The sequence below is a fragment of the Hyperoodon ampullatus genome, assembly GCF_949752795.1.
Source record: "Hyperoodon ampullatus genome assembly, chromosome: 5".
Lineage (NCBI taxonomy): Eukaryota > Metazoa > Chordata > Mammalia > Artiodactyla > Ziphiidae > Hyperoodon > Hyperoodon ampullatus.
The window spans coordinates 87,421,376-87,565,554 of NC_136918.1; positions in this window are offsets into that span (position 1 = coordinate 87,421,376).

The following is a 144,179-nucleotide window of genomic DNA, read 5'->3' on the forward strand; positions in this document are numbered from 1 at the left end:
CATCAACTATACTTCAATTAAAAAAAAGACACAGACTGAAAATTAGGGGGTGGAAAGGCTTTTTCATGCACTGGAAATGACTAGAAAGCAAGGGTAGCAACACTCATCTCAGACAAAGTAGACTTTAAAACAAAGTCTGTAACAAAAGACAAAAAAAGGCATTATATAATAAAGGGTTCAATAAAAGAATAGGATATAACATTTGTTAACATACATGCACCTAATATACGAATACCTGAAAAAGTAAAGCAAATATTAACAGACATAAAGGGAGAAACTGACAATAATACAGTAATATTAGGGATGTTAATACCACAATTACATCAATGGACAGGTCTTCTAGACAGAAAATCAATAAGGAAACAATGGTCTTTAATGACACATTAGACCAGTTGGACTTAATAGATATCTATAGGACATTTCATCCAAACCAGCAAAATACACATTCTTTTCACATGCACATGGAACGTTCTCCAGGACAGATCATATACTAGGCCACAAAACAAGTCTCAATAACTTTAAGAGGATAGAAGTTATATCAAGTATTTTTTTTCCCAACCACAACAGTATGAAAGTAGAAATCAATTACAGGAAGAAAATGGGGGAAAAACCCCACAAACATGTGGAGGCTAAACAACATGCTACTAAAAAACCAATGGGTCAATAAAGAAATCAAAGAAGAAATCAGAAAATACCTCAAGACAAATGAAAATAAAAGCACAATATTCCAAAATCTATGGGACGCAGCAAAAGCATTTCTAAGAGGGATGTTTATAGTGACACAGATCTACCTCAAGAAACAGAAAAATCTCAAATGAACAACTTAACCTACCTAATTTCTTTAAAGGAATTAGAATGAGAAGAGCAAGCAAAGCCTAAAGTCAGCAGAAGGAAGGAATAATAATAAAGATCAGAGAGGAAATAAACAAAATAGAGACAAGAAAGAAAGAAAGAAAGAAAAAAAACAAAAGAAATGATCAATGAAACCAAAGCTGTTTTTTGAAAAAGATAAACAAAATTGATAAAACTTTAACCAGGCTCATTAAGAAAAAAAGGAGGATGCAAATAAACAAAATAAGAAATAAAAGAGGACAATTTACAACTGATATCACAGAGAAATACAAAAAAATCATGAGAATACTCTAAATATTTATATGCTAGCAAACTGGACAAACTAGAAGAAATGACTAAATTCCTAGAAACAGACAGTCTTCCAAGACTGAATCAGGCAGAAATAGATAATCTGAACAGACAGATCACTAGTAGTGAAATTGAATCAGTAATCAAAAAACTCCCAGCAAACAAAAGTTCATAACTGGTTGGTTTCACAAGGAAATTTACCAAACATATAAATAAGAGTTAATACCTATCCTTCTCAAACTATGAAGAGGAGGGAACACTACCAAATTCATTCTAAGAGGTCACCATTACCTTGATACCAAAACCAGACAAAGACACTACAAAAAAATGAAAATTACAGGTCAATATCTCTAATGAATATAGATGCAAAAATCTTCAACAAAATATTAACAAACTGAATTCAACAATATATAAATAGAGGGCTTCCCTGGTGGTGCAGTGGTTAAGAATCCGCCTGCCAAGGCAGAGGATACAGGTTCGATCCTTGGTCTGGGAAGATCCCACATGCCGAAGAGCAACTAAGCCCGTGTGCCACAACTACTGAGCCTGTGCTCTAGAGCTCGTGGGCCACGACTATTGAGCCCATGTGTTAAGACTGAAGCATTTCCCCTACATTTCTGCAGTGCCCTCTGAGGTGACCCTGGTTCAAACTGAGAATGGAACTGCAGTGTGCAAGGCAGTTGTAGGGAAGCCAGCTGCACAGATCTCCTGGACCCCAGAGGGAGATTGTGTCACTGAGCAAAAATGTCATTGGGGCAATGGCACAGTGACTGTCCAGAGTACATGCCACTGGGAGGGCCGCCGTGTACCTAATGTGTCCTGCTCTGTCTCCCACTTGACTGGGAACAAGAGTTTGTCCATAGAGCTGGATCAAGGTAAGCACCTGTTTCTTTAGAGTAGCGAAGTTGATGCTCAGCCTTTTCCTCCACAGAAGACTGAACAACCAAGCAGAAGATAAGAAAGCTTATGCTCCTAATTTGAAGATATTCTCTAAAATTTAACTGGGTAATGCATTAGTATGCTAGAGAAATTGTTTGTATTCCTTTATCAAAGAGAAGGAATTAACTCAATAACTCCTTACTAATATATTCTCTAAATACCTTTTATTCTGGCAGCCATAAAATATTATTTGCTAATTTAGTGATCCAGGCTTTTACTTTGAGATTAATTACTGGTATAAAATATCAATACTTTTATATAATTTAACAATACTTATTCAGTAGATAGCCAAGAACAATAATTATTTCCTTCCTGATGTTTTTGCTTCTTATAGTAGTCACCACTTTATTTGCTACTCTGAGTAAAAGTCAAGTTTTCCTTCTCTTTCTCCCTTGTCATCTGAAACCAATTCATTGGCCAGACATTTATTGAATGTTATTATGTGTTTAAGGCTGGTGATACAAAGATGAAAAGACAAAGTCCATGCCTTCATATTGTTCCAGGGAATATTATCTGTTGATTAGGAGCAATGCCTTTGGTAATAATGGCAATGCCTTTGGTGATACATGGCTTCTCATTTACCAACTGTGTGACTTTGAACAGTATTTAATTTCTCTGTCTCATGATTTTGTTTTTTTAATTGATATATAACATTATATTCGTTTCAGGTGCCCAACATAATATTTGATGCTTGTATATATTGTGAAATGATCACCAAAATAGATCTAGTTAATGTCTCGTGGTTTATCTGTTAAATAGGATGAAAGTACCCACCTCACAGAGTTACTGTGTTAATTAAATAAAATAATATACTTACTTAACATGGTGCCTAGCACAAAGTCAGTACTCAATAAATATTAGCTATTGTATGTATTATATTAAGAAATATTAACTATTATTATATTAATTATATTAGTACACATTAGCTATTATACTCATTATTATAACTATTAAAATAATCATACCTATTAATTATTCATCATAACACCTGTCATATTTATTTGTGTTTTTGCAACAGTTTTATCGAGATCTTATTTATATACCATACAATTTGCCCATTTAAAGTGCATTATTCAGTGGTCTTTGAACATAGTTGTACAACTATCACCACAATCAGTTTTAGAACGTATTCATCACTCCAAAACAAAACCCTCTACCCTTTAGTTATCACTCCCTAACTCCAACATTCCTCTAGTTTTAGGCAATCACTAATCTACTTTCTTTCACAATAGATTTTCCTATTTTGGACATTTCATATAAATGGAACCATATAATATGTGGCCTTTGTGACTAGCTTCTTTTATTTAGCATATTTTTAAGAACCACCCATGTTGTAGCATGTATCAGTATATTCACTTCTAATATTTATTTTCCTGTATCCATCTCCCACCAACTCCAGGCTCTTATTTTATACTTCCTGTCTCTAGACCCATGCATTTATCTCCAGTCCCACCTGACCTTCTCTTCTGTAGACCAAACATTCAACTTATACTCTATTTTCCTCTTTCATGTCCTCAGAAGCTGTGCTCCATTAATTATCCTTGCTCTGTTTTGTTCAGTTTTTTCTCTTTCACAAACCTTTTCCCTAAGACTGATTATATAAACATGGCTGTTTTCCTCCCATATTTAAAACTAGATGCTATGACTTCCTCAAGCTCTTAGCTCTAATAATTAGCATCTCAAATTGAAATGAAAATCAAAACTACAATGAGGTATTACCTCACACCAGTCAGAATGGCCATTATCAAAAAATCTGCAAATAATAAATGTTGGAGAGTGTGTGAAGAAAAGGGAACCCTCCTACACCGTTGGTGGGAATGTAAACTGGTGCAGCCACTATGGAGAACATTATGGAGGTTCCTTAAAAAAAACACAATCCCACTCCTGGACATATATCTGGAAAAGATGAAAACTCTATCTTTGAAAAGTTACATGCATCCCAATGTTCATAGCAGCACTATTTACAATAGCCAAGACATGGAAGCAACCTAAATACATATATACAATGGAATATCATTCAGCCACAAAAAAAGAATGAAATAATGCTATTTGTAGCAACATGGATGGACTTAGAGATTGTCTTACTAAGTGAAGTCAGACAGAGAGAGACAAATATATGATATCACGTATATGTAGAATCTTAAAAAATGATACAGATGAACTTATTTATGAAACAGGAATAGACTCACAGACACAGAAAACAAATCTATGGTTACCAAAGGGGAAAGCAAGGAGGAGGGATAAATTAGGAGTTTAGGATTAACAGATACAGACTAGTATATATAAAATAGATAAACAAGAAGGACCTACTATATATAACAGGGAACTATATTCAATATCTTGTAATAACCTATAATGGAAAAGAATCTCAAAAAGTATATATTTAAAACTGAGTCACTTTGCTGTACACCTGAAACTAACACAACATTGTAAATCAACTATACTTCAATTTAAAAAAATTTTAAAAAGGAGGATTCTATATTGTCTGTCTTTTCTATGCCACCTCACATCTACTCCTTAACTCACATGCATCTGTCTGCACATAAAATGTTCTAACAAAAAGCACTGAAGTTCTCCCAGATTCCAAATAAAATATAATTTTTTTATTCCTTGTTATTAATTAGCTTCTTTGTGATATTTGATGTGGTCTCTCTTCCCTTCTTATCTGTTTTCCTCCCATATTCACTTGGTTCTCTTATTAACTTTCAGCCAACTTCTTAGTCTTCTTTAATAGATACCTTTTCAACGACTCATTCCATGAATGAAGGCATTTCTATGAGTTCTATCACTGAGTCTCTTTTCACCTTTACCCCTGTTCCTTGAGAGGTCTCATCCTTACCCATGGCTTCCGCCATTGTCTAATTCTTGACTCTTAAATCTATATTTTTAGCCCAGATTTCTCTCCTTTGCTACCCCATGATCAAAATCAATTTCCAATTGAAAAGGTTCATCTGAATGCATCAGAGACACCCCAATGTGCATATTCCTGAAACATAATTCCTCTCCTCTACCCATTCTGTAGCTCCATACCTATATTTTATGTCTTGATAAATGACCCAAGCCAGAAAATTAAAAATATCCCACAATAGCACTTTTTCTTATTTCCCATAATGGAAATCAGTTACTATGTTTTGCTGATTTTACCTTAAATTCTTTCTTAAATCTAGACCATTTTCTTTCTCCTGACTGCACTAATTGAGCACATGATCATGTCCTTTTAACAGGTCTTCTGTCCCCCAGCTTTCCTCCCTCCATTCCCCTATACTGTGGCCAGTGACTTCCAAATTGAAAAACATGCTGCTCCCCTATTTAAGTGCCCCCAGTGACTTCTCCTTGCCTCATGGAAAACTAAATCACTTTGGCCTGCTGCTCTCCTTGCCTTGTGTCTTGCTATTCTCCAGCCTGTACCCCATGCATATGGGCCTCTTCAGGCTCCTCAAAAGTGTTATCCTCTTTTAGTCTTCTTTCTCTTTTACAAGCAATTTCTACTTCTTCATAGTATACTTCTTTCCCCAACTCTCTTCTTCCATTCCATTTGATCAATTCCTATTGAAGTTTTAAGACTTAATTTGATATAATTCCTCTGGGATAATTTTCTCTTGCCCTGAAGTTTGGTTAGCTGTTCCTTCTCTGTGCCCACATAAAGCCTCATGCATGCCTCTGTCTGAGTACTTCCATAGCCCTTTAGTTGACCACCCACTTCTCTGACTCCCAGTATTGGGTAAGCTCCTTGAGAATGGGAACCATATCATTCATTTCTATATCCCCAGAGTTTGGCACAGTGCCTGACACAAATAACTGCAGACTTAAGTTCAGATCATCACAGAGTTCATCTCTATATATCCCACTCTATGCTCCAAATATGGTTAAAGTTAACTCATCTTCAAAACTTTGCTCATATTGTTTCTTTCCCTTGAAAAGTCTTTTTTTCATCTCTTAGCCTATTTAATCCTGTTATCAGCAAGGCTCAGTTCAAATTCCACTTCACCCTGACCTCCCAGTTAGAGTTGATTAAGCTTTCTTATTCCTTAGATGATTTACAATCCATAACGCTCACTTAGTGCTGTTTAGTGTCTTGTAAGTCATCTTTTCATTTGTCTGGGTCTGACTCTCCAATTGGATTGTGAGGTTTTTGAGGGATGTGACATGTCTTCTTCTTCTTCCCTGACAGTGCCTAGGAGATAGTCTTCTAGTTTATGCCTTGAGCAGATTATTTAACAGGATGACATGACTTTTTGAGTGAAGAGCCAGACTAGTACTTAGAGTTCACACACTCTTTGGCTGCCATTTTCATAGGAGTAAAGACTTCAGAATGATGGTCCTAATTAGTCCCATTTTATCTTTTCAGCAGTTCTTGGGGCCATTTCACAGATGGATAAATGAAAGTAGGAAGACATAAAATACCCTACTAAAGGGGTGACAGCAACTCAGTAACAAAACCACTTCACTGTGTAGAAAGTACCATAAAATAGTGCTCAAAATATTTAAGAATAATGCCCCAAAAGACTAACATTTACACAGGAAGTTAGAAAGTACATTTCCTTTTTTCATATAAAACTGGGAGGTTTTTACAATGCTTACTGTGCATTTATTCATTCAGAAAATATTTACTAAAAACAAACTGTTAATGACTCATGCTGACTCTAATACCGTAAAAATAAAATATTAATATAATGCTAATTGTGTGTACAAAATGTTATCTAATTAGCATTTTAAATGAACTCAGGGTAATTCTTAGGTTTGTTATTAAATTAAAATTGCCTTAAATTTGGTTTTGAAGAAAAGCAAGAGGTAGGGAAATTAACAAATGAGGTACTATACAAGATTATTTAAACATGCCTCAATTAATCTCATTAATTCTTTGCAATGTGATTATTACAAAAGTTAATAGAAAAGGGAACAGAATTTCAGAGAGGCAGGTCCTTTGGAAAAACCCAGTTGGCAGAAGAGTTTCAAATTGAAAATGGAAATGTGATTTTAAAACATCTTCTTTGTCCTATAAGACATTGTAATCAATCAAGCTATAAACAAATGCTATTCTTCAAATGTCTGGAGTTGGGAAAGATTATCTGATAAAGAATGATATCAAGAAGTAATAAATAATATAAGTCTAAAGTATAAAAAAAATACCATGTACAAAAACAAAGACACCATTTCTAAATTCTGTCCTGAAAGAATTATACACTAGCAGAATTCAAATTGTAATTTAGAAGGGGTTTTGACTATGATAGTCTGTGAACTTTTAGGAATATTGTAAAAGGCTCTTTTAAATTACAGACTCTAATTTTTTCATTAGAAGAATTTTTGAAATGGCTCTTCACCCCTGTCTGTGTTGCCTATGCTTAAAGGTGTCAGAACCCTGGGATTTCCAGCATCAGGCTTACTGATCATTCTCTATGTGAAATTCTCTCTTTTCTTGGTTATCCTAGTCACTGTGGGCTTCATCTACTTCCAGCAAACAAATGATTGCAGGTAGGAGATGAAGAGTGAAAAATACAGACTCATTAGAAAGAAAACATTATTTTAAGACTTTGCGTTTACAATGTCATGGGAAAAGCTTGACCCATTTTTTGGCACACTGTTTGTGCCCCAGCTCCTTCTTTGACATAAAAGCCTTGTTAACAACTGAGATCCCAGGCAGAAATTCTTGCATCACTGGGGCAAGAGAGTCTGCTTCATTGTAGTTTTTCCCTGGGAAAGACCTGTCCTAGACCATCCTTTGAAAATTCTGTGGGGGAAATGAAGTTTAGCTGGGGCTCCTTCAGTGTTTACTTCCCAGTTTCTATACTTCTGAAGGCTTGCATTCATTTCTGCTTAATTTTATATTTTATGTTTTTTCCTAGAGCAAGAAAATAAAAAAATCTGGAAGTTAATTTAGCCTTGATATCACAAAAAAGCAGCCAGTTGAGATCAGCCTTCGGGTTCAACATCTAGCTCAAATTCTCCTGTTACTGTCAGATACATTTGTGTTTAGAATTCGTGTGATAGGTGTCAAACCTCTTTCAAATTCTTAGTGTATATGTATATACACATGCAAAAGCTTGTCGCCTGCCATTATAAATGCCTAGGATGACACATCTACTTTCCCCTTGCCCTACTGAGTTCTTATTTGCAAATGAGAAACAACCCTGCTTCTCAGCCGAAAGAGGAAGATGGCTCAGCAAAAAGCAAATAACAATGCTGTGCAGTTTTTCTACACCCATTAGATTCTTTGGATGGTGCTTTCATCCTATCTAGTTGTATCCTCTACCCACTTGAGATGTTAATAAACGTTTCAATGGCTGGAACCACTACAAACACTGCTTTCAAGTCAGTCCATAGCTGACCTCACATCCTTTTCTCGCTTGCTAGCAATTACTGAGATATTTGTATTGCATGTTTGACCTGATCATTAAATAAATGGCCAGGAGTCGTTTTTAGTAGCACCTGCATTTTTGAAGAAATTGTAAGTTGATCCCACATAAGGAACTGTTAGAGTCACTGGAGACAGTGCTGAATGTCACCTCACCTTTTAGAGCTCCAGTGTCTCAGTTTCTTGTCTGCACTACACAATGGGTTAACTGTGGTAAGAGTAAGAGTGCTTGGTGAAACTCTAACATATTCTAGGGCCACTGTAAACTAGAACCTTAACTTCATTGATATTTATGCCAATCCTATAGTAAAAAAGGGTCCTTTTAGTTAAAGGAAAATTTTATTGTGTAAAGTGGCAGGTGGTTTGGGTTGTTACTTTTATTTTAAGCAAAACCCTGAGAGAAAATGAATGCATACTACCTGGAGGATACTAACCTAAGCAGGATAGTCTAGCTGTTGACAAACAACCCCCAAATCTCAGTGTATTCATACACAAAAATTTAATTGTTGCTCACTTCACATTCCAATGCAGGTTGGTGGGGCTAATGTGGGTGGCAGGAAGAATTCTGCTGTAAGCTATCATTTTATCCTATGGCTCTGCCCTTCTCAGAGTATTTTCCGTTCAGCTGGTGAATGGGAGAGAGATGGAGAGAAAGAAAGAGAGAGAGAGAGAGAGAGAGAGAAAAACGGAGAGAGATGGAGGATTTTAGTAGTAATCGGTTCTGGTCACATTCCATTGGCCGGTGCTTGTTACATAGCCACACAACTTCTATGGAAGCTGAAAAATGTAGTGTAATTGCCTTGGAAGAAATAGAATCAGGTTTTGGGTACATATATTATACATCCAGTCTCTGCCTACAGTAAACAGTAAGACAAATGCTAAGATTAATACCTACTCCATTAGTTAACTGAACATGAGTCAAGAAAAAAATTAGTAAATAATGTCATGTATAACATATTTGCTCTTTTCTCTTTCTTTTTAAATCATAATTCCCTGACTTTTAAGACAGGGCATAAAATGGAAAAAAGCTTAGTACCACAATTCAATCACAGACTCAAAGATACTGTTGCACAGATTGCTAGCTGCCCGGTTCAATGCTCATTTTCTCTTTTCTCCTCACAGTAAATGATTGTATTCATGATTCCAAATTTTCTCTTCTCCCTCTACTCATGTAATTTGTCAATAACCTTAGAGTTCTTTTCATAAAGAAAGTTCATATTTTTCCACCCCATGTAATTTGCATTAGCCAATCAAATGAGGCAGAAGTGGCATGTACCAGTTTTGAGCCTAGGTCTCAAGAGGTCTTGCAAGTTTCTATTGTTACTCCACAAGAACATGCCTGAGCTAGTCTTCTGGAGGATGAGAAACATGCAGAACAGAGCTGAGACACCCCAGGCTCATCCTCCACTTCACTGTTGAGGCCAGCCTACACAATCCAATAGTCGTCAGCCATCTCCCAGAAGTGAGAAGAAGCTCAGTCAAGATCAGAGGAGCTGGCTACCTGACCCCCCAGTTAATCTCAGACATTTGACCAATTGTCACAGTGGTTTTTGTGGTTGTTTGTTACAAAGCATTATTGTGACATTAGGTTTCTGATATACTGCTTAGTAATATAACACCAATTTTATTTAGTGTGGAGACATACTTAGCTAAAAGATATGTCTCAGTTTCCCTTGCAACTCAGTATGACCACCCACAAAAGTTTTCAAAAATGAAGTGTAAGCAAACATTTTGTGTGATATTTTTAGGAAAGCTCTTTAAAGAGAAAGAAGAGGTCCTCTTTTGCTTTTTCTTCTTATCTCCTGGCCTGCAGCATTGGTGTGATGACTGGAAGTCCAGCAGCCAACATGGGTCTTAGGTAACATTGAGGACGGAAGCTACTCATTAAGATGGTGGAAAAGAAAGATGGAAGGATCCTGGTCCTTGATGAGCATGGAGTAACCATAGACTACCTACCTCTAAACTTTTGTGTGATAGAGAATAAGCTATTTTGTTCATGGCACTGTTGTTTTGGGTTTTACTCCATGTGTAGTTGAACTTAATCTGATTGATACAAATATCTAGTTTACCAATAATAAGGTTTGCTGTCAATCTTGCAACATGGATTATGTTCTATTCATGTGCATTGTCATGGCCTATTTTTGTTCTTCCCCTAGAGATTATGAAGCAAGGTATATTCTATTCATGTGCATTGTCATGGTCTATTTTCTTTCTTCCCTTAGAGATAATGAAACAGATGTAACTTCAGAATATAGTAATCATAGGTATGAGAGCCATCTTTCTGACAGTTCCAGAGGAATAGCTGGCTGTGTAAGCTCAAGGAATGCTGTAGGCTTGTGATAGGAAAGGATGTGGGAATCAGGGGGTGTGAAAAGGTGACCTAATAGCTAATCCCTAGACATGCGAGGACATGTCTGCATTATAGGATTGGGAAGATAAAGATACTGTTGTGGGCTCTTAGAGAGGATGTGAGCAGGAAAAACAGAGGAACTGAAATCTATGGGACTTTATTGTGCTAATTCTTTTTCCATGAAAAAGACTCCATCATTCCCTGAAGAGATTAAACCAAGTTCATGCTTCTTGTCTGATCCATTCTCACTGCCAAGATTTTCTGGGCAGAGTAAAACGCTAAGGTACTCCCTCTCAACCTCCTACCCCTACATAAGACAAAAAAACATTTCTTTTTCTTTTCTGAACACATATGTGCATACACATATACATGCACAACAAATTAATTGTGGTCCTAAACTGAGGGAAATTGGGAGCAACTTTTATAAAACACAATTGAGAGCCACTAGATGGTGCTTCAACTTAATTTTTTTAACATTTCCAAGCAAGCTAAAATCTAACCTCAGACATTAATCCTGCATTTTTTTCTTTAATTTTTCCATACAACTGTCCCTTCATTTACTAATTCTTAGGTCTTCTTGGGTAGTTCTGAAACAGTTCCAGAAGAAAGGGAAAATGGTTTAAATTAAAATTAAGGAGAAAAAAACTTTTTCAAACTTGGATTGTATTACCCCTATCACTTAATTTTAGTTGAAACATTTTGTTTATCAAACCAGATAGGGGTCAGTATTAATAGTCTTATTTCAGGGAAAGGAGAAATATGAGGATCTCTTAGCACTTAAATCAAGATTAGTACTCACTTATTTCTTAAACTGGAGAGTTGAGATCACTCGATTACTAAAAAACAAATAGCGGCTGTTAGTGTTAATGGCAGCAGATGGTCGGAGATACAAATAAGATTAGCTGGCCTTTTCCACTTCCTGGATCCAACCCCTTATCTCCTCCCCCATCATCTTTAAGAGGCATATATGGTATTCTAAAGCTGGAAGGAAGCTACAGAAAAAGTAGGCAAACTTCCTCATTTTACAAAAGAGGAAACTAAGACTCTCAGAGTAAAGTGACAATTGGGTGTTACTCAGAAGCCAGCTGGAGTGTGAAATTGCTTTGCTTGCTGATGAGAGCATTCACAAAGTGGACTTTACAGTTTGTTTTGTTTGGATTGAGAATTAGGGTTCAAGAGAGAATTTATGGGAGTCTTCAAAAGGATCACAAGATGGGGCCTCCCTGGTGGCGCAGTGGTTGAGAGTCCGCCTGCCGATGCAGGGGATACGGGTTCGTGCCCCGGTCTGGGAGGATCCCATATGCCGTGGAGCGGCTGGGCCCGTGAGCCATGGCTGCTGAGCCTGCGCGTCCGGAGCCTGTGCTCCGCAACGGGAGAGGCCACAACAGTGAGAGGCCCGCGTACCACAAAAAAAAAAAAAAAAAAAAAGGATCACAAGATGAAAAAGGGAAACAACACATGAAATATTCATGAGATTAATCACTATCTTCAAGGAAATATCGAATATTACTCTTGTTAAAGATTGAGTTTTGCCACATGCCAAGAACCTCACATACCAAGTATATCGCATCTAAACTGAGAAACAAGTGCAATGAGGAGATTTAAAAATTGCTCATTTAAATCTTACTTTAGTCTTTTCTACAATCCGGATGCAAGAAAAGAGACATGAGAGAAAAATTTGTCCTTTTAGGGAAATACACCAACAGTTTATAGACAGGGAAGGTAGGGCTCAGGTTGTAGATTGCATTGGAAATACCAAAATAAAGGGAACTAAAATGATCAGCATAATTTAAAAAGTGTTCTTCTGAGATCCAGTAATAGAAATTTTGGAATCTCTTGAGGAATCAGGTAAAAGAAGAAATAGAACAGGTCTTAGCTACAACAAGAGAATTGGTTGGTCATAAATTCTCTGTGAAGGGATAGCTAAAGAATTTTAGAATTAAAGATGCCTCTCTGTTAATATTTAGTTAAAATCTGTTATATACAATAGCCTTCATGTGATTAACAGTACTTTAGAAATGAAGGAAGAGGGAATTCTGCCCACATCCTGGGGGAAACAGAACAAAGAGGGCAGCAGTTGGCAGGTGTGGTGGTGAGAAACCAAGGATGACCAAGAATTAGTTGGAATTCGAAGTTGAGGAAGAGAGATGACAAGAAGCCAGCAGAGGAAGGCAAGTACTCCATTAGGCATTTTCAGAATGCTGGAGAGGGTGTTGTACTTCCCCAAACTACAGTGGCCAGTTATTTGAGTTATTTTGAGTTATTTTATTTGGACATTAAAGGAAAAGATTTTCCCAGAAGACTGGAACTCTTAGGGACCATTGGGAATTGCAAGGATGATTAGGAGAAGTTCACAGTCAGTCTACCCACAGAGATACTACTTGAACTCTGAACACTTAAACATATTATGTCCTGATAAAAAGGAGATGAACTCCAGAATCTCTGAAGGTCCTGGCTATATCTAGAGTCTGACCTTCTCCTGCCTTTTTCCCAGTGGCTTGCAGCATGTAATTTTCTGGACTAGAAGAAAAAACATGTAATCAAATAGGAATACTCAGAAATCCTTAAATTTCTAGAGAGTGTTCTCTTCTTAGGAAGCTGCAAGCTCTCTCCATTACTAAACAGCCACAATCGGCCAGAAAGACAATTCAGCAGATGTGCGCAGTGACTCTGTGTAACTAGGCCCAGTGGGAATCAGGGCCCCCAGTTCTCAGATGGGAAGCAGCACCCTCTGCTATTTTTCTCTCTTGGATGCGTGTCCACCTCTACTTCCTGAACAGAAAACTAAGCATTTCCTTGTCAGTGCTGGCCTATATGTTTATACTGAGAGCTGTAGTTCTGTCCATTGCCAGCTTCCCACATGCCCCCAGAAAGACTTTATACCTGAAGTGGTATCAAAGGGCCAGAGGGCCCCCAATTTACATTGTGGAGGGCAGAATGGAATCTATACCAGCACAGGACAGGGTATCTCTCTGAATTCCTAGGGGTTGGCATGGTGCCTGGCATTTCTGTGGATTGGATGGATAGATGGACAGATGATGGAAAAATCAGTCAGTCCTGGAAGCAGGGTCTAAAGGGCTAGGATCTCAAGGAGTTATTTAAATTGCTTATGCCTAAGGCTGCCTATGGCACTCACTTGACATATTCTGAGTAAATTCATTCATTCATTCATCAAATATTCATTAATTACTTGATATGTGTCAGCCATAACACTAAACTCTAAAAATAAATAAGTAAAGTGTGAATCAAATAAAAATATGATCCTTGAAGATTTCATAGTAAGGAAGATAGACATAAGTGGATCATTAAAACCCAGAATTGATGTACTGATAGAGGTATATACACAGTGTTATAGCAATCAAAGGAATAAATATCCAATTCTGACTGAAGGTGTGGCTTGTAGTTAAGGAAAAGCACTGGATAAATTAGGAGGCTTTCAGCTGCTGCAAGAAACAGAAAGTAGGGCTCTGGCAGTTAATAAGGCCATTTACTATCTTATATATGAAGGCATCTAGAAGTAGGGCCAACCTCAAGTCTGGTTGTTTCAATGGCTCTACAAAGCTTTGAAGAACTCAGATTTTTGTCCTTGTCTCTGCTCTGTTATCATCAGTGTTTGCATCATCCTCAGGCTGGAAGTGAGAAGGTGGCAGCCACCCCAAGGCCACAGCCAGACACAGCATGTCCAGAGGAAGAGGGCTGAGCATTTCTTCCTCAAATCCCACCCTACTTGTGAGGACCAAGAGTCCTTATATGTTTCCACTCTTGTCTGATTGGTCAAAGCTACAGATCCAATCTCTGGCAAAGGGGCAGAGATTATGCTTACACTGATGAGGCCTTCCAGGGAGCTGGGGCTAAAGTCAGTGCCTTTCACCAGGCACTCATCCTGGTGGGAGAGGAGTAAGTGGAGACCTGAACTAAACTGGGACTTTGTTAAGAAAGCAGAACTTGAGAATGCATGTGAAGCCTTGATGAAGGAGATGATAACAGTCAAAATGAGTTCTAAAAGATGCATAGGAATGCTACATGTGGACAAGGGCAGGGAAGAGAGGACAGCATGGGTAAAGGCAGGGAGCTGTGACAGGGTGTGTCTCTTTCAGGGCAATGGGAAACTGTCTGTATCATCTCCTCACATAAGTCCCACACTTCATGAAGTCATCTGGGGACAGAAGATTGCTATTCTATTGAGAATGCCAGGATACTTTTGCAGATCCAGCAAAACCTGATGAATTTATAAACTTGTTTTCTGAACAGAATGTCCAAGTCTTCTGACTGATTCATCAAACACTGATTTTAAGATCAAACAAGGAGCCAAGAACATTGGTTATTCACAGTGGAGAACCAAAGAGAGGAAGGGGACCTCAGGCTGGAGCAGCAGAGGGTCGACTGATTGATGTCCCTCATCTCTGAAGGGGGGGACTTGGTTTCCGAGCTGGGTGAAGCTGGCAGAGTTGAGGCACTTCTCCTTATTTTGGTGTCCCCTCATGAAATATGAAAATAATTCATTTTTAAATTTAATTAAATTTAATTTTTTTATACAGCAGGTTCTTATTAGTTATCTATTTTATACATATTAGTGTATATATGTCAATCCCAATCTCCCAATTCATCCGACCACCACCACCATCCCCCTGACGCTTTCCCCCCTTGGTGTCCATACGTTTGTTCTCTACATCTGTGTCTCTATTTCTGCCTTGCAAACTTGATCATATGTACCATTTTTCTAGATTCCACATATATGTATTAAAATACGATATTTGTTTTTCACTTTCTGACTTACTTCACTCTGTATGACAGTATCTGGGTCCATCCATATCTCTGCAAATGACCCAATTTCATTCCTTTTTATGGCTGAGTAACATTTCATTGTATATATTACCACATGTTTATCCATTCATCTGTCGATGGGCATTTAGGTTGCTTCCATGACCTGGATATTGTAAATAGTGCTGCAATGAACACTGAGGTGTATGTGTCTTTGTGAATTATGGTTTTCCCTGGGTATATGCCCAGTAGTGGGATTGCTGGATCATATGTAATTCTATTTTTAGTTTTTTAAGGAACCTCCATACTGTTCTCCATAGTGGCTGTATCAATTTACATTCCCACAAAAAGTGCAAGAGGGTTCCTTTTCTCCACACCCTCTCCAGCATTTGTTGTTTGTAGATTTTCTGATGATGCCCATTCTAACCAGTGTGAGGTGATACCTCACTGTAGTTTTGATTTGCATTTCTCTAATAATTAGTGATGTTAGCAGCTTTTCATGTGCCTCTTGGCCATCTGTATGTCTTCTTTGGACAAATGTCTATTTAGGTGTTCTGCCCATTTTTGGATTGGGTTGTTTGTTTTTTAACATTGAGCTGCATGTGCTGTTTATATATTTGGCAGCTTAATCCCTTGTCCTTTGATTCATTGGCAAATATTTTCTCCCATTCTGAGGGTTGCCTTTTCGTCTTGTTTATAGTTTCCTTTCCAGTGCAAAAGCTTTTAAGTTTCATTAGGTCCCATTTGTTTATTTTTGTTTTTATTTCCATTACTCTGGGGGGGTGTCAAAAAAGATCTTGCTGTTATTTATGTCAAAGAGTGTTCTTCCTATGTTTTCCTCTAGGAGTTTTATAGTGTCCAGTATTACATTTAGGTCTTTAATTCATTTTGAGTTTATTTTTGTGTATGGTGTTAGGGAGTGTTCTAATTTCATTCTTTTGCATGTGGCTGTCCAGTTTTCCCAGCACCACTTATTGAAGAGACTGTCTTTTCTCCATTGTATATCTTTGCCTCCTTTGTCATAGATTAGTTGACCATAGGTGCATGGGCTTATCTCTGGGCTTTCTATCCTGTTCCACTGATCTATATTTCTGTTTCTGAGCCAGTACCATACGGCCTTGATTACTGTAGCTTTGTAGTATAGTCTGAAGTCAGGGAGTCTCATTCCTCCAGCTCCACTTTTTTCCCTCAAGATTGCTTTGGCTATTCAGGGTCTTTTGTGTCTCCATACACATTTTAAGATTTTTTGTTCTAGTTCTGTAAAAAATGCCATTGGTAATTGGATAGGGAGTGCATTGAATCTGTAGATTGCTTTGGCTAGTATAGTCATTTTCACAATGTTGATTCTTGCATTCCAAGAACACAGTATATCTCTCCATCTGTTTGTGTCACCTTTGACTTCTTTCATCAGTGTCTTATAATTTTCTGAGTACAGGTCTTTTACCTCCTTAGGTAGGTTTATTCCTAGGTATTTTATTCTTTTTGTTGCAATGGTGAATGGGATTGTTTCCTTAATTTCTCTTTCTGATCTTTCTTGTTAGTGTATAGGAATGCAAGAGACTTCTGTGCATTAATTTTGTATCCTGCAACTTTACCAAAAATCATTGATCAGCTCTAGTAGTTTTCTGGTGGCATCTTTAGGATTATCTATGTATAGTATCATGTCATCTGCAAACAGTGACAGCTTTATTTCTTTTCCAATTTGTATTCCTTTTATTTCTTTTTCTTCTCTGATTGCTGTGGCTAGGACTTCCAAAACTATGTTGAATAACAGTGGTGAGAGTGGACATCCTTGTCTTTTTCCTGATCTTAGAGGAAATGCTTTCAGTTTTTCACCATTGAAAATGAAGTTTGCTGTGTGTTTTTCGTATATGGCCTTTATGATATTGAGGTAGGTTCTCTCTATGCCCACTTTCTGGAGAGTTTTTGTCATAAAATGGGTGTTGAATTTTGTCAAAAGGTTTTTCTGCATCAGTTGAGATGATCACATGGTTTTTATTCTTCAATATGTTAATATGATGTATCGCATTTACTGATTTGTGTATATTGAAGAATCCTTGCATTCCTGGGATAAACCCCACTTGATCAGGGTGTATGATCCTTTTAACGTGCTGTTGGATTCTGTTTCCTAGTATTCTGTTGAGGATTTTTGCATCTATATTCATCAGTGATATTGGACTGTAGTTTTCTTTTTTTTGTAGTATCTTTGTCCGGTTTTGTTATCAGGGTGATGGTGGCCTCATAGAATGAGTTTGGGAGTGTTCCTTCCTCTGCAATTTTTTGGAAGAGTTTGTGAAGGATTGGTGTTAGCTCTTCTCTGAATGTTTGTTAGAATTCAGCTGTGAAGCCATGTGGTCCTGGATTTTTGTTTGTTGGAAGATTTTTTATCACAGTTTCAATTTCATTACTTGTGATTGGTCTGTTCATATTTTCTATTTCTTCCTGGTTCAGTCTTGAAAGGTTATACCTTTTTAGTAATTTGTCCATTTCTTCCAGGTGATCCATTTTATTGGCATAGAGTTGCTTGTAGTAGTCTCTTAGGATGCTTTGTATTTCTATGGTGTTATAACTCCTCCTTTTTCATTTCTAATTTTATTGATTTGAGTCCTCTCCCTCTTTTTCTTGATGAGTCTGGCTAAAGGTTTCTCAATTTTGTTTATCTTCTCAAAGAATCAGCTTCTAGTTGTATTGATCTTTGCTATTGTTTTCTTTGTTTCTATTTCATTTATTCTGCTCTGATTTTTATGATTTCTCTCCTTCTGCTAACATTGGGTTTTGTTTGTTCTTCTTTCTCCAGTTCCTTTATGTGTAAGGTTAGATTGTTTATTTGAGATTTTTCTTGTTTCTTGAGGTAGGATTGCATTGCTATAAACCTCCCTCTTAGAATGGTTTTTGCTGCATCCCATAGGTTTTGGATCATTGTGTTTTAGTTGTCTTTGTCTGTAGGTATTTTTTTATTTCCTCTTTGATTTCTTCAGTGATCTCTTGGTTATTTAGTAATGTATTGTTTAGCGTCCATGTGTTTGTGTTTTTTACGTTTTTTATCTTGTAACTGATTTCTAATCTCATAGCATTGTGGTTGGAAAAGATGCTTGATATGATTTCAATTTTCTTAAATTTACTGAGGCTTGATCTGTGACCTAAGATGTGATCTAACCTGGAGAACGTTCTGTGTGCACTTGAGAAGAAAGTGTAATCTGCTGTTTTTGGATGGAATGCCCTATAAATATCAATTAAATCTATCTGGTCTATTGTGTCATTTAAAGCTTGTGTTCCCTTATTAATTCTCTGTCTGGATGGTCTTTCCATTGGTGTAAGTGAGGTGTTAAAGTCCCCCACTATTATTGTGTTACTGTCGATTTCCTCTTTTATATCTGTTAGCAGTTGCCTTATGTATTGAGGTGCTCCTATGTTGGGTTCGATTATCGATACCATTACCATTTTCCTAATTGTTTTGGGTTTGTTTATTGTAGGTCGTTTTCTTCTCTTGTGTTTCCCACTTAGAGAAGTTCCTTTAGAATTTGCTGTAGAGCTGGTAGGGTGGTGCTGAATTCTCTTAGCTTTTGCTTGTCTGTAAAGCTTTTGGTTTCTCCATCAAATCTGAATGAGATCTTTGCTGGGTAGAGTAATTTTGGTTGTAAGTTCTTCCCTTTCATCACTTTAAATATTCGTGTCATTCCCTTCTGGCTTGTAGAGTTTCTGCTGAGGGATCAGCTGTTAACCTTATGGGAGTTCCCTTGCATGTTGTCATTTTTCTCTTGTTGCTTTTAATAATTTTTCTTTGTCTTTAATCTTTGTCAGTTTGATTACTATGTGTCTTGGCATGTTTCTCCTTGGGTTTATCCTGCCTGGGACTCTCTGCACTTCCTGGACTTGGGAGGCTATTTCCTTTCCCATGTTGGAGAAGTCTTCAACTATAATCTCTTCAAATATTTTCTCAGGTACTTTCACTCTCTCTTCTCCTTCTGAGACCCCTATAATGTGAATGTTGGTGCATTTAATGTTGTCCCAGAAGTTTCTTAGGCTGTCTTCATTTCTTTTCATTCTTTTTTCTTTATTCTGTTCTGCAGCAGTGAATTCCACCATTCTGTCTTCCAGGTCACTTATCCGTTCTTCTGCCTCAGTTATTCTGCTATTGATTCCTTCTAGTGTGGTTTTCATTTCAGTTATTGTATTGTTCATCTGCATTTGTTTGTTCTTTAATTCTTCTAGGTGTTTGTTATTTAATTTTCTAGGTCTTTGTTAAACATTTCTTGCACCTTTTCAATCTTTACCTCCATTCTTTTTTCAAGGTCGTGGATCATCTTCTCTATCAGTATTCTAAATTCCTTTTCTGGAAGGTTGACTATCTCCACTTCATTTAATTGTTTTTCTGGGGTTTTATCTTTTTCCTTCATGTGGTACACAGCCCTCTGCCTTTTCATTTTGTCTGTCTTTCTGTGAATGTGGTTTTCATTCCACAGGCTGCAGGATTGTAGTTCTTCTTGCTTCTGCTGTCTGCTCTCTGGTAGATGAGGCTATCTAAGAGGCTTGTGTAAGCTTCCTGATGGGAGGGACTGGTGGTGGGTAGAGCTGGATATTGCTCTGGTGGGCAGAGCTCAGTAAAACCTTAATCTGCTTGTCTGCTGAAGGGTGAGGCTGGGTTCCCTCCTGTTGGTTGTTTGGCCTGTGGTGACCCAGCACTGGAGCCTACCCAGCTCTTTGGTGGGGCTAATGGCAGACTCTGGGAGGGCTGTCACCAAGGAGTACTTCCCAGAACTTCTGCTGCCAGACAAGTGTCCTTGTTCCCACGGTGAGCCACATCCACCCCCCACCTCTGTAGGAGACCCTCCAGCACTAGCAGGCAGGTCTGGTTCAGTCTCCTATGGGGTCACTGCTCCTTCCCCTGGATCCCGATGGGCACACTACTCTGTGTGTGCCCTCTAAGAGTGGAGTATCTATCTTCTCCAGTCCTGTCGAAGTCCTGCAATCAAACCCTGCTAACCTTCAAAGTCTGATTCTCTAGGAATTCCTCCTGCCTTTGCCGGACTCCCAGGTTGGGAAGCCTGACATGGGGCTCAGAACCTTCACTCCAGTCCGTGGACTTCTGTGGTGTGTTCTCCAGTTTGTGAGTCACCCACCCAGCAGCTATGGGATTTGATTTCATTGTGATTGCGCCCCTCATACCGTCTCATTGTGGCTTCTCCTTTGTCTTTGGATGTGGGGTACTTTTTCTGGTGAGTTCCAGTGTCTGCTTGTTGATGATTGTTCAGCAGTTAGTTGTGATTCCGGTGCTCTTGTAAGAGGCAGTGAGCACATACATGTACTTGTACTCTGCCATCTTGAACCAATCTCTGAGAATAATTCTTGCTCTTAACACAGTTGAAGAGAGGGTTTTGAGCATAATCCTCCTATGTTTATATATGTCCTTGGGAAAGGTGCTATAGAAACACAAAGTCTTATTATTCATTCTACCTGCTTTCAAATGGTCCTTATGCACACATTGGTATGTAGAAAAAATTGAATGAAGTAGACTTCCCTGAAACTTTTCTTCCACCTAAGACCTAGAGATCCCACACAGGGACATCTCAGACATAGATTCCCATTTCCAATCATGTCCTCTCTACACTAAGCTTTCCACATATGGAGGAGAGCTCCTCAAAGGTATGGTAATCACCAGAGAGGAAAGAAATGATCACCTCTGTACAGGTAGAAGGAAGCCATGGGACTAATCAAGAGAAATCGCAAATTTAACGAGAGAGTGAAAAAAATACACATGGTCAAAACTAGAAAAAAATAAATTTAAACAAGATACACTAAAACAAATATTAAGATTTTTAGGGGAGGAGAAATGAATCATTTTCCAAATTGCTATTATGACTTCCTTGTTGTTAAGAATGTGATCCTCCTGGAAAAAGTTGTATATGATTATGAGATTAATCATTTACCTTCTTCCTTAAGATGATGAAAATGTGCATATTTTCAGCTTCTCTTCTATGTTACCTTTATGAAAATAGGAGCAAGAGACCTATTGAACAGGTGGTTTGTGGCTAACACAGGAGTTTTACTTTGTTTCTGAAGGGCAGTGTGTCTACTGTGAAGCTTCCTGGGGTTCTATGGGGGCCACAGAACCTGGGAAGGAAGCAGTTCTCCTCCTTTGTTGGTGCTGTGTGGGCAGGTCATGCTACTCGAAAGACGAATTTTATATGTTGCTGCTGACCCTTGGAAAGGACAGGAGCATCTCTGTAAACCTGAATAATGCACTGTGGGAGACAGGAGATGGACCAGGTTGTGTATTTTGTGTCTGCATACAAGAGCTTACAGTTTGTTTACAGTTCATGCACTCCCGGTTTAAGGCTTTTGACCTGAGGACACCATCTGCTACATAACACCTTTTAAAGAAAACTCACCCAGACTTTCTCATATTCCATGTGATGGAAAATCACAACACAGCACATTTACAAGATATTGAAAACCAAGGAACTGCCTAAGATGTCAGCTCCAAGAAACTACAGTAAATGTCTTGGGACTAGAAAGAATGATTAAACAACTAGCATTCCAGCAAGAAGCATCTGTCTTTTGTCATTCTCCCCAAAGCAACATAAAATGTGCAGAGGAAGGCAGTCATTTCAGTGGGGGCGAAGGAGGTCAGCTGTTTGTAACATTTTCCACCGTTCCCTTACAACGAAAACCCAAATCCCATTACTTTCTAACTGCCTATCAGAAGAGGGTGTTTGCTGATGCGGCCCAAGGGGTCCTAAGCTCTATCCATGGTTCCCCGTGGCAGCCCCTGCATCCTGGAGGATGATAAAATGGCAGAGCCTAGATAGGAGATGAATATGAAACCTTATCCCTATGCCAAATTCATCTTGGGCATTTAAATTTTTTGTTTTTTTTAAAGTTTTCTTTTTTTTTCAGATTTCTATCCAAAACATGCTTTCTTTGGCAGCTTCTCCAGAGGACTGTGAGTTCATAATGCATAAACTATCCAACTCTTACCTCTGCAGGATGGTAAAACAGACTTAAGACTTGCAAACTGCAGCTGTTGTCAGGCAAGGGCTCAGGCCAGCGAAAACCAGCAGATACACTGGCAGTGCACATGCACATGCTGAAGGTTCATGGAACAATCCATCTGCAGGCTGTCATCAATCCAAAGGGCGAGGCTATCTATGCTCATCCAATCACTACAAATCTTTACTTCAATTCTCATAGTTGACAGTCTTCTTTTATTTAATGGATATTTTTCAAGGAAACTAGGTGTTGTCGAATTTATTACTATATTTCCTATTTATGGGTAAAAGATTAGGATAGTTCCACCCTACCTTTTCAATCTGGTCTTCCACTATGTTTACTTATCTTATTCCTACCCACATACCCACTATCCAGCTTTCCCAGAAATTTCTCCCCAGCACTTCCTGGCTGCATTTTCTGCCTGGCTTGTGCCTTTCTCCTTTACGCTCACTCCTGCCTTTCAATGCTACTGCATCTGTGAAACCTTTCCAGGTGCCTTGTTCTGAGCTAGGCATTGCTCCACCAAATTAATTCTTTTTATAGGACTTTGCAGATTGGCTTTATAGGCATTTGTGCACATGTGTCTCCAACACTAAATTGTGAGACCCATGAAGGCAGATGTCAAGTCTCTATTATTTTTATATCTTCTAAACTGCCTAGCACAGTGAGTTACACACACTGAATACTCAATAAATGAATGCTGAATTTGAATTTACAAACTCAAAATAATAAAAGAGGTATGATTATTATAGGGATATATGGATATATTTGACTACATGAATAAAAGAAGCTTTATATGATGAAGATAAAGACAAATAATGGGAGAAAATATTTGCTACATATATAAGATAAAATATTACTACCCTGAACATATTAGCGCCAAAAAATCAAAAGAAAAAGACAAAAATCCTATAGATATATGGACATAGGATACGAAAAGCCATTTTACAAGATGGGAAATATAAATGTCTGATACACATATGAAATGATATTCAACCTAAGTAAGAATCAGCAAAGTGCCAATTACTAAAAAATCCAAGATACCATTTTTTTTCACATAGCAGATTGGTGAAATTAACAATTTTGATAGACTCAACTAAGAGAGTTACAGGGAACAAGCAGTTTGTGATGGGAGTATAAATCATATAGCCATTTCAGAGAGCAGTTTGCAAGCATGACCCAGTGATTCTAGTTTTCAGTATCTATTCAAAGACTATTGTTCATGTGCACAAGGAAGTAAATATTACAACATGGTTTGTAATAACAAAAATGGGAAACAAACCTCACTATCCTTCTTTAAGGGAATGTAATGCTATATAGAAGCTGAAAAGAATGAAGTTGCCTCTGCAGAGAGGTCCCCTCTATCTAAAAAACCACCCCTGTCTCTATCTTTTTATCCCATTTTCTTTTTCTTAATTCCAGTCACTTCATATTATATTACTTACGCACATGTACAGTTGACCGTTATCTTTCCCCTAACATGTAAGACCAATGAGAATAGATACTTTGTTTTTCCAGTGCCATATATGTAGACTCTGGCACACAGTAGAGGCTCAATAAATGATCACTGAAAGAATAACATAGGGCTATGTATAGCAACATGGAAATAACTTCAAGGCATATTGATTAAGGAAAAGCAAGTTATAAAATAATACATATAGGATGATATAATTTATGTAGAGTAAGTACAAAATTATTATTTTCTTTTTTGAAATATCCTTCTAATAATCCCACTCTGTCCTCATCCCTTCCTATGGCAAGCTTGGCCATCCCAGGCTCATTACCTCAGAAGAAAGATATATTTAGGCAGAAGGTAGAAATGTCACATACATGTTTCTTTCTAACGCTGGTTTTCAAAAGCGTAAATTCTCTTAGGGGAACAGAGAGAATTCTGAGTGTTCTCCTCCCACCTTACTCCACAACCTAAAAAACAAAACAAAAAAAACCAACACCCCACCTTCAGCTGAGGAGAAGGGCCAATGAGGCAAGTGATGAGAGTATAGATTCCTTTGAAGGGGGGAACCTCTCCCCCAGGCAGAGCCCAGGAGATGAAAGACCCAAGGGAGTTCAGGCAGAAGAGACCTTGGAAGTCACTGCAGGAATTCTCTCGCTCTACAGGCACTACAGGTAAACTGATTCTTACTATACCAATATTGATGTGGCAAAGGCAGTCTTCATTCTAAAGAGCTAGAAGAGTAGGAACAAGGGTTTTCTCCACAAATGTCTATGGGACAGATGACTTAGAGGACCAGATGCTTCTCTAACTAACACCAAATTTAAATTCAGCCATGGTGAAATAGAGGACAGAAGGAGTTGATGGACTGAAGTAATTTTTTTCATGCTATTAGAATGAGTATGAATGAGTACTCTAAATATAAGTGATTTTTCTTTGCAACCCAGGGTAGAGGCAGAGTTTTACAGCTGTATCTACCTATTCCAGTAGATACATAGAAAAATGTCTGGAAGAGTACAAGCATGCACAGAGGACTGTGGGTAGCAGTGAAGGGAGGCCTTAGTTTATCTGTAATGTTTGGATTTTGTACCCACAATGTATCCATGTACTCCGTGTAGTTAAAAATAAGAATTTCTGAAAGATTTAAAAAATAAAGAGTAAGACAATCCAATGTACTTTCTTGCCAAAAGGCAGGGTAAGACTTATAGGGATTTGCTAAGGCCATGGAGAGGGGCTGAGTTTGGAACTGACATGTTACTAAGGGTGAGTCCAATAAAGCTGGGGTGAAGCAGGTGAACTCTAACATACAGGAAGCTATGATTCTGCATTTTTATTAATTCTCTGTAATTTCTCTGGCCTCCCTACATATCTGTTTACCAGCCTAAAAATATCAGAATTTATGAGAATTTGTAACTCAAGTATTAATCAAAGGCATATGAGGATAAAGATGAAACAAAGAATCCAAGTTCTGTCATGGATATGCCTTTTTAATTATTTGGGAAACAGTATAAAAATCTGATATTTATGACTGTCTCATACTTTTATAGCTGGTTTCAATTCAAGTACTTTAAGTTTTGTGTAAATAAAATTTCATTTTCTAAGAGTCCTTGCTTTAACCAGTATGGCTTTAAAATTAGTTTTGTTTTTCACTTTTGATGCCTCTTTTTTTTGAAGTACATGAAAGGTTTGAAATAATTTTAGTAAGTTAATAAACTTGTAATTATAAAGCTACTGAACAAAAAGAATGTTTCATTTATAAATCACTAGTGTTCGAGGATTCCAAACTCCTAGCTCACTGATGCACACCTACAATGGTTTATTTTAAATAAACTACATCCTTTAACATTTTTCTTTCCATATCAGGACTCAGTTTCTCCCTCACAATTAAGCTGTGTCTTTGAAGACAGATTCAACTGGCCAGAATGAGGTAATCTTTCCTCTCAGGCAATTCCTACTGGCAGTAGCCTTTTGTTGTACCTGATGCCCTTGTAATTTCCTTGTACCTACCATGATGTAGGATGCATATGGTAGATGATGCTTTAAGTACAAAAGAAGTTTATTAAGGAATATTGGGTGGCTCATGGAATCACTGTGTCTGGAAAACCAATATTGGGAAATGGCAGGCACAAACCAGTCTAATGAGGAATGGCACTGCTGCCACAGCTGCTGGTCCATAGTGGATGCTGTAGCTTACAATATACCACCATTACTGCCACTGGGTATTGGAGATACTTCTTCCACCTCTCATTGTCTTCCTGTTTGCATCACTAGCCCTTGATTCAAGATCTTGGATGAACAAGTGCAAATCATGAACAAGTGCAAGTGCCTGAGACACTTGTTCAACAGCTGCAAATCATGCCTGGGGTACTTGTTCAACAGCTGCCAGAGGAACTGGCAAAGTAGGTATCTTGTATTTTCTGAGTCTAGAGTAGAAGGAAATGTTCTGCCTCTCACCAAGACCCAGAAGGTGGAGAATTTGTAAACATAGGAGGGCAGTTCAAAGGCCAAGGAGTTTCAGAAACCTAATAAATGTTTATCACAGGGATTAAAATGGAAGCGTTTTTGCATTTACTGACCTTGAGATGTTTATAAACACTGGCTGTCTGAATATTGGGTTTTAAATGCCTGAGTATATTAGTTTTCTATTGCTACATAACAAATTACCCCCCCCCCCAAAGTTAGCAGTTTAAAACAAAAAGAAGCATTTATTATTTCAAACAGTTTCTGTGGGTCAGGAATTCAGGGGCAGCTTAGCTGGGTGGTTCTGGCTTGGGAGCTCTCATGAGCTTGCAGTCAAGATGTCAGCAGGGGTTGCAGTCATCTGAACGCTTGACTGGGGCTAGACTGTCCCCCTCCAAGAGGGCTCATTAACATGCTGGCAGTTGATGCCTGGGGTTGACAGGAGGCCTCTGTTCCTCCCCAAATAGATCTCTCTCTAGGTCTGTTTGAGAGTTCTCATTACACAAAAGCTATTGATGATCCAGGAGAGAACAAAGCAGAAGCTGCAATGACTTCTATGACATTTCTGCACAATATTCTACTGGTTACACAGGTCAATCCTATTTAGTGTAGGAAAGGATGACACCAGAGCATGAACAACAGGAAGAGAGGATCATTGGTGACTGGTAATTACACTAAGCAAAATAGAAATTTGAGAATTATCTAGTTAATTTCATAATCAAAGTGGAAAGTCAAATAGATCCACTATCCATCAGACTCAGATATGTAGACACAAGTTTGGAATGAGGTCAACATATTTATGTGATCTGAAGGGCCAAAACTTTGCCTAATCTACTAAGTTACAATGATTAAACAAAACCCAGAAATTGAAAGTGTCTCACACAATAGATTCAAGAATTTTTTTTCATTTGAAGCCAGTTTGGAATTTCTTCATCAAAAGATACTTTCTGTTACTCTTCCAAAGCTGTCAGAATAAAATGAGAAATTACAAATGTAAGGGGATTTGTTCTTCTTGGTGCATTATTTGTCTGGAGTTCTACCTGATTGAAAAGTTTTAAAATTATTTTAAAATATTATATTCTTTCCCCTAGTATTACGAGGAATCATGCAGCTTTCAACATGGATGGTAAAAGATAAAGATCATCATCTTTCATGCTAGCGTAAGTCTTAGCCTTTTTCATGTTTGCCTCTCCTGAACTTGACTCACTCTCTTTTTACCCTACTGCTCTTACAAGAGCCCTTGAGAAATGGGGAGAATTTTAACAGGTTTTTTTCCCCTCCTTTGGCCCCAAGTGAAATTATGTGTATATATGTTTCAGGGTTTAAATAAGTATCAATGTGTTTAACATGGTTTAAAAAAAGAAGAAAAAAACCACTTCCTAATAAACAATTTCCCAAGGGTAGAAAGAATGGTTTACCATCCTGATGAGGTGAATGGATTTGTAATCTAATCGTGGAAGGGCTCAGTACCCTTTACTGAGCTCAAGTGGGCTGCAAACTAGAGGTGTCCCTCAGCTGGATGAAGGACACAGTAGAAGGTCCTATGAAGTCTGATGGTGGTTACAGAATAAAGGACATCTCCTTGAATGAAAGAAGGAGCATTCAGCTGGAATCTGTATCAACTGTGTGCTGGAGCCACCTCCTACCAGCTTGTAAGACTGATTATTAAATGTTCAGGATATTTGTGAGCTGGCTTTTCAAGCTACGACTGGTAGCTTGAAGGAGGCTATGATGGAAATACTTGCTCCATGCCACACATCAGGGCTCCTACCTCCCCACTTGCCAAAGAACCAGTTGTCATGGGCTGAATTGTGTCCACCCCCCAAAATTCATATGTTAAAGTTGAAGCCCTAACCCCGGTACCTCAGAATGTGACTGTATTTGGAGATAGGGCCTTTAAAAAGGCAATTAAGTTAAAATGAAGTCACTATGATGGACTCTAACCTAATCTGACTGATGTCCTTAAAAGAAGTGAGAATAGGACACATAAAGAGATAGCAGAGATGTGCACGCACAGAGGAAAGACCATGTGCACTGAGGACACAGTGGAAAGATGGACATTTGCAAGACAAGGAGAGAGGTCTCAGAAGAAACCAAACCTGCTGGTACCTTGATCTTGGACTCAATCATTTCGTTGATCTGCCAAGGCAGGTAATTATTAATGACTTTATCTATTTTATAATAAAGAGCATTGAAGCTCAAATCATTAAGTGGGGGGGGGGGATCCAGAGTTATACCTCGGGGTTTTCCTACAATACTGTTACATCCTTGACCTTCTTCTAGAAATCTGGGAAGGGTAAAGGGAAGAAGTATAATTGTTCTAGGACCAGAAATCTCCAGAAGGAGCAGGAAAGTATCTACCAAGTTAGTGAAGAAAGATACTAAGTTCAAGGGAGGAATATCTGAGCAGAAGGAAACTTCCTCACCAAGAGAAGTTAGGCTGACCTGAGAAATGGGTTTTGTATCTAAGTTTCTGCTCTAGAGCCAGGAAAGTATGTGCATGAATAGGAGAAGTACAGTATTGTAGGGGACAAAGGAGCGTTTTTATAAATTAGACCTGAGTCATCCATATAGTAGACAGGCCTATGGCTCTTATTAAAGGGCCCAAAGGTAATTGGTAAGGATTCTTCTTGGCTTGAGAGTAGCTAAAGGGGGAAAGTGTACTCCCCTTCAACTTGACTTCACTCTCATTATCTTTTTCTGAACCTCTAGTTCTTTAAACTAGTATTCTCTGTGCATGGAGAAGGGGCATTTAGGAATGAGACATTTGCTCTCCAACAGTATTGTACACTCCTGGAGAACAGGAACTTGGTCTTCTTCTTTGGTATATTTCTTGACATACTGGATGAACAAATATTACTTTTCAAATAAATGTGTTGAGCAGACATCTATAGTGTCTGCTAAAAATAAAATTGGCTTCAAGTTCTGTAGTTCTACCTCTGTGGTCTCATTGCACAAACATATGTTTTAGATCTTAGGCTATTCAAGACATGTGCTCTGATCTATTATTTAAAACAAACTGAAATGTAAAATGTGTCCCAAAAGCTTAAAGAATTTGCCTGAGGACTGCAAATGGAACACATGCAGGTGGTAAGATAGCCAATTTGGGGACCCAGGAATAATCAGAAATTATTCATTCAGGCTTTGTGGCTCATGACCCTGTACGACCCTTTTTTCTTCCTGCTTTGCAACTTACCCTGCAGATTTGTATTGCTGTCTGTTTAAGGGCAGTCTTCTATATCTGTTTTTCCAAGAGTAGTTACAACAATTTTGAAGTTTGTGACACAGGTAATCTGTTCTTGTCCTTTACCCAGGCAAAGAAAGGTACAATCAGGTGAAATAAGAGAGTTGTTGAAATGCAGTGTTCAAGTGTTTCCTAGCTCAGAATACCCAAAATCAGGGTGTGAAGGATCCCAATAAAAGATAGACTTCAAATCAGCTTCTGTTACAGAGAAGTCCTCAAGATAGTTGTGATGGCTCATCCCAAACATGTTTGCTCATCCTTACTTATACACAAAACACCAGTCATGAAATACTTGAGATACCCCGTAGATGGACAGTTGATAAACAGAATATATCATTTTAACCAAGGATATTTCTATTCCCTTTGTCTTTTTCATGGAATGAGTATAAAGATGTGAAAGACTCTCGAGCTTTCATTTTCATGTGTGCAGCCTCAACTTTAACCATTTTATTTCCCTTTGTTCTGTGAGTTATGAGAATGGGAAAAAATTGAAGGTCTGACAATGAGTTCTGAATTCTTTTCCCCTTCCAGGTGATTGATAGTGATAAAAAACTAGAATTTGTTTATGAAATGCTGCCATTACAGAAACTTACATGGTTTAGTGGAAAGAATCCCAACTAGAGCCTGAATAACTGTGTTCTAGTACTGTATCAGGTCATAGGTATTTCACTTTCCCATACCTTAGCTTGGTCATCTGTGAAATTAGGAGTTTAAATTAGATACTTTTTGCCTAAATTAATATTTGAAGCCTCTCAAATATTCTAGGCTTCTGTGGCACCTGGGTATAATCGCAGACCTTCAGAAGGAAAGGCACTGGACCCAAAGATCTGGGTTTTAGATCTGGCTTTATACATTTTGTGGTTTTATTCCCTCATCCCTAAGAAATGGAGAGTAGTAGCTGTCATTTGGCCACAGGTGTGATGTGCAATTAGATATTTCCCTGTGTAAGAAATTTATAAAAAGATCTATAAAAATGGAAGATGAAGCCCCTACCCCCAAAGATTGAAACATTAAAAAACTAGATTAAACATGTAGCATCTATGTAGGAAAATGCAAATATAGATTAAAAGAATAAAGGACAGAAAGAGCTTATGAATATACTAGCACATAGCTTATTAAAGAGAAAATCATCAATACACTCTTGGAAAGATGCTCAATATTACTACTAATCAAAGAAATACAGGACTTCACTGGTGGTCCAGTGGTTAAGACTCTGTGCTTCCACTGCAGGGGGCATGGGTTTGATCCCTGGTTGGGGTAAGATCTCACATTCCATGCAGCATGGCCAAAAAGAAAAAAAAAAGAGAAATACAAATAAAGACAGCAATGAGATACCATTTTCCTCTCATTAAGCAAGAAATTGAAATATCCTATATCAAATGTTGGTAAAAGTACAGGGAAATGGACACCACAATACACTGCTGGTCAGAATATTAACTGGTATAGACATCTTGAAAGGTAATTTGACAGTGTTATAATTTTAAACATGTATATCCTATGATCAGTAATTACTTTTTCATATATATTCATATGCCTAAGAAGGCTTGGTAAAATATATTCATTGTAGCAGTATCTATAAGAACAAAATATTTAAGACCTTTATGCAGAAAACTATAAGACATTGATGAAAGAAATTAAAGATGATACAAGCAGACGGAGAGATATACCCTGTTCTTGGATTGGAAGAATCAACATTGTGAAAATGACTCTACTACCCAAAGCAATCTACAGATTCAATGCAATCCCTATCAAGATACCAATGGCATTTTTCACAGAACTAGAACAAAAAATTTCACAATTTGTATGGAAACACAAAAGACCCCGAATAGCCAAAGCAATCTTGAGAAAGAAAAACGGAGCTGGAGGAATCAGGCTCCTGGACTTCAGACTATACTACAAAGCTACAGTAATCAAGACAGTATGGTACTGGCACAAAAACAGAAATATAGATCAATGGAACAGGATAGAAAGCCCAGAGATAAACCCACGCACATATGGTCACCTTATCTTTGACAAAGGAGGCAAGAATATATAATGGAGAAAAGACAGCCTCTTTGATAAGTGGTGCTGGGAAAACTGGACAGCTACATGTAAAAGAATGAAATTAGAACAGTCCCTAACACCACACACAAAAATAAACTCAAAATGGGTTAAAGACCTAAATGTAAGGCCAGACACTATAAAACTCTTAGAGGAAAACACAGGCAGAACACTCTATGACATAAATCACTGCAAGACCCTTTTCGACCCACCTCCTAGAGAAATGGAAATAAAAACAAAAATAAACAAATGGGACCTAATGAAACTTAGAAGCTTTTGCACAGCAAAGGAAACCATAAACAAGATGAAAAGACAACACTCAGAATGGGAGAAAATATTTGCAAATGAAGCAACTGATAAAGGATTAATCTCCAAAATTTACAAGCAGCCCATGCAGCTCAATATCAAGAAAACAAACAACCCAATCCAAAAATGGGCAGAAGACCTAAATAGACATTTCTCCAAAGAAGATATACAGATTGCCAACAAACACATGAAAGAATGCTCAACATCACTAATCATTAGAGAAACGCAAATCAAAACTACAATGAGGTATCACCACACACCAGTCAGAATGGCTATCATCAAAAAAATCTACAAACAATAAATGCTAGAGAGGGTGTGGAGAAAAGGGAACCATCTTGCACTGTTGGTGGGAATGTAAACTGATACAGCCATTATGGACAACAGTATGGAGGTTCCTTAAAAAACTAAAAATAGAACTACCATACGACCCAGCAATCCCACTACTGGGCATATACCCTGAGAAAACCATAATTCAAACAGAGTCATGTACCACAATGTTCATTGCAGCTCTATTTACAATAGCCAGGACATGGAAGCAACCTAAATGTCCATAGACAGATGAATGGATAAAGAAGATGTGGTACATATATACAATGGAATATTACTCAGCCATAAAAGGAAATGAAATTGAGTTATTTTTAGTGAGGTGGATGGACCTAGAGTCTGCCATACAGAGTGAAGTAAGTCAGAAAGAGAAAAACAAATACCATATGCTAACACATATATATGGAATCTAAAAAAAATGTGGTCCTGAAGAACGTAGGGCCAGGACAGGAAAAAAGACATAGATGTAGAGAATGAACTTGAAGACACGGGTAAGCTGGGATGAAGTGAGAGAGTGGCATGGACTTATATATACTACCAAATGTAAAACAGATAGCTAGTGGGAAGCAGCGGCATAGCACAGGGAGATCAGCTCAGTGCTTTGTGACCACCTAAGGGGGTGGGCTAGGGAGGGTGGGAGGGAGATGCAAGAGGGAGGAGATATGGGGATATATGTATATGTATAGCTGATTCACTTTGTTATAAAGCAGAAATTAACACAGCATTGCAAAGCAATTATACTCCAATAAAGATGTTAAAAACATAAAAATAACAAAATATTTGAAATGATTCACTTGTAAGACAATAGGTAAATGGTTAAATCAAAGATAGCACATTCATACTGTGGAGTACTATGCAACAGTTAAAAAGAATGAGGTGGATATCTTCATGTTGACTAATACACACTGTAGAGTAAAAAGCTAGTTAAGGATAAATTGTATTATTTATGTATGAATATACACTAATGAAACTATTTGTATTAAAGAAAATACAGAGAAAAGAGTTCTGAAGGAATATACGATGAACTGATAACAGTAGTCAGTTTTTGGACTGACTACTATTTTGAGAAGGGAAGTGCTAATGAAAGGGGTTTAAACCTTATAGGGTTTAAACTTTTTTCAAGTAAGAATGTATTCATAAATTAAAGAGAGTTTATTTTTTCCAGTGGAAGAAGATAAATTAACTTAAGCATTTTCTATTAATTAAACTAAAAATCTAACTCAAGTTATTGTCCTCCAGGCAATATTATGTAAACTTTCATGCATACCCCATGTTCTAGAATACCACCCAATTCACTGGGTCTGAACTCTTAAAGAACTCAGGCTTTCATAAGCATTATCCTTTGATTTACCCAATAATGCAGCCAATTAACTATAAAATTTGATTTGTAGAGTGTTCAGGAACTATTACTCAGACTCTTAGTAAAGGTAGTTCTGGGATTTAAATTATTATGGAATTATTCCATCTTATTGAATTTGAAAGCACAAGGTCACAGAAGGTGGTAGCATTTCTCCAGAGATGGATAATTATGTTAATCATGGCTGTTACTACTGTTCTGTGTGGAGGGACTAATATTCTGTTTGTCTTTGCATATAAAGTGTTCCCTCAAAGAGAACTGTAGAACTCCAGAACCTAGCTGTAATTCTTCCACTGGATTCTTTTGAAGGCTATTCATTCCATTAGAAGTAGTGATTTGAGAAAACAAAAACACATACTTAACAATTGTTGTTACTTTTAGAAACAGAAGAAATACAGAATCTGAAGATTGAGGAAACACAGGCAAACATTCCTTCTCTCAAAATCCTGGAAAGTGGAGTGAGAGGATATTATTATGTCCATTTTGCACGTTAAGAAAATAAGACTTAGAAAAGCTAAGAAATATGTCCAAAGCCACACAGCAAATAATAAGCACAATTTAGTTATTTTTCTTGACTCAAAGTCTAACACTTTTTCCACTCCCCTATCATCCCTATCATCTTGCAATTAGGATCTGAAATTTGAAGATACATGTCCAAGTTGATCTACTGAGTCAATTAATATTTCACCTAACATTTGTTGAATACTTGCTATGCATCTGTCTCTGTTCCAAATTCTTTCATGGTATTCACTTAAATCTTATCAGAACTCCTTGGGATACATATTATTATGCCTGCTTTACAAATTAAGAAAGGGAGACCTAGAAATTAAACAGTATATTCATGCCACATCACCAGGAAGTGGTAAAATTTCAAACCTCTAATCTCTGGCTCAAGTAAGCACTTTTACCATTAACATTAGGGTTCTAGTACTCCCAAGGAAGAGCTCTCATCAACAGATGATGCAATCCTTGAACAAAGTTTACCCCTAAATAGACACAGGCCCTTCAGCCTTGTTAACTACCTTGTTGTGGACACTTCTTAAACAAATCAGTGTAGGTTAGAATGTTTTTATATATGGCTGGGAGACACCTGGTCATATTAGCAAAATGAGCTATTTCTAAATAATGTCATGTGTGAGCCAACAAAATATCCATTCTTTCACTCCTTCTCAAGGGGCCTCCCAGCCTCCTCTGTCAGAATGAGTGTTAGGGCTCTCCTCACAGTGACCCAGTGTAATTTGTTTTCATAATGTCTGAGCACTCTGAGGTAATGGTCTCATGACCTCAACTAGTACTTTTTAAAACGACAAAACATGAATAAGTAGAACATTCTTGTTTCTCTTTTTTTTTTTTAAGTTCAGAAGTAACTGGAAAGTGGACTATCCAAACAATGAATTAGGATGCATGTTACCATGAGTCTCGGGAAAGTGATTTGAATGAAAACATTCAGTTACAGGGCAAATTTGAAAATGTCAGACAGCTGGGAGAAAGTAAGAGCTAGAAAAAGAATCCTAGACTGGTGATTTATATAAACCATGGCGACATTATTTATGAGTGGTTTTTTGCATGCCAAAATTACTTTGCATGTGGTAACTAATTCGAACCTTATAAAAATCCAGTGAGGAGGTTTGTCTTATTAGGTCCATTTTACAGATGAAGAAATCAAGGTTAGAAAGTGGCAAGGCTAGAATTGAAATCCAAATCTATCCTCCTCTTTGAATATCAGTGCCCCTTCTCCACCAGCTCCCAGGACTGAGGGCAAAGGCATGAAATCCACACTAGTGAGTTTCTGAGTGTTGCTGAAGAGGGCCCAGGTTTCAGATTTAGGACAGATTCACATTCTTCCAGAATGGAATCCTGTGAGTTGTCTTCATTGTCTCATCTGAGACATAAGTCTCAGGTCAAAAGAAGGCAATGCACTCCAATGATGAGCACACCTTTGCTTTGTTCACTTGGAGGGGGCATGTTGATCTCAGGGAAAATTTTAAAAATCATGAAATGTTTCAAAAAACCAGAAGATGTAAACAGTAAAAGGGAAACACCTCAGTCATCTCTTAGCTTGAGACATAGAACTTGACAAACCCAGTTAATGCTCTCTCTGTGTCCTATTCAGATTTCACCTCCTTCTCTTCCCTCCAGAGATAACCATTGTCCTGAATTTGGGGTGTATCATTGTCATGAAATTCAGAGTAGCTTCCACATATGTATGTATCCTTATAAAATATATTATTTAATTTTACATATTTTAAATTTTATATAAATGGACTCATATGTATGTATTCTTCTACAATTTCTGTGTTTTGCTTCTCATTATGTCCACAATATTTATCCATGTTAGTGCCAAGCAAACTAATCACAAGTTCACAATTTGTGGTGCAACCATTTTTACTTTTCAACATTCAAATAAACTTTCTGTGAAGGCCACTGTGATTTAAAGCCATCAATGTCACTTGTAGCAAAGTTTCTGTAGATACTTTCATTTTAGACACATTTGAACTTCAATGCAAGTTTTCTTTAGGACAGAATAATCTTTATGTGATTAGCTCAGAAGAAGTTTTTGCATATGATCTAATTCTATGTGGCTTTTTTTTTCATGGACCCAAGAGATGAAAAAAGAGGTGTTTTCTGTAAAGCAATTAAATTTTAGTATCTTTTTTTCCCCTAAAGTACCAAGCAGAAAGCTGAAAAAATATAGACTGCTTACAGAAAACAGTTCCCTTCAAAGCAAAGATGAGGATTACAGTTGTCCTCTAATCTGGAGGGATGGCTGATCACAGCTTGGTTCTTGGTCATCTAGTGCCAACACCCACCTCTCCCGTGTGGATAATTTATCCTTTCCCTAGTGTCAAGCTGAGAGGCAGTATAGTGTAGTGGCTAGGGCTCTAGCTGAGGTCAGAAAGCTCCATCACTTTCCACAAGGTTATTTAAAGGAAATTATTTAAAATCTCTGAACCCCAGTTTCTGTGTCCAAATGCATGACAAATGCTGCCTATATACTGAGACTTCCTTGGCAATTAAATGAGATCACGTCTATACGGTACTTGTGCATAGTAAGCATTCAGTTAACGGTGGTTACTATTACTTGGTTCTAATGAAGCCCTCGATCAACTGAAAAAAGTGCTTTAAAGATGCTATAACTTCTCAAAAGGAAACATACCTCTTATTTACCTCTTTAGAGGCACTTGTTCAGGACTAAGGATTTTTCTGAAAAATGTACATTTCTGTGAAAGGAATTAAAAAGCTCCTCCCCTCTCAGCTCCCCAAATGGAACTGTTAGTTTTGTTATACAACACGGGTACACAAGAACAGAGTTTATTAGGCTGGATCTTGAAGGCCAATAGAACCTGAAAATAACCTGCTCATACTGAGATGATGGAACGCTAACCCATGTTTCCCCTGGCAGAACAATTTGTTTCGCCACAATGTTTTTCAAAGCTACAGAACACTCTACTTGTTCTGTTGTATACAATGTGCTTTTTCTTTGGCTTTACCCAGCTCTATATTAAGCTTATTTGTGTACCCCATGGACACTGCTAACACACAAACACCCCCAGTATAAGGCACTAATGCTTAAATTGAGCTAACAGCTCATAAACAGAAAGCAATTCTTTGTAAAATAATTAGAAGACTTGTTTAGACTTCTCTTGCCATCTGTGATCTACTGGTGTCTGCCAGAGACAGATAATTTGCTTAGAATTTAATAAAGACACGTCTGGTTTTCCTAACAGGGATGCAGCCTCTCAATGTTAAGAAGTTCCAGTCTTCTTCAAGTATCTATCTTAAAATAACAAATAAACCCAAAAATGTTTTACTGAAATATATATCCAAAAAGGCCACAAAAGGGTCAAGTCAACCAGAAATGTCAGCTTTTAATCCTGAATTATACAATTTACTACCTGTGGGACCTGAAAAGAGTCAGTTAATCTCTCTGAGCCTCAGTTTACTCATCTGCAAAGTGAGGCTACTAAGAGAAATAAGAAGCCAGAGACTAAGGGCGTGGGTTGTTGTTTTCTTTTTTTTCTTGAATTTTTGGATTTTCTTGTATTTATTTATACAGCAGGTTCTTATTAGCCATCAATTTTATCCACACCAGTGTATACATGTCAATCCCAATCGCCCAATTCATCACACAACCACCAACACCTTCCGCCGCTTTCCCCCCTTGGTGTCCAAACGTTTGTTCTCTACATCTGTGTCTCAAATTCTGCCCTGCAAACTGGTGCATCTGTACCATTTTTCTAGGTTCCACATATATGCATTAACATACAATATTTGTTTTTCTCTTTCTGACTTACTTCACTATGTATGACAGTCTCTAGATCCATCCACGTCTCAACAAATGACCCAATTTCGTTCCTATTTATGGCTGAGTAATATTCCATTGTATATATGTACCACATCTTCTTTATCCATTCATCTGTCGATGGGCATTTAGGTTGCTTCCATAACCTGGCTACTGTAAATAGTTCTGCAATGAACTTTGGGGTACATGTGTCTTTTTGAATTATGGTTTTTCTCTGGGTATATGCCCAGTAGTGGGATTGGTGGATCATATGGTAATTCTATTTTTAGTTTTTTAAGGAACCATACTGTTCTCCATAGTGGCTGTATCAATTTACATTCCCACCAACAGTACAAGAAGGTTCCCTTTTCTCCACACCCTATCCAGCATATGATGTTTGTAGATTTTCTGATGATGCCCATTCTAACTGGTGTGAGGTGATACCTCATTGTAGTTTTCATTTGCATTGCTCTAATAATTAGTGATGTTGAGCAGCTTTTCATGTGCTTCCTGGTCATCTGTATGTCTTCTTTGGAGAAATGTCTATTTAGGTCTTCTGCCCATTTTTGGATTCGGTTTTGTTTTTTTTAATATTGAACTGCATGAGCTGTTTATATATTTTCGAGATTAATCCTTTGTCTGTTGATTCGGTGACAAATATTTTCTCCCATTCTGAGGGTTTTCTTTTCGTCTTGTTTATGGTTTCCTTTGCTGTGCAAAAGCTTTTAAATTTCATTAGGTCCCATTTGTTTATATTTCCATTACTTTAGGAAGTGGATCAAAAAAGATCTTTCTGTGATTTATGTCAAACAGTGTTCTGCCTATGTTTTCCTCTAAGAGTTTTATAGTGTCCGGTCTTACATTTAGGTCTCTAATCCATTTTGAGTTTGTTTTTGTGTTTGGTGTTAGGGAGTGTTCTAATTTCATTCTTTTACATGTAGCTGTCCAGTTTTCCCAGCACCACTTATTGAAGAGACTGTCTTTTCTCCATTGTATATCCTTGCCTCCTTTGTCATAGATTAGTTGACCATAGGTGTGTGGGTTCATCTCTGGGCTTTCTATCTTGTTCCATTGATCCATGCTTCTGTTTTTGTGCCAGTACCATATGGCCTTGATTACTGTAGCTTTGTACTGTAGTCTGAAGTCAGGGACTCTGATTCCTCCAGCTCCGTTTTTTCCCTCAAGACTGCTTTGGCTATTCGGGGTCTTTTGGGTCTCCATGCAAATTTTAAGATTTTTTGTTCTAGTTCTGTAAAAAATGCCATTGGGATGATAGGGATTGCATTGAATCTGTAGATTGCTTTGGGTAGTATAGTTATTTTTACAATATTGATTCTTCCAATCCAAGAACATGGTATATCTCTCCATCTGTTGGTATCACCTTTAACTTCTTTCATCAGTGTCTTATAGTTTTCTGTACGCAGGTCTTTTGTCTCCCTAGGTAGGTTTATTCCTAGGTATTTTATTCTTGTTGTTGCAATGGTAAACAGCAGTGTTTCCTGAATTTCTCTTTCAGATTTTTCATCATTAGTGTATAGGAATGCAAGAGACTTCTGTGCATTAATTTTGTATCCTGAAACTTTACCAAATTCATTGATTAGCTCTAGTAGTTTTCTGGTGGCATCGTTAGGATTCTCTGTGTATACTATCATGTCATCTGCAAACAGTGACAGTTTTACTTCTTCTTTTCCAATTTGTATTCCTTTTATTCCTTTTTCTTCTCTGATTGCTGTGGCTAAGACTTCCAAAACTATGTTAATAATAGTGGCGAGAGTGGACATCCTTGACTTGTTCCTCATCTTAGAGGAAATGCTTTCAGTTTTTCATCATTGAGAATGATGTTTGCTGTGGGTTTGTCACATACGGCCTTTATTATGTTGAGGTAGCTTCCCTCAGTGCCCACTTTCTGGAGAGTTTTTATCATAAATGGGTGTTGAATATTGTCAAAAGCTTTTTCTGCATCTATTGAGATGATCATATGGTTTTCATTCTTCAATTTGTTAATATGGTGTATCACATTGATTGATTTGCATATACTGAAGAATCCTTGCAATCCTGGGATAAATCCCACTTGATCATGGTGTATGATCCTTTTAATGTGCTGCTGGATTCTGTTTGCTAGTATTTTGTTGAGGATTTTGCATCTATATTCATCAGTGATATTGGTCTGTAATTTTCTTTTTTTGTAGTGTCTTTGTCTGGTTTTGGTATCAGGGTGATGGTGGCCTCATAGAATGAGTGTTCCTTCCTCTGCCATCTTTTGGAAGAGTTTGAGGAGGATGGGTGTTAGCTCTTCTCTAAAGGTTTGATGGAATTCACCTGTGAAACCATCTGGTCCTGGACTTTTGTTTGTTGGAAAATTTTTAATCACAGTTTCAATTTCATTACTTGTGATTGGTCTGTTCATATTTTCTATTTCTTCCTGGTTCAGTGTTGGAAGGTTATACCTTTCTAAGAATTTGTCCTTTCTTCCAGGTGGTCAATTTTATTGGCATAGAGTTGCTTGTAGTAGTCTGTTAGGATGCTTTGTATTTCTGCAGTGTCTGTTGTAACTTCTCTTTATTCATTTCTAATTTTATTGATTTGAGTCCTCTCCCTCTTTTTCTTGATGAGTCTGGCTAATGGTTTCTCAATTTTGTTTATCTTCTCAAAGAAACAGCTTTCAGTTTTATTGATCTTTGCTATTGTTTTCTTTGTTTCTATTTCATTTATTTCTGCTCTGGTCTTTATGATTTTTTTCCTTCTGCTAACTTTGGGTTTTGTTTGTTCCTCTTTCTCTAGTTCCTTTAGGTGTAAGTTTAGATTGTTTGAGAGTTTTCTTGATTCTTGGGGTAGGCTTGTATAGCTATAAACTTCCCTTTTAGAACTGCTTTTGCTGTGTCCCATAGGTTTTGGATCGTCGTGTTTTCATTGTCATTTGTCTCTATGTATTTTTTGATTTCATCTTTGATTTCCTCTGTGGTCTCTTGGTTATTTAGTAATGTATTGTTTAGCATCCATGTGTTTGTGCTTTTTACTTTTATTTCCCTGTAATTCATTTCTAATCTCATAGCATTGTGGTCAGAAAAGATGCTTGATATGATTTCAATTTTCATAAATTTACTGAGGCTTTATTTGTGGCCCAAGACGTGATCTATCCTGGAGAATGTTCCATGTGCACTTGAGAAGAAAGTGTAATCTGCTGTTTTTGGATGGAATGTCCTATAAATATCAATTAAATCTATCTGGTCTATTGTGTCATTTAAAGCTTTTGTTTCCTTATTTATTTTCATTTTGGATGATCTGTCCATTGGTCTAAGTGAGGTGTTAAAATCCCCCACTATAATTGTGTTACCGTCGATTTCCTCTTTTATAGCTGTTAGCAGTTGCCTTATGGATTGAGGTGCTCTTATGTTGGGTGCATATATATTTATAATTGTTACATCTTCTTCTTGGATTGATCCCTTGATCATTATGTAGTGCCCTTCCTTGTCTCTTGTAACATTCTTTATGTTAAAGTCTACTTCATCTGATATGAGTGTTGCTACTCCAGCTTTCTTTTGATTTCAATTTGCATGGAATATCTTTTTCCATCCCCTCACTTTCAGTCTGTATGTGTCCCTAGGTCTGAAGTGGGTCTCTTGTAGACAGCATATAGATGGGTCTTGTTTTTGTATCCATTTAGCAAGCCTGTGTCTTTTGGTTGGAGCATTTAATCCATTCACGTTTAAGGTAATTATCGATATGTTCCTATGATCATTTTCTTAATTGTTTTGGGTTTGTTTCTGTAGGTCCTTTTTTTCTCTTGTGTTTCCCAATTAGAGAAGTTCCTTTAGCATTTGTTGTGGAGCTAGTTTGGTGGTGCTGAATTCTCTTAGCTTATGCTTGTCTGTAAAGCTTTCGATTTTAACATCAGATCTGAATGACATCCTTGCCGGGTAGAGTAATCTTGGTTGTAGGTTCTTCCCTTTCATCACTTTAAGTATACCATGCCACTCCCTTCTGGCTTGTAGAATTTCTGCTGAGAAATCAGCTGTTTACCTTATGGGAGTTCCCTTGTATGTTATTTGTCATTTTTCCCTTGCTGCTTTCAATAATTTTTCTTTGTCTTTAACTTTTGCCAATTTGATTACTATGTGTCTCGGCATGTTTCCCCTTGGCTTTATCCTGTATGGGACTCTGCGTTTCCTGGACTTGGGTGGCTATTTCCTTTCCCATGGTAGGGAAGTTTTCGACTGTAATCTCTTCAAATATTTTCTCGGATCCTTTTGCTCTCTCTTCTCCTTCTGGGAGCCCGATAATATGAATGTTGTTGCATTTAATGTTGTCCCAGATGTCTCTTAGGCTGTCTTCATTCTTTTCATTCTTTCTTCTTTATTCTGTTCCACAGCAGTGAATTCCACCATTCTGTCTTCCAGGTCACTTATCCATTCTTCTGCCTCAGTTATTCTGCTATTGATTCCTTCTAGTGTAGTTTTCATTTCAGTTATTGTATTGTTCATCTCTGTTTGTTTGTTCTTTAATTCTTCTAGGTCTTTGTTGAACATTTCTTGCATCTTCTCAATCTTTGCCTCCATTCTTTTTCCGAGGTCCTGGATCATCTTCACTATCATTATTCTGAATTCTTTTTCTGCTAGGTTGCCTATCTCCACTTCATTCAGTTTTTTGGGGGGGGGTTTATCTTGTTCCTTCATCTGGTACATAGCCCTCTGTCTTTTCATCTTGTCTTTCTGTGAATGTGGTTTTTGTTCCACAGGCTGCAGGACTGTAGTTCTTGCTTCTGCTGTCTGTCCTCTGTTGGATGAGGCTATCTAAGAGGCTTGTGCAAGTTTTCTGATGGGAAGGATTGGTGGTGGGTAGAGCTGGGTGTTGCTCTGGTGGGCAGAGCTCAGTAAAACTTTGATCTGCTTTACTGCTGATGGGTGGGGCTGGGTTCCCTCCCTGTTGGCTGTTTGGCCTGAGGGAACCTAACACTGGAGACTACCTGGGCTCTTTAGTGGGGCTAATGGCAGACTCTGGGAGGGCTCATGCCAAGGAGTACTTCTCAGAACCTCTGCTGCCAGTTTCCTTGTCCTCATGGTGAACCACAGCCACCCCCTGTCTCTGCAGCAGACCCTGCAACACTAGCAGGTAGGTCTGCTTCAGTCTTCCCTGGGGTCACTGCCTCTTCCCCTGCGTCCCAATGCGCACACTACTTTGTGTGTGCCCTCCACGAGTAGAGTCTCTGTTTCCCCCTGTCCATTCAAAGTCCTGCAATCAAATCCCACTAGCGTTCGAAGTCTGATTCTCTAGGAATTCTTCCTCCCATTGCCAGACCCCCAGGTTGGGAAGCCTGACATGGGGCTCAGAACCTTCACTCCAGTGGGTGGACTTCTGTGGTATAAGCGTTCTCCAGTCTGTGAGTCACCCACCCAGCAGTTATGGGATTTGATTTTTCTTGACCTAAGTGAAATGAAAAAAAAAAAAAAAAATGTCCTATGGAAATGTAACCTGTGCTTTGCTATAATACCTCTCTTATTTTGGATATGAAAATCTATATCCTTTTGGACTTCTAAGTTTGCCATTCTCAGAAGGTTAACAGGGGGTTTTGGCAGATCCCCTCTGAAGTCATGTGTCAGAGTCTAAGTCTTATGGGTACCAAGGGGAGTGATCAAGGAATCTGTTTCTGAAGATCATCTCCCTAGTCACCCAGGCCTATAAAGAGGGCGACAGCTCCTTGACCTCATTTTCCCTACACCATGCTGCCTGTAAACTAGTGGTAAGAAGGAAGTGTGAGGTCTGCTCAACACCAGGGTTCCTGTTGCTTCCTCCTAACACAGAAAGCTATTTCTGCTGTTTCCAAAGGCAGCTGCTTCTGGCAGGAGTCAGGTAGGGCAAGGCCTGCTTTTGGGTAACACACCCAGAATTATTGCTGACATTCTCCTGGAGGTGGAGGCTGGAGCTGGAAAATGTCTTCCTGATGTTTACTGCTCAGAGGTGATTCAGGGCTGCACCCAAGGCCCCTAAACTCAGAATTTCCTCAAATGCTTTGTGCTTGAGCAGAGCCTTTCTGGAGAGGGAGCTTTCCCAGACCTGAAGAGTGCTAAAGGACCCATTTTAAAAGTACCATGCCTTTGGGTAAAAATATTACTCCTTCTGCAGTATCTTGTTGAATATATGTTTGAGTGTTCTGTTGAAACATTACTTTGTGTTCTCCTTTTGCAGTATGTTTTTCTATAACTTTCCCAGGAAGATAGCTTTGCCCTCTGAGTCTCTCCCTTGCTTCAGGGGAGGATTGTGTTGTGGGTTCAGGAAGTAAAACTGACTATAGACATTGGCTCTTTCCAGACTTTATGTCCCCAAGGGGTGATCTCCTTGAAAGGATTACAGTCATCCCTCAGTATCTGTGGAGGATTGGCTCCAGGACCCGCAACTAGATACTAACATCTGTGGATGCTCAGGTCCCTTATATAAAATGGCGGAGTATCTGCATGTAACCTATGCACATTCTCCCATATTTTTTTTAAAAAAATCACCTCTAGATTATTTATAATAATAAAATATAATAAAATATAAATGCTATGTAAATATTTGCTGGTGCAGCAAATTCAAGTTTTGCTTTTTAGAACTTCCGGGATTTTTTTTCAAGTATTTTCCAACTGCAATTGGTTGAATCCGCAGATATACGGAACATGTGGATACAGAGGGCTGACAGTATACTACGGAAATGGGAGAGAAGTGAGTGTCCTTTGAGAAGGGAGACTCCTCAAAATTGGAGGGAATGGAACTCTATGTTGGGAATCCCGCACCATGAAAGAGACGCAGGTGGGAGGTAGGAAAGCTGCACCTAAGGAGGCTGGACACTAGCACAGGGCCCCTGCCTTAGCTACATTCTCTCTACCTACACACAATAGAGGAAACTTTGGAGCCACCAGACTTCAAGGAGCAATAAAATATGTACAATGTGTATCAGCAAGTAGGATGGACTGAAGGCCGGTGACTTTTCCATCTATTTTCAGGAACCACATCAGGCTCCTAGATTATAGAGGGAACCTAAGAAGGAGAAGACTTCTCTCTAGCAATCCCAATAATGACAGAAGTTGAATTTTTCTACAACTGCAGGAGGAAAGAGGCTCAAACTTGGATTTAATTTGAAGAAAGTGAAGAAATGGTACTCTTTTCTCATACGCAAGATTGTGGGGTAAAGTTCAGGTAGGTTATAAATGCAAATGGCCCAGGGACCTAAATACATAAACTACATTCACTTATTACCAGTTATGAGCAAGTTAGTGCAGATTTGTCCGTCAGATCAGAATCACATTAGAGCTTATTCCTCAAAAGTGGAACCGATAGAAACAAAATTTTGAAAGGGTTGAAAGAGGTAACAAGAATTGGTAAAAGCATTGGGCCATTTTTATGGGACTCTGGGATATGACCCTTTCTGTATATCCACAGCCCAACTTTTCCCACAAGTTTCTTCTCCTTTAAAACAGAACAACCATTAGCATCAGGGGAAGAAAATAAAAATCAGTGCTTAAGAATGTGCCTGAGCGCTGAGTGTGCCTGTTCTCTCTCTCAGTCTTTAGGGTACAGTATGTGTATAAAACTCTTCCTTTAAAATGGGCTTTCCATGACTGGGTGATAGCTTAATTATTCTGGCAGTTTTATTTCCCTTTTCAAAAAAATGTTTTGTCCCTGTTACATTTTTACCAGTATGTGGGTAACCTAGATATCTGCTGGTCCTTATATGTACTCTTTTTTAATCTTGATAACCTCAATATTTCCATATTTCTCTAAACCACTTGCAATAAGAGAATGATTGAGCAATGTAATATTTACTGAAATTCTGGTAAGAATGATAGAGGATAAAGTTTCCCGTATGCATTCAATAGCAAACTCTTTCAAAATATTGTTGAATATCTCTGTTCCCCAAAGTTCTCATTTCGGCTACTCAGCAAACAGGGTGTTCTCCTTTTCACTTTTCCTAAACATGGTCCAGTTTCCTCTATTTTGCTGAGTTATTCAGTTCTTTTCCTAAACTTGCAGTCTCTACTCAGCTAGGTATTCGACAAAGCAAAAGGGTCTGCTATGAATAGCAACCTGCCCCCTTAGAAGAAAATTTAGCAACTATTTGTTACTACTTGAACATGAATAGAATGTCTCACTCCGCCCTAATCTCATCTCGTTTCTACCACGAGTTGATCAAAGTGTACTTTCCTAAATATATGGAACAATCTTTCTTAGAAGAGTTCTTGTAAATATAATCTTCTCTGCCTGATTACATTACATGACTGCTTGTCAAGGCCATTAGCTGTTAGAAAATTCTAGGAACTCCAGAGTGCTGGAAAGTTCAAGGTCAAGTGCCTCAGAAAAGATACTCCTTTCCTGAAGGTGGTCAGAAACTTCTGATTTTCTTAGATTCTGAAGCAGTCTGAATAGTAGGAAGTAAAGGTAACTCTGAAATAATTCTGTTTTGGCTACTATTGTTGCATAACAAATTACCCCCAAACTTAGTGGCTTAAAACAGCCATTTTGTTTTACTCATTATTTTTTGCATCAGGAATTTTGGAGGAGCATGGCTGGATGGTTCTGGCTTGGGGTCTCTCAGGCAGATGGAATCAGATTCACTGGGGCTGCTGTCATCTGAAGGTTAGACTGGGCTGGATGATCAAGAGGATGCACTCATAGGTTTGGCAGCTGGTATTGACAGTTTGCTGAGAATGCCACTGGGGCTGTTGAATGCAGCACCTTCTTATGGCCTTCATGTGGTTTGGCTTCCTGACAGCATGGTGACCTCATGGTAGTTGAACTTCTTCTTTTTTTTTTTTTTTGCAGTACGCGGGCCTCTCACTGTTGTGGCCTCTCCCATTGCGGAGCACAGGCTCCGGACGCGCAGGCTCAGCGGCCATGGCTCACGGGCCCAGCCGCTCCGCGGCATGTGGGATCTTCCCAGACCGGGGCACGAACCCGTGTCCCCTGAATCGGCAGGCGGGCTCTCAACCACTGTGCCACCAGGGAAGCCCCCTGAACTTCTTACTTGGCAGTTCCAGGCTCCAAGTGGAAGTGTGCTAGTGAACAAGACAAAAGCTACATTGCCTTGAATAACCCAGTCTTGGAAGTTATACAGCATCACTTCTGCCATACTTTTACCAGTAGAAGCAGCCACAAGCCCTGCTCAGATTCAAACAAAAGGAAACTGGACTCTCCTCTTGATGTGGGGAGTGGCAATATCACACAGTAGAAGAGTAGGAAGGATGGGAGATATTTTTGCAGCCATTTTGGAAAATACAGTCTCTCTAGTTATGTGGCAGTTATAGCCAGAGGCTCAACCGCGCTGCTTTTATAGCCACAATGTGAGTGAACAAAAATGCAATGTGGAATAGGGTTATCAATGTCCTTTCAGAAGAGTAAATCCCATAACCCTCTTTCATTTCCATCATCTCCTCCTAAATCATTTGTCATTGCACTGTCAGAAATGCACCTGAGGAGATGTGGCTCGAATTCATATCTGTCAGTAGAAAGACAGTGTACAGATTCCTGAGACATACAACAGATTTCCTCCTTGGCATTTCAGTTCACAATTTTACATAGAAATGGGAATTATTTGTTATGGTTAACGTGGTTGATTGGATCTAATTGTATATGGACAGGGACCTTTTATTCTACTAGTTTGGCTTACCTAGGACCAAGTATTAGATTTTTAGTCTACCGAAACCTACATAGTAGAGATGTCCAACCTTATCTGTAGTATCTTTCTCAAGATACACTGTTACTAAGCCTACAAAATACCGTATGCTCAGATTAGGCTGAACTAGCTGTGTATCAGACGAATGGTTTAGACTTGATTCTACAAAGTTTTCCACTGGGTTTGTCCCATGCTATGAATGGGTATATGCTGTCCTTAATGGTTTATCCACTGAGAAACTCTTCAGCTATCGATTATCAAGTAGACTCTATGGCTAGGATACAGAAAATGGCAAAGCCTGTGTGTGTGTGTGTGTGTGTGTGTGTGTGTGTGTGTGTGTGTGTGTGTGTGTTTTGAATATGTAGTGCCTTTTTTTCACTGGAGAAATTTTAGAATTTCTTCTTCTATCACATCCAGATTTTTGAGTTAGGGGGGTCAACACTGTTTAGTACTTGAACATTATCTTTTTCCAAGTGAAAATATAACTCCAAATCACACTGAGCAGTCTGTTTATATTTCTGCATAACTGAAGAGTTCAACTTTATTTAATGGGATCTTTGAGCTCAGCATAGTGAGAAAAACAGGATCCTGGCAGAGCTATGTGGCAGCCTTGCAAAATAAACTTCCGATAAGGCTGTAATCCCTTTACTGGCTTAACTGTGATTAGATTTGAGACTCTGGAAAAGTGCACAAAGGACTTCCATGTAACATGGGCAATAAATTTATCACTCACATATTCCTAAGGGCACTACAGGGAGAGATGATAGGCCCTTTGCTACGTGCATGATTTCAGCAAACCTTTAAAGATGAATTGGACATACCTCTAATTCTGAGAAATTTGAAGTCCTTGTCCCATTCATACTCCTCTGAGAGTCAGATGCATGTGGCTGGCACAAAATAAGGGAATAGATAGTATATCTTCCAGGTCAACCTGAATTATGGGGCAGAAGATGTATTCTCATGTTTGGGTTAAGTGTAAGTTTAGTTTGAAAATCATGTCCTGGAAGCAAAGAGAAGATCAAGGGGGGTTCTTCCTTGGCCCAATAATTCTACCTGTTGGTTGGTAGGAGGATGGAGAGACTTTGATTAGTCTTTGTAGTTTTGACTCAAATCTGTGAGGTTCAGTATTGCTGGAAAGTATAGCTTGTGGGTATGCTAGGGTGGACTTCTATTTTCAAGCCCCAGTCATCATTTAAAGAAGTGGATTTGTAGAACTGCAGAAGGCCTCACATGGCCAAGACTATGTTCACTGGCACCCTACCTAACCCTGCCCTGCAGAATCCTCTGATAGGCAGGCAGAGGATCTGGACCTCAAATATGGTGTTCTACAGCAGGGGGATCGCAGTCTTGTTTACAACTAAAAAAAACCTGGGAGGAGTTTTAAAATTCTGTCCCCAGTCTTACTGAACTCAACTAAATCAGAAATGCTGCTGGGGCTGGAACTGGGGCATCAGTAGTTTTTAAAGCTCTCAAGGGATTCCTATATGCAAGTCAAGTTGAGAACCACTGTTGTCAAGTCCCACATTAATGTCTGTGAACCAATCTAACCTGTCAATCTAACCTGTAGCACTTATCACTTTGTTGGAGGCCCTGATAAGGTTTGGCGAAATGTACTGTAGGTAGGAGTTTGGGAATTTAGAATAGGACTGATCTTCTTCATTGTAGATTCAACACCGCTGGAATCAGCTGAACTCAAAATTCCATTAACAGCTGTTAATTCACAGGCATTAGAAAATAACAAAAAAACCGAGGCCCCCTAGAGCTGAGTGCGGCTACTCTCTCTCTCTCCCCTTTCTTTTGTGGTCGTCTACCTCCTTCCACTCACCACCCCAGCCCCAGACTGCTGTCTGGCTTAACTAAGAAAAATAAACTTGTGGGCTATGCCGCCTAATTCTTGCCCCTCTGATAAGGCAGTCAGCAGCAGTGTTCACAAAGATGTGGAAAATGGATCTGTTCTAATAACTGATCAAGGACAATTATGCTTGTGGACTACAAAGGCTCCCTGTGATGGGGCCACTGAGTGAGGATGGTAAAGTCTCTTGTATTTCCTTTTGGAAACTGGATGAAGGGATGTGAAAAAAGAGAGTAAGGATTCTGTAGGAAGTGATAGGCATAGTTTTGTTGCTACTTATCTCCTAACTCAAAGAACTTGGAAAACAAGGGCCCTGAAAGTTGAAAGCTCTTCAGCATTCTCTCAGACTAGTTCCATGAGGCTGCACCTGATCAGCTCACTAGTGGGCAGAATGCATGTGGGGCCATCTTCAAGTGCCTTTGCATTAGCTCCTGGAACACTTGGAGCTTCCTTCAAGATTATTAAAGCAAGCTGAGTTCAAGATTTTTCTTATTCCTTTGTTACTATGACATCCTCTAGTCTATCTGATGCACTACAGGATAGTGGAAAAAATGGACAGCAACCAAGTTGTGCAAGTTCCAACCCAGGCTCTGTCACTGAATGGCCAGGTAACTTTGAACAGGTTACTCAGCTTTTCCAAGTCCCAATCTCCACACCTATAAATAGGATTTCAAATTTTATCTACCTCATTGGGTGGGTGTGAAAGTTAAACCAGATCATTAAAGTTAAGTTAGTATTGTTAGAATATTTCAAAGATCTCACTTCAGTTTAACACAGACACTACTTTTTGCTTTTAGAAGGAAATTTTATGCTGATTATAGACACCAGTTTCTGGTAGTGTTGACTGAACTCAGATCTTTCTTGAGAAGTATAAGACATTGAAATTTACTACTGCTTTTGAAAACTAGAGTGCATTTTTCGTTTCTTTATGAACACTAGTAAAGATACATTACACCTTCCTTAAGAAGTGTTGAGCCTTATCAAATACGATACAATCCAAATAATGAATTTAGGGGTTTTTTTCCATCTTGCTTTAGATCTTAGAATTGTGGAGTGTTAGTACTAAATGAATCCATAAAGAGCATCTCTTCAGATGTAGCTGCTTTTCTGACACATTCAAGCATTCAAAAGGGAGTTCTATGAAGACAATATCTCTTGGTACCACCAGACCCATCTCTGTCTTTGTCTGTCTTTCTCTGTGTGTGTGTGTGTGTGTCTCCCTCTCCTCTGATGGTTCTACTCTCCCTAGATAAGAAAGAGATTCTGTCACCCTTCTCCTCACCACCCAAACCCTTCTTGCATTCAGCATGCTCTAGGTGTCTCAGTCCTGGACTGTATGCTGATGCCCTTCAACTCAGGTATTGCTGACTATACAAGGGGGAGGGTTTGAATTCTAGTCAATGAGAGAAAGCAAAATGGGGGTGCTCCATTTCATTTTGGTGTACTTATCACCTGAGTGCTGGTTTATTTTCTTGCTGTTTTGCCCTAGAAGCAAGCACTCCTTGTCAGGATGAGCATTCATTTTGGTGGGAGACAACACAATCTAATCACACAGGATGAAAAGTTATTCCTTTTGATATCAAGACTTTGACCTGTGTCTTGTGAAAACATTGCCTTAATGACCTTAATGACATACTCTGCTGGCTGTAGGCTCTCTATGCCATTCTGAAAAGTCAGAAGCAGCTCTAGGAGGACAGAGAACAGGGCTTTTCCTGCCTTGTTGACTGCCATATCCCTCACATACAGAACAGGGCTAAGCACAAAGTATAGCTCAATATATATTGTTTGAAATAATGAATTTGTTTATTTTCCAAAATTTCCATCCTGCCCTCTACCTGTTAGCAGAAAGAACTTTAAAATTCATTCTGCACTACATATGCGCGCGTGCGCGCGCACACACACACACACACACACACACACACACACACACACAGTTTGGATCTTTTTTGCAAGGTTTATTTCCAGAGGTTCTTAGGCCCAGGCAGCTTTTGGTTCCTAGAGACCATTGGTTGAATGCAGAGTAGTACATCATTTGCTTTATGGCTAAAGGTAAGCATACCCAAGCAAGCAGCTGGGGAGGTAAATCTTGAGAAGACATGTAGACAATCTAAGTATGTTAACAATCTTAAGGGGCTTGGTAGAGAGGGTGAATCAGGGTATAGACCCATTGGAATGGAATGAGTTGGAGATCAATAAGAAAGCATGTTCCAAGTATAGTGTGGGAAAATCATATTTTGGAGTAATCCTCAGATCTCAGGCAGAGAGTGGCCATGGAGTTTACAGGGTGACTGTGGCCTCAGTATGGACAGGGACAGAGTAAAGACAAAAACTTGGTGTGGTTCTCATATATATTAAAAAGGAAGGTGGAAGGTGGACTTCACTCAAATCTACCAGTCCACAAGGTAAAGAAACTTTAATTATTCCTTAAGGTTTGGATCAATTCAGAGAGTGACTTGTCAAGTAAAGGAAAATCCAGCTAAGGTGCTATATGAGTCAGGAAAGCCCAGTCCATGCTATGTAGTCCAATATTAATAATTTAATACAAGGAACTAGTTACAAAGGAGCTGGGAAAGCTAAATAACTTATCTCAAAGCGTAGCAACTCAAAGATTACTTATAGCGGAAGACATTACCACTCACAGGGATGCAGGGACAAAAGAAGGAGATGATGTTTACTGGGGCATAGGAGTCACTGCCACATGGAGCCAGATCTACAGGATGGCTGCTTAGTGGAAGATGGGACCACGGAAGAGGGGTTGTCAGCAGGAATTGAGATATGGAGGTGACACAGCCAATGCTGGAGATACTGCCTGAAGCAGAGGAAAAGGAGGAATTCCCTGGCTTCTCCTTTCCTCTCAATCTCCAGTCTCTTGCTAATGCTGCCAATGGACTATACCTAATTGGACATAAGCTGCCAAGAAAGTTTAGAACTATCAATTACAGAGAAAGATGTGAAGTAAATCTGGGAATAAACAGGTAAATGACCAGTAGAATGGACTTTAAAAATAGGGTAATTCCTACTTAATAAAAGATCCTGAGGTAGACACTTGTTAGTGTTGGTTCAGTGTCTATGAGGTAAAGGCTGATGAACATGAAGTTCTCTTGACTGTCGCTCAGACACATGACATGGCCTTGTGCAGGTCCATTTCTTATGCCCTTTGTTCAAGACAGGAAGAAGAGGGAAGAACCATGACAACCATTTATGTCTCTATCAGAAAAACTAATTTTTATTTTTCAGAAATGCCTAGTTGACTTCCTGTTAAGTTCTCACTGGCCTGGATGGAAAGGCTGAGAAAAAGGGAAAAGAATGGTCATAATTGGCTTAGACCCAATTAATGGTTCCCCATCCAAAGTTGTGTATAATGTCATTATAAACAAAACAGGGTTTCCAATGGCAATTAAGGGTGGGGAATGGAAAGCAGATAGGTAGCTGATGGTGTCTGCCAGGGTCAGGAGTCATCTGGACACCCACTCATGCTGACTTGCTTCTGGCTTCAAAGCTTCAGAGCAGCTCATAAACCTGAGGCTCACTGAGTTTCAACCCTTGGTCCATCTCTGTTAGATATTTCACTATTTCCCCATAACTTAAACCTGAGGCTCACTGAGTTTCAACCCTTGGTCCATCTCTGTTAGATATTTCACTATTTCCCCATAACTTAAACCTGAGGCTCACTGAGTTTCAACCCTTGGTCCATCTCTGTTAGATATTTCACTATTTCACCATAACTTGGTTTGAATCATCAATACTCACCCTTAACATGCTGATGTGACCTTCCTTACTTGGTATGCTTCTGGTTCTGTTTACATAAGATTCACTGAATAAACATTCAACACATATTTATTTATCATCTACCCTGTACTAGGTAGGCACTGTTCTAGGAAGTTGAGTTACATCAGTGAACAAAACTGGCAAAAAATCCTTACCCTTTAGAGAGCTTACATTCTAGTGAGGTGAGACAAACAATAAAAAGTAAACATATTCTGTTAGAAGGAGGTTGGTGCTATGGGAAAAAACAAATAGAGCAAAGTGAAGAGGATTGGAAGTTCCAGGGTAGTGGTATTTGCAATTTTAAGTAGGGTATCCAGGGCAGGACTCATTCTATGTTGTAGCCTCATCTGACTTTAACTCAAATGGTTCTATTTCTTCTTGAAAAAGTCAGACTGGTTTTTCTCATAGTTAGGGACCCTCATACTTCCTCTGGATCTAGATAAAAGCCATGAGAGGTTTGGGGATTTTTTTCAGAATTTCTCTATCTTTCAAAGAGTAATAATTCTCTGTTCTTTGAAGCTAGAATTTATGTTATTTTGTTCTAGATTGCTGAAGAGGCCAGGTTAAACAGCTAAATCACCCAGGATTTTTAAAAATCTGCTTTCACCAGCAGTTGTAGAGTTTTATTAGTTTTATCAACATATCCTTTATCTAAATATTTCTGAATTAAATAGTTCTTAAAAATAGATATGCTACTGTGAAATAGAGATACACCTTAATTAATAAGTCCCAACCAGTGACTTCATGCTAATTTTGTGCTTAACCTCATAAACCCTCTGATCAAAATTTTTTATTTTCTGAGTACAATTTTTTTCCCAAGAAGGTGGTGCTGTGTGAAGACAATTACTCGGTTACAAGACTAAGAGTTGCTGACTTTCTGTGTGAATATCCATCCCTTATCTGTTATATCTCACTTCCTTTCATCAACTCCAACTGGGCTAGCCCTCCTCTTTCATCCTATTCCTATCCTTCCCCATTGTCACAATTCTAGAGCTAGGTCCCTAGACCTACCCTACCTGCCCTATCCTGAATATGTAACCAGCTGTCCCTGCTGAATCCTAAGCATGGTAGCCAGACTTGTAGGTAATCCATTCTTCTCTGAGAAGACTAAGAGCAATCCTCACATTAATCCAAAGCCATGGTGTTATCCCAATTCACTTTGACCTTTGTTTACTGAACACCATCTCATTTCTAAATACACTCTCTCTTTCCTAGGACTTCTTACTAGGATTATTCTTCCTTCTATAACCCTAGTAGTATGTTAGGAATACTTGTATGTTTTGAAGTAATCTGAAATTTATATTTAGAGATAAAAACCAAAGTAACTTGAGTTCTGTTCTATTATTCTGGTGCTGTATAATATTTTAAAAATTGGACTGCTCGCTGAGTCTTCAATTATCTATGTGCTGATGATAGAAAAAGCCACTGCTATTTCAACAAGTCATAGAGAAGACAGTTGAGGAATTTATTGGCAAGATCCGGATGTTGCTTTTTACAGTAATTAATTGCGAAATGGAGGTGAGTCATTGCCAGATTATTGCTACAAGACCACAATACTCTCAAAAATTTTTTATATAAGATTTCAAATGAGGTTGAAAAAAGGACTTTTGAAGAGAGAGACACACATAAATCAACAGAATGTCCACATGTGGTACCATGTGGGGGAATCCTGGTATAGCATTAATCCCTCTTGGAATGTACTGAATTTATGGAATGTGGAACATTTTTGATGGAGCCTGTGTTCATTCTTAATATACCACCACCACTTGACTGAGACCAGAGTTTGTTCCAGTATTTACTATGGGACTATAATGTTATCAATGCAATGATCCATCATATGGAATTACAGCAGAGAAAAGATATTAGCCAGCCAATAACAAGGTTGAACACTTGAAAAAAGATTTATTGACAGAACCAGTATGTGTCAAATACTTTGCCAGGTACTGGGGTTACAGAGATGAATAAGCACAGTCTCTATGTTTGAGAAATGTACAGGCCAGGTCAAGAATTGCAAATACATGGCATGTGATCAACTACTCCTTCAAGTTGCATCCACAGCAGACATAACACTTTTTTCCTTCCAAGCTTAGGTGCTCAGTGGATACACTCTTCCACACAGCCCTCTAGGAAGCCATCACCAAACAATTGGTGTTGGCACACAAGATTATAATAGTAGTATATTACTACTAATAAAGGCTAATGATGATGGGGGCTGACTCTGTAGCCAGGGTACTATATCATTTCCATAAATTAACTCATGTAACTTCCACAACAGTTTCATTAGACAGGTATTATTATTATTCCCACTTTACAGATAAGAAAATTGAGGCTTAGAGAGACAAACTAACTTGCCACATTGACATAGCTGGTAAATGTCAAAGCCAGGATTTGAACCCAGGCAGTCTGTATCAAATTGTTTATACTATTTAATACTGCCCCTTATAGTCCCTCTCTAATTAAGTCCTTCAACTTTTTTAATGTAAATTTCTCTTAAATTTTTCTCTTCTTGAAATAAAAGAAATTAAATTCCTTTGTTATACTTCGTGTTTTATATTTTCTTTTTCAAACTTCTAACTCTTTCAGATATTCTTTTTATTCGTGCATGCAAGTATTATTGAACAAATACTAAGTGCCAACTCCTGGACTAGACATTGGGAAAAGGCAGTGAGTAGGAAAGAAGTTTCCCATCTCATGGACCTGATATTCTACCTTTCTGAATAAGTATCCTGGTCTTTAACTCTAGAACTCTATCCTGGGGACTTTATTCTGCGAATTTTAGGAGCGGATCTGGCCAGAGGATGCTGTTCTCAGATTTGCTGAAGTGGGATCCAGCTCTGTGCCTACCACTGCTACTATATCATTATTCTGGGTCCATGTCCCAAAACCTAAAAGAGAAGTGGCTTTGATTATCATGACTGTGGCTTTAGGCTGACACGATCAGGTTGTTATTCAGGATTTAGCACAGACTGGGTTTTGGAACTTCAAGACAAGCCCAAGTCATTAGAAGGATACACCTACAGGTTCTTGTGAAAGTAGATTCAGGCCACAAATATTATCACAGACCCAAGCTGATTTTAAGATCCATGGAGTCACTGTGAGCCTCAATGAGACAGGATGGAAGTTTCCTAGCAGGCAGGCAGATAGAGAGTGGGATATTGAATAAAATGGATTCAACCATGTGACAATGGGTTCTTAGTGGGCAACTCAGACCTCTTAAGGAAAGAGTTACGGGTATTTTTTTCTGGAGAACAAGGTAAAAGTTTAGTTACCGGGGCTTCCCTGGTGGCGCAGTGGTTGAGAGTCTGCCTTCTAATGCAGGAGACACGGGTTCGAGCACTGGTCTGGGAGGATCCCACATGTTGCGGAGCAAATGGGCCCATGAGCCACAACTGCTGAGCCTGCGCGTCTGGAGCCTGTGCTCCGCAACAAGAGAGGCCGCGATAGTGAGAGGCCCGTGCACCACGATGAAGAGTGGCCCAAGCTTGCCACAACTAGAGAAAGCCCTCGCACAGAAATGAAGACCCAACACAGCAAAAATAAATAAATTAATTAATAAACTCCTACCCCCAACATCTTCTTAAAAAAAAAAAGTTTAGTTACCTTTTGTGGTTCAGCTCTCTGGGAGTAAGTGTATTATAAAATTGGGGAAAGATCAAGTAAAAGCACTATGTACAATGAATATGTACATAACTTTATGTGTTCCTAGAGTCATACGTGTGAAAATATGAGGTTAAAGATGGAATATGGGCAGGGTTTTCACCTGCTTGAAACCTCTAATTTGATTCTAATCTTATTTCTCAGGAAGTGCGCTTTACTTACTTCTATGCTATTTTCTGTGAAGATCAAGACAAGATCAGGTAATGTAAAGGACTGGTGTGTGCTCCTTGTGAAGAAGGTGTCCTGGGGTAACTGTTGGTTCCTTTATTCAGTGTGGTGAATCTGGTCCCTGGAACAGGAGGCAAGGGCTAGAGCATTGGAGGGTGTAGAAGGACTTGGATGGGTATAAGTGATTTGTTGGCACCATTCAAAGTTTATAGGCCCTTGTCAGTTCAGTTCTCTTTTTATTAACTCTCCTTCAAAATCATTTCATCTAATTTAATCCTGGGAATCCCAAGGGAAGAAGAGGGACATCAGAAAGACAGATCATATGTGTAGTTAGTGTTCATTATAAACCATACTCCTCACTACCACCATGCTATCCAAGTACAAGGTTGGCCCCAGAAAATGGAGCAGCACCTTATGGACTGAAATTCAAAGGCTATCAGGCTCCAGGGGAGAGGAAGCTATGTCTTATAACACTGGTTGTTTTCTATTGTGAGGTATATTAAAGAGGCCAAAGTTCTATGGAAATGAAAGTTCCCTTTAGCAGATATAGCACTTCCAAGATAATAATGAAGGCAGTGATGATCTGCCACGATGTGGTAGTGCTATGGCAAACACAATCCAAAGCAAAGTGGAATTTAGGTTATGATCCTGGGCTCTGCACTTAGGGGCTGGATTTGCTGAGGGGACATGTAGAGCCCAGTGGTTCAGGACAATATGGCAAGCGTTTGGTTGGAGGAAGAACTAAATGTATCTGTATCAGTGCAGTAGATGTGAAGAGGGTCAGGTTACCAGCAATATGCTTTTGACCTTTGTGTACCTGCCACCCCCCTGGGGGCCAACATTCTACGGCTCACATTTGGTTAATGGGTTTGGGGCATGAATCTAGCTAAGCAATCAAGAAGAATAGATTCATGGGAGTGGCCAAGATAGTGCAGTACAAAGACCCTGAGTTCACCTTCTCCCATGGGCACACCAAAATTACAACTATTTTCAGAGCAACTATTGATGAAAAAGACTTGAACACTAGCAGAAAAGACCTTCTACAAGTGAAGGTATAAAGAAGGAACCACAAGACAGGTAGGAGTGGCGGAGACGTGGTAGAGTCAAGATAAATACCCTTGGTGGGTGATCCACAAACAGGAGGATAATTACAATTACAGAGGTTCTCTCCAAGGAGCAAGGGGTCTGAGCCCCTCATAGCCTCCCCAGCCTGAGGGTCCTGCACTGGGAAAATGAGCCCCAGAACGTCTGACTTTGAAGGTCAGTGGGACTTAATTTGAGAGCCAGAAGACTACAGGAAATAGAAGTTCCACTCTTGAAGGGCACACACAAAACTCACATGCTCTGGGACATAGGGCAGAAGCAGTAATTTGAAAGGTGCCTGGATCAGACCCACCTGCTGATATTGGAGAGCCTTCCAGAGAGGCAGGAGGCAACTGGAACTCACCCTGGGGACATATACACTGGTGGCAGCCAAATTTGGGAGCTCTTTCTACCATGAGGAAACTAGTGCTGGCAAGTGCCATTTTGGAATCCTCCTTCTAGCTTATTAGCCTGGGACCTGGACCTGCCCACCAGCCTGAGGCACCAATACTGGGATGCCTCAGGCCAAGCAGCTACCTGGGTGGGGACACAGCCCCACTCACCAATAATAGGCTGGCTGCCTTAGGACCTCCTGAAACCCCAGCTGCCCTGGGACATGGCCCCACCCACCAGAGGGCCCAGGGCATGGCCTTGCCCACCAATGGGCCAACACCAACTCTGTGAAAACCCAGACACTGCAGCCAGAGACTCTAGGATCCAGTTCCTCCCACTAGTGGGCTGACAACAGCCTCAGGACCCTTCGGTAGGACCTACCCACTAGTAGGCCAGCACCAGCTTTGGGACATCACAGGTCCCATAGCCAACTATGTTAGGAACCAGTCTTACCCAACAGCAGGACAACACTATATCTAGGACCCCTTCCCTTGCAATCAGCCATCCCAAGATCTGGCTCCACCTACCAGTGGGCCAGCACTAGCCCCAGGATCTTCTGTGCCCTGACCCTACCCATCAGCAGGCTGACACCAGCCCCAGGATCCCCTGGGCTCCAGCTCCACCCAAGTTGTACACACCAGCTCCAAGACACCTTGGGCCCCTCAGCCAGCTGCCCTGGGATCTGGTCCCACTCATCAGTGGGCTGACACCAGCTTTGGGACACCCCAGACCCCAAAGCCAGCCGTCAAGAACTGGCCTCACCCACCAGCAGGCTGACATTAGATCTTGGACCCATGCTCCCAACCAGCCACCCCAGGACACAGCTCTACCGACTGGGACTCCCCAGGGATCCACAGCCAGCCACATCTTGAACCAGCCCCACCCACCAATGGCTGGCAGCCTCCACATGAGGCAGGGCCTGGCAACCAACAGGAACAGGAGCCAGACACACCTGCAAGACTGCCCACAGTAGTCAGCCTGCCACAACAGAAGGACCCATAGAGCCCATATAGGGAACTCCCCTAGAGCATATAGCTCTGGTGACCATAGGAGAGTGTGCTGTTGGGACGCATGGTATGCCTTCTACATAAGGCCACTTCTCCAAGATTTGGAAATGTAACCAACCTACCAAATACATAGAAATAAAAATAGTGAATTAGGCAAAATGAGGTGACAGAGGAATATGTTCCAAACGGAGAAACAAGATAAAATTACAGAAGAAGTAAGTGAGGTGGAGATTAGTAATCTACCTGATAAACAGAATACAGAAAATATAATGAAGAACCAAACAGATGGAGAATACAGTAACTGAAATAAAAAATATACTAGAAGGAATCAACAGTAGATTAGATGATACAGAGGAGTGGATCAGTGAACTGGAAGACAGAGTAGTGGAAATTATTCAAGCTGAACAGGAAAAAGTTTTTTTAAAAATGAGGACAGTTTAAGAGACTTCTGAAAAAACATCAGATATGCTAAAATTTGTATTATAGGGGTCCCTGAAGGAAGGAGAAGAGAGAGAGACAGAGGCAGAGAACATATTTGAAGATACAGTAGCTGAAAAGGTCCCTAACCTGGGAAAGGAAACAGACTCCCAGGACCAGGAAGCACAGAGAATCCCAAACAGGATCAACCCAAAGAGGACCACATCAAGACAATTAAAATGGCAGAAATTAAAGATGAAGAGAGAATACTAGAAGCACCAAAGGAAGAACAAGTTACATAAAAGGGAAATCCCATAAGATCATCAGCTGACTTTTCAGCAGAAACCCTGCAGGCCAGAAGGAAGTGGCACAATGTATTTAAAGTGATGAAAGGGAAAATCCTACAACCAAGAATACCTGGCAAGGCTATCATTCAGATGTGAAGGAGAGCTCCAAAGTGTTATAAACAAGCAAAAGCTAAAAGAGTTCAACACCACGAAACCAACTGTATAAGAAATGTTAAAGGGACTTCTGTAAGTGGAAAAGAAAAGGCCACAGCTAGAAATATGAACATTATAGAAGGAAAATTTTCATTGGTAAAGGCAAATATACAGTAAAGGTAGTATTATAAATTAGCCATGTATAAAGCTAGTAGGAAGGGTAAAAGACAAAAGCAGTAAAATCACCTATATCTACAATAAGTAGTTAAGGGATACACAAAACAAAAAGATGTAAAATATGATGCCAAAAACAGTAAATGGAGGGAAGGAAGAGTAAAAATGCAGGGTCGTTAAAATGTGTTCAAACTTAAGAGATCAGCAGCTTAAAATAGTCATATCTATAATGCTATATATAAACTTCATGGTAACCACAAACCAAAAATTTATGATACACACACACAAAAGAGAAAGGAATCCAAACATAACACAAAAGACAAGTCATCAAAACACAAGGGAAGAGAGCAAAAGAAGATGAAAGGAATAAGAATAAACTACAAGAACAAACCAAGGACAATGAACAAAATGGCAATAAGTACATACTTATCAATAATTACTTTAAATGTAAATGGACTAAATGTTTGAATCAAAAGACATAGATTGGCTGAATGAATATGAAAACAGGACCCATATATATGCTGCCTACAAGAGAGACTCACTTCAGATATAAAAACACACACAGACTGAAAGTGAGGGGAAGGAAGAAAATATTCCATGCAAATAGAAAAAAAAAAAGCCAGGGTAGGAATACTTATATCAGCCAAAATAGACTTTAAAGCTATAGACTACAACAAGAGACAAAGAAGGACATTACATAATGATAAAGAAAACAATCCAAGAAGAAAATATAAAAATTGTAAATATATATGTGCCCAAAATAGGAGCACATAAATACATAAAGCAAATATTAACAGACATAAAGGGAGAAACTGACAGTAACACAATAAGAGTAGGTGGGCTTTAACACCCCACTTATAGCAATGGACAGATCATCTAGGCAGAAAATCAATAAGGAAACACTGGCCTTAAATGACACATTAGCCAAATAGACTTAATTATATATATATATATATATATATATACACACATACACATATATATATGTATATATATATACATATATATATATACACACACATACATATAACATTTCATCCAAAAGCAGCAGAATACACATTCTTTTCAAGTACACACAGAACAATCTCTAGGATAGGTCATGTATCAGGCCACAAAACAAGTGTCAGCAGAATTAAGAAGACTAAAATCATATCAAGTATCTTTTCTGACCACAGTGCTAGGAAACTAGAAATCAGCTACAAGAAAAAAACTGCAAAAACCATAAACATGTGGAGGCTAAAAAATATGCTACTAAAAAATGAATGAACCATTGAAAAATCAAAGGAGAAATCAAAAAATACTTGGAGACAAATGAAAATGAAAACACAATGATCCAAGATCTTTGGGATATAGCAAAAACAGTTCTAAGAGGGAAGTTTATAGAAATACAAGCCTACCTCAGGAAACAAGAAAAATCTTAAATAAACAACCTAACTTTACACCTAAAGTAACAAGGGAAAGAAGAAAAAACAAAACCTAAAGTTAATAGAAGGAAGTAAATCATAAAGGTCCAAGCAGAAATAAATGAAATTGAGACTAAAAAAAAAAAAGAAAGAAAAGATCAATGAAATTAAGATTTTTTTTTTAAGATAGGCAAAATTGGTAAATCTTTAGCTAGATTCATCAAGGAAAAAAGAGTGGGACCCAAATCAATAAAATAAGAGATGAGAAAGAGAAGTTAAAACTGACACCACAGAAATACAAAGCATCATACGAAATTACTATGAACAATTATCTGCCAATAAAATGGACAACCTAGAAGAAATGGACAAATTCTAGGTATGTACAATCACCCATGACTGAGTCAGGAATAAACAGAAAATATGAACAAATTACCAGTAATGAAATTGAATCAGTTATTAAGAAAACTCCTAAACAAAAGTCCAGGACCAGAAGGCTTCACAGGTGAATACTTCCAAACACTTAAGAGTTAGCACTTATCCTTCTCAAACTTTTCCAAAAAAATTGCAGAGGAAGGAATGCTTCTGATCTCATTCTACAAGGCTAGCATTATTACCCTGACACAAAAACCAGGAAAAGGCATCACACACACAAAAAATTGCAAGTTAAAATCCTTTATTAATATAGATGCAAAAATCCTCAACAAAATATTTGCAAACTGAATTCAAAAATACATTAAAAGGATCATACACCATGATCAAGTGGGATTTACCCTAGGGATGTGAGGAAGGTTCAATATCCACAAATCAATGTGATACACCTCATTAACAAATTGAAGAATAAAAACCATACAATCATCTCAACAGGTGCAGAAAAAGCTTTGGACAAAATTCAACATCCATTATGATAAAAACTCAACAAAATGGGTTGAGGGAACATACATCAACATAATAAAGGCCATATATGACAAGCCCAAAGCTAAGATCATACTCAACAGTGAGAAGCTGAAAGTATTTCCTTTAAGGTCAGGAACAAGACAAGGATGCCTGCTCTTGCCAATTTTATCCAACAAAGCTTTAGAAGTTCTAGCCATAGCAATCAGACAAGAAAAAGAAATAAAAGGAATACAAATTAGAAAGGAAGAAGTAAAACTGTCACTGTTTGCAGACAACATAATACTCTACATTGAAAGTCCTAAAGATGCCACCAAAAAACTTCTAGAACTTATCAAAAAATTCAGTAAAGTTTCAGGATACAAAATTAATATACACAAATCTGTTGTTTTTCTATACTAACAAGAAACTATCAGAAAAAGAAATTAAGAAAACAGTCCCATTTACAATTGCATTAAAAGGAATAAATTACCTAGGAATAAATCTAACTAAAGAGGAAAAAACTTGTTCTTGGAAAACTATAAGTTATTGATGAAAGAAATTGAAGATGGCACAGATGAAATATATATTGTGTTTGTGAATTGGGAGAATTAATATTGTTAAAATGACCATGCTACCCAAGGCAACCCAGAGATTCAATGCAATCCCTATCAAAATACCAGTGGCATTTTTCACAGAACTAAAACAAATAATTCTAAAATTTCTATGGAAATACAAAAGTCCCTGAATAGCCACAACAGTGTTGAGAAACAACAAAGCTGGAGATATCACAATCCTTTATTTCAAACTATACTACAAAGCTGCAGTAGTCAACACAGTATGGAACTGGCACAGAAACAGACACATAGGTCAATGGAACAGAATGGAGAGTCCAGAAATGAACCCACACTTACATGGACAATTAATCTATGACAAAGGAGGCAAGAATATACAATGAAGAAGAACAGCCTTTTCAATAAATGATGTTGGTACTTGTTCATGACTACTGCCAAGTTCAGGTTCTTTAAAAAATAATAATAAAGCAAGCAAGCTATATTGAGCCTCTGACACAAATCAGACACTGAGCTAGGTTCTATCACCAGTGTTCTTTCCTAACAACTGTATGATATTGGCACTGTTTTATTTTGCAAATGGGAGAATGTGTCTCAAAGAAGTCAAGTAGCTTGTCTAAGTTAATAGAGCAGACTGGATGTGAACTCTAGCCTTCTGATGCTGACTCAGTGCGTATTTAGGTGTTGGTAAAACATGAAACAATCTTAATGTGAATAATAAGTTTGTTTTATTGGGAGATATATAACTCAAATAAGTAGCTTTTTCAAGATTGTAGATACCATCTCTTCTGGAAGCCCCTGGTTAACTGCCCTGGGACAAGATCAACTAGAGAAGCAGAATATAAAATTATTACCACTCACATGCATAGGGCACATATAGGAGAAGTCTTGGCCTCTGGGAAGGAGGCCAATTGGTCTTGTAGAAGGAGGATCAGGAAGCTTATGACTGACTATGGGACTGGGCATATTTGTGGGTTACCCAGAAATGAGGGCAATATGTGAATCCAAATATACAGAAAGGCAGGTTTCCTCCTAGGAGAAGTTCAGCAAGAACAAGTCAGGGCCTCTGTACAGGAGGGACTTACATTTCAGGCAGGCCACTGAGGTGAGGCTCAGTAAAGAAAGACATAAACCCAGATTTGGTTATGGCTGAATCTCTTAAATCAATTTATAAATAAAGTGATGATATGAATTGGTTTGCCAGAACATTCCCAGTTTATAACTGTTCAGTCTTCAATTTGGACAATAAATGTGTATGATCTCTTTACTTGTAAGGCCCATGGTCATCTGGCTCCTCCTTACTCCTTGAGTCACATCTCTTGCCCTTCCTCCATGATCCTCTGTGGCTTTAACCATACAGAATTATGTTTAAACCCTTGAATTTGTCCTGCTTTCTTTAATCTCTAGGCCATTTGGAGGAAGGAACTTGCTGTTCCTTCCTCCAAAATCTCTGACCCACGAATATCCACAGCCCTCTTCTTTGCTGGGTTCACTTCTACTTGTGTTTTACATCAGGGCTTAGCTATCACTTCCTCTAGGAAGTCCTTCCTGCCCCACTCCTCCTCCCCAAGTTCGGGTTATCTGTCTTCCTACATGCTTCCATTTCTCCATCCCAGTGTTCATCACAGTTTACTGCAAGTTCCTACTTACTGGACCCTAGCCTGTAATCTTCATAAGACAAGGGCCAGTATCTTATCCATAACTGTATCTCCAATAAGGACCAGAGTGCCTGGTTCATAGCAGGTGTTCCATAAATATTTTTGAGCTAAGGCTGAGAGACCCAGTTTTCAGAATTGGGGGGTCAAAGTCAGGGATAGATCAGAGGCCACAGTAATTTGGGACAGGACTCAGGCTTAAATTTCTCCTTTGGGCCTGTCTCTTCTGGAGCAGGGCAAACCTGTGGATGGGGATTGAGGAACCTCATTTGTAGGACCATGGATGCTGGATCCACTGGGGCCTAGTCCCAGAAGGAAAAGACAGGGACACTCATCAATAACAATTTGGCACCAAACTGGGGAGACAAAACCTAAGATGCATTCCCTCCCCTGGATGCAATGGGGTCTAGCTTCAGCCCTGCTTTCCCTATGTGGGAGCGGGAATGGGATGGGAATGGAATATGCTGTAAAGGAGAAATCATGGATACGGGGAAACTGGCACAAAACCTCCTTCTCTGGCATCTGGACCCAGTTCTCAAGCCTCAATCTCTTTTATTGCTTGCTGTTTTCCTCATCCCAACCTCTCCTTACACACCTAGTCCCTGCCCTTACCTCTTGTGCCCAAACCCTATCCCAATATCAGCTTTCAACCTGGCAGTTATTAAGTGTAAGGTTTATCATCTTTATCATGATGTGGGTGCCAGGATGGATTTAAATGACAGCCTTCAGTGGGCCTCAGAATCTCCTCTAGAGCTATACTTACTATCCCCGAGAGGGGACCCTGGACACACATCTCCCAAATCTATCAAACGTTGATCATACTTTGCCTACCAAACTTCCAAGTCCCTCAAGGACTCCTGCCTAGATGCTTACACCTTTTGGTACTAACAGGTATTGGGCTGTAGGCAATAGAGCCCAAGTAACATCGAGCCCAGATAACATGTTGATAGAGCACGGTCTTCAAGAGAAAATATGGGCTTAACTCAAAAGACTGAATTGAGTAGTGACATTTCTGGTATTATCTAGGCTATAGAGGGCTGTCTGACAGTAGGAGAATTTTCTGAACAAGGGGACCTTCCCACTCCGTTAGGTTGCATCGGCCCTGATGCAACCCTGGGCCCTGGGTCACTGCAGGCCTACCCTTCCCGCAGTGGTTCTCCACCTTTTGTCCTGTGCTGACAACATCCATCCATCAGCACAGTGGCTCCCAGAGGCAGGGACTCTTACTTGGGGTTATGGAGTGAGAGATGCATGCTCTCCTAGGGTGTGCGAGTCAGAATCCCCTGGTGAAGCATTTTGAACCGCACTCCTCCAGGGTGATTCTGATACCCTCCCCCAAGGTTATGAGCCTACTATTTGATAATTACTACAGAATTTAGGGCTCTGGAGGGTAGAACAGCACAGACTTCTAAATCAGCCACATGGCTTAGAGCTGTTTCTCCACCCAACTTGGACAGAAGTCTCCCAGACAGATGATGTCAGTGCAACTGGAGAGGAGACTTGTTAAAATCTGTGCTCTCACTGGCTGAGAAAACGTTTCCCAGAACCCTCAGAGACTGATGGTGGGAATGTAGACTGGAGCAGGCATTCTGGACAGGAGTTTGGCAGTACTTGGTGAAATTAAATGCGCCTATGCCCTGTGACCCAGCTATCCCTCTCTGGAGTCTACACCCCAGAGAAACTCAGGCACAAGTCCATTAAGAGATGTATATGAGGGTGTTCTATGCACCCCTGGATGTGGGAATTATAATGATGATGATGATGATGATGACGATGATGATGTTGATGGCTCACACTTGCTGGATGCTTATGTGTTCTCAGTACTTAACATGTTCTCAGTACTCTACATGTTCTCAGTACTCTACATGAAGTAGGCACTATTACTATCTCTGTTTTGGAAATGAGAACACAGGTATGGGGAGGTGGAGTAAATGGGCTAAGCTCACACAGTTGGTAAATGGAAATGATGCCAGGCAGTCTGGCTCCTGAGTGTGCACTCCTAACAATTATGCTTTATGGTCTACCTCTGTGTCCATCATTGGGGAATGAATAGATAAATGTGGAATACTGTTAATCAAACACATGGGCAACTCGTAAAAGCATAGAGCTGAGTGAAAAAAGAAGGAAAAAAAGAATGAGTTCCATAGTCCACTGCCATATATATACTTATATATTTACATACATATATATTTTAAATGTATACAATGATGATACAGCATCATGAAATTTCAAATGTATTAATATATGTACACATCCAAGTATGTATTAGTATCTGGGGTGGGGGCAAGTAGAAGTCAGGGATGAAGAGGAAATGTATAAAAAAAGAAAAAATAAAACAAAAGCTAACAAAATGAGAGAAGGCCTTGCCCAGAATGGTGATGACTGGGGGCCATGAATTGAGGAGTGACTTAACTCTGCTCTCTTCTCCTGAGACTCATATTTCTCCCCTATAATTCCCTTCAAGAAACTAGATGCAAAGGTCCATCCCACTTCTGGGAGAATCAGAGCAGGCAAGTTCATTCTCATTCTCTTCCTCAGGGCTCCCCCACTCACCCCCGACCCTCTTACCCCTGGGAGCAGCAAAGCCCTGAAATAGATGTGTATTCTGCCCAGTGTTTGACTCCACCTTAAGAAGTTTACTTCCTCCCATTTTACAGATGAAAAGAGAGGCAGTTCAGAGAGCTAGTGACCTGTACTTGCTCATGTTCATGTTCAGCAGAACTGGCACCTCACCCAGGTCAGTGTAGAGCTTCCATCCTATGCTTTACAACATACCCACGGACGTGGTCCTGGAAACCACCAGTTTCCTCTGTAGAAACAGCCATTGTTTCCAAGAATCAAAGGGATTTCCATGGTTTTGTTTGATGAAGGCCTCAAAGCAATGACTACATATTCAGGGACGATAATACAATCATTTTAATTAAATTTTTCCTAGTGCTACACAGGAATAGGGCATTATTGCAAACCTTTTGAGAAAATTATTTATTTGCATCTCAACTTGGCATTGTTAGGACCTGCTCATGCCTCCATGGCAGGCTTGTTTGCAAATGAGCATCTCTCAGTCCGTTATTCCTGGAGCATCTCAAGATGTGAATTCCAGCATTTCTAAATGAGTTAAATACACACACAGCTCACATTATCGTGTATCATTGTTTCCTATACAGATGGAGAATTCATTCATAGTCAACGCTGTAATCAGAAAGACTTCAGAGAATGATTCAACAGGCTGTTATTTGGCAAATGCACAATGACTGTTAAGATGTAGTTACCTCATTCATCCTGTTTTCAGAGTCAGTTAGGCATGAGAATTCAGCTTCTTTCAACACCTTGACGGTTTTATTCATACAACACTTATTTATAAGTTGCTCACTGTCTATCTGACACTGATAGAAGATACAGCTCTGATCAGAGGACAAACTGACAATGAAATTGAATGGACAAGTGTATGTGGGGATACCCATACGGGACTGTGCAGCCCAAACTGTGGTTGCTAGTTAGAGTGGAGCACTTCGTACATTATGTGAAGAGGCTGTATCAGGATGGCGAGCAAAGAGTGGGGAGGTTTAGAGAGGCAGAGAGGAGGAGGAAAAAGTCTGAGTAGCAGACCCCAAGTTGTGAGTCAGGAATGAGGAGGAGGGGGAGGGGAGTCAGCAGAGAAGAGGGTGAAGAAAGAGCCTGAGGAGGGTGTGCCTGAAGGGGAGTGGAGGGATAGCATAGGAGGTGAAGGTGGCCAGGCTTGGCTTCCTACTCTGAGACTTACGGAGGCGTGGCTGAAAGAAGGCCTCATATTGACTCCTATAGACTGTGGGTCTGAAAGCCTGCCCCCAGAGCATTCTGGCAGAGGCCGTTTTGGATGTGTGCTCTCAGCTCTCTTTAATCACTAGAGGCAGAAAGGGGTCTTACCATGCCGCAGAGCAAATTTCCCTGGGAGCAGCTATTGGGATGCTCAAATTCTGGCAGTTCCTGGAAAGATGCCCCAAAGGCTCAGAGCACTCCTCTCCCTGAGCCTTCTCACAAGCCATTCCTCTCACCTGGGTAGTCTTCCTGTTCCTCTCCTGCTCTCCGGACCTGTGCTGTCCAAAATGCTGGCCACAAGTCACCTGTGCACCTGAAATGGAGATATACTGTGAGTGTAAAATATACCCAGGATTTCAAAATCAGGTGTTAAAAAAAATGTGAACTCGCTCATCAATAATTATTTTTATATTCATTGCATGTGAAAATGATAATATTTTGGATATATCTGTCTAAATAAAATGTAACATTAAAATGAATGCACCTCTTTCTTCTTACTTTTTCATATGTGGCTCCCATTGCATGTCTACTGGACAGCCCTGCCTGACATTTCATGCATCCTTTGAGTGGTTATACAGGTTGGTGGCCAAATTTCCAAGCTCTGGAGCCAGGCTGCAGAAGTTCAAATCCTGGACTCATATCTCGATACTTCACAGCAGGTGACTAGATTGAGGTAATTTAATCTCTCCATGCCTCAATTTTCTTCTAGCAACAGTCCCGGTCCCTGCCTCACCAGGATCTCCTATACCCTGCTGCCTGAGTCCTTCTAGCAAGACACATGGCCCTGACTCTCTTTTAAGGTGTGTAAGTTGTTTCATTAATTCAGAGTTTCTCAGAGTTGTGCCTGATTAACTCCTCATTGCCCACCTGATCTTTCTGTCAACCTGTCAATGCCCAGATGGGGATGATGTGCCCCCTCCCAGAAAGGCTTCAGATTTCCAAGTCATCTGGCAAAGTTGCCTGCACACACAGGGCCACATCTCACAAGTGACGGTGATGCATTCCTCTTTAAGGGGTTACATAGGAGTGGGGGGCAGGTTCTGCTTAGTTTACAAGTAAACATTTTTTATTGACCTATAACACATTCAGAAAAATACAAAATTCATAGTCAAATCGATGAGCTTTTAAAAGTGAAATTTTTGTAACCTCCATAAAAATCAAGAAACAGAACATGAAAAGTGATTCCAGGGCTTCCTCCACCCCCACTCCAGGGTCCCTCTCAGTTACCTTCTCTTCCCTAAAGATAACCACTGTCTTGCCACGGATCATCATAGATAGTTTTTTCCATTTCCGCTTTAGGTAAATGAAATTGTACTCTTGTGTTGGACTTTTTTTCACTCAACATTATGTTTACAAGGTTCATCTATGTTGTTATGTTAGCAGTTGTCTGTTCATTACCATTGCTGAATAATATTCCATTTCTATAAATTTATCACAATTTGCTTATTCATTCCACTATTAATGGATATTTGGACTGTTTTCAGTTTGGGACTATTGTGAACTATGCTGCTGTGAGCACTCTTTTGCACTAAGGAGTGGAATTTGGCGGATATAGGATATGCATGTGTATAGCTATAGTAGATACTTCTAAACCCACTTTCAAAGGGTTTGTAAGAATTTCCACTCTCAACAGCAATGCATGAGAATTCCAGATGTTCCTTTGCCAACACCTTTTCTCCCCCCTTTTGGAAGGTAAGGAGTGGTTTTAATTTGCATTTCCCAGAGGAGTAACTCCTTTTCATATGCTTATTGGCCATTTGTATATCTTCCTTGTTTAGTTCAAGTCTACTACCACTTTCCCCTTCCCCCTAAACTTTTATTTATTTGGGTTGACTGTCATTTTCTTATTGACATGTATGATAGCTTTAAATACTTCAAATTTAAATCCGTTGTTGGATACATGGGTTGCAGATATCTTTTCCTAGTCCGTGGCCTGAATTTTCATGCTCTTAATGGTGTATTTTAATGAACATTTCTTAAATTTAATGAAGCCTAATCAATCTTTTCTTGTAAGAGTTATTTTTGTAATCTGTTTAAGATATCTTTGCCTACCTGATAGAGCCAGTTTAAAGTTAGTAAATTTCCTCAACCCATACCACAGTGCTGGAGCTAAAAACTAACAAGAACTTTCCATATTAACAAACTAACAGACTATTTGATGCACTAAACCATTTGTGTTATTCTTCTAAATGTCATAAATTCTGTCCCTTGAGTCACATTGTCTCCTGTTTACTCCCCAAACCTCACACTCGAATTCAAATGCTTGCTCGTGGTCTTTTCCTGTTTTTCCTTCCCATCCTTTTGGCACTCACACACCCCACACCTGGGCTACCTTTATTTTTTATTTCAAACATTCATAAGGCTCTCCTTTGTATTTAATAGGAAAAAAAATTACTAATATTTATTGAGAGCTTACTATGTGCCAGGCACAGTGCTAAGTGCTTTTCATGCATTCTCTCATTTAATCACGTGAAAAACTCATCAGGTACCTACTAGCACATTTCAGATCAAAAAAAGTGAGATTTAGGGAGGTCAAGGTCTCTAGTTAGAAAGCTACAGAGCCAAGATTTCAATCTGAGGTCTATACCTGACCCAAAGTTGGTGCCATGAACCTTCACATCATACTGCCCCCCCTAGCCCTCAGATTAGATTTGTAGCTCTGGTTGGGGTCCCACGTTTTTCCATCTAGGACAGAAAGTCTTAGAGTTGTTTTTTGATTGACCAGTCAACTTCTGAGCAAGAAGTTCAATAGCTCCTGTCTAAGGGGAGCACCTCCTTTTTACTTCAGCCCACGGTGGAGGTGACCAGGCCCTTCTCTCTGCAGGATCTTCACACTTCTAACACCCCATTTTCCTTCCTCCTGCCCCACCACCTTCCACTTACTAGGTCCACTGCAGCTGCTTCCTGCCAGGCTACAGCTCTTTGCGTACTGCAGGGTGAGCGAGTCCAGGTGTGGCCCCAGGGGGAAGGCAGAAGGGATCTTCATGAGTCAAACCTCATGGGAAACTGCAAACAAGGGCTCAGAGAGAGCACTGGGGAAGGCTTTCTGAGGTGACTTGGGGATCCAGGCTGGGGGATGAGTGGACATTCTTTTAAAATGATCCTTCATAGTATAAAAGCATTTCTATTGCTACTGCACAAAGAGAGGTACAAAAGCTTCATCAACCTAATCCAGACCAGGAGACATGGATGCAGGCAGGAGGCTCCTGAGAAAACCAACCTCACATTTGTCTAACACTTTCCACTTTTTTATGCTTTTATACCATGACCTCATCTAATCCCTAGAAGGAATCCTTGTAAGGTCAGGAAAGCAGGTGCAGTGGGGTCTATTTTATAGTTGTACAAGCCGACATCCAGAGAGGCCAAATAACTTGCCTAAATTAGTTTAGGTAAATGATGATAGGCCCAGGATTAGATTAAAGTCTCCATATTTCTATACCAGTGTTTTTCTACTGGACCTTGCTGCCTCCATAAAAAGGGTCACTAAAATTTAAATCAAGGCCTCCTGATAACTCTTTAAGTGTCAAGCATTTTACTGTAAGTTAAGGAACATACGGAGAATACTGTCCTCAGGATATCGTCTAGTGGACAAGATAGGAATATTAAGACCCTTTTATTGAAATATAACATACGCACAGGAAATGCAAAAATCTTAAGTGTTCAGCTCAATGAACTGTCACAAAGCAAACACACCTGTGAAATCACCACTTAGATCAAGAAACAGAACCATATGGGCGTCTAGCAACCCTCTTTTTGCCCCTGGGACTGGAGTGCTAACAATTAAATATGCTACAGGGTAGACCAAAATTAAGGTAAGTAGTTGCAGAAACTAAACTTCCAGAGGGCAATGAAAGAAGCAAAGGTCACTGAAAGAAGTTTCCCAGGTGAGGTGCCTTGGCTAGCTGCCTAGTGCAGGTAACTCACAGGAAAGTGTCCTAGGGTAGGCAATCAGAGATGCAATGGCAGGAGAGAAGCTCAAAGAAAGGAAAGAAGCTGCCTCTTAGCCCCATAGGAAGAGGAAGGGGCTGGGAATGGCCTGGGCAGCCCGAGCAGCTGAGGAGACCCTGGGAGCCGCTGCAGCCTCCTACCCACACTGACGCCATGGCGGTATATTGTCTCCACAGCTGAGTGCTTTTCAGTTCCCCTCTCCCCAAACTCTTAACCTCATTCTCACACTCTCTCTGTGAGGCTTCCACGTTGGCAAAAAAGGTGAGAAAATGTCAAGCATACCCAAATGAGGAAACTTAGAAGAGATGCTTTTGGCTTTAGCTCAGCTGCCTGGGCTGCAGCCTTTCTAAGTTACTGTCTGAGATCTAACACAGCGTGAAGAAACCACACGAGCACAGTCCTTGCACAATTTAGAGAGAACCCTGCAGTGCATGTGGTTTAAATGGACACTGCCTTAGGAGAGACTGTAGCAGTGTTTGTACAAGTGATATAGGTGACTAAGAACACTAAACTTCAGGTTTTCTCAAGTTTGAATTATAACTGCTTATTATCTAACCTAAAACTGGGGGATCTGTCTACGTATGATGTTATTCATCTAAATATTTCAAAGCAGAGACTCTAAAATAGGATGCTATGTAAAGAATACTTGGGTTGATCACCCCTTCATTAACTGTTTATACCAGTCCAGGAAAGAAGCAGAAGTCTCTGGGTGTTCTTGATCTTCTTCTTGAGGACATTGGCCTGGACTGCTGTTTCCCAAGAAGACTCCTTCAGACCAAGGGTAGGGACTATGGCATTTATGCCAGGGGCAGCAACTGGGGAGTTTTTAGGCATTTAGGAGAGTGATGTTAGGGATAGAAGAATGTGTATGCAGGGTGTGGTATGGTGTGGTGTGTGAGTTTGGTGAATCGTGAAGGACTAGTCTACTTTTGGTACCTGCCCAAGCACCCACCTTTCTCCATCACTACCCTACTCTTCCCAACCTGCCTCTTTCAAGACTCTAGTATCAGTCCATTCTCAAGCCAGGTTCCTTCCTATTCCAAGGGTTTTTCTTTAACATTTTTGATTGTGATCATGGCAAAAGTATTTTGCCTTACAAAGACATACACACACACACATTTAAAAAATCTACTTGCATCATCTATTTTGTACTTTGATATTTTCTATTTTATTCTATTCTTTCACCTAAAAATGTTGAACTCCACCCACCAAACTAATTTTCACAATCCATATCTTTTCATAAAGTATTACTCTGTCTCAATCCAGGAAAGTTATTGATAAATAAGGTAGATTTTTATTTTGCTTTGCTTTGGTTTTTGATAAGCATTAAGGTTTCACCACTGTTTGATATTTTTAAACTTTACCCCTGAGCTTCATAAGGCTCTCTCAGCAGCCTGGGTAAAAGAGAGAGGTTCTATATAGACCCTCAGTTTTCTCCCACCTGGGAGGGAAGCCCCCAGGACTCTTGGGTTCTGCCCTGCACACGGTGTGAGGGAGACTTGCAGGAGCAGTGGGTGCTCTTCCAAAGTACACAGAAGTCAGATAAGAGGGTGCAATGGACATGAGATGCAATAGCTCTTCCAATATTTGAATTCTGGATTACTTTAGCATGTGGACAAAATACCACAGCAGTTCTTGAAACACAGCATCAATATGATTTATCATAGCCATTTAAAATTTAACCTTCATTTACTTCAAGAATGAAGAAGGGCTTGCAGGCTCAAGCTCATGGTTGCCCACCTTCGTTCTAGGTGGAGAGACATCATTGGCATGACTGAGGCTAGTAGGTAGAGACTGAAGGTGTCTTGAAAAAGGTTAAAGAAGGGCTTCTGGAAAAGGAAGGCAAGAGCTACAGTGAGGAGTCATGGCCATAGCTAAAAGTAAGGCTGTAACGGTAGTGTCAAATGAGAAAGCTAGGAATGTGGAGTTCAGGTTATACCAATGAAAAACAAGCCCAAACAAGAACATTATTGGTAGTTAAACATTGATCCTAAATCAGTGCCATATATGAAAAGGAAAGGGGAGTACTCCTCCTTAGTTACTCATACGTAAAAATGATCAGTTTTTGTTGTTGTTCAACTTCCATTTATTAAGTATTTGCTCAACCTGAAGGGATTTGCCCAAGGACACACAACTTAGAACTGGAATTAAACCCAGGTATTTCTGATCCCAAAGGCCATGTCCTTTTCACAAAATCCCAATGACTCCCAAAATTACTTCCAGTCCAGTAGGACTACAGGTGGATGGTTTTTGTGAGGTTTTTTTCTTCCTTTTTTCATATTTTTCAAACATTTTCTAATGATCATGAATTGCTTTCTTAAACAAAAGCGAATGCAATATACTCTGTTTTTTTTTTTTTTTTTTTTTTTTTTTGCGTTACGTGGGCCTCTCACCATTGTGGCCTCTCTCGTTGCGGAGCACAGGCTCCGGAAGCACAGGCTCAGCGGCCATGGCTCATGGGCCCAGCCGCTCCGCGGCATGTGGGATCCTCCCGGACCGGGGCATGAACCTGTGTCCCCTGCATCAGCAGGCGGACTCTCAACCACTGTGCCACCAGGGAATCCCCCATATACTCTATTTTTGAAAAAAAAGTACCCACCAGGGATTTATTTCCAGTCTCAGAAGGAAACAACATTCCAACTATCTCAAACAATTTTGCCAGTGCTGATTTATTCTATCTCTAAATATTTTTTCAGGTTGGAATGCACTCTGTGTTTGAGAAGTTCCCTACTCTAGTAGCCACCTTCATTTGGTTGTATTGGAACTATCTTTTTAAGCTCAATTCCATTTTCTCTCTTCTCCCCATTAGGCAAAACACAGCTGAATTTTCTAGCTTTTTTTTTTTTGGTGGAGGTGGGGGGGATTGACATAAATTCCCCAGTGGAAGAAAGTAACAAGAGTGAAAGGGTCTTATTACTGAGGGTGAAGAGTGTTCAAAGTACCAGTGATTGAAGAGTTTTGGTATATATGCATAGGGCAGCTTTCCTCTTTGTAATAAAAGGGTGCTATAATAAAGCAGATCCAAGAAATTTCAGGAAGAGGGCTACAGAAACAGAGAAGTTGGGCTTGACCTCAAAACTTACCTTCTTCACAATTTTATTTTTAACTGGTCTCAGTTCTGGGCTACGATCTCATTGCTATCATCTTCCCATGTGAAGTGAGCGGTCATGACTTCGTGCTACTTGGATCCAAAAGTCATCCAAGAAGACATTTCCTGGACTCTATAACACTGGCCCTCTGAGACAAACTCACTAATGTGAATACACAGGAGGAAAAGGAAGCAAATGTGCCTTCACCAAACTAGTACATATAAGCATGATAATTTGTTCAAATGAAACCACCAACTTCCACCCCTCCCTACTTCTCCTTCAAGTACTTCTCCTTGTTTGTACTTATAGCTTGCTTTCAAAAAATTTTTTATTCTGTATGTGCTAGTTCGGCCCTCAAGATACAATAGGGAGAGAGATATTGATAGCCTATTCCAATCTTTTGCTGGATAATTTTGGCATCATGAAGGGTTGAGAAAAGGAAATCATTCCTTGTGGCCCAAGACTTATTGATTTCCCCACAGATAAAAGAAACTAAAAGCAAAGATCCCAGATAGGTCTAAGGAGCAGATATTTTGCAGGCTGAATAACCAAATCTGAGGGCACAAAGCATCTGGAAAGTGTTGCAAGAAAACTAAGCATCTGAAAACACCTATTGCCAAATGTTATTAAGCAAATAAAACTGAGTGCCACATGCATGAGAAATGCTGCTGTGAGGGTGTCTGGAATGCACCCTACAAGGGAAAAGTGGTCAGGGTCTAGGTAAGTCTCCCATATTCTTGTGACTTTCCTTGGGGAAAAACAATCCTAAGTAAAGAAATCTCCAGTTGACAATTTGGAAGCCTTCTGCATATATGAGAGAGGGCCAAAGAAGAATTATAAGGGAGAATGGGAAGGGCATAATGAGACTTTCTTTGGGGGCAAGAAATGCATTGCTGTAGAAGGAGTAAAAACTACAAGGCAGCTTCCCATCCAGTGTAACGCCAGACTGGGGTTCCCACAGACAACCATTCTAAGGGTATAATCATGGAGTGAATTTGTGTCCTTAAACCAAATGCAACCAACCAATTAAGCATGTATGAGGACCAGAAGAGTCCTGGTCATGACAACAGCAGGAAGAATCAACCAGCAGGCCATCCCCCTCCTATGTCTGGAAATGCAATTTTAAGTTGGAATCTGAATCAAGATCTTTCTTGTGGGTGCATTCATCCTGATTCCTCTCTCTGAAACACCAGGCCCTGGCTGGCTGCTTTGGCAAGTTGGGCCTTGAATCAGGTCAGACACGTACTTAATTCAAAAGGTTCTCTCATTCATATTCATTCATTCATCCATATTCTCTCTCTCCCCGCCCCCCCCTTTCTCCTGTTGGGAAGCTCAAACCAAGAAGTCCTGGGCTCTGATCTCAGTTGTGGCCCACGCCAGCAGAATGGTGGTAGAACACACCTCTTTGCTCAAATCTTGCTTTTAAGCTTTACTCTTCCAGAATTATAGGAGTTTAGACCTTTTCTAATGCTTCTTGCAAAACTGAGGTGTATGCATCCATAAAGGTATAAATTGTTATTTCTTCTTTTCTGTTCAAACACTATCTTTCAGAAGTTGTTACATTAAGAACACATTGAACAGCATCAGCTTATAAAACTGCACAGGCTTGCTGAGCTGAAGGTTCAGAATAATAGGAAGAAAAATACACCAAATTCCATATCTGAGGTAACAGAATGAAATATGGAGTGGAATTAAAAGCATTTAGCACTTCTATATTTTTAGACACAATTTATTCAGTGACCTTGATTCTTGTAAATTCCAGTGGTTTAGGGTCTTCGCTTAGTGGATCAGTCCTGAAATCCACACTGACAGAAAATGTTAGCAAAACAGGGCAGTCTTTTAATTAGAAGAGAATGTAGAGCTCTACAGGAATTGGTCCTTATTTTTATGGGCTGCTTAGTTAGCTTCATGAGAAGAAAGACTGGAAGTACTAATTTTCCTATAGAGCTCATTTATTGAGTCCCATCTTTGGATTCTTCAAAATTCTTCAAAAATAATGCTTTTGGGAATTATTTAGAATGTTGATTACTTGATACAGTGAATGGTTTTACTGAGCTCCACATTCCCGTAAGACTGTCTGGCCGCAGGAATCAAACAGAGATGAAATTGGCCAAAGCTCTGATACCAACCACACAAAATCTTTTCAAAGGGTCCCAAGTTTGACATGTCTTTATTCACTTCCTGTAATGTCATCTCTCTGTGAGTCCACACCAAAGGCAAAGGAAATGATGGCATTTCCTTTAACTGTGAGTGAGATTTTAGGAGAGACTTTATGTTGCTGTTAAAAGTACTCACATACGCTAAGTACATCTCCAAGAAGATAATGGCATAATGTCTGCTACTGTACTTGTACCTCGCTAATGTCCTGGATCAGTTACTCATATACCTGTTAGTATATTACAGTTAGCTGGGCAGTGGGAGGTTATTTGTTTTTATGTTACCAGCTCCTAACTCAATTAGTTTCACATAGTAGAAGCTCCAGAAGCATTTTCTTACTTAAATTTATTTTGGACTCTGGTTTTCTGCTCAGTTCCAGCATATAGCAAGACCAAGATGACTCAAATAAATCCAAAGGAATAGGACACAGGGGATCTGTAGTGGGGTGGAAGGTGCCCACCCCACCCCCCCAAAAAAAAGATATATCCATGTATTAATCCCTGGAACATGTGAATATGACTTTATTTGGAAAAAGCGTCTTTGCCGACATAATTATGTTAAGGGTTTTGAGATGATATCATCCTAGATTATCTAGGTGGGCTCCAAATCCAATAACAAGTGTCCTATGAGAACCACAGAGGACAGACACTCACAGTGGAGAAGGTGATGTGAAGACAGAGGCAGAAGTTGGAGTGATGCATCTATAAGTCAAGAACACCAGTAATTGCTGGTGACCACCAGAAGCTAGAAGAGAGACCTGGAACTGACTCTCCCTCAGAGCTTCCAGAAGGAATCAATGCTGCTAACATTTTGATTTCAGACTTTCCCTCCAGAACTGTGAGAGAATGAATGTCTGTTGCTTGCAGCCACTAAGTTTGTGATAATTATTTATGGAAGCCACAGGAATCAAACACAGGATCTCCAGAAAGTCCGTAGAAAGCAGAGTATTTACTTTTCAAAGGTTGTACATTCCTGCTGAGCCGACTGTCCTCATCCTACAGTATGGATAAGGAGAGAAGCCAAACATGTACTGGCCACAGTGTCTCACCCCTGGTGCCATACTCTACTGCAAAGTTCACCCAACAAGGACTTCCTGCTTCTGAGTTCTGGTCCAGCTTCACCTTGGTCAAGTTACTCTTTCTGTCTGGACTTCAATTACCTTGTTACAAAATGGAGGTGCTCTTGTTGTACCCCATACATGTGGTACAACAAGAGCACCTTCATACCTCACAGAAGTGTATGAAGCAGGGTGGAGGGGCATGAGTTAGTAGGATGGGTGTTTGTGAGAGAGAATAACTTGAGTGGCACAATTTGAAGCCTGGCTAGTAAAGCATTGAACAGTAGAAGATGTCTAGGTTTAGTAATAGTCTCCTACCAGTAGGTTTGTGGCTCGTATGTAATTTTGCAGAGGGGGCATTTTGCTCTTAGGGGGGGCAATTATTTTTCAGACAGACCCAGACCAATGCTTATATATCACTACATTTATAAGTCTTCAGCTGATGACACAGCTGTGTCAGCTAGAGTGCCTGCAGCTGAGTCAATATAAATTGTAACCAAGAATACTAGAAGCCAGAAAAATGGTCCACTCTAAAAGAACATCAGTCCCAAGAGAGGCCACCTGGGGCCTTGGGCTTTCACATGGAAGTTTAGAACTTTCTCTTGGGCCCTATGAATTGAGCCATTCTTACTGTTCCACGGCCAGCTTGTGCCCAAGCATCTGCTGTATGAAGTGATAGGGATGCTGCAGAGCCCCCCTTACTCATCCTAAAGGGTGGGGCACAGGAGCACCCAGGCAGGCATGGGAGCCTGCCCTCGAGGGCTCACAACAGAAGGTGATTCTGAGTCCCCGTGAGAATCCTATTCTGGTCCTTGTCTGGGTGCCAGGGAGTTGTGAAAGTGGGCTGAATACCACTTCCTTGATCACACAGTTTATGGACAGTCTGTAAACAGATTTAGATTTCTGAAGGATACGCTCCACAGAGCATTCCTGGCAAACATACAGAGGTCTGTGAAGCAGGCAAAGCCTATCCCACATAGCCCCTCCCAGCCCAGGATCTAACGTCTGATAGTTAGGGTTAGAATCCTGGCTCTGTCTTTATTCACTGTGAGATGTTATTTTTCTCAGTTTCAGTCTCTCGTTTGTAAAATAATACAATCTAACACATGGTATTGTTGTAAATATTAAATCCAATAACACAAATGAGTGGCTTCACACTGAAAGTAGAGGCATAAGTCATGGTAATACTTGAAAATGTTAGCTTTTTTTTTTTTTTTTTAAAAAAGCCTGATTTCTATATCCTTTTTTTCTTCCTCTTTTTGTTGTCTTCCTACAGGGCTCACAGTCCTCAACCTATCAACACACACATTTCTAATATCCCGACTTATTTCCTCTAATTAACAACATTGCATACCTCAGACAAAGAAATAAAATATCCTTCCCTTTTTTTCTTTACTTCCGGGACATTGTTAAGACCCTCCCTTCATCACTTTGACACTCATCCCTCCTCTGCATGTGGACGCCTTTTTACTGTAAGACCATGCACAGCCTATCAGGAGGGACAGACCAAGAATGTCAGGGAGTTAATGACCCTGGGAACAGCTCTGGGCTACTAGTGGGAGATACTGGATAATGTCTAAATGTTCCAGTTAAAAGGCAGAGATGGACAGAATAGACTTTAAAAAGCAAGAACATAGTACATGTTTCCTACAAGAGTACACTTAAAATATGAAGACACAGATGGGTTGAAAGTAAACAAACCACTGGAAAAAGGTAAGCCATGCAAACAATAAGCATGAGAAAGCTGGAGGGTCAGATAATAAAATAGACTTCAAGCCAAGGTGTATTACCAGAAATAAAGAGGGAAATTTCATAATAATCAAAAGAACAATTCATCAGAAAGATATAACAATTACAAATATGCATGTAGTTAATAACAGCCTTAAAAGGCATGAAGCAAGACTGAGAGAATAAAAGAAACAGAAAACTCAACACACAGTAGAAAATTTCAACTCCCCTTTATCAGTAATTGCTAAGGTCCATAGACCAAAAAAGATAAGAAAAATCACTAAAGACATGGAGGATTGTAAGAACAGTATAAACCAACTAGACCTAATTGACATTGTGAAATAAAATCATATTTTATGGCAAGACAAGGAAAAGTTAAACAAAAAAATTTTCTTTGCCCTTTGGCCTCCTCTCTGCCCACTACTGTGCACTGTGTATCTGCATTAGGCATCAACACAAATGAAGCTCTGAAAACTGAGAAGTTACCCTTTCCTAAATGGTGAGTTTCCCTTACATTTTTAAGGGAAACCTCCATTTGTCAAGGTGTTTCCCTCAGAAACTGAGGTTGTCTTTGCCAATATTTTATTTAACACAGGTTTGCTGTGGGAGTTATAATAATTTCACAAGCCGATAGCATACAGGATAATGTATCTTAATCAAGTCAGTAAAAAAATGACATACACCAAATTAGTAAGAGATTAATCACTCTATTGTTCCGAAACCGAGTAGGACCCTGTAGGGCCCTCCTGGATACAAATCCTTTCTGTGCTTCTCATTTGTTATTTGTAGGAAATAGGCTTCACTCAGCCTCCTTGACCTCCCCTGAGTTCCAAAGGGCAGATTCAAACAGTTGCTTATCAGGGAAGGGAGTGAATGCAGAAATAGGACGAGCAGTCAAGAAACAAGGGTACAGCCATGGGGCAGGGTCCTGGTTTCTCCTTAAGGAATATACATAACAATATCTTTGAGTTCTGCAGGAACTAAGGCCCTACCCAGGTGGAGGATGGTAACTTCAGGCTGAGCACAAGGTTCCTGGAACACCTGCCCTGTTACCTCACCACCAGCCAACTAGGAGATAGTCTGCACACAATGGAAGACTCTGACCCTCTCCCCAAATGATTCTCCCTTTAAAAACTTTTATGGTCAAGCAGAATCCTCAGAGTTGGTTTTTGGACATGAATCTGCTTTCTTCCCAGGTTTCTGACCCCCTGAATAAATAACCTTTCCTTTCCAACCAACACTTGTCTCTTGAGTACTGGGTTTTTAGCAGTGAGCAGCCAAACCTGACTTCGGTAACAGATTCAGGCAAGGGGGATATGAAAGGAATAAAGTCCTAAATTTTGTTGAGGTGTACCTTTCTACAAGTTGGTTCTCTGGAGAGCTGGCTTAACCATCCAAGAGCTGAAATGCAGCTACCCGCACAAAAACTAAAGTCCCTTGTATCGACTGAGCAAAAATGCACAATGTAACAGTTGCAAGTTAATTTTTTTTATTGAAGTATAGTTGATTTACAATATTGTGTTAGTTTCTGGTGTACAGCGAAGTGATTCAATTTTTTTTTTTTGCGGTACGCGGGCCTCTCACTGCTGTGGCCTCTCCCGCCGTGGAGCACAAGCTCCGGACACGCAGGCCCAGCGGCCATGGCTCACGGGCCCAGCCGCTCCGCAGCATATGGGATCCTCCCAGACCAGGGCACGAACCCGTGTCCCCTGCATCGGCAGGCGGACTCTCAACCACTGTGCCACCAGGGAAACCCCAATTATATTTATATATATATATATATATATATATTTTTTTTTTTTTTTTTTTTTTCTTTTTTAAATTTTTTGGCCATGCCACAAGGCATGCGGGATCTTAGTTCCCTGACCAGGGATTGAACCCACTCCTCCTGCAGTGGAAGCGAGGAGTCTTAACTGCCAGGGGAGTCCCGTATTTTTTCAGACTATAGTCCATTACAGCTTATTATAAGATACTGAATATAGTTCCCTGAGCTATACAGTAAATCCTTCTTGCTTATCTATTTTACTAATTTGTATCCGTTAATCCCATACTCCTAAGTTGTCCCTCCCTCCCTCCATAAGTAACCAGAAGTTTGTTTTCTATGTCTGTGAGTCTATTTCTGTTTTGTATATAGATTCATTTGTATTATTTTTTAGATTCCACAAATCAGTGATATAATATAGTATTTGTCTTTGTCTGACTTACTTCACTAAGTATAATATTATCTAGGTTCATCCATGTTGCTGCAAGTGGCAATATTTCATTTTTTTTAGGGTTGAGTAATATTTCATTGTGTGTATGTATCACATCTTCTTAAGCCAATAGTCTGTTGATAGGCCCTTAGGTTGCTTCCATGTCTAGGCTATTGTAAATAGTGCTGCTATAAACATTATGGTACATGTGTCTTTTCAAACAGGAATTTTCACTTTTTCTGGATATACACCCAGGCATGGGATTGCTGTACCATATGGTAGCTCTATTTATAGTTTTTTAAGGAAACTTCATACTCTTTTCCATAGTGGCTGCACCAATTTACATTCCCACCAATAGAGGAGGAGGGCTCCCTTTTCTCCACACCCTCTCCAGCATTTATTATTTGTAGAATTTTTAATGATAGCCATTCTGACGTGCATGAGGGAATATCTCATTGTGGTTTTCATTTGCATTTCTCTAACAATTAGTAATGTTGAGTATCTTTTCATGTACCTATTTGGCCATCTGTCTGTCTTTGGAAAAAATGTCTACTTAGATCTTCTGTCCACTTTTTGACTGGGTTGTTTTTTTGAAATTGAGTTGCATGAGCTGTTTGTATATTTTGGATATTAACCCCTTGTCAGATGCATCATTTGCAAATGTTTTTTTCCCATTCCATAGGCTGTCTTTTTGTTTTGTTGATGGTTACCTTTGCTGTGCAAAAGCTTGTAACTTTATGTCCCATTTGTTTATTTTTGCTTTTATTTCTTTTGCCTTGGGAGGCTGATGTAAGAAAATATTGCTATTATTTATGTCAGAGAATGTTTTGCCTATGTTCTCTTCTAGGAGTTTTATAGTGTCATGTCTTATGTTTAGGTCTTTAAACCATTTTGAGTTTATTTTTGTATATAGTGTGAGGGAGTGTTCTAATTTCATTGATTTACATGTAGCTGTCCAGCATTCCCAACACCAATTGTTGAAGAGACTATCTTTTCTCCATTGTATGTTCTTGCCTCCTTTGTCATAGATTAATTGACCATCAGTGCATGGGTATATGTTTCTCCTTGACTCAGTCTTGGAAGGCTATAGTTTCTAAAACTTGTCCATTCTGTCTAGGTTGTTCAATTTGTTAGCATATAACTGTTCATAGTATTCTCTTATGATTTTTTTGTATTTCTGTGGTATCGGCTGTTATTTCTCCTCTTTTATTTCTTACTTTATTTGAGTCCTCTCTCTTTTCTTCTTGGTAAGCCTGGCTAGACGTTTGTTGATTTTGTTTATCTTTTAAAGACCCAGAACTTGGTTTTGTTGATGTTTACCATTGTGTTTTGCTCTCTATTTTATTATTTCCTCTCTGATCCTTGTTATTTCCTTTCTTCTGCTGATTTTGGGCTTTGTTTGTTCTTTTTAAAATTCTTTTAGGTGGTAGGTTTGGTTGTTTATTTGAGTTGTTTCTTGAGGAAGGGCTGTATTGTTCTGAACTTCCCTCTTAGAACTGCTTTTGCTGCATCCCATAGGTTTTGTAAGGTTGTGTTTTCATTTGTCTCAGGGTATTTTCTGATTTCTTCTTTGATTTCATCTTTGACCTATTGTTTTTTTAAGTAGCATATTGTTTAGTCTCCACGTGTTTGTTCTATTCCTGTTTTTCTTTCTGTGGTTGATTTCTATTTTCATACTGTTCTGGTCAGAAAAGATGCTTGAAATAATTTCTATCCTCTTAAATTTATTGAGGCTTGTTTTGTAACCTAGTATGTAGTCTATCCTAGAGAATGTTCCATGAGTAACTGAAAAGAATGTGTATTCTTTTTTTTTTTTTTATGTAGTGTCCTGTAGATATCAATTAAATCCAACTGGTCTATTGTGTTATTTAGGAATTCTGTTGCTTTACTGATTTTCTGCCTGGATGATCTGTCCATTGATGTCAGTGGGGTGTTAAGGTATCCTACTATTATTGTATAATTGTCAATTTCTCCCCTTATGTCTGTTAGTATTTGTTTTATATATTTAGGTGCTTCTATATTGCGTGCATATATGTTAATGAGTGTAATATCCTCTTCTTCTATTGATCCCTTTGTCACTATATAATGCCTTCTTTGTCTTTCTTTATGGCCTTTGCTTTAAAGTCTATTTTGTCTGATATGAGTATTGCTCCCCCCACTTTCTTTACATTGTCTTTTGCATGAAATATCTTTTCCCATCCCCTCACTTTCAGTCTGTGTCTTTCACCTTGAACTGAGTCTCTTTTAGGTAGCATATTGCAGGTTCTTGCTTTTTTAAATCCAATCTGCCATTCTATGTCTTTTGAATGGAGTACTGTCGGTTAGTCCACTGACCGACACTTAAAGTGATTTTCAATAGGTAGGTACTTATTTCCATTTTAATCCTTGCTTTCCAAATTGTTTTTATAGTTCTTCCTTGTTCTTTTCTGCTTCATTGTTTTTCTTTTTGTGGTTTGATGATTTTCTTTTGTAGTTCCTTTCTTTTTGGTTTTAGTTTTTGTGACTGCTGTTTTTGATTTGTGGTTACCTGGCAGTTCATGTATGTTGACTCATAACTATATCTCCTTGCTTTAAACTGATAGTCTTTCAAGTTCAAACACATTCTAAAGGATCTATATTTTTATACTCCTCTCCCCCACATTTTGTGATTTTGATGTCCTACTTTACATCTTCATGCTTATCCTTTTACTGTTAATTGTATATGATTGCTTTAAATTTTTTTGTTTTTTAATCTAAGTACTGGCTTATTTCGGTCATCTTCAATCCTTACTGTATGTTTGCCTTTCCTATTGTGATTTTCCCTTTCCTATAGATTCTTGCTTTTTTTCTATTTAGAGAAGATCCTATATTTCTTTTAGGGTAGGTTTAGTATGCTGAATTATTTTAGTTTTTGCTTATCTGAGAAATTCTTCATCTCTCCTTCTATTATAAATGATACAATCTTGCTGGGTATTCTATGTAACAGGGTTTTCACTTCCAGGACTTTAAATACATCATGCTACTCCCTTCTGGCCTGCAAAGTTTCTGCAGAGAAATCAGCTGATAGCCTTATTTTGGTTCCCTTGTAACTGACTGTTTTTCTCTTGCTGCCTTTAGAATCCCCTCTTTATCATTAACTTTTGCCATTTCAATTATGATAAATCTTGGTGTGGGTCTGCTTGTACTTATCTTTGGGGCCCTCTGTGATTGACTGATTGATTGAGTTATGGCTGCATTGGGTCTTTGTTGCTGTGTATGGGCTTTCTCTAGTTGCTGTGAGCGGGGGCTACTCTTTGTTGTGGTGTGCAGACTTCTCATTGCAGTGGCTTCTCTTGTTGCGGAGCACGGGCTGTAGGTGTGCAGACTTCAGTAGTTGTGGCATGCAGGCTCAGTAGTTGTGGTGCATGGGCTTAGTTGCTCTGTAGCATGTGGGATCTTCCAGCGCCAGGGCTGAAAGCTATGTCCCCTGCATTGTCAGGCGGATTCTTAACCACTGTGCCACCAGGGAAGCCCCCAGCCATAATTTCTTCAAATACGTTTTTGATTCCCTTCTCTCTCTTCTCCTCTGGAATCCCTATTATGCATAGGTAGGCATGCTTTATATTATCCCATAGATCTCATATGTTGTTTTCATTTTTTTTCTTTCTGTCTGCTCTTTTGATTGAGTGATTTCCATTATTCTATCTTCCAGATCACTTATTCATTTTTCTGTGTCATTTAGTCTGTTATTCATTGCTTCTAGTTTGGTTTTTATCTCAGCAGTTGAATTGTCTAGCTTTGGTTGGTTCTTTTTTATAGTTTTTAGTTCCTTGTTACTGTGATCTCCATTTCTGTCAATAATCTTTCTTAATTCCTTTAGCATTTTTATTACCTTTTTGAACTCAGGGTTTAGTAGACTGGTGAGGTCTATTTCAATAATTGTTCTTTTAGGGGATTTCTCTTGTTCTTTTAATTGGGAATAGTTTCTCTGCCTTTTCATTTTGCTTCTCTTTCTCTGTCTCTATGAATTTAGAAGAAACAGTTAACTACTGTGGTCTTCAAGGGGTATTTTACGTGGGAGCATCCCTGTGTAAACTGTCTGTGTCCAGTTATTTTTGGTGTGAGAGTTGGTTTCATTATGGATGTCGAGCAGAGTGTGCTGGCAGTTATCCCCTTGCTAGGGGGTGTGGGTTTTGTTGGAGCATTTAAAACCTATGAAGGATGTGAGGTGGGCTTACCCTCTGCTTTGTGGCTGTAGCTGCACTGTCAGGGGTGGGGTCTGCTCCCCAGTTGTTGGAGTAGAAGCCTGAGAGTAATGTTTAATCAGGTTCCATTGCCCTTGATTGAAATCCCTGCCCAAAAGGAGGTGATTGCTGAAGCAAGTGAGGTGCATGGGGATCTATGCACTGCCTGTGCAGGCACTGCGGTTCTCCTCAGAAGCAGCCCAAGGTCATGTCCTTTTCTCTGTTGTGTTTGTCCCAGATCTAGTGCAAGTCTGTGGTGTGGAGTAGGCTGGGGTTGTGGGTCAGGGCATTGTGGCTGCAGGAATTGAGGTAGCTGTGCTACTGCCTGAGATCTGGGTTGCCTCTTTGTCAGACCTCTCCCAGGACCTGTCTGCTTCAGATCCAGTGTTAAGCTGCAGTATGGAGTGGGCAGGGCCAGGGTCTTCTTGCTGGGAAACAAACTGGTGTGTACTCCTGCCCAGGGTCTGTCTGCCTGAGATTCAGCACTTAGCTGCTGCACCCTCTTGTGGTGCTGCCCTGTGGGGGTTCTAACAATGGGCTTCACAGCTCCACCTGGTTCACACCACAGGCCCTCTGGGCTGTCTCTGTGTAGCTATATTGAGTCCTCTCCCACGGATTATCTGCCAGAGATTCAGCCAGCACCTAGCTACTGCACATTCTTTAGACCCACTGTGCCATGCGTGCACTGACAATGGCCTCTGTGGTTCTGCCCAGACCACACCCCAGGTGCTCTGGTCTGTCTTTGCATAGCTAGACCAAATCTTTGCCCAGATCTCATGCCAGGCTGTGGTGTGGAGTGAGCGAGCAAGGCCAGGGTGTTTGCCCCTTCAGATTGGGAGGTGTGGCAAGGCAAAAGTTGCCAGTGCAAAGCTCTCTCCACCCTGATTGTTGGCAAGCCAGCATGTGTGCACTCCTCATGAGTAGAGTCTAGGCTTCTCCAGCCCTTCTATCTGTCTCTGCAGATTCCACAGCAGGCAAGGGGGCTTGTCTCATCCACTCAGGACCCCAGAACTGGGGTGCCCAGATTGTGGGTCAACCTGATCATTTCCCAGGGTGAGGGTGCCCCCATGTGGACCTCCTCTTCCTTACTGATCCCTCACAGGGTCATAGCTCCCAACCCAATGTCTTTTTTTTTCCTGTCCTACCCGGTTACGTGGAGATCATTCTTGCAGCTTTGGTTGTATGGGATTTCTTGTGCCAGTTTCCAGTTAGTTTTCCATGAGAACTATTCTACATGTAGATATATTTTTGATGTGCTTGTGGGGGGGGGGATGAGCTTCAGTACTCCTACTCTGCTATCTTGAGCCCCCTTGCAAGTTAAGTTTTATTCAGGAATCTTACTGAGGACTATAGCCCAGGAGACAGCCTCTCAGAGAGCTCTGAGAAACTGCTCTGAAGAGGTAAGGGAGGAACCAGGACATACAGGAGTTTTGGGCTGGAAAAAAAACCAAAACGTGTAGTCGAACATCAAAAGATTACTGCTAATCACAAAGAACAAACATCTCAAGTTAATGATTTTAGTGCTTTCTATGTATAGGACAATGCAAGAGTCTGGGCTCACTGAAATTATTCCTTAGATATGCATATTAACTATCTAGGGCCAGTATCCAAAGCACAGCATGCTTCCTGTTTTTCTCCATCCTGAATTCTCCTCAAGGTGCACTGTCAATGGCAGCTGCAGTGGCTAATGGCTTGATCCTTGTAGAACTGGGATGGCAGGCAACATTCCTTGTCCACAGTTGCTATGCTAGAGCACTTTGCTAGGTAACTGTGGTGCTGCTGTTGACCAGCAAGATGATCTCCTTTGCGGGGCCAATTTACATTCCCACCAACAGTACCTAAGGTTCCCTTTTCCCCATATCCTCACCAACACTTGCTATTTGTTGTCTAACAGGTATAACATAATATCTCATCATAGTTTTGATTTGCATTTCCTTGATACTTAGTGATGTTGAGCATCTTTTCATGTGTCTGTTGGTCACCTGTATGTCTTCTTTGGAAAAATGTCTATTTAGGTTCTCTGCCCATTAAACTAAAGAATTTTAATAGTATTTATTTATTAATTTATTAAAAAATAACAATTGCAAACCCATTACATGTTAAAGTAAATGACACATTTTAATGAAGAACAAATATTTTCCAAAGAAAAAAATTTAAGGGGAAAATGGCCTTGTTTTACATCATTGCAATCTTTGATGTAATAGAAGATAGGTGGATTCTCACACCTGCTTCAGCATTCAATCTATTGTGAGATGATATTTTGGTTGAAGCGTATGAAGAAAATCTGGTGTCTTACAGATATGTAGTTGGAAATAGTCAACTTTATGAGTCCCCTGAAATAGTCTTGGGAACTTCCAGGACTCTTCAGTCCTCTCTTTGAGATTTCCTATCCTAATGTTATGATTCCCACATAGTCATTTTGGACTTCTCATGCTGACTAACAGACAAAGAAGAGTTCTATAGTGGGAGGGGTAACTGGCCCTGATTACCATCAGGAGATAGGAGATAGGATTGCTAACATTTAATACCAACAGGAAAGAAAATATCTGGAACCCAGGAAATCCACTGGGTCACTCTTTATTGATTTCATATATGATAATAATCATAAACAGGCATTTTAAGCAGTCTCAGTCTAACAAGAGCATGGTAATCAAGGGCTTAGACCCCTCAGGGATGAAGGTCTAGGTTATCACACCAAGCAACCAAGACAAGCCAAACTGTTTAACACGTAGTAGAGGATGGAGATGATGATTACAAATTATGAATTTGGGACCAACTGCACCAATGGAGACTGTATCTTGCCCCATCAACCTTACTAATGTCTTTTTTTTCTTTTATCTCTTTAAGTTTTAATGAATCACCTCCTTGAGGAATCAATGTTCGGACTGAGTCAATTTAACATAGGGCCCAAGGGGATCTAAGTGGTGCAAAGGGTAGACTGCAGCAGACACTGTTGGAACCCAACACATATCCCCTAAGCACTCATCAGTTACTTACATACTGATGGATTTCTCTTTCAAGCCCCTGAGACTCAAGTCACTCAATCCATACAAGTGGAACACTGGAAGTGCTTGGGGGAGATAATGCCCTGGAACATCCCTCAAACAATGGTGGAGGTGGTGAAAAAATACTCCAGCTCCTTACGCCTTGTTTGAGAAAACTCTGAGGTCTCCTATGGGATAAGCCCCAGTTGCCACAGTAGTAAATTGCTCATTATCACACCCTCTATTGCTTTTTTCTTTTCCCTGTTTCACCTCCTCATTGTCCTACCTGTGACTCATTTGATATGACCTCAAATAAATAGAATCCAACTTAAGACAACCTCCTACCCACTGAAATTTACCTGACCTGGGTGTCATTACATCAGTTATTCTAAGTAATTGTTACATACATTCTAGTAGAAGAGTTTACAATTGGTTTATATGCTACTCTTTCCACATAACGATTTGAAGTTACAGCAGCCCTAAACTAAATAAAGAAATGTGATGTAGAAATGGAAAGCAGTGGGTGGCTGAATGGGTGACTAAATGGGTGGGGAAGATATTTTGGAACAGGGGGGACTTTCTTATTCTGTTATGGGTAGGAGTGACTCGGCATGTGGATGGGTTACTTCTTGAAATACTCCTCCTTTTTATTTTTAGTCATCTTTGAGTTTGAATGTGTTAGCATCCTGATTCTGCATGTGTTTAGCAATTTTTAGAGTTTATTGAAAAAACAGAATTATTTTTCACTGACAGTGCACGTTTTCATTTGTTTCTTCTTGTGACATTCTCTTTTTATAAGGAAATGTATATTTGAACTTCAGCTAGAATTCTTTAAAAGCAGGAATAAAGCAAATATTCTGTAGTATTGTACCTATCCTTCTGGGTAAAAGTTTATGTTTGGATTGGTTAAGGAAAAAAGGGATATGGAAAATGGCTTCTAGAACTGTAGTTAAAAGCTAGATTTAAAAGTTCAAAATAACCACTAAATATGCATTTGTGAGGAATTGCATTTATATGATGTTTGTTTCATGATGGTATAATTGATAGGCTACCCCTACTGCTAATTTTAGAAAAGTTAAAGGTATTCCTAGAACAGTGCTTTCCATTTTTATCTTGATCACAATCACTTGGGAAATTGGTTTAAATGCAGATTCCTGGGTGCCACACACTTACTGTATCATAATCCCTTAGAGCAAGGTCCAGGACGCTGTGTTTTATGTAGCCACCCTTGTTGATTCTAATGTGGAGGGTTCTTGGGTCAGAATTTGAGAAACACATCCAGAGATGGGCTTTCCTGAATAGAACTTGAATAGAACTCTTATGCTGAAGTTTATCGAAAGCCTAAGAAGGAACTCCAGGTGGGCAGAATCTACAGTGGTGCCATCCACGCTGAGACCCATAGGGAAGAAGTTAGAAACTTGAGTGGGATCACATGTGAATCTGGATCAGCTGAGATATTAGGACAAGAAACAGGATAAGGTCTGCAAACCCAGGCACCATCTAGCTATGGTGTGGTTATATACTTTAAAAGTCAGATAAACTTTATTTATTGGTATATTCTTTGTTCGTGTCCCTATTGTTCTCCCTTGGCATGTAACAAAGTCTTCTTTAAAGTTTCAGCTTGACTGTGTCTACATCTGGCCTTAAGAGGGAATTTACATATCTCTAGGGCAAAGTGTGGTGGTGGCTACAGTGTCTTACTTCAGAGAACTCCATGCAGAAGACTGAGATCCTTGGGAATGTATCAGTTAGCTACCCATCTCTTTTACACGAAATGATTTTCCTTTCTGTCTAATCATTGAACATTCTGGGTTTTATTTTAATAAAGAAGCTTCCTCATCAACTTCCTGAATTCTTCTAATAAGGTTTTAAGCCAGTTTTCAGCTGCAAGTAATAGACAACTCCAAGTAAATTGATTTAAGTGATAAGGAAATGAATAAATCCATAGGTAAGATGTGTTTCAGGAATGGCTGATTTAATGGTTCAACAATGTCTTCAAACATGAAAATATTTTCCATCTCTCTCTGTGTCAAAGCTATTGTATCAACCTAAGATTGGTTTCTCTTTTGTTTATAAAATGGCTTTCATTAGGAATCAAGGTGATACGCTTCTTTATTCATGTCCAGCAGGAGAGAGTGGTAGCATCTCTTCCAATCATGAAATAAAAGTCCTTTCCATGTCAATCAATAAGAACACATCCCTGAAGTGGACATAGGGTCAGCTTCCCCTAAGTAATATAGACTGAAAAGAAAAGGGATAGTGGACACCTAATAAATATTTGGAATCTTTTTGGAGAAGATGGGAGAGGGAATGGATACTAGAGGGGAAATCAGTGAACCACTATCCTTACATCACAGAGCTTTCCACTTAAAAATTAGCTTGAGATGTAAGTTTATACAATTCAGCCCTTCCAAGTTAGAGAAGTTCCATCCCATGACTCATAGAAGAACCCAGGGAGTCCCTAGGGCTTAAGATGTCCTGGGATAGATATAGTGGCAAGATAGTCCATACACTGTCACTTCAAATAACAAAGAAAGTTCTGTGGCAAGGATGGTTGTTGTTTCCACAGGGAAGTCAATTTAGTGAGGTGTTGGTACAGATGGAGAAAAATTCCCCCTGAGGTCCTAGGTACCGATTTTGGGATGATTCTCATTTATGTGAATACTGGGTGGTAGGTGGACAGGACTATGATACCTCTCATATTCAGTACTTTTTTCCAATTACTCATCCTGTATTTTAAGGTCAGTGCCCCTTTTCCCCACCCTTTCCAGCCCATCCTTTTCCCAGACAATTCTCCCCATCCAGTGACTCCCTTTTCTCTTTCCTTCTGCCCCCAAATTTTAGTACTTTCCAGAGCTACAGCCCTAGACCCTTTATCAAGCTCAAAGTCCTATACTATTTACTTTTCTTTCACGCAATAATCTTCAATAGCTATGAAATCCAGAGCTCAAATTACTAGCAACTAAACACTAGTTTCTCTTTACAGCATAGGAGGGCTTAGTCATTAGACACTGCCTGGGGGGGGAAGGAGAAATGTTTGCTTTACTTCCTAGGGGTGGAGAGTGATGGAAATAAAAGGAGGGCAGAGAAAGTTCCCTCCATCCTAGAATGGGTTGAATCACTCCTTCCAATGCACAGAAGCAAAGAAAAACAGAAAACAGGTAGTGACATTTCCATATTAAAACATGGAATAATTTCCAAATTAAAAATTCATATCCTGTTACCTTTGTATTACTATATATTGTGTCTTGTATCTCTAGAGTAATTCCTTATAATTAAGGGAGAAAATTATGGCATTGTGAGAATTTCGTGAGTCTTGGCCTCTATATGCCCTCTGCTTGATGGTATCTATGTGGGCTATTGGAATTAAAATTAGTGTCAGTGATTCCATTATAAATTTCTCTTTTTTATTAAGTTATCTGGACCTTGCTCACCAAATCTCCTAGGCAGCCTCAGTGTAGGAGCACAGCTAATGGTAGAACTTTATCACACTGAGCAGCTTGGATATTTTATACTGTGTAAATGCAAAATGAATAAGTTGTATTTTTATTAGAAAAATCCATAGATACTACCATGTGCAAGTCAGACGATTATGGGAATTAATGATAGAAAAAGAACACTTTGCCACCTGTTGTGCAGACACCTGAATCTTTAAGGACTGAAATCTTTACTTGGTAGGCACAAGCCAAAGAGTTATGGTTTCATTTTTGCTTGTCTCTTATTTAGAGAAACAGAGAAAATTCTCTCCCTCCCACATTCAACCAGTTAATTTTACACCACAGAGTTTATTAATATTCAGTAATATGTCTAGGTTTGAATAGATAAAAATAGCCAAGCTGTTTCATTTAGAAACAGATTTCTGTAAGCACAAGCTTATTTTCCCCACTGGTGCAAGTGTAATTGTCTCTTTCTGTGGAGAGAGGATCGTTTTCCTACCAGTGATGAGCATGTGGGTTGGCCATGACCATTTTCATTCATTTATTTTGTTTTGTGAAAGGCTGCATCCTTTTGTGCTTCTGCCTGTCAGCATCTTTGTCTGTTTCTCTTTCTACTGCACTTTTACCTCCAAGCCACAGAATATTAAAGCAGGTTAAATATCTTTTCTATCTGTTAAGGGAAAAAGTCTCCTCTAGTAAAAGATGTAAAATTCCCATGTCATCTCAATGTTGCCATGATCTGCACATGATAGAGCCTCAGGTAGCTATTTAAATTTAAATTCATTAAAATAAGATAAATTAAATAATTCAGTTCTTCAGTTGCACTAACCATATTTTAAGGGCTCACTGGTTACCTGTGGCTACTGATTACTGTATTGAACAGCACAGAACACTTTCATCTTTTCAGAAAGTTCTATTGAATAAAGGCTCAACTGAGTAAAATGCCACATAGAAAGATATGTCAAATTCCAGTTGGCTGTAACTATTATTTTTAATTAACTTATTTTTAAGAATTCTAATTGGGTATAACTAAAAGGATTTTGTTGTTGTCACATTGTTTTGTTTTTGTTTTCCAAATAGTTCACATTTTTTTCAATCTGTGAAAAACAAACGCTTGGATAGAAAACTAGAGAGTTATGATCCAAAATTTAGATAGTCCTGGGTTTAGTTCAGATGTCATCACTACCAGCTATACAGCCTCCTTTAATCTCTGAGTGCAGAAAGAATCTACACTCAGAGGCAATTATGTTGCCTGCTCTGCTATTTTCATTTCAATAGGCAGGGATTGTGTTGTATTTATTTTTGTACCCACAGCGTTTAGAACAGTTACTGGTACATAGCAGGTGCTCAATAAATGTTTATCAAGCTAAACAGTGAGGTAATGTATATGGATCCTCTTTGTAGCTTTAACCTGTTCTTTAATCTATCAGCATATAACTAGATGGAGGAGTTTATTCATGAAAATTTGAGGAAAGGTGCCCTTGGCGATATGAAAGTTGGGGAGAAGAAAAGCTGCCTAAAGAGGATTTTTAGAAGTTTTAAGAAAATTACAACAAAGATCTAGTAAATTTTTGAAAGTTTCTGAGGCAGGGTGATGTGGTTTAACTGTGTTGGCTGCACCTGGTTTCACAGCAAGAATAATAACCAGGTTTCATTTTATATGGGTTATAAGAGAGTAAATACGGATCATGTAAATTAGTTTCCTAGGAACTTTTAAACCATAATCTTCTTCTCTCACTCTTTGCTCCCCACAGCCCTCACTACCTCAGGGTCTGTATTGCAGCCATAGTTTTAGGAGAGCTTAGAGAGAGTACAATAACCCTTTACACTGTAGAAGCCAGCTTTCCTTATATATATCATATACGTAGCCACTTTATGAACACCACAGAACAAAGTGCTGCAGACCACCGACAGATATACACACCAGAGAACACCACAGTCACAACTAACTGCTGAATAACCACTGATTAAAAAAAAGACTGGAGGGGCTTCCCTGGTGGCGCAGTGGTTGAGAGAGAGTCTGCCTGCTAATGCAGGGGACACGGGTTCGAGCCCTGGTCTGGGAGGATCCCACATGCCGCGGAGCAACTAGGCCCGTGAGCCACAACTACTGAGCCTGCACGTCAGGAGCCTGTGCTCCACAATGGGAGAGGCCGCGATAGTGAGAGGCCCATGCACCGCGATGAAGAGTGGCCCCCACTTGGCCACAACTAGAGAAAGCCCTTGCACAGAAATGAAGACCCAACACAGCAAAAAAATAAAATTAAAATAAATAAATTAATAAACTCCTACCCCCAACATCTTCTTAAAAAAAAAAAAAGTAATAGTCTCCTCAGCTGTAAACCAGGGACAATAGCACCTACCTCATAAAAATCACTGCACTCAATTAAAAAAAAAAAAAATCAGCCTTCTACTGGCGTTTGAAAAAAAAAAAAAAAAGACTGGACTCTACCAAAAAAAAGATATTCTATATCCAAAGACATAAAGAAGAAACAACCAGATGGTAGGAGGGGTATACCTGTGATATAATCAAACCCCCTACCACCCAGGTGGGCAACCCACAAACTGGAGAATAATTATATCGCAGAGGTTCTCCCACAGGAGTGAGAGCTCTAAGCCCCGCGACAGTCTCCCCAGCCTAGGGGTCTGGCATTGGGAGGAGGAGCCCCCAGAGCATTTGGCTTTGAAGGCCAGTGGGGCTTGAGTATAGGAGCTCCACAGGACGAGGGGAAACAGAGACTCCACTCTTGGAGGATGCACACAAGGTTCCACATGCACCGGGTCCCAGGGCAAAGCAGTGACTCCATAGGAACCTGGGCCATCTACCTGCTGGTCTTGGAGGGTCTCCTGGGGAGGCAGGGGGCAGCTATGGGAAAAAGGGAGAGGGCTCAAATCAATAAAATTAGAAATGAAAAAGAAGTTACAACTGACACCACAGAAATACAAAGGATCATGAGAGACTACTGCAAGCAACTATATGCCAATAAAATGGACAACCCAGAAGAAATGGACAAATTCTTAGAAAGATACAATCTCTGAAGACTGAGCCAGGAAGAAATAGAAAATATGACAGGCCAATCACAAGTACTGAGATTGAATCTGTGATTTAAAAACTCCCAACAAACAGAAGTCCAGGACCAGAGGGCTTCACAGGCAAATTCTGTCAAACATTTAGAGAAGAGTTAATACCTATTCTTCGGAAACTATTCCAAAAAGTTTCAGAGGAAGAACACTTCCAAACTCATTCTATGAGGCCACCATCACCCTGATATCAAAAGCAGAACAAAATACTGCACAAAAAAGAAAATGACAGGCCAATATCACATCAAGAGTCAGATTTTTGTTAAGCAGCTTCTAAATTAGTGGGGAAACAAACAAACCAGGCAGCCAGATGTATGGCAAGAAAATTCCAACTGAAGGAACACAGAAGTCAGGCTGTGTTCGCAGTTTGGAGGAAGGCTGGGTTACTCTGGAAAAACTTTCTGGGGCTTCTCTGGTGGCACAGTGGTTAAGAATCCGCCTGCCAGTGCAGGGGACATGGGTTCGGGCCCTTGTCCGGGAAGATCCCACATGCCACGAAGCAACTAAGCCAGTGTGCCACAACTACTGAGCCCGAGTGCCACAACTACTGAAGCCCGCGCACCTAGAGCCCATGCTCCACAATGAGAGAAACCACTGCAATTAAAAGCCTGCGCACCACAACGAAGAGTAGCCCCCATTGGCCGCAACTAGAGAAAGCCCGTGCGCAGCAATGAAGAACCAAGGCAGCTAAAAATAAAATAAATTTATTAAAAAAAAAGAACTTTCTGGAAAGAAGGACTGAATGTTCAAAACCGATTAGCACCCTGACAGATTGAGAATGGGTTTGAGGATCTTTGTGGCCTGAGGACTAGGAGGATTATATTATTCCTTGCTTTTCTCTGTAAAGCAAGAACCCAAATGTGCTGAGCTCCAGGGGTGAGTTGTCCAGGCACATGGCCCAGCCTCGACTCTTATTTTTACTTCACAGAAGGATGAAAGTCTGTTCTCTACATTCCCCTAGCACAGGAGAACCTGGTTCAGGGCATTGCCATTCTTTACAGACTACCTTTACTTAGGTTGTTTCACATATATTCATCTTCATTAGGTCATGTGTGATGAGCCTTCAGTCATTTGCACGTTTTACAAGAGTTCCATTTGTGTCTCAACATCCCACAAGATGTAACTGAAGTGGCAAAATGACCCGACTGTTTCTTTTCAAAGTGTGGCTTCTATATCTTTTCTTCTTCTTTTCTGAATTTAATGGGAGTGGTACATGTATGGGGAGGTCTTCCCTTTTTGTCTAATTACTTTTATCTGTTATTGCTGATATTCTCAAAATACCCTCTAAAGAAGGTGAAAAATATACTCTCCAAATGTTGATTTGATGAAGATCCAGTTCTGTAAATTTAATTTAAATAACCAGTTAATGTCATTCCAAATATCTTTCCTGTAACTTTCTTTTTTCATCTCAGGATAGTGATAGTGATTCCAGATCTGAGGTCCATCAGGCTGTATGAAGCTCCTTTGCAGATACCTGGCAGCACTGCAAGCCTGCTTATTTCTGCGCTAGAACATTATACTTCCTTTGGCTCTTTAAAATGCACGGAAGTCTGGGTCCCTTTGGACTAATTGTGGCCATGGTCACATAAGTGATTGGTCAGTCTCAAATTCTGGACACTGCCTCACCCTCCTTTCTCAAAACACATAGCAAGACAGCTCATCCTGGGAGACTGTATGATCAGGCAAAGGACACTAGAGGGACAGGGACTCCAGAAGCCTGAGTTCTAGTTGCCAGCAGCTAGCATGAATGCTTAGGAAGTCTCTTCATCCCTCTGTTTTCCTCAACTGCAAAATGATGGAGCTGGACTAGGTAATTGCAAAGGCTCTGCCAGCTCTGCCGACACTCCTTGAATCCGCAAGGTACGGAGAATGCTAAGGCAAATGACAGTAGGGAGGGCGGAACTCATATAGCAACTACATCTCCTTACTGCAAATGTAAGAAAATTCTAAGCAGCAGACTTTAGACTTAACTGATACTTCTCATCTGGTTTGGAAAGAAGCCAAAAAGCAAAAGATATCACAAGAAAGCACTTGCTCAAAAGTGTTCCTTTTAATGAATTCCTTTTAAAAAATGTCCTAAGGGTGTCTCAAATAAGAAATTTGTTCTTTTCCACCTCTCCTAATTCCAGGAAGCTTCTAGGCTCTTTGTGTTGCTGACAATTTGGTAAAGTATTTGACTGATTGTGTGAGATTAAGACTATTACAATATTATTTTCAGATACTCTTGTATTTGAAAATCTTTAGGCATTCTTAAATACAATTTTTAAATGCTAATTTTACATCTGTGTGTGTGTGTGCGTGTGTCTGTGTATGCGTGTATCCATGTCTTGGAATTTAGTGTATATCAACAGGAAAATGAATCAATTGCCAAAAAAAGTGAAATTTCAGAAGTTAATCTATTGTGTAAATTAGGCTCATTGGCATATCCTTTAGTCTCTTCCCCAAGGTTCCACAGCAAGCTTCTGTGTCATGTTGCCCCTCATCCTGGCATGCACTTCCCTCACTCCTCTGCCCCCGTCAACATATGAACCCAAGTTTAGAGCAGCAGGTCCTAGCCCACTTTCACAGCCTCTGGTGCTGACAGAATTCCTATAGAACCTTTGGTCTTTACACCATAAACTTTCATTCATTCAGTTAATCCAAAGAATATTTTATATACCTGACACTTTGCTAGGGAGTGAAGCTGTAACAATAAATAAGAGAGAAGTGTTCATTAGATGAATAGGAGTTGACTGTTTTGTTACAATTATAAGAGTGCTACATACAAGAAGTCAGGGTGCCCCAAGAGCAGAGAATGGGAACCTAACTTGTGGGTGAATGTGTGGAAGAAATGTCAGGGAAGAGCTCCTAGAGGAAATATGTCCTTAGACTTAAAGGAAGGTGAGCAATTGTCCAGCTGAGGATGAAGTGGGGTGAGAGTGGGGAGGAGGATGAATCTCACAAAGTCTCATATAAACAGCAAAGTTAGCATTAAGCCTTCAGTTTCTAATCCCCTCAGCACCTCTGCCAGAAAAGATACCTCCTCAAGACACACTACAATTTTTCAAACACAGAACAGTCTTAGTTCACATACACAAAAGATTCCCCAAGTTAATAATAATTATCTCTAGGAATTGCCATTATGGATGATAATAATTTTCTTCTTTGTACCTTTCTATATTTTCCATATTCTTTATAATGATCATATATTACTCATAACTTTCAAAATAGTGAGTTTTATTTTTAAAGAAAAAAAGTCATGATGTACACAACCACATTGTGTGGTTGATTTAGAATGAAAAGACATTTTACATGTAAATTGATTGGCACAATGCCTGGGACAGCCTAGGTTCTCAAATGTTTGTTTCCTTTTTTCTTATTTATCTTCTAATCCTCAGTACTGGGCAAGGTGCCAAGCATATTGCTCAATAAATATTTGTTGAATGAATGCATAAGCAAAACCTCTAGCTAGAATTATGGGTATTGATTATGGGATGGTTGATCTACAAGGAGGCAAAAACTATACATATTTTAGGGCCAAGCAGCTCTTACTCACCCTGGCAATGACATGGGATTAAGAAAGACCTTCTGAGATCAAGCTTTTGATATTGCACTAATTAATCTGGGACCCTAAACCACTGAAGTAACTAAAAACAGACAATTGTGATATCTGAATACTTTTTAAAGCAATTTAATATGAAGAATATTGTCTTTCATGAAAAGACTTCTGATCATGTTGCTCATATTACAAACTGAAATCTAACAGTATAAACCCTGGTTATTTTGCCTATATGGTATAATTATCCTATTTTAAATAATGGCAGTGGAAAGCCACTAGAAAGTCATAATTTGGGGGTTTCGTACCCATTATTATTCAAGATGTATTAGTTTTGGCAAAATGTATTAGTTCTTGGCTTTAGAGACTGTGATCCAAAGGAGGGGAGCATAAAGGTTGACAAGAATCCCAAAGTCTTCACCTCTCTTTGACCCCAAGCCCATCCTAGGCTTTCATCAAAAGTACACAGATCTTTTTATATGATGGTAATCAAGAATTTGCAGCATAATTTGCAGCATGAGTTGCTTTACTCTAGCGGAGGAAACTTCAGTTTGCTTCTTCCCTTCCTGGCTCCTTTCCCTTGGCCTAGGAGAATGAAAATAAAATTCACACGATCTGGGCTTCCCTGGTGGCACAGTGGTTGAGAGTCTGCCTGCCGATGCAGGGGACACGGGTTTGTGCCCTGGTCTGGGAAGATCCCACATGCCGCGGAGCGGCTGGGCCCGTGAGCCATGGCCACTGAGCCTGCGCGTCCAGAGCCTGTGCTCCACAATGGGAGAGGCCACAACGGTGAGAGGCCCGTGTACTGCAAAAAAAATAAATAAATAAATAAATAAAAATTCACACGACCTTTACGGATTTCTTCTCTGCTCCACCTGAGTGTACTTCCTCTCAGGTTACCAACTGCCCAACAGACACATTGCTTCCATGAAAGATATTCCAACAACAAAAAAAAGATATTCCATCAAGCAGTTCACTACTTCTTCCCAGTGTCCATCTTCTGGCTGTCCATATGGAAATGAACATTTTATCATGACCCTGTGACCTACACATCTCTCTATCTCACCCCATGCCATCTTTCCCAGGGAGTTAATCAAAATCAAATGATTTAAAAATTCTAACACTCTCAATTATAGGGCTAGCAGCAGCTGGGGTCTTTATTGAGTCCACATGCAGTTTCTAGTTCTTCTAGTTGAATAATCCAAAAAGACAGCTAATAATTTAAAAGCTCTTCTCCTCAAAAATATTATGGGTAGCAGAATATCTGTGAACAGTATAGACTTGGTTTGGAAACCCCCACATACTGAAAGTTGGTTCAATTTTCTTAGTCCTAGAATATGTCTAATTTTACCTGCTTTTTGATTCTGTATGTAGGCTCAGAAAATTGAGTGCTATGAAAGACAATGAAAAATCTTACTTCTGCAAAGAATCCCACTAGAATAAAGGCTTGACTTAATGGCTAGTTCAAGAGCCAGTACTGTGGAAATTTGGGATCTAGTCATAGAATTTACAACAGCCATTAACATTTCTGGGCCTAAATTTTGCTTACATATAAAATGGAAAAAAAAAAAATAGTCTCCAGCCCCTCCCAGAGTCTTAATGAAATATCCTACGGCTTCAAACTAAGAACGTATTTGTCAAGTTTCTTTACTAACGTCAGAGTTGATGTTCAAACATGTGATTTTAAAGTTCTTATGTGAAATGTTGAGGTTATCTCTCTCTAAATTGCTATTGCAAAAGTATTATTGTTTAACTTATAACCCATGGCTAGGTGATACAGACCTTGTAAACTTCACTGAGATTATTCTAGATGAAATTCATGTGGCAATCATGGACTCCTTTATTATCTGTCTCTATCTCACAAGTCACTTTGTACAGCTTTGCTCTAAGATGTACAAGTCCACGTGATTTGAAGGAAAAATTCATTTGGAGCAGAGGAAAAATGAAGTCAAATGCATAACTGCTACCTCAAACATTAAAGAGATGTCCTCCTAGATTCGTCAGAGTATTTTGTGTCCTCCTACCCACCTCCTCCATTCTCTCCAGGACTCAAAAATTTGTCTATAGTGAGATTAAAATCTTCCAATTTGTATATTAAAGTTTCCTCAATTACAAAAGAGAGAGAGAGAGAGGAATCAATGGGGGAGGACAAATGGAATGACAGTACCTTGGTGCAGTAGTTGCTAATTCAAACCATACTAATTGGCAGCACATTGGGGCATCTCTCACCGTGCAGACAAGAGAACTCAACCAGGAAACTCAGAACAAAAGGCTGTGATTCTTTCAACATTTTGGCACTTTCTTGAATGAATTACATACCCCACCTTCTCTATGAATTCAACAAGGCTAAAGCTAAGCTCCTCATCTTGACAGCTGACCCAAGGGGAATATGAACCCACTCTGAATTGTGGATGAGCCCTTGGGATGCTGCCTTTTCAGAGTCTTTATTTGCCCAAGCTCCCCATGCAGTATCAACCACTGTAGCCAAGGCAAATTTCCTGGGACCTTTGATGTCTTGCCCAGAACCTAACCTAAGGTTGCAGCATGTTCTTTCAAATATTTTTGCTGAAGAGATCTCATTCTACTTCCCCAAAAGTACACTTCTTCTGATTCATCAGATCAGTGTTTCCAACAACCTGACCCTTGTATGATCCAAAGATTATCAAGAGGTTTGTAACTTCTTCATTGATTTCTTGTGTTTTCCTGTTTTTGAATTCGAGGAAAGCTGACTCTGGATGATCACAAAATCAACCGAACAACTAAAACCACTGTACCCAACAGTTAATTTTGCACTTCTCTCAAAGCATATAGCAGGCATAATTGGGTGGAACAATGGAAGGTTCTGGGTAACTCACTATAGGTTGGACTTTCAAAGGTAAATGTAATAATTGATTTTTGGCCATCACTTCTTGGAGATTTTCAGGAGAGACAGTTATGCTCCTAAAAGTCTATATGCTTGCCTTTTATTTTTTCTAACTTACTAAACTCTTGTTCTGGTCACCCAGTCACCGTTATTAGAAAGACAGTGGTTTTCAGACTGTGCCCTAGGGGTCTAAGAAGGTGTCTCAGGGGCTATTGCAGGGCCGGAGGGAGGCTAAGTGAGTGAGGAACCAGATCACCTTATTTCTGCCACCAGAATATTTATTGTTTGTTTTAAAAATGGAATTCTGGGTAAAAGTTTGGAGAAAGGAGTTCTTTAATTAGAATGAGTTTGAAGATCTCTAAACTGAGTATCCAAAAATCTATGTATACTTGGACACAGCCCCTGAAATTCTAAGTGATATAGTAATAGGGAACAAAATTGGTGTGATTATGTTCCTCTTGGTTAAGTTCTATGAGCATTAGAAAGGATTCAGTACAGAAGGAAAAAATCTGTGCTTGTTCATTTAGTCATTCATCCCACTAATATTTATTGAAAGTTAGATTTGTGCCAGGCCCTGGAAAAACTGTCCTACTTTTGTGAGATACCATTGTTTTACCTGTAGTTCTAGTGAAGAGATCTTTAACAAGTCCAAATAACACAATTTTTAAAGTGATTACCATATATTCTCTTTTTTATAAATCAAGTCTTCAACTTGCAAGGTATTATTATCTGCTTGCTTCAGATAAGGAAAGTAAACCTCAGAGAGATTAAGCAATTTCTTCACAGTCACTAACACAGTAAATAGTCTTTCTACTCTCTCCTGGTCCTCTCCAGCTTGTCATTTCACACAGGGCACACTATTTCTGAGCTCAGTAGAATCACATATAAAATGTAGATAATATTTTCTTTCCCATCTCATATGAAAGCAAAGATTAAAATGAGCTAATGTGTTTTCAAGGTTAAAAAAACAAACAAAAAGTATACTGATGTTAGGTGATGGATTATTTTTATTGGACATTGTACCTGATTTTGCACTCTAGGCATTGCTAATTGGAAGGTCACAATTAATCATCACATAATTATGGATTAGGGCATGGCAACTGGAAAGACTACAAGTCAGGATAGTGCTTCTCAAGCTATCTAGAAGTAAAAAACAAAAAAACAGTTTTTAAAAATTCCCACTGCTTAATGGATGAATACTCAAAATATAAGCCCCTCTCTTTTTATGATTAGCTTCAAGAAAATTAAAATTATTGTGACAAATGGCTGAAAAAATTTCTAAATGCTATTCTCAATTGCTGTATAATCTTGTCAGGGCCTGATAAAAAAAAGTCAGCTGCGGTATGTGAACATACTTTCAATAGTGCTGAGTTAGGAGATCTGGAATTGGGGGAGTTAGGATTTTCAAATTTCTGTACAGAGCTGTCCTTCAACCTATAAATATGAGCCTAAAATAAGCACTTGAAGGAAAGAGAGAATGGGAGAGGAGAAAAAGTTCTTCATACTTTGTACTCCATTCTCTCTAGTCTTGAGAAATATAAAAGGGACACTTTGTCCAATGGCAGTCATCCCATGTTTTATGCAACAGAAATGTCCCAATCAAGGAGGCCATTAAACCAATTTTTATAAAGCGGGTTTTATGCAGATTCATCAGAAAACTTCTCTAAAGGACTTAACAGAAATTGAGACGAAGTTGAAAGATTTGTGTTCTTCTCTGTAGAGTGGGAGGCTATATTAATGTTTGTTCTGATGTTACTGCTTTGTGCTTTTGCCTTGGAAGCCAACCCCATGTCTGGATATTGTAATGAACCAGGTGAATCTTTCTGGTGGGAGCTCCTGGCTGCATATTCCTGGCCAGGGGGCCACTCTTCCAATTCTGTTTTCTTGCTATTGCTCACAATAGTTTTCTTGCAACAACTCCCATATTTTAGTTCTCTTCTTTTTTCTACTATTTAGGATGTATCATAGATCCACAGTGGAGTGTCATACTTTGTCAAAAGGTGCCACTGACTGATGTGTGCAGAAAATACTCCCGAGTGAGACACTATAGGTCATGTACAAAGGGCAGCTTGGTAGCTGACACTTCAGAAAGTTCAAGGCTGTTTAGATGAAATGTGTATTTTTGGCTCCTGGTATTCTCCATTGCTGGGCAGAAGGTTATGTCATTGGCAAAGCCCATTAACAATTCCAGGGAAATAAAAATAGAATCTGGGTAATAAAATAAAGTCCAACCTTTTTTTCTTTTCCTTTGTGCTTAGTCTTGTTTCACTTGTTTATAGGGTGCTGCGTGCAGAGGCCTTGCACCTGGCCCTTCAGACTAGAGTTCCTAGTGTGAAATGGCTGCAGCCGACACTTCAGCATGGTGGACCATGTGCAGGGATGCTGCACCCAGCACTTTTATCTGGAGTGAAGTGACCAGCATAGCTGTACCTGACGCACAAGAACTCCACCCCCATAAGGACTCTATAAAACAGACCTGCCAAGGGCCCTTCAGGGAGAGTGTGTACTCTAGAGCACAGGCTTGAACCACTCCATTCTCTGATCAAAGAATAAAGCTCTCTTTTGCTTCTGAACAGTCTTGTTCTATTGGCATGAGCAACACAGGGCAGAAGACCCCTTATTGGGGACCAATTCAGGGAGTTCGGTAACAAATCTTTGGCAGCCCAGATGGTATTGACCATGGCCCTGCTGCCTATACCAACCTACTAGGCTTCAGACTCGCTCTGGCTCCAGCTTGAGGACAGTGGATGTTTTGGAGATTTGCATGGGAATGACTGCCTCTGATCTTGGGTACACTCTGACAGGGTAGAACGGTGGCAGCCTTCCACTGAACTCAGAGTGACTCTGCCCAACAACCTGATAGTCGGGAGCGGTACGCACACTGCATAGCCCCCAGAGTCATTTGGACTGTGCCCCCTTGAGGGAATCATACTGTGCCATCACTGGGGATTGGAGACTAAAACTCGTGCCTGCCTGCCCATTGCCTCTGGCTGGCCTTTCCACCGTGCCAGGCGGCCCAGGGGTGATGGCAACTTGTGGGCAAGAAGAAGCCGAGGAAATCTTGCCCACTGTCTCACCAGTAGCGCTATCCTCCTGACCCCTGTACAAGGCAGTAGCAGCTGCACCATGGCTCTCTGCCCTCCTGCTGACTTCCAGGGGTCAACACTGGTCCCCACCAAGGGATAGCAAGCCAAGGAAAGTAGGACCCAATCACTGTGACATATGTAAACCAGAGGAACACTGGAAGGGAGAATGCCTTCGCCACCCCTGGAGGGGGTTGGAAATGGCAGATCCTGGCCACTACCCTCAAAGGCAGATGGTCCAAATAGATGAACAATCATGGAGCCAGGGGTCTCCTAATGTGACACTCCAATTGACCCCCAAGGAGCCCTGGCTGACGCTGGACATAGGGGGAAAGCTTGTTGAATTCTTAGTCGACACTGGTGCCACTTACTCAGTTCTGAATACCAGATCAGGCAAACCCAGTCACAAGAGTGGTAAAATTATGGGGGTATCAGGGAAGGCCCAAGGATGGGCATTCATAGAGCCATTAGAATGCAAATTGGAAGAGCATACTCTCACCCATTCCTTCCTATACATTCCTGAATGCCCTGCATCCCCGTTAGGAAGAGACACCTTACATAAGTTGAGAACTACTATCCACCTAATGGGAGACAAATTGGAGATGGGCATCAGAAAAAAGGCACCAGATGATAATGTTAATGGCTGAGGACAAACCTCCCTGGACAGAGCAAGTTGACCTCCCCAGGCCCATGGACATGTGGGACAAACTGTAGAAGCCAGTCTCGTGATAGTCCAACTAAAACCTGGACATACATGGCCATCAGGAGAACTTGTTGGGCATTGCCCCTGTTATACAGGGCCTAACTGATCAAGGCTTTATTAAACCAGGCCAATCAGCATGTAATACCCCAATTCTCCCCATAAAGAAACCCAGTGGGGAATACCGCATAATACAGGACCTCAGGGCAGTCAGTGAAGCTACCTGGGATATATATACAGTTGTCCCTAATCCCTATACCCTGCTGGTCACGCTACCATCCACCAGGACCTGGTATTCTGTATTATTAGATTTAAAAGATGCCTTCTGTTCTTCTGTATTCCATTAGCCCCAGAGTCACAAGAAATTTTTGCTTTTGAAAAATTTGGCAGGAACCAAACACACAACAAAAACAACACTGCTGGACAGTGTTACCCCAAGTGCTCAAAAATTTCCCTGCCATCTTTGAGGAAACTTTAGCTAAAGACATAAAAGTTATAAATCTGGAGAAGGGAATCCTCTTTCTGTATGTAGATGACATTCTGACCACCAGCCCTACTAAGGAAGCCTCTGACAAAAACACTGTAACCACTCTGAACAACTTAGCTGATAAAGGATATGAGACGTCCAAGAAAAAGCCTCAAATATCACAAAATAGGGTGACCTATCCAGGCTTCATTCTCACAGAAGGCCAGAGAAGCCTACCTCAGGAGAAGAAGGTAGCCATTTGCAGCCTTGCCCCTCCTAAAACTAGAAGACAGCTTAGGCCAGGTTTTGCCCATCTGGATCTCTAACTATGCTAGACTTCTATATGAAAAGTTGAAAGGAAAGGACGATGATCCTTTTGAATGGAATTCAGAATGCGAAGGGACCTTTCAAGAATTGAAAAAGCAATTCTAACAATTAAAAAGCTCTTCCCTGGGCTTCCCTGGTGGCGCAGTGGTTGAGAGTCCGCCTGCCGATGCAGGGGACACGGCTTCGTGCCCCGGTCCGGGAAGATCCCACGTGCCGCGGAGCGGCTGGGGCCGTGAGCCATGGCCGCTGAGCCTGCGCGTCCAGAGCCTGTGCTCCGCAACGGGAGGGGCCGCAGCAGTGAGAGGCCCGCGTACCACACACAAAAAAAAAAACTCTTCCCTGAATTTGGCTGAAATTGGCTTACAAGCAACTACCAGTTTTCTTACCCCTGGCTTTGCCCTCTCTGGAACAAGTCAAAATTAGGTGAATCCCTTCTCTACATGACGCCCATTCACCCCAGGAAGTCTTTTTTTCTCCTGGCTTCTCCTTGTCTCTCGGGAAATGAGAGGCCGGAGTTGTTATTCCAACGTGTCACTAATAACTAAATAACAACATACATCTCATTAACCAATATAAGTCTCATTTTTCCACACTCTATGGTCCTTTCCCACTGCAAAATCCTAAAAGGCTGTAAGTTACTTCAAGTAGTCATTCAGGAAACATTACTGGCTGTCTATATGTGCCGGCTGCTGAACTAGGTTTTCTTGAAAAGAAGTGAGTTGCCCCTAGTTGGAAACATTCAAGTAGAAACAAGATATGTTTGAATAAATAAATTGTCAAGTGTGTTTGAAAAGAAAAAAAAATGTTTTGTATGCCTGGTTGGGACAGAAGACTTCTAAGGTCTCCACCAAAACAAAGATTAAGTGATTTTATGAATAGATAGATAGACAGATAGACAATTTTTTCTTGTCGATATGTTACTTTGTAATTAAGTCTTCTGAGTGTGAACCTATTGTCTCTTCATTATAAATGGGACCAGATAAATTATCTGGTCTTTACTGCCCCAAGGGAAAAAAAAAAAGAATTGAAAAAGCAATTACTTCAGGGCCAGGCCCTGCCCTGGGCCTCCCAGATTTAGCTAAACCCTTTAACCTTTTCATTCATGAAAGAAGGGGAATCATCCTTGGGATATTAGCTCAAAAACCAGGACCCCTTACTCTGGTGGTTGCTTATTTCTATAAACGATTAGATCAAACAATTAAGGGGTGGCCTCCTTGCCTATGGGCAGTAGCAGCTACTACAACCCTACTAAAGAGGCTGAAAAGTTAACTTTGGGTCAGCCAATCACTATATGGACTCCACACCAGGTTCAGGCTTTAGTAAGTTCTAAGGGGACAGAATGGCTATCCCCTGGAAGGTGAATTCAAGTTCAGGCTATGTTTTTAGAGAACCCGGTGGCTACCATAAGAACTTGTCACATGCTAAATCCTGCCACCCTGCTACCCACAGAAATGGAGCTCCTGGATGGAGCATGATTGTATAGAAACCACAGACAGGATCTATTCCAGTTGCCCCAACCTAGGAAGTGAGCCTCTTCGAAACACTGATGAGGAATGGTTCACAGATGGGAACAGTTTTATGAGAAAGGGAAAAAGATTAGCGGAATATGCAGTGACCTCCCAGGGAAGATCTTAAAAGTTTATGAAGATTCCCAGTATGTGTATGCCATCCTATATGCACACAGCCTATTTGGAAAGAAAGAGGTATGCTTACTGCAGAGAGTAAGCAGGTAAAAAATGGCTTAAACATATTGAGATCCCTAGAAGCAGTGCAGCTTCCAAAAAAAAGTGGTAGTGATTCAATGCAGGGGCTGAAAGGGTGGCCCTAGAACCAGTAAGTTGACAACTACCCTTCATACCTAAGAGGCCAGATCCAGCCAATTACTCCCTAGTCTACACAAAGGAAGAATTAGACAAAGCCCAGAAATAGGGCTTCAGTAGAGATCTAGGAGACCCTGAAGAGCTAGTTAATAAATATGGACAATCCTTCTTTCCCCAAACTGCAGCTTGTCAAGCCATCAGGGAAGTTTGTCAAGGAACTCACTACAGGAAGGAACCCCTATATAATTGTTCAGTTGAGGTCATGGTAACTCCTGGCACGAAAAGCATTATCAATCAGTTAGTTGAGACATGCCCCATCTGTACAATGAACAACCCCAATACCAGACCCCCCCAGAGGCCTCCACATAAGGTCCATCAGACTGGCAGATTGATTTCACTGTCACTTCAGGTGCATCGGGCAACTTCAGGTATCTCTTGGTGTTAGTGGATACATTTTCAGGGTGAGTAGAAGTGTTCCCCACTAGAAGTGAAATGGCAGCCAAAGTGGCTAAAGTATTACTAAAAAGAGATAATATCCAGGTTTGGGCTTCCAGGATCCCTACAAACTGATAATGGCCCAGCATTGTGTGTCAAGTAACAAAAGGGATAACAAGTGCCCTGGGCTTAAAATGCACCTTGCACTCAGCCTGGAGACCCCAATTGTCCGGGAAAGTAGAGAGATCCAATCAGACCTTAAAATGAACCTTAGTCAAACTATGCCAGGAGACTCAAGAAAATCGGATTAAGTTACTCTCAATTGCAGTTAGCCCCAAGGGATAAATTAAAGTTTAGTGCACTTGAATTTATGTGGTAGACCCATTTGCCAAGCCTGAGAGAAGGGACACCTTAACACCCTTGAAATGGAACAATTCGGTATGCCCTCCAGGTAGGAGAAAACATGAAAGCTCTCACAGAATATGGTAACCAGGTGCTGCCCACACCCACCAATTTGGCCCTCCACCCTTTCCAGCCAGGATACTTACTGGGTGAAGCTAAAAACCTGGAAAACAGGCAGCCCACAAGATCAGCTTACTCCTAGGTGGAACGGACCCCACTTGGTTATCCTAAACACCCCTTCTGCCCTGAAGTTGCAGGGGATCACTCCGGGGGCACATCACACTCGAGTGAAGGGGGCCTCCCCCAGCCCCAGCCTCCAGAGAGACAACCTGGGGCAATGGACCCCCTCCCCCCACCCCCCGCGACTACTTGTGTGAACCCCTCTCTGACCTGAAGCTTCTCTTCCGAAAAACAACAAAAATGTGACCAGGGATACTCAGGAAGGGTGGAACTTCACTGATTGTTGGATCTGTCACACCCACCCTAAAACAGGAAAGGACTACTAACTGCAGGAAACACTGCACTCACAGGGGTGCTAGTGACCTCGGCGGGGGGAACCATATATCACACTATCACCATAAAAAAGGTAACAGGCACTGTGGCAATGGTGGCCAGTGACACCGGCTTCGACTTCAAGCAATTCAGCCTAATTTGACTGAACAAACTCGCAGCTGGGTAAAACAGGCCCTCCCCGGCGTCACTTGGTTTTTTACCTTTCCTGGGTCCCTTAATGACCATTATTCTCTTGCTAATATTTGGGCCATGAGTAACTATAAAACTCCAAATGGCGGTGCTCAGGGACACAAAGAGTTGGGCTCGGGACTGGTGACAACGAAACATATCTAAAGGCAGCTGGCGAGAAGTTCTGCTCTTCTACCCAAGGTTATGATGGCTGACACCCCCAAATCAGCAGGACCCAATTACAGAAGATGGACCTTCGCCCCTAGATAATAAAATAGGTTCTGGGCTTCCCTGGTGGCGCAGTGGTTGGGAGTCCGCCGGATGCAGGGGGCGCGGGTTTGTGCCCCGGTCCGGGAGGATCCCACATGCCGCGGAGCGGCTGGGCCAGTGAGCCATGGCCGCTGAGCCTGCGCGTCCGGAGCCTGTGCTCCACAACGGGAGAGGCCACAACAGTGAGAAGCCCGCATACCGCAAAAAAAAAAAAAAAAAAAAAAAGGTTCTAACCTTTTTTCTTTCCTCAGTGCTTCGTCTAGTTTCACTTGCTCATAGGGTGCCACGTGCAGAGGCCTCGCCTCCAGCGCTTCAGACCAGAGATCCTCTTGCGAAACGGCTGCACCTCACACTGCAGTTCAAGATGGCGGAGGCGGCCGTGCGCAGGCACGCTTTGCCCGCCCTGCGGTCTGGAGCGTGAGAAGCACCGCCCCTCGAGAGCTCAGCCCTCTCCCCGCTGCTGGCTTCCTGATAAAGCAGCCCCGCCCACGGCCTTCGAGACGGGAGAGCAAACGCTCGAGGTTGAGAGCTTGCGCCTCTCCGTTCTCTGATCAAAGAATAAAGCTGTGCTTTGCTTCTGAACCAAACTGTCTTGTTCTATTGGAACGAGACACTGGGCAGGAGGACCATTGTTGGGGACCAACTCAGGAGGATGGGTAACAGTTACAGTCAGCAGGTTTAAGAAATATATTTGGGGAGCTTTCTAGACTGAATAATTTGAATGGTGAAAGCAGCAATTCTTTGTGAGCTGAAGGCTTGATGCAGTCTCTTAGGACCTGTCCTTTTAGAAGTAAAAGCGGATTCTTAGAGGCCACAGCCTGCCTTTCAGAGAGATATCAGCTTCTACTAGAAAAGAGTTCCTTTCTTACTACACATAAGTGGGTAGAAAGAATAATTAGCACTGTCATTGGCTTGTTATTTATTTCTTCCCACTGCAGCATGTATTAGAATGGTTTTATTGCCATAGAAATTGTCTCTGACCACCCTTCCTCAATGTTACTTGAAGATACAGTTCACAAGTGGGCCAAATAAGGAGTAGAAGCTAGAATAGAATCATAGGCTAGTTTCTTATACAGACACACATGAGCCAGGCTGAGGCTCCACCAGCACGGCTCAGCACAGCCCGTTCTGTTGTTTGTATCTGTTGTCTGTTCTGATTGGTTGGTGCCTGTGCCATTCCAGTTGTTCAGGGTTTTGAATACCACCTCTGGGTGCACAGTTACCCGCTGAAAGCTAAACCGGTGAAATACAAGACATAAATGGATGCAATGAGCTATCTTCAGAAATAACCGCAGAACGTTCCTATAAACGTGGGCCTGAGAAAGTATGAAAACACCCAAATTCAAGGTGTAACAGAGGGGAACAGGCCTGGAATGTGACTGAAACTAAGAAAGCCCACCCCTAGAGAACCATATTTATAAATTGTGTCTAAATGATAATGAAACAGTGTTTGTCCAGGGTCCTAACTAAACAGTCTTTACTATGGCCGCCTCCCTCTGAAGTTCATATGAGAAATATGCATCAAGGACAAGACCAGAACACATAGGCTTGCTTCTGTGAACTTGTATCCCAGATTCCAATGGGGTGACCTGGTGAACCAGGCTGAGGATGCGGAGGCCTCTCTCTGCTACATTTAATGAAGGTCTGTTTTGCCCATGTTCTTCTGAGCTTAGATTAATGCCTCTGACTTCTCAAGTGTACCATACTGACAGCAAGGAAAGGCGGTACAAAAGCCTGCCAAGGAAAAGGGAGGGCCAGTCTGCATCTCCTTAAGGGCTATGGGAGGCTGATCTATTTAAACTCCCCACCCAGTGCTCTCTCAGGGCAGTGTGGGCCACAGGCAGGAGCTGCTCCTGGTCATCTATTGCATCAGGTATGCAGAGGCAAGATGGACTCGCAAGAAAGAATATACTGGGGCAAAGAGACTGCAGTCTTAGCACAGTGGCTCAATAAAAGGCCTCTTGACACGTCCAGATGCTTGTGCACTGGGGTGTGGGGAGTGGTGAAGAAGGGGAATGAAACTGGAGGCCTGGAGCTCCCCTTACAGGCTAATTGCGTTTTACCCTGACTGAAAAAGGAACCTGGTGTTAGAAGGCTGGTGGCTCACAAAACTTAAAATAAAATGGTAAGAATCAGCAGTGTTCTGTCAGCACTATCCAGGAGAAAGAGAGATACTAAATTTAGTGAACAGAGCTGGGCACTTGAAAAGAAGTGAGGTCCAAAATCCTTAATGAGCCCTAAAATCCAAAAATCTCTGAAAATGGAAGCTGTTTTACAATTCCTTTGGCAACGAAATGTGACCTGAGTAGATATAAGGTAATTTATAGCCTCCATTTATCTCAGCATGAATATATTTATGTTGTGTTATAGATACATTCATGTGTTTGATCATGAGCTGCTTCCCAACCCCACTAGCTAGGGGTGTTGTCATATACAGTAAATGAACTGTTTACTTCTCTAAAATCTTAAAAATTGTGAAATCTGAAATACGTCTGGCCCCAATCGGCTAAGGGATTGGGGGTCTGTGTGTCATGATGCTGTATATGTGTGGGCCTCAATCCCAGCTGAGCTACTCACATGTCATGTGACTTGGAACAAGTGACTTACTGGCTTCACGGTTTGGTTTCTTCTTTAGTAAGATAAGGATATTACAAGTTCAGACATTAAATGAAGTTATACACAGTGCTCAGCACAAGGCCTGGAAAATGGTAAACATCTAATAATATTAGTGTTTATTATCTTAATTGATCTGAAAGACTACATACCTCACCTTTCTCTCATTCATGGTCACCAAGGAGTTATCTGCCTATCAGCTACCAGGCCCTCTGTTAGCAGGAAGGTGGAAGCTTGGATAATGAACCAGAGTTTTTGAGTCACTGATGATTTATTAAAAATCAATAATTTAGCACTCTAATTCCAACCTTAATCTCTTGAATATCTAAAAAAATCAGATCAAATGAAAATCAGAGATAGCCTCACTTCTGAGATATACCTATAATACCTACAACCCTCCTGATTGCGAGCAGGTTTTAGTTAAACACACTCAACAGCACTTTGAAGTTGGGTAAATTGAGGCAAAGGAACTGAGAAAATAAATTTTTGTTTTGATATGAACATTTTAATTTTATGAGAGTCTTGGCTACTGGTTTGTTATTAGCTTATAATGTGACAAAAATCCAATAATCTGGAATAGAATTATCTGAAATGCTTGACATGGAATACTAGCTCTGTGAGAGGCTCTGTAAATAAAAATCTTCCCCCAAATTATTTTAAAATGAAACCCTTTTTTCAGTGAACATTTATTAACACTAGCAGAGTTAGTGTTAGATTGAGCACACATCGGAAAATACTGTTCTAAAGAGTATCAGTTTCTGGTATATTTTCCAGACAGATAGTTCTCAGCTATTGGGTAATTTCACAGGTGTTAAAATTTAACTTTTAAAAGGTAAAATCGTCATTCTCATACTGATAAATGAATACTTGTCAAAGATTTAATAAGAAATGAGAAGACATTAAAACTGATTCAAAGGAAACTCTGAAGAGCAGACACATATCTAGGTACTCAGCAATGCTAAAATTAATTTACTAATTGATGTAGAACTATTTAATATCTATATGGCAATGAAATATAGTTTGGAATTATCTTTTCTACAGGGAAGAAATAAATTATATATCTACTAGATATAATTCATTTGTATTTCTATAGAGAAGAATCATTTGCACTGCTCTCAGTTTTTCCAGTTTACAGGGTTGTGAAATAGCCTTGTCAAAGACAAGGAGAATATTCGTATAAAATCAGATAACCCCAGAGTGTCCAGTAGATAGATAACAATGAGCATTCCATTGAAAGGACACTGTGGTAGGCAGACTAATGCCCCCTGCCCCAGAGGCTCATGTCCTAATTCCTGGAACCTGTGAATATGTTATGTTATGTGGAAAGGAGGAATTAAGATTGCACAGAGACTTAAGTTTGCTAATCAGATGACTTTATATAAGAAAATTGTCCTGGGTTATCCAGGTGGGTCCAATTGAACTACAAGGTCCTTTAAAGTGGAAAAGGCAGGAGAGGAGGAGGTCATAGTCAGAGGTTTGAAGATACTAGGCTGCTGGCTTTGAAGAGAGAGGAAGAGGCTACAAGCTAAGAAATGCTGTGACCTCCAGAAGCTGGAAAAGGCAGATTCTCCTCTGGATTCTCCAGCCCTGCTGACACCGTGATTTTGGCCCAGTAACACCCTTTTTTTTTTTTCTTTAATTAAAAAAAAAAAAGTTTATTTATTTATTTTTGGCTGCGTTGGGTCTTCGTTGCTGTGCATGGGCTTTCTCTAGTGGCAGCGAGCAGGGGCTACTCTTCATTGCGGTGTGTGGGCTTCTCATGGCAGTGGCTTCTCTTGTTGTGGAGCATGGGCTCTAGGCACGTGGGCTTCAGTAGTTGTGGCTCACGGGCTCAGTAGTTGTGGCTCGTGGGCTCTAGAGTGCAGGCTCAGTAGGCTCGAACCCATGTCCCCTTCATTGGCAGGTGGATTCTTAACCACTGCCCCACCAGGGAAGCCCCCCAGTAAGACCCATTTCTGACATCTGACCTCCAGAAGTATAAGATGATAAATTTGTGTTGTTTTAATCCACTAGGTTTGGGGTGATTTATTACAATAGTAAGAGAAAACAAATAAAATACCTAGTAATCTCTGCCCATTTAAAAGTCTTTTACAAATTTTCCTAATAAGGGGAAGTACTGAACTTCATAACAAATGAATTTTTAAAACCCTATAAATGCCTCCTTCAGTGCATAGGAGTGCAAGTTAATATAAACAAAGATATTTAAAATCTATATCAAATAGGAAAATGACAAGTTCAGTAAAAAGAATTAATTCAAATTATTTGGATTAAATTATTAAAAATCTGGACATTTCTTCAAACTTTTAAGAGAAATGAGGTTTTATTGCTTTTGTTTGGAATCAAAGCCTGCCCCTCTCCATGTCCTGCCCTGGAAGGAGACACTGCCAAACTTCAGGAGAAGGCTGAAGACAAAGTGCTTTAAAATGTAAAACAGAGAGGTGAGTTGGTGGTGGTGGTGGTGGTGGTGGTGGTGGAGGTGGTGATTGTGTGTGTGTGTGTGTGTGTGTGTGTGTGTGTGTGTTTCGGGCGGGGGTGGGGATGATTACTGGATAGGTCTCTCTGCAAAGAGCAGTAGATAGGGAATAACACACCTTGTATGAAATTTGCTGAGCACCGCCCTAGAACTGCAGGCCACATGGAAGCAGGGTATCTAGGCTCAAAGGAAGCAAAGGTTCTCCAACTTGCCACTCCCACTTTCCCTCCACGGTTGGCAGTTGGGGGATTCTGTAATTTCCTAGTGGCTTCAGAAAGCCTTTGATGTTAGTTGGTGGCGCGTTTATTTGTTTATCAACTCTAAAAGGCTGCCTGGGCAACCAATGGGACAGAGAGACACCTGAGGATGCTCTCTGACTTCTACCTGGGGGAAGAGACAGAAATAGCTGTCTGGGATCAACTGAAGCCAAAAATCTTCTTGGAAAGAAAATGGCTGTCACAGCCAGCCAACTTTCACCTGCTAGTCAATGTCAGGTGCTGAGTCCGGGACCAGACTATGTGAGACTTGAGAAACTGCAGAGAGATAGTGCAGGACAGATATGAGAAAGTGAGGCACTCCCTTTTCTTCTCTCCAGGGCAGTTAACCCCAAACTGGCTTGGAGAAGAAGAGGAAGAAGCAGTTGTGTAAAATGGACTGTTCGTGAAATAATAATTTTGAATTTGACTGGATAAGGGTAAGTATCTGAAAGTGACTGAATTAGTTTTCTGCCATCATCACAAATGGGGATTTGGAATCACAAGATTCATGAAACAAAGTTATGAATTGTACAAAGTTATAAAGTTATGAAACAAACTATGTTTTTAAAATACTGAGTTATGTGGACAGTTGTAGTTGGGAAACATCATATGTTTCTACAGGATGAAGAAAGTAATCCAAGGGAGAAGTCAGGAGGAAAAATTATCCCAAGCGATCAAATGGAATTGAAGCCAATATCAGGAAGTTAATGTATAGAGAAAGTGACTCAGGAAGGGGTGATCGAATCTTCTGAAAGAGTAGCAGCAATTGCTACTCTCTCCTCAAACTCACCAACTATTTGGCTGTTTTGCTGATCTTTTGGGAATGAATAATACAAGAGCCAAAGAAATCTGGAATGTATTGCTGGTGACTTTGAAGTCCAGGCTGCAGATTGAAGCATTTGGAAGAGAAAAAGGCATTGGGGAAGTGAACCATTGGCCACAGAAATGGTTTTAAAGTGTTTTAGACCATGTCTTTTCATGCCAGAACATCTGAGCCTTGGCAAGGGATGAAGTCTAGCCCATGAGAATAGGAAAACTGTGTTTGACTGGAGAATTCCTAACCTGTTCAAAAGGGTTTAACCTGAAATATGAATGAGAATGAGAAAAAAAAAGTATAGATAAAGCTGTAAAATTTGGTGATTAACTGGTAGGACGTTGGAAAAACCATAACAAATTGTTCAGTTATTCTAACAAGAAAACATCAGGGAAGAGAATCAATAAGTAAATTTATGGCCCTGACTTACTCTGTACCCTAGTGCATAAAGAATGGGTACAAACTAATAGAACATTTAGTACTAAGTGGTAATGTGATTTCATGAACATGATTTGATGACATAGAGGGACGGGGCTTATGACTGTGATGTGTACTATGGAGTGTGATAACTAAGACTACTCCAGCTGGTGCAACCATGCTGGAAAGCAAAGTGACAGCTCTTAGATTTATTATGTTTTTTGAGAAGCCAGCAATTTGGATTTTGGATATACATCTCAGAGAGTCTTACACAGGTCCATAAGGATTTATTGCAGCTGTTTTAGTGGTGGTAGGGAATTGGAGGCAACCAAGGTGTCCATTGGAGGAAAGTAGATAATCAAAATGTGGTGGATGAATACCACAGAGCATCATACAGTCGTTAGAAACAACAGACTGGATATAGGTATAACAACCTGTATAGAACTAAAAATGTTGGTACTGAGTGAAAAAAAAAGAGAAATAGGATGGGATAGATAACACAATATCAATCATGTATTCAAATAATACATGAACATGAAAAAAATCATACACATTTTGAAAGTACACTTAGCAACACACACACACACACAAATCCATTAAACATGTGAGAGCAATTGCTTTTGTGGGAAGGTTGGGGTATGGTGATTTTAAAAAAACCTGGACAGACTAATAAGATAATATGTCATGAACTAATGGGTTCAAATTATACAGAAGAGGGTGGAGAAAGAGAGAGAGGGAGAGAGGGAGCTTTGATAGAAGGGAAGTAATAACATCTCTGCAGAGAATGAAGGACTCAGTAACACTTGTAGAGAAATCCACGTCTGTCTGTGACCAAATCCTCTCTGATATTTTATCAATAACCTGCATAAAGATGCAAAGGGAAGAATGCTCATCAACTTTCTATGACACAAATCTGGGAGAAATTGTCACTCTTTTGGATAATGAAAATCAGGGATAACATGTTGGGAGTAGCCAGAGAAATAGTAGCATCCAAGCTTAGGGCCACTATCTTCCTCTGATGGTGATGTATAAGATATTTTGTTGGAGAGAAAGAATCTGGGCTTATGATGCCAGCCTTCTAGAGAAAACAGGACTGTATTCCTGGGCCTATGGGCTATTGTTGACTCAGTGTTTGCCTACGGGCTATTATTGACTCAGGAAGATTCCTCCATGGGACATGAGATGCCCTGACACCCATAATTTTTTCTTCTCATGGGAAGCATTAGGAATTAGCATGATATTATTTTTAGCTATTTTTCTAAAGCAATGTTATTAATGAGCAGCATTTATTGAATTCTTATTGTGGGCCTGGTATCATTATAAATTATTTGCATCTAATTACTTCTTAATTTTAATTAAAAAATTTTTTTAATTTTATTGAAATATAGTTGCTTTACAATGTGTTAGTTTCAGGTGTACAGCAAAGGAATTCAGATATATATATATATATATATATACTTACATACATATATACATATATTCTTTTTTTTAAATTTCTCTTACATTACAGATTATTACAAGATATTGAGTATAGTTCCCTGTGCTATACAGTAGGTCCTTGTTGGTTATCTAATTTATATATAGTAGTATGTATATTTTAATCCCAAACTCCTGATTTATTTATTTACTTCTTTTAATTCTCATAATGACCCTGTGAAGTAGGTACTACAATTATCTCACCTTTATAGGTGAGGAATCTGATGATAAGTTAATAAACTTGTCCAAGATCACACAGTGATAGGTGGTAGAACCGAAATTTATACACAGACTATCTAACTCCCAAATCCATTCTTTTCACCATTACACTAGGTGTCTGAGAGTCGGGCTACATATTGCACCAAGGACAGAACGTGTAATATTGGCAAATTCCCTATTAAAAGGGATTTTTGGCTTATAAACTCTGCTTGCTTGCTTTTTGTATCTCTGAAAGAGGAAAGAGAAACCTGCTCATGGTATTCCAAATTAGACAGGAGAGTAGTTATTGGATAGCATCATGCTACGCAAGGCCTGCCCTCTTTTGCCTCTGCCTCAGGTGGCCAAGGAAGCCAGGCAAGGCCAGGGGCCCAGAGCCTTTGTAGAAATGAAGAAACCTGCTTTCAGGCAGAGGGCAGAAAGCCTTATGAGTAATCACTGGGGATGGCTTGGCACTGCATTTGATGGGTCATAAAAGCACATAAAACCTTATGGTTTTCCTCTCTTAGTACCCTGAATTTCCATTTCATCATAATCCAAAGTATGTTCTTGCCCAGAGAGTGGAGACATTCTTAATTTTGCCTTAAAACACTGCTTCTTCAGATCTCAGCTATACGACATTTCTTCACTCAGTCAGGAAATTTCAGTCCTTCAGTATCTTTTTCTCCGCCTGTTTTCTCTTCCTTCCCTTCCCCTCCCCTCCTCTCCCCTCCTCTCCTCTTCTCTTCTCTTTTGTATTTCCTTCACTTGTGTATTTATCTGACATCCCCACTACTTTTCAAGTTTCTTGAGGAGAGGTATTATGTTTTTCTCACCTTTTCCATTCCTCACTTGCCAATCTAACAGTGTTTTGTCTATAGCGTTTCATGATAAATATTTGGTGAGTTAATGTATGTATATGTGTATGTATTTATTAGCTGTGGTTCCTAATTTGCTTCTTATTAAAAACACCTAGTCATTGCCTCTGGCTATCATCTGGTGTTATTTTATAACTCTGTCTGTCCTGATTTCCACTCTCTAGAAAATGCAACTAAAGAGGTCTGTTGTGTAAGACTGCAAATGAGTCCTCCTCTCAATGTGACTTATCTACTGCTCAAAATATCACACTTTCCCTTTTCCTTCTCTTTCCCCATCCTTTTTCTCTCTCTCTTTTTAATTTGGTATACTCTTCAATTTTAATTTGGTATACTCTTCAAATAGTTTTTTCACAAAAAAAGAAATATTTGATAAAATGAATAAAATATAATGATTAACTTTAGTAAGACAAGGCTATCAATAGCTTTAATAAGATATAGGCCTTTATATGAATTTATTGGATACATTATGTTTCTTCAACCCAGTGACTTAGGCTGGATTTGATTGATTTTTATTACCACCGAGATGTAATGTGGCCATCTTTTCCTTAGGGCAGGGATTGGGTAGGTTGGAACTAAGTGTGGCTGGGGAGCTAACCTTGGCTTCTGAGTCTGGTTTATTGCCAGTTGGTAGAAACTTGAGAGTTTCTAGTTCTTTTCAATTTGATTACATAGTAAGGAGAAAAATGTACAAACTAGGCAGCTGAGAAATAATTTCCCTCAAATCATGTAATAAAAAACTCAAGAAGCATTTTGACTTCATTTGGCTGTCATAAAGCAGAGAAAATTAAGGGATATTTAAAGGTTTTCCATACACCAACAGGAGCCAACTGCAATTTAGATGATCCTTACAAAAGGTATGCATTTTTTCTCTATAGAGTAGGTGTGAACTAACCTGCTTCACAATACAAAAATACTAGTGCTTTGAGTGGGATTCCAGATACCGTCATTTGTTAATCAATTTTGCAATGTCTTTACACTAAGCCAAGATATTATTTGAAACGGTCAGTAGTAAATGAATGACAGCTTTTTCTCACCACCTCTCCCTGTTTCTGAAGCTCCAATACTTGTGACATTTATCCAAAGATTCTCCACTTCTCCATCTTCCAAAAATGCATTTCTGTCTTCCTTCTGTCTCCCGGCCATACATATTGCAGATGCTCATCTTTCTGGAATATAATTAGGGCTAGACAGCTTCATGGAACATTCCCATCATCCCAGACTCATTCCCGCCCTGCATGTGCTCAACTTTTTCATGGGTCATTGCAAAATGTGGATTACATTTTGGTGTTACCTAATGAATATATTCACCTAAGGAATATGACATCTACTACTTTATTGCATCAGCTTTTTATTCTGGGAGACCTACATAGGGTGATGAGGTTTGCCATGAAAAAAATGTGTGATAATGGTGTGGTTTTATCTCCAGTACTGTCTAGAATGCTTTGCCAATATCTGCAAGTTTCTCTGAAGACTTTTGTGTGTTTTCTGGGGTCTGTATTCTTCAGGCAGATTCCACATTGCTCACCTGATCTTCCAAGACCCCCTCTTCTTCCTGGGAACATTTTCCAGCCGTCTCTCCCAGATAGATATGGCCATGTGCTACGTTCTGGCCAACAGAATTTGGGTGAAAGGAATATGACCACTTCCATATTCTCTAAAACCTCTGGAGTGATCCTTTAAGCCAGTGTTCTCAACTGGTGGGTGAATTTGTGTCCCCACTCCACCCCAGGAACTTTGGGTAAATATGGAGACATTTTGGCTGTCACAACTGGACACTGCTACTGGCATCTAATGGGTAGAGGCCAGGGATACTACTAAGCATCTTACAACGCACAAGATAGCAAACAAAGAATGATCCAGCCCAAAATATCAATAAAGCTGAGGTTAGGAAGCCCCGCTTTAAGCTCTTACTTTGTCTTCTGCTTAGATACAGAATCCACAACAGGGTTCAGAGAACTTAAAAGTTGGCCAAGCCACCACATAGAAGGAGACTGGGGCTCTGAATCTCTGCACAATGGTCTTCACGAAATATAGAGTTGGCCTGTGACTTGAGAAAGGAATAAAGTTTTCATTGTGTTATGTCATTCAGATTAGAGGGTTGTTTGTAAAACCATTTAAAAATCTTTGACTAATATTAACTCAAATCTTGGGCAAATTACTTAATCTCTCCTTGTCTTAATTTCCTCATCTTTTAAATAAAAAAAAATAATAGCACCTACTTCATTGGGCTTTTGTGTGGATTGAATGAGTTTGTATATGAAAACACTTAATTAGTGCCTACCTAATTGATTAACAATTATATCCATAAAAACCTATTTTTTCGGTGACCCATTCCTACAAAGAACTACTCAAAGGTCTGATAATGGCTGTGGTGCTAACCTTCTAAAAGAACTGTTTATGTAATGGGCTCATTCTGCATTTTAACCAAAGTGGGAGACTAAAGATAGAGATTTCTCTAGGTTGTAAGCTTCTCTAGATCGTGATGTCCAATAGAACTTTCTGCAATGATGGCAACGTTCTATGTTCTGTACAGTGTGGTAGGCACAAGCCACATGTAGCTCTTGGACACTTAAAATATGGTTAGTATGACTGAAAAACTAAAATTTTAATTTGACCTGATTATAATTAATTTAAATGGCCCTTGTGTCACTTGCTACTTTATTGGACAATGCAGCTCTAGAATACAAGTTCCATGAGACCAGGGAATTGTTCTGATTTGTTCATTGTTATATCCTCAGTGCTCAGAAATGTCCTGGGACATAGTAGCTGCTCAATTAATATGTAGTGAATGAAGTTTAGTCCATGGGTAAGATGGTTTTTAGGGGATTCAGGTATCCACACAATGTAATAAAAGCAAAATTCGTACATATATCTGGGATAAACTGGTAATTTTTTGTCCCCCATGGGACAAAAAAGTGGGTTTCTTCACTGCTGTTTTGGATTCCTAGGGTCTCTCACAGGAGTATCAGTATAGCTAAATAAAACTATTCACCTTGACTTTACTGCTGCCTCATGTGCAAGCTCTACCTTCCCATGGACCAGTCCTGAGTTAGGTACTGGTCCATGGGAACCAATACTTAAGAATCTAGGACTCTTTTAAATTTTTTCTTTCCCTGGGTAAACACCCTCACTTCAGTACCTAGAATTCAGTACCTAGAATCTAGGACTCTTTTAAATTTTTTCTTTCCCTGGGTAAACACCCCCACTTCCTCTACCCCAGGATTTCCAACATTACCATTGACATTTTAGGTCAGATAATTTTGTGTATTGTAGAAGTATCTCTGGCCTCTACCCACTGGATGCCTGTAGGATGGCCTTCTCCCAGCTGATGACTAAAAGTGTCTCTAGACATTGTCAAATATTGCCTGGGGGGCAAAATTGCTCCCCTGGTTGACAACCACTGCTCTATTCCAAGAGAAGGACCATGGCGTTTAAGAGAGAGAATCCCAAAGAGAAGGCCAGTTGTTCATTTCACCAGGAAACCTTGCTTTGGATGAGCTTGCGAACCAAAATCTTTGAGAGGCTGGTTTTGTTTGAGGTAGTGCTCCCAGGTTATGTAATTTTAGCATAGACATAAATACTCTTTCTAATAGTGATAACAAGAATGGACATTTAGTGGTTGTCAGGAACTGGAAGGAAAGAGAAGGTGTAAGTAATGCTTACTAAAAGAGCTGAAGAAAGAATAGCTACAGAACTAGAAAGCCACAAAACAGAAGCAGAAAAACCACTAACGCAGTAACAAAAAAGCTGAACAATGGGGTGTGAAAAAAAGCTAGGGTCTTTTTCCTCTGCCATCTGTGTTGTTGTCTGTTTTTAATGCCGATGTCATAGTGAGACCTCCATAGGTCAGAGAACTCACACTGAATAAGGAATCAGCACCGAAGAAATCCTTTGAAGCATGTTGAGTTGCTGCTGCCAAAGAGCCAACTGCTTGCCTACTGTGGGCAGGAGCCCACAGAGCCTCAGAGGCATGTGTGTGCAAAGCAAATGCTGACTTTTTGTGGGTTTGAAAGCTTCCAGGAACAAATTCTTTCATCCTTTTGTTCTAGGCCACTTGCCAACAGCAACAAGCAATTTTAGTTCTTAAGAAAAATACACCTATCTCAGGTTGGCCTTTTAATCTTCAACCACGATCTACAGGACTGAAAAACATACTTCCACATGGTACTTCCTCCTCCTCCTCAAAGCTGACGGCTTTGAAACCCAAGGCTAGTAATGTCCCCTTTGATGGAAAATCCCTGGTAAGAAGAGGTCAGTCAGGACAGAGTGCATCAAAAAGGTTGACTAGAGTAAAGGAAATTTTAGACCCAGGACTAACAGGTGATAAGTTAGCCAGCCCCGCACTACCTGTCTATACCTACCTGGGTGCAGACCATTTGTTTTATTTACCTGAAACGCAAACCTAATGTGTTTAATTTGCAATCGGTTTTCACAGAAACAAGGAGAAAACACTCTGGATTTTACTGATGCTCATAATGCAGATTGTACCTTCAAGTCCAAATATGTAAGGAAATAGAACATCCCAGCCATCCCTCTCTGTTCCCATCATATCTGTGAAGGAAGAACTTGGAGGTAGAGGGAGAAGGAAATCGGGAAAATCAGGTAGAAAGCCATAAATTTATAAGTAAGTGTCTTCTTATTGAACACGATCTTTTATATCCTACCTGGGATGAGTCAAAAGACAGTTGCTGATAAAACTTGAGAGAAGCCTTTACGTTTCAGCTTTGGTGGGTTCAGCTTGCTAGAATTACTGGCATATCAAGTCCTCAGAGAAAGCAGCACACAGAAATCATGTACCCTGGACTTGGCCCTCACCTCAGTCTCAAGCCCATCTTGGCTCCTAGTTGTGGCCTTCCCAGACATCTGGCTACACCTGGCTCCTATTTTCCAACTGGGCTCTTGCTTTAAGCATTAGTCTTGACCAGCCCTATTACCACATCCAACCTCACCTATATAATACTCATTCCTCTATCTCTAGAAGTTCTCTTGTGGTGGAAGAGGCAGTGATCAAGTGTAGATGAAGCAGGGAAAAGCTCATAACTTTATCATTCAACAAATATTTATTTTCTACCCTGTGCCAGGAGCTAGGCCTTCAGTGGTTCATGAGGTCATCATCAGCTGAGCTTTAAGACACTTACACTTATTGCACTTGGGTTCCACTTAATACCACACGCAGGTAACATGTACTGAGCCCTCACTCCATGCCAGGCACTGTGCAAAAACCTTCATCTTATGAAATACCCAATGCAGCCATGTAAGGATTAAATTTGCCAGTTGTGGGCTTCCCTGGTGGTGCAGTGGTTGAGAATCTGCCTGCCAATGCAGGGGACACGGGTTCGATCCCTGGTCCGGGAGGATCCCACATGTCGTGGAGCAACTAAACCCATGCGCCACAACTGCTGAGCCTGCGCTCTAGAGCCCTCGAGCCACAACTACTGCATGCCTAGAGCCCGTGCTCTGCAACAGGAGAAGCCACCGCAATGAGAAGCTCGCACACCACAACAAAGAGTAACGCCTGCTTGCCGCAACTAGAGAAAGCCCGCTTGCAGCAACGAAGACCCAATGCAACCCAAAATAAATAAATAAATTAATTAATTAAAAAAAAATTGTCAGTTGTATTTTGTAAGTTGAAACTCAAGTAGAGGTTGAGAAACAGCTCATAGAGCCAGTAATGGCTGAAGCCAGGATTTTACCCAAGCTCTAACTCTTGCCCCAGTGCTCTTAATTTCTGTGCTGCATTCTGCTGGCTTGGAGTCACAGATCTTTGCACATTGCCACACTTAAATGTTTGTAGAATTGGACTGTTTGTTTAGGGAAGTGCTGAAGGGTTAGCCTTGTGAGTGAAGAGAAAGTGGTGACATAGGTGATGAAAATATGATTAATTACACATGGTCTGAAATTCTGCTTTGGGATTTTCTGTGAGAGGTGACTAATTACTGTTTTTTTCAGTTCTCTTTCAAAGAGTGCATGACTCTGGAGTATTGACGAAGGTTCACATTCAGGCCTGAACATCTTAATAAGAAATGGTTTTATCAGTCTTTTCTTCCCCTCTGGAGATAAACAAACATCCTAAGAGAAGGAGATTTTGATGAGTGTTTAGAATGCTTTGAGGGCCAATGAGTCTCCCAGTGCCATTTGAACCCTAGGGCTGGATCTAGGAGTGTAATATGGGTATTTCACTTGAAATCAACTACTGTTGTGGGACTTTACCTTTGGCAAGTTATTTATCTCAGATCATAGCGTGTCCCCTGGCCATTACTCAGCATTTCTGGAAAACTCTCCACCCATCTGAGTTTGCAATAATCTTCTTGTTTGGCTGAATTGCAAGTCAAAACAACATCACCCTCCCTGGTCCAATTTGTTTTTCTTAGCATGGTGGAATCAGTCCCCACCGATTTCACACAGGGGATTTGGAGGACTGTGGTTATAGTTTTCCAAGTTATACTAAGGTCTATGATAGGGAACCTGCTTTCTCCCCATGTTGGGAATTCTCTACTGTCAAGGGAAAGCACATCCCAGTAAGGGAAAGATTTGGCAATTGGTTTCAAAGACACAGCCATTTTATTGCTCAGGTCTGCAAAAATAAGCATGGTGTCTTCTGGGACAGTGCCCTTGTAATTCAGCTATTGTTTAAACTCCAAAGCCCTAGGAGTTCTGTTTGGTTTGTAGCTCAGCACCAACACAGTTGCTGTCAATCCCCAGGCAGACACAACTCTGTCTGGTTGGCAGGACAAAGCCCATTTTCAATGGGAAAAAGGATAGTTTCATTGTTTGAGACAGTGAAGCTCCATAAGAGAAAGAAAATGTTAATTTCAGACCTATAAGTTGCTTTCTCTCCTGAGCAGACCCAAGCATAGAAAAGGAGAGGCACCATAGTGAGAGAAACCATTTGTTTTGAGACTGAGAAGCATCTGCTTTTTTCCCATCCATAAAGAAGCAGGTGGCAGAAAGAATCAGATGTGGTCCAGGTGCTAAAAGAATTAAGAATTCTCCAAGGAAATAAATTCTAAGTCTGACAATCTTTCAAATAACCTATTCAAGAAATTTTACACCTTACCAATGAATTTTCTTTTTTGAAGGTTAGCACAACAATGACTGATATTTACATAGTGTTTATTCTGTGCCAGACACTAGTCTAAGTGCTTTTTTTTTTTAACATATATTAAGTCCTTAAATTCTCACAGCAGCTCTATAAAGTGGGTGCTATTTTTATTTCCATTTTTAAAATGAGGCAACTAAGACACAGAGAGGATCAGTATCTTGCCCAAGTTTTCACAGTGAGCAAGGGCAGGGTAAGGAGTTAAATTCAAGCAGTCTAGATCCAGAGGCTAAAGATACTCCAAACACTTTTGAAACAGGAGGGAAGGGAGCAGGGCACAACCTCTAAAAGAATGACATAGCCCTTGAGGGTAGACATAAACTGGCTAGAACCAACTAGGTCCAAGATGGCCGAGGATTCAACTTCCAGTAAACCTTGAGCCTCATTATACACTTATTGTAATACATTAGCATCTAAATGACACACCCACCAGCGCCAGGACAGTTCTGATGCCAACCATCAAAGGTCAAAAAGTGGGTGGTGGGGCTTCTCTGGTGGTGCAGCGGTTAAGAATCCGCCTGCCAATGCAGGGGACACGGGTTCAAGCCCTGGTTCTGGAAGATCCCACATGCCGTAGAGCAACTAAGCCTGTGCGTCACAACTACTGAGCCCACATGCCACAACTACTGAAATCAGTGCACCCAGAGCCTGTGCTCCACAACAAAGAGAAGCCACAATGAGAAACCCATGCACTGCAATGAAGAGTAGCCCCCAATGGCTGCAACTAGAGAAAGCCCACGTGCAGCAATGAAGACCCAATGCAGCCAAAAATAAATAAATAAAATAAATAAATTTATAAGGAAAAAAAAAGTGGGCTGTGGCCCAGTTCCTGGAAATCTCTACCCCTTCCCCAAAATAGTTGGAATAATCCTCCCACTCGTTAGCCTATGAAATTACCCAGTCCATAAAAACTAACCACCCCATATTTCGGGGCCTCTCACCTTCTGAGATGGCCCACACTGTCTGTGGAGTGTGTTTCTCCCTTGGCTGCTCTCACTTTCCAAAATGATCTCGTGCCCTGGGGCCACTCTTGGGAGGGACCTTTTGGGAGTGACCTAATTCTGTCTATGGAATGTGCATCTCTCTAAATAAATCCACTTCTTACCTATTACTTTGTCTCTCTCTGAATTTTTTCTGCACTGAGACACAAAGAACCTGAGCCTCAGTAAGTCCAGACACCAGGTGAATGATTCTAATTAAAAGACCATGGGTGCAAGTCCCAATCTGGATTTTGGCTGGGTTCGAGTCCCGGCCCGTGGGTTCAAGTCCCAATCTGAGGTGCATGGTTTCAGTTTCACCAGAAAAAAGGGAAAATGTAAAAGCAGGTAAAGTAGCATCAGTCATTTCTTTCCATTGATCTAGGTGACCATGCTTTATGAATGACAAGAACTAAGCCACAATGTCCCAACCAGCGCTAATACTCTGTGGCTCTGGAATCCAGTTCTCTCTCCCTTTATCCTTACTCCTGCCTCCCTGATCTGGCAGGCTACTTCACGTACCAGCCGGTATCAGTGGGCTGATTATGTCTGAAATGATGATGGGGAATGCGGTATATGTCCATTTGTAAGAAAAGTCATCATAGAGTGGAGCCCTCAGTCGGGGTTTCTGGGTGGGTTGGATCAAGTCACTTTCCCTTCAGATCTGTTACAGCAACCCACACATGGACTCTGGTTAGACACTATGTCATTTTCCAGAACTCAGCACATGATTGCCAAATTTCTATTCAAAGGTGACATTTTATAAAACACCAGATGTTCTTTGGTGTCTGACTAAAGTTAAGTATAAAAACAGCCATGGATCCATAAAAATAGAACAATAATCTCCCCAGGAAAGTTTTCTGTCTCTGAGATCACTAATAATTAAGTTGACCAATTCAGGAGGATGATTAGTGTTGCAAAGTGAAGATAATCAGCTGTAATGGAAAGAGATGCTAACTAACTGAGCTCATCCAGGTTAAAAAGTAAATCTTTGTCATTCATTTGTTTTATTTTGTGTTTCAGTATGTGACTCTGTTTTTCCTACTGACTACTTTAATAGTCTCTGTTTTATATTCATTACTTAATATTTTACATCATACGTTCATGGTGATTGCTTCCAGTTTTAGGATCTCCAAGTCTGAGAGCTTGGACCGATGTTAGGACCACCTGGGCAATCATCTTGTTTTGTGAATGAAAAGGCTGAGACCCAACTAGGTGAAGGGACTTCTTAAGATTGTGTAGTGAGTGAAATGGTAAGAGATGATGTCCCACTGCTCTCGTGATGGCTAGAACTCAGCTTCCTCCAACCACAATTGGTGATGGGGCAGAGACAGGAGGGCAGGAGCTATTTGACACCGGCTTTCTCCCTTCTCCCCTTCTCTCCCGCTGGTAGGTTATCCTGTTACAAACACCAGCAACCATACTGATGACTTTGGAAGTAGAAGGGTGAGACAGGGTGGTGTATGGGTTTACTCATTGTAGAGTGACTGCCTCCAGATGCTGTCTGCCTCCTCGTGGTTTTCAGTCCTTAACTTCAGGGCATTTTTAACCTAATGCTCTTAGCCATTGGGATACCTGCACTATGTCTTCCTCAAGGACAGGAGATAGTTTGGGGGCTTACAATTATAAAGCCTTCACATTCTTGGTCACAGGTAAAATAAGTTTTTATTTTCTTTTCATCATTTTTGTTAAGAACAGCTTCTTTTTACTCAGAAGCAGTTAAGGGGTGTAAATGGCATCTAAAATTGCTTACATTCTGTAATGATTTTGTCCTAAGTAGGTTATAGTCACAAGGTGTATGTGTATATTTATTTATTCATATGTATATGTCTGTTTCTGAATCTGGGATACGAGTTTCTGAATCTAGAAAGGAAGTGGGGTGAGTTTTATTTTTATGTCTCAGAGTTTGAACTAGAGTTAGATTGAATTAAATGCTAATTGCAAAGGTTGAATTTAATAATGTACAACAGTCCATATGTCAATGTAGAGATTTGTGTTTCTTTGAAATCCTATTCTTCTTTAACAACTCTTTCTTATGCATAGCTTGTAACTAGATATTAATTCCCCTAACCTGATATTTAATATGAAGTTAAACTTTTAAAGAAACATTTAATTTATATTCTTGGTTCATTGAGTCAGGGAAATACCATGGGTCAAACATATTCACAACTAAGGCAAACCCCTTGCTTGGTGGCAGCTGCTAAAGGAACACAACAAAAGAAAAATGGCACCTTTTTCTTTATGGCAAATATCACAAGATCCTTACTAGCTGAGTTTAATTTTCTTGGTTCTAAGTGGTGAAAACAAAACCTCTACGGGTTTCTTTGATCTGACCACGATCATGCAACAGAATGCCAAAGAGGAAACTGCAGGCTATTCTAGGTACCAATGTGTTCTATTTACCTAGTTCACTTCCCTTCTACTTGCAGAACTCAATTTGATCTCAACTTTACTGGCTTAGACATTTCCTCAGATAAATAACCCCAAAGTGGACTCTGAATCATATTTGCCTCAAAATATTTGAGTACACTATTCTACGAACTCCTGTATCTAAGGGCTTCGGAGAAGAAGTAAAAAACATTCTGAAACATCCTAATGGGTTGGCAGAGGCCAGGAAAGGCAGCCCTGTTATGAAGAGTAGTTTCACTGAGACTTCTGAAGGAAGGGAATGTTTTATTGTCCTAATTTCAACACAGTCAGTGAGAGGGGTGTCAGCTGGATGCCAGATAAAGAAATTAAACCTGTAATGGAAAAAACACACCATCAGAAATCCAGCCACATCTATCCTAATGTTCATTTGAATTTTGTAAAACGGCTCTTACAAAGTAACCTAATAAATTTAACATTACATTCATTTCCACCTACTGCACCAGTGTGCTTGGGATTGGAATGCCCTTCAGCTCCACCAACCAGAGAAATAAGGGCATTCCTAACTTTATCCCATTCAAATGATTTGTGATCTGAGCCAGGAAGAAACCCAGATAGGAAAGCCAAGCCCAGCCCTCATTGGCTGCATTCTGCCTGCAGAAGACAACTTAGCTTCTAAAGAAACTCCAAACAGCCAAGAGTAAAACTTGACAAAGGCCAGAGGGTTATCTCAGCAACCTTCACTTAGACCTGACTTGGAGGGTGTACCTAGATCAATATGTTTTAAATGGCTGAAATCATGTGAAATATATTCTCTGACCACAATGGAATAAAATTTGAAATCAATAATAGTAGGAAATTTGGGGAATTCATAAACATGTGGAAATTAAACAACCTATTCCTAAATAACCAATGGGTCAAACACTACTAAAATTAACTCAAGAAGAAACAGAAAATACGAACAGATCTATAAGAAGTGATTGAGTTAATAATTTAAAAAACCTCTTAACAAAGAAAAACTCTGGACCAGATGAGTTCACTGGTGAGTTCTATCAAATGTTAAAAGAAAAATTAAAACCAATCCTTCTCAAACTCTTCCAAAATAATAGAAGAGGAGGAAATAGTTCTCATCTCATTCTGTGAGACCAGCATTACACTGATACCAAAACCAGACAAAGACTATTAAAAGAGAAAACTATAGAACAACATCCCTCATGAACATAGATGCAAAAATTCTAAACAGGGCTTCCCTGGTGGCGCAGTGGTTGAGAGTCCGCCTGCCGATGCAGGGGACACGGGTTCGTGCCCCGGTCCGGGAAAGATCCCACATGCCGCAGAGCAGCTGGGCCCGTGAGCCACGGCCTCTGAGCCTGCGCATCCGGAGCCTGTGCTCCGCAACGGGAGAGGCCACAACAGTGAGAGGCCCGCATACTGCAAAAAAAAAAAAAAAAAAATTCTAAACAAAATTTTAGCTATTTGAATCCAAAAATATGTAAAAGGGATAATATAATATGAGGAAGTTATATTTATCCCATGAGTGTGTAGTGCTGGCTTAATATTCAAAAATCAATCAATGTAATTAACCATATTAACAAATTAGAAAATAAAAACAAACTATGCTGTAATAATTGGATACCTTTATGCAAAACAAAGCAAAAGAGGTTTGATCTATCTCACACCATGTGAAAACTTAACTCCAGATGGATCATAGACCTAAATGTAAAATCAAAGCTATAAAACATAGAATAAAATCTTTTGTACTTGGGTTAGGCAAAATTTTCTTCTGTCCAATACCAAAACCACTATCCATAAAAGAAAATAAAAATAAATTGGACTTAATGAAAAATTTTAAATTTCTACTCTTTAAAAAGCACTGTTAAGAGAATGAAGAGTCAAGCCACAGACTGGATGAAATATTTGCAAAGCATATATCTGAAAAAGGACTTGTAGGCAAAACATATAAATAATTCTCAAAAATCAATAATCTGAAAGCCAACTATCCAGTTTTTAAAAATGGGCAAAGTACTTGAACAGACACTTCCCTTCATCAAATAAGGCAGATGACAAGTACGTATATGACAAGATACTCAGCACTGTTAGTCATTAGGGAAATGCAAATAAAGTCACAAGGAGCTAACACCACCTATTAGAATGACTAAAATGAAAAAGAGTGACCACTGAGGGGAGTCTGGAGGAGAATGGACACATGTATATGTGTGGCTGAGTCATTTTGTTGTGTGCCTGAAACTATCACAACATTGTTAATTAGCTATACTCCAATATAAAATAAATAGTTAAAAAAAAAAAGTAAAAGAGTGACCATATATAGCATTGATGAGGATATGGAGAAACTGCTGGTGGGAATGTAAAAATGACAAAACTTCTTTGGCAAACAGTTTCACAGTTTCTTAAAATGTTAAAAATATATTTACTCTATGATCTAGCCTTTTCTTCTCTTAGGTATTTACATAAGAGAAACAAAAACCATGTCCACACAAAGAGATGTATACACATACTCATAGCAGCTATTTTTGTAGTAGCCCAAGCCTAGAAACAACACAATTATCTATCCACAGGTGAATAGATAAATTATGGTGTATCTATACAACAGAATACCACTTAGCAATAAAAAGGAATGAACTATTAATACATGCAGCAACATGAAAGGATATTAAAATAATCCTTCTGAGTGAAAGAAGACACACAAAAAGAGCACACATGATTCTATTTATATAAAATTCTAGAGAATGCATACTAATCTGTGGTGACAGGAAGCAAATCAGTTGTTTTTTGGTAACAGGGAGTGGATGGGAGTGTGGAAGACTGGAAGGAGGGACAACTAAGGACCACAAGGAAGATTTTGGGGGTGATGTATATGTCCACTTTCTTGATTTTGATGATGGTTTCATGGGTGTATATAACCTCATATATATAATATGCATATATATATATGTACTCAAAATTTATCAAACTGTATACTTTAAATATATGCAGCTTATTGTATGTCAATTATACCTCAAAACCAAAATTTTGTAAATAACAGAGAATTATGACTATAGGTTGAAATTTTTTAAAAATTTAATTCAGTGATCAAAAAAATAAAAGTTGTGGTATTGTGACTAAACTCCCTTATTCCTCTCAGCATTAAGTAATAATAAACAGCTTCCCATGAAAGAGGCCAAGTTTTAACTACTTTACATGTATCAGCCTTTTTAATACTCAAAACATCCCTGGGAGATCAATAACCCCATTATAGCATTTTATAGCTGGGGAACCTGAGACCTGGTTAGACTCCACCAAGAACTCACTGCTAAAACTAGCCAAGCCAGGATCTCAGTCCAGACTATCCTGCCCTCCTATGTTCACGCATGACCACCTCACTGTACTACCTCTCAGAAAAAACTCTCAGATGGTTGGGAACTGAGCTTACTGGCTTGAAATAGAAATATTAGGACTAGGAGAGAGACCTCCAGGGAGCCAGGGAGGAGGGCTGAATGGGGGGCAGAAAGAGTCCGGATCTGGCTGCACACGTGTCCTGCAAGGGCCCACCTGGCTCTGTGCCTGATACATCACCGCCCGTGTCAAATGGCTTAGCCTAGACCTCGACTCTCTCCCTGGGTTGTGCAGGCTGACTGTTTCTGCCCCAGGCCAACCTTGAAGCTCAAGGCCATTTACCAGCTTTCACAAGAAATTCAATCACACTACAAATAGCCAGAATTTTGTTTTTAGTTTTCACAAAGATCTGGGGGATTCGTGGGAAAGTGGCACACCTCCCAATGCACCGCATTTACTCAATCCCTTCACCTCAGGTAACACGAACTTCTCTAAGGCTCTCTCCCCTTCCCAATGAGTCTCCCATCATGCCTCATGTTTGTCCTGCAAGGCTTGGTCCCAGTCTTTTAAAAATTTTCTTTCTCTACTTAAAACCTAGACCATGGCTTTTAGCCTCGTCGCAAGCCCATCAAAGCCATTTCTGCCTTAGGAAACTCTCAGATCAGCTGCTGAGAAGATAAAGTTGTCAGCATATCCTAGTAGAAGCAGACTTCCTAAGGTGAATCTATGTGTAGCTGTTGGGACCATATCCGTAAGAAAGGCATAGCGAGTGGACAAGGACCTTCCTCCCGAACAGAACCTCAGCCCTTGGGTATTGAAGCGAAGGCCAAAGCTCAGTGCATCCCTCAGGAACCCCACGGAGATTTCCTCACACCAGTACTGGATGTCCCCTGGTGGCTAGTGGACTCATCTGCCTCAGTTTGTGTGGTTCTGTTTTGGGGGAGATTAAAAGGCTTGCACACTTCTCTCCCCACAAGCTTTGTACAGCTGCCTCACTTGGGCTTGCAAAACATAGTTATAAATGTGAAGGTAGCATTGGCAGCAGGGAAATTTATACCTCAGGATCTCAGGTCTTCAAGGGTGGAAAAAGCAGAACTGGGATGATCTCAAACACCAGTCTGGATTGTCCCAGCCGCGCCCTCTCTACGATTGCATGTGGGAGGCCAAGGGCTAGAACAGGAGGAAGAGAAACACATGGGGCTTCTCTCCAATCGTTCGTGCAGTGTGAGGTACGGGGGTGAAGTGAAATCCCCCGTGGGACAGTGTTTGCCAAGCCTCTTATTTGTTAGGTCACCCCCTCACTCCAGCGATGACTAATATCCATTTTCAAATGTCAAGAAACATGTCTTGAGAGAGAAGAAGGAAGGTACAGGCCACAGTGTCCCCTCCTACAAGAGGAGAGATGTGTGTACAGGGCAGAGGGGTCAGTAGACATGTCATTTGATTAGCAATCACAACATTACAGAAAGGCCTGAATCAGTTGCCATTTCTTTTTTTTTTGATGGATCATTTTACATAAAAAAACAGAGTTCGTGACTATCAGGTGATCTGACAACCTCACCTATATTTACTTTAATAGCTTCTTAGCAGGCATCACTGCTTCAGTCTGTTTTATTTTTTTTAACACCATTTGTTTTATTTGGCAATAGTGACTTTTTAAAAATGAATTTATTTATATTTTATTTATTTTTGGCTGCATTGGGTCTTCGTTGCTGCGTGCGGGCTTTCTCCAGTTGCGGAGAGCGGGGGGCTACTTTTCGTTGCGGTGCGCGGGCTTCTCATTGCAGTGGCTTATCTTGTTGCGGAGCATGGGCTCCAGGCACGCGGGCTTCAGTAGTTCTGGAGCGCGGGCTCAGTAGTTGTGGCTCGTGTGAACTAGAGCGCAGGCTCCGTAGTTGTGTCACATGGGCTTAGCTGCTCTGTGGCATGTGGGATCCTCCCGGACCAGGAATCGAACCCGTGTCCCCCACATTGGTGGCAGATTCCCAACCACTGCACCGCCACGGAAGTCCCTACAGTCTGTTTTAAGCCCAGCAACCAGACAGATCCTTTTACAATGTAAATCAAATCATATCACTCCATTGATTGACATCTTCCCATGGTGCCCCATCTTGCTCAGAGTCAAAACCAGAGTTCCCGAAGTGCTCTGCAAGTGTCCCTACAATGGTGGGACACCCCCTTACCTTTGACGTCCTCCCCTTCCTCTTCCTCCTCCCTCTTTCCATAGATTATGCAGATTCAAACCCTGGCTCTCTTTTCTGTGTGTCTTTGGGTGAATAACTTAACCAATCTGTGTCTCATTTCCTCATCTGTAAAATGAAGCTAATAATCTTATCTTGCTCATAGTGTCGTTATGAGGACAAAACATTTAATATTTTAAAAGCCCATAAAATAGCCTGACATGTCGTAAGGACAATCCTATTGCTCCCCTGCTCCAGCCATGCTGGCTTCAGTGATTTCCCTCAAATAAGCCAGGTTTGTGCCTGCCTGAGTGTCTTTGCAAATATTGCTTTCTCTGCATGGCCCTGGCTTCCATGGATACCAACCAGACTTCCCCTCATCGCCTTCAAGCCTTGCTTACCAGTATTTGGGATGAATCAAAAATTTAAAGATTCAAAGCAAAAGTAGACCAAAAAAAAAAAAAAAAAGCCAGTCAGGAAGAAATGAAATGAGTAGTGATCAAATTCAGGAAAGAAATAGAAGAAAAAGACAAAATTATCTCACAATGAAGACTCAGTTACGAGGTGGCTAAAGGTGAAGAGATTTTTTAAAAAATTTAACATGGAGCATTGAAGAAAGACTGGAAAATAATTAAGAGAATTAAACTGTGTGATAACTTTTTTTCCTAGAAAATCATGAGGACACCTAAAGTTATAAACTGGATATGGATCAACACTGTCTAGCTTCGGATTTACCAAATTATTGTTTTAGATATTTCTGTCTGAGCACCCCAGACCAGCTTGTCACCATCCTTGGCTATCAGAAAACCTTTTGGCCAGTACCTCCATTCTGCTTCTTCCCCTTGTCCAGGCTGAACTGTCTTGTCTGGCCCTGTGGCCGGCCGGGAAACAGAGAGCCCTCACTCTCTGAGGCCAGGCTGAGATGCACCCATCACCAGGCTCCCCAGACTTTCCGAGCAGCCAGCCATGCCACATGCCTGGTTCCCCTACTCCCTGTCCATTCTCCTCCTTCCCCTCCATCTCCAGGGCTCCCTTTGACCCATTGCTTCTCCCAGCAATCACACTGCTTCTAATTCTGTTCAGCATGCTGGTGGTGATTACTTTCATTCTTTCATCAACAAGATTTATTTTAAGCAATAAGCGCCTACTTGTTTTCTTCCCCAGAGAATTCTAAACAACTTTATATATTTTTTCTCATTTCCAGAGAGCTCTAAACAATTATAAATGGAGACTTCCACGTGAGCACTGTTGGGGCCCAGGGCAGGATGCTCCAAAATATGGCTCAATGGCATATTGATTATTTTGAATTTCAGTTATTTGAGAAGGAACCAGTGGGGAAAAAGTGATATTTAAAAACCCCATTCTGGCCCCTTTTTCCCTCTGAAAGCAGGAAATAAATCTCCCCTATGAAGGTATCCTCCCCATACCAGGAGGATAGAAAGCATCCTGATCACCAGAGTTAGGGAATTCAAGGCTAAGAAAGCTGTATAAGCAAGCTTTGTTACTTCTCCATTAGTTGGCTACCCCAAGCATAAGCCCATTTTTTTGTTAAATCTTCACCAAGAATTGTTTCTTTGTCTAAAAATGGTATATAAACAGCCTGTTTGGTCACTTCGGGGGTTCCATTTCTATGAGACCTCTGTGCACTAATTCAATCAGTTTTTTCTCCTGTTAATCTGTCTTGTGTCAAGTGAATTATTAGGCCAGCCAAAAGGACTCAAAAGGGGTGGGAGGAAATTTCCCCCTCCTCTACAATACAGTGGACTCTTGAACAACACGGGTTTGAACTACTCAGGTCCACTTATATGTGGATTTTTTTCAATAGTAAATACTACAGTCCTCTAAGTTGGTTGAATTCACGGATGTGGAAACACAGATGTGGAACATGGACTGTAAGACTATAAGTTATATGTGAATTCTTGACCATGTAAGGGTCAGTGCCCCTAATCCCCTCCACTCCCGCCATTGTTCAAGGGTCAACTGTACTTTAAATAAACACCACCTATTCAGAGACAAAGGTCAGGGGAGAACTCTCCATACTCCAGCTTTGCTCCTGTGGGTGGTGGGACTACTGAAAAGGATATCTTCTAGGCAGTTTGGAAGATTGTAACTCCTCAACCATCCTGCCTTTGGCCATGCCTGTACTGCACTCCATGGCTCTGTGGGGCTGTGTAGGGAGGCCCGGTCCAAACTATAAAAGAAAAAGATATTTTCTCTCACTCCTGGCATGAACCCCCTCTACACTCTATCCTGGAGAAGTGAGACTTAAGTCTGGGAAACCCAAACTTGCTAAAGTGGAGTCAGAAATAAATAAGCTGTCAAAGAGATACAAAGAAATGTCACATGACTGAAAAGTTTTCAAAATACTAAACATCTCGGAGTGGGGAAGGGGAACAAAAATATAAGAAGAACACAAAATCTCAAAACACATATGAAGATTTTGTTTGATGTCCTTTGAATTAGAGCTGGGAGAAGAGTGAAAAGGATGAAGTTATGGGCATCTCCCCCAGGAGCATCTTCAGCGGAGGGAGGAGGACTTAACAAACCTCAGGTGTTGACCAGTTTGTTTTTCTTTTTTTCTTTTCAGGAAACTTGCGGGCTGGAGTCCTCATCTAACAACTGCTCTCAGCACCTTCAAATGAGATCATTATTTTGCTGACAAGTTTTGGTGTGAAAAAGAGGTCTGTGAATTTGTCCCGGAATAGAAAGTGTCAGTTTCACTGAGGTGCACTCTTTGAGTGCAGGGTTTTCCTGCAACCTGAAACAAAACCAACTTCCCCATTTTGCCACATCCCTCTTCTCTCTTCTCCTTTAACCAGAAGCACGCTGATGGGACCAGAGTGGAGAGGAAGTGAGCTGGCTCAGTGTTCCCACCCCAAATAGAACCCTACAGAGCATGGAATGACCTGCCCAGGATGGTCATCATCACCGCCCGCTGGCTCTGACCCATGGCAGAAGGAAGAAGGAATGAGAAGCATGGGGAGGGAGAGGGTTAAATTAAGAGACCAAACATAAAGAACATTCATGAATGTTTTTAAAGTTGGAGTTTACATGCACATTGATTCTATAAATACAAATTCTAGAGAAATCCTAAATTTGTTCATTTTCACAGTTTGAAGGCCGTATTGGTTATCATTTTTGTAGTTATGCAATATACCACTTCCCCTAGTTTCCCATTCAACTCCAATACTACTGCAGCCTGAATTTAAGATTTTACTACTTGAGTTTTGACTTTTGACCTTAGATGTTTGTAAATATAAAATAAACTGCCTTTGAAAATCTAGAAGTGAATGGCTTTTAGTCTGTCAGCCACACTGAGAATATTAGGGTTTGGGGGCACTTCTGTATACCCACCCCACTCCCTTTAGCTTTTACTCTCTGCCCATGGACATACTTGCCCACCTCTACTCTCAACCTGCTGTGCCTGGATGAAACTTGGCTGCTGTTCACACATTCTATGGGGTGTAGGGGAAGAGTGGTTAAGACCACATTCTGAACACTGACTGACTGAGATCACAACGTGACTTTGCCACCTCTTGGCTGTGTGACTTTGGGCGAGTCACTTAATCTCTCTGTGCTGTATTTGCCTCCTATTTAATATAAGGGATAATTTATATTGGAAGGAATAAAATAAATTTTTGTGTATAAAGTGCTTGGAACAGAGTCTGGCAATGTTGCATGAATGTTAGATACTACTTTCCAATCCTAGAGTTCATATTATTCCTCCATGACCCCCTCCTGAGTTGCTCCTCTCTCTGATAATCTAAAACTTCCCTATTGCTTTTATTTATTTATTTTCCCAAAGAAGTCTTTATTTTGATTATTTAACAAAGTCACAATGAAAGCCAATATTTTAAAGAAATTATACTTTTTAAATAAGGTATATAAAAGATCACTTTTTAGTGTTTATAACCAACTTATATAAATAATAACATAAATCACAAAATATGTACTTCAAAATGTCACATCAGATAGCTAATGGAAAGCAATATACTGATTTAAGCGATAGTATCTAAATTATTTGGGCCTCCTATTGATTTCTTTTCAGAATTTCAAATGTTCCTTACAGCAAAATCAATATGGCACTTTACAAGACAGTTGGCCAAAAGTGAGGCCATTCTCTAGGCAGTACTTTCAGAAACATATCCATCCCATACCAATCTAGTTACCCGTATCAATTTGTTAATAGAGATATTAATTTGAAGAGTACAATGGACAACATATATTTGCAACTAAGTACAGGACATTCAGATATTTTGTACAACTAGTTGGCAATGAAAAAAGGGTTCTATATCTGTTTTTCAGACTGAATTCCCAAGATGGTTTAGAGAATTTGAGAGATTAAGAGAGTGAAGACTCTGCTCTCATAAACGAGACCTCAACAAGTGAATTGGGATGTACATAGTTGCACTTGTCCAGTATGATATTTCAATATTGGAAGGTTATGGTTTATATCCAAAGAGCCAATTTTGATGAGAAATATTATGGAACACATTGTTGGGTATTGGGTATAGTTTTAATGGTACTATCAGAATTAAAAATTATATTTTATCCTAAATGATAAATTATGAAATATTTTATCCTAAGCATTCATTTTGCATCACCATTAAGATTCTTTCAATTTTATGTTTTCCTCTGTTGGAAATCCCTTAACATTTTTTTTCAAAAGACCAGAAATTAGAAATAATATAATCAAGAGAAAAATGTTTATGAAGTTAAATAATACCAAATAAGAAGATGTAGTTTCAGCAAGAGTAATGAGATAGGACATTCATTGACACCTGCTTTCTCCTGTTAATGAAATTATTTAAAATATTACTATGTACTTCACAAATAATTCAGAGAGATACATTTTGACAAAAAAGATATATATGCTTTTATGTTATGGATTCATAAGTACATTTCTGGTTATTTCTGTTTTTTTCTTAGGATTCTCTAAGACATATATGCTTTACCTAAATATACAATAGCATTGTATTCTATACATAATATAAAGTAATACTTCAGGAAGTTTACACCCTTGGTTGTAAAAATAGAGGAAGAAATAATCCTCAAGAAATTTACAATTACATGGGGAAAATAAGAGAAATAACACTGTGGGACCAAATTTGATAAGTGCCAAACTATGGTCACTGTGTTGGCCTGACTCACTATTGGCTCTGAATCTCTCCAACCCATGCAAATAGAACACATTACTCTCCAACTAAATGTCCTATTTCAGATTTGAGGACCAATTCTGCCTTTAGGCAGATGGATTATAAAGATCTCCATATCTATAGCACATTTTTGGAAATACATTTTTTCTTTCGGCATCTCATTCTGCCAGATGCAGATCCCTAAGAAATACAGCTGGGGGCATGACCCAGCCAAATGCATATTCTTATCTTTGCCCCATCTTATCTTTGTATACGGGCTCCATAGATAGATAGGAACCTAAGCTTTCTTGCTGAAGTCTAGAACCTCAAGCAAGTTTAGAGGAATTATCTCTACCCTGGGACCCTACCAGTCTTTCATTAAAATATGCCTTCTGAAGATTGAATCTCTCACTCTGTGGATCCCCTGAACTTTTATAATCCCCACACTCCTCCTTTGCAAAACCCAGCTGTGGAGTCAAGCTATACCTTCTGTGTGAACAATGGCAGGCTGTCTATGTCCTCTCCTCTTGGAAGTAATTTTTTCATTTTAATGTGCTAATTACATTCTATTATTATTATTTAGGTGATGAACAATGTCAGTTAGGGAAAAGAAAACCAATAACCAAACATTGTTATTGACTATATGATTGATAATAATATGTTGTAAATATGTGTGCACACAAAAATATGAAAATATCATTGAAAAATAATATCATAAAATGTTTATGTTAGTTTTGAAATTATTTTTTAGTCAAAATATTTACTTTTTTTTTTTTTAACTGGAATACCTTTCAGGTTTATACCAGAAAGTATAAACCCTTCCTCTCACCCTTATTTAGTATATAGCACTTAATCAAATTTTACAACACAACGTTTTGTTTTTTAAAGTTAATTTTAGCTTATTCAGTTATAATAATATCCACAATATAGATAAGAAAGATAGACTCAAATTTTTACCATTGATCTTCTATTCATCCTAGAAAACGTCATAAAGTTCATGGAAATGTCAGTAGTTATTCTCCTTTCAGAAACTTTGGTTACAGTATCAGGAGTTTATTTGCTTTTTTTTTTTTTTTTTTTTTTTTTTTAGTATATCTTAAAAGATAATAGCTTCTAAAAACAATCTTATTAGTGTAAATTTTTAAATGTAATAATCAATATGTACCATAATGGGTATGTATCTCTCATTTCATATTTTATTTCTCTGTTATCCTTTTTTCCCTATTGCTTTTAATCTCTGATAACTCTCTTCTTTTCTGTGAAACCATTGTCTGGATGATGTACTTAATACATAGCATATTTTACCTTATTGTGTTATTCATTTTTCCTTATATCTGCTTCAGTTAGACTGAAGTCTTCAAGGACAGTGATGCTCTATTATACATGTTTGTATCTCCTGTGCCCTGAACAGTGCTTTGCACACATAGGTCCTCAAGTAATTTGTTGCTGGGACTAGTGAAAGCAGTGACAATGTAGAATTTGGAAAGAAGAGCATGACAGAAAAATAGGAAAACTCTACTTTGGGTATGTTGGCTCCTAGTCTAACACTAAAGATTCCAAGTAATCTGTGCAAGCAAGAAGGTAGAATTTTCACCTTTTCTGGATTGGAGACCTGGGATGATCACAGTTTCCTTTGTGGACACCATGTGGGTTTTATTTGAAATGTCTCTACAAATGACATGGGGATTTTCATTAACCTCAGATTTGTCTGATAAGGTAAAGATGCTGACATGCTTTAGCCAATGCAGTTCTGATTCCAACTTAGCATTTCGCCCACAGTAGTCTGCAGGGCCCTCTGCAGAAAGCTTTGCAAGGCTTTGGCATGTGGGTTGCTCAGCACTTGGTCACCACACATGATTATCTAGAAGGCAGGGACTCTACATGAACCAGTGTGACTGGTGTTCCCACTGTGATTCTGATAATGAAATGGATGCACAAAGGTAAGTGCAGAGGGAGGGTGGAGAGAGAGGTGCATAGAGCTGGCTCTACATTCTCTCCTGTTTAGGGGGAAGAGTCTGCCTCTTCTGGCTTAGCTTAAAGGATATGGGTTTGTCCTGGGGTCAAGTTGATGGGAAGAGTTTGCTCTAGCTTTGAGCTCCATTCTTGGAAACTCATGACAAGATAATGTCTGTTGAATGAAGAATTAGTTGGTAAGTGTGTGAGTGAGTAACCTTAAGAAACTGAGGTTTCTCAATAAGATGTTTTTAAAAAAGAAAAAAGAAATCCAGGTTTGGTTCTCGGTCATCAGCTCGAAAATGTGAAAAGGACTACATTGTTTTGTGTGTTTGTCCCATTGGCTCAGGTGTCTCCTGAGTTTTAGGATGAAATGGCATCATGAATTTATACAACCTTTCCACCCAGGGCTCTACACCTTATACAATACTCTGATCCATTTTTAGAGTTATCTAAGAGGCAAATGTTATCATGATACACTCACTCCTTCAATGGCTTTTTGCTGCACTCAGAACAAGTCCAACACCTTTACCGTGGCATGCCAAGGGCTCTCTTCCCTCTGCCTTTTCTTCCCATCTTGTCTCTTATTGCTCCTCCATTCAAAATTCAAAATTCCATTTCTTGTGCTCTGACTATGAAAAGCTGTCTGCTGTCCTCCAG